Here is a 144,179-nt window from a genome sequence, read left to right on the forward strand (position 1 = left end):
CCACGCATGCGTACCTGCGCTGCGGAGGTGGACGGACGTGTCCCGGAGCAGCTCCTGCAGTCTCGCTTGTTTAGTTGTTGATAGCACTTCTCAGTGCTATCACAGCCGACAGCAGACAGTCTAGAAAGGTGCCTGTGTGCCTAGTGCGCACAGGCGGTAACAGTTGTAGCTGTACAGGTAAAGGTATTGACAACCGACGAACTCAGCGACACACGGGGTGTTAGAACCCCTGTAGCCTAGCCACGAACACGGCTAACTAGCCCCGGGGAGTGGTCAGTGGGTGCAACTGAGCGATTAGGACTGAGTGACATCAGCGACATGGACGAAGGCTCTTCAGGCAGTGGCGAGCAGCCAGGCTGGACCACAGTGTCCAACAAGAGGGCAAAGCGTGCCCACGGCGATAGAAGTGCGGACAACAGCGACGAGGAGGGCCCCGCCCCTACTCCCGCCCCCCAAGCGCCTTCAGCGCCAGCGACCAAGGTTCCCAAAATGAAGCCATTATTTGTGTTCCTGGATGCCGGGCATCAATATCCGAGGGTCTATCACGCCCTGAAATCAGCCCTGGCAGAGAAGTTTGTCTGCCAGAACCGCGGCCGCGATGAGCTCATGGTCCATACGGCCAATATCACGGAGTACCACCGCGCCATTAAGGCCCTTCAGGTCATCGGCGCTCAGCACTCCGTCCTGCTCCAGCGGGAGGAGACGCCCCAGAAGTTCGTGTTGCGTGGCGTGCACCGCCACACGCCCAACGACTCCCTACAGCAGGAATTCGCTGCAGCCAACTTGCCGGTACAAAACTTCTGGTTTCTTGAAAACCGGCAGAAACGCGAAAAATGTGACGTGCTCGTAATAGAGGTGCCGCAGACGTACGACGCCGAGAAAATCCGTGCCCTGACAGAATTTGCTGGCATGCCGATCCGCGTCGACGACTACCACCGCCCCTCAGGCCCTAGTCAATGCAGTGTTTGCCAGCGATTCAACCACGTCGGCAAGGGCTGTAGAGCCGCCCCAGTCTGCAGGTGGTGCAGTGGCCCGCACCGCGCCCCCGACTGCCCTCTGGCCGGGCAACAGGAACACACTGCCAGCAGCAGCATTGCGCCAACTACAAGGGCTGCAGTGCCTACAAAAAGGAAAGCCGCAGGCACCTTCCCCCCCAGGTCCGCAAAGCGCGCGAACAGCAGTCTCGCCGCGACATCCGCGAGAACAGACCAGCCGCGACACAGCCCGCGCCCCAACAACAACCCCCACCGGGCTTCTTCGGTCCCCCAGGCCCCCAACCATGGGGCCCCCCGAGGCACCACCCGCCTCCGGGCTTCACGCAGTTCACCAACAACAGGTTCGAGGCACTGACACACCACGGTGTACCCAGCTACAACGAGCTGGACTTCCCTGTCGTCGCCAACAATCCCTGGCAGCGCAGGCCGCGACAAAAGCAGCCAACGAAAAACTGGACGGACCACAAGAAGGGCAATGGCAAACAACAGCAAAAACAACAACACCAACAACCGACCCCAGCTGCCCCAGCTGCCCCAGCTGCCCCGGCCAAGGAAAAACCCGCCGCGGCCCCGCGACGAGTGACGCCACCAGCAGCTGCCCAGACCATGGTTGTTGACACAGCACCTGTGTCACCACCTCCCCCACCCTCACCCGCCACCGACACGCAGGTGCCACTCCTGGAGGATGTCCAATCCTTCCTCCTGAACAATAAGTCCTTAAGGGCCAACACTCAATTGCGCGGTGCCATCGGCCCACTTTGCCAACTGATGGCAATCTGGCTCGACCCAGCGAAATCCATGGCCGATAAAATCCGTGCAACCATGGATTGCGTGTGTGCGCTCGCCGACACCATCCATGGCGGCGATGAATAATGCGGCCCCGGTTCACAACACAAACTCGGCCAGTAATTTTAAGTTAAATTCCCTCCTATTCTGGAATGCACGTGGCATTAAAAATAAATTAACGGAATTAATAAACCACCTGTATACATATCAAATAAAAATAGCAGCGATAAGTGAAACGCACTTAAAACCGACTGATAGGCTAACCATTTTAAATTATGTCATCTACAGGCGCGACCGCGATGCCAGAGGCGGCGGAGTCGCCCTGGCAGTACACAACAGTATCAGGCACTCTGCCTGCCAGCTCCCCGATTTTCAAAATTTAGAAGCAATAGGTATTAATTTGACTATTAACCGCCAACAAATAAACCTCATTTCAATGTATGCGATCCCTGGTAGGTCCCTCAGCGTGGCGGATCTGGACGCTCTGTATGGTGCGGCCCCGAGCTTCCTCGCTGTAGGCGACATAAACGCTAAACACATAGAGTGGAACTGCAGGCGCGCTACAGCGAACGGCAGATTACTCTACACTCACCAGCTTAGTAAAAACTATCATGTACATGCTCCTTCAGAGCCAACACATGACTCTGGCAGACTAAATAGCATACCCGATATATTAGATATCGCCCTAAATAAGCGTGTCAACACGGGATTCGAACTCGAGGTTGTACACGACATGTCATCAGATCATTTCCCTGTTCACTTAATCTTCGATGACGCAACTGTAGATAAAAATCCACCGCGCAAAGTTAGGGATTACAAGAACGCAGATTGCAACGATTTAAACATTACTTAATGATTAATCTCCCTGACGCGGCCGAAATTAATATTGAAAATTGTGAAAATCTAGACTCTGCGATAACTGAATTAACTGTAAAAATCCAGGAGGGTATCAGCCAGTGCATCCCTGAAAAGGAGGCTAGATTAGCGCATGACGAACTGCCAGAGTACAACCGCAGCTTGATCGCACAAAAGAATCGACTGCGGCGCGAATACACGCGGCGCCGTACACAACAGACGAAACGCCGAATCAATGAACTCAAAACAGTCATATCCGACGAAATCTCAGTCTGGCGCAGCAGCCAGTGGGAAACAAAAATATCAAAACTCAAGACCCAGGACGACAGTGCCTGGGCCCTGACTAAACGAATTCTAAACAAAACGGATAAAATCCCGCCCCTACAAACAAACAACGGCGTAGTTTTTCAGCCCCAACACAAGGCACAGGCCTTCGCCGACACACTGGAAACAGCTTTCCAGCCTAATATGCAGCCCTGCGACAGGCAATTCACCGCACAAATTTACCGCGAACTTCGTGTTAAATTGCGACAGCCCACAGTCTCTGAGCCCTTGCGAACACAAGCACAAGAAATAAAGCGAGCAATCTAATCAGAAAAATGAAGCCGCGCAAAGCTCCTGGAAACGATGGCATACAAGCTGTTGTTCTTAAACAACTCACAAACGAAACACTTGAATACTTAGCGGAATGCATAAATGCAATGTTTCGATTAAATATTTTCCCCTCTCAGTGGAAAGAAGCACAAGTTATAGTCTTCCACAAACCGGGTAAAGACAAAACACTACCACAAAACTACAGACCAATCAGCCTTTTAAGCACTGTGTCGAAAGTCGCAGAATGCATTATACTAAATCGTCTCAACAGATACATTTGCGATAGCAACATACTGCCTAATGAACAGTTCGGCTTCCGCAGTACTCACTCAACAGTACACCAATTAGTGCGTCTCACAGAAGAGATAACAAGTGCATTTAACGCACACGATTATGTAGTCGCAACGTTTATCGATGTAGAATAAGCCTTCGACAGAGTTTTTCATGCGGGGCTGATTTGTAAACTCTATCAAACAGGATTTCCAGACTGCTACATCAAGCTAGTCGCGTCCTACCTAGCAGACAGAACATTCAGAGTATTCACAGAAGGAGCTCTATCAGACATCAAACAAATACGAGCAGGAGTACCAGAAGGTAGCATCCTAGGCCCTGTCTTATTTAACATATACGTAAGCGATATGCCACGCCCCACACACCGCCTCGTCAAACTAGGCTGCTACGCAGACGATACGGTGCTGTATAGCAGGTCTCACAACCTCCAGCTAGCCACAGACAGACTACAAGTCGCACTGACCGAGTTCCAACACTGGTGCACGACCTGGCGAATCAAAGTAAATACAACTAAGTCTGAAGCAATTGTGTTTACCCGCAAACGCATTACTCCTGTCGAAAACAGGCCACACATTAGTTTGTTTGACGAAAACATCCCTCACAAAGATGTAGTCAAATATTAAGGCGTACAAATGGACAGGAAACTGCTTTGGCGCAATCACAGACGCCAAACGAACGCAAGCGCAGGCTAGAATCAGTGCCCTATACCCAGTCATGAGTAGGCGACGCGGCAGCACAGTCAAAAATGGCTTGCTGCTTTACAAAGCCCTTATCCGCCCCATCATAACATATGCAGCCCCTGTCTGGGCAACCGCAGCTCGCACACACTTGCCGAAACTACAGCGAATTCAAAACAAATGTTTTCGAATCGCTACAGACGCCCCAGTGTATTGTCCTGTAGAAGCTTTGCATCGCGAAACGGAAACGGAAACTTTGCAAGACTTTTACATTCGTACAACACAAACATTTTACGATAAATGTTTTAACAGTTTAAATCCGCATGTTTCATCACTTGGGAATTATGATCCAGACATAACACAAAAATACAAACGGTCCGAAATCAATCCTCGCGCATCGCCCCCCGTAGCGATGCGCGATTGGCCGAGCAGCCGGCCAATCACAGCTGCCTGCGGCGGCCGAGGCCGGACCCCAACTACGTGGGTGCGGACTGGTGGGAAAATTTCGCACATACACTTGTATTGCTGGCTGTTCGTCATAGATAGATTTAGTTACTAGCTTTTATCACACTAAAAATTTCGCGTTAAACATGCGAAACTCCTCCCCTGCCCCCTGAACAACACACACAATCTAGATTATAGGTGTCAAAAAAAATTAGTTTTTTTGGCATATAGCTTTAAGTACACAACATTTTGCGTTAAACATGCGAAATCAACACACCACAACACCACCAGCGATAAGGACACACAGTGCCAATTCAAAACAGTGCGAAGCACACAGGTGAATGGTTGACCCCCTGGGGTTCTCTACCTGTTGTGTTAGTGCTGACCCTCATGTCTGATGGCACAGCTCGCCTGGCAGGCCTCACCTCCAGTGCCGGCTGTGTTCTGAAAGGCATGAGATTTTGAATTACAGCTTAAATTAATTAATTAACTTAAATTTTTCCTTCTTCGTAATTTTTGGGCTGGCTGGCAGCCTGGCGGGAAACGACTAAAGTCGCCCCCGAAACAACCAGCGCCACCCAAAACAATGCGGACAGCAATGTCCAAGCCCCCAACCCCCCCACATGGTAGACTCTTTTAAACTCTGTCCAACTCATCTTCCAGATCCATCCTTCTGTTTTCCCGTAAGCCTCCTGCTTGATATTAATGCATGAAATTTTGCATCCCGCATGTCAGAGCCCAGGGTTTTCCCTGTGTCTATGCAGGTTTTACCTGGGCCCAACTTATCTAGTTTTAGCCTAGTATAGTCAGTGAGGGGAGTTAGCTATAGCGCCAATCGCTGCCATGGCTGGCCAATCCCCTCCTAGCACACGATGCATGCTACCCCTCCTGCATGGCTAATACCCTGCATGATTAGAGCGTATGGGCTTCGGCCTGAGACGCACTTTGTCTCCCTCCCTAACCCGGAACCCTCCCCAACACACTTAGATTTAATTTAGGTTAGGAAAAATAAAAAAAAATAAAAAATCGTGGGCGGGACATCCCACTTCCATCCTAGCTACCGAGTCGTGAGCATCGTCGGAGTGCGGCCCTGCCTCCTCTCTGCGCGTCGCTTCGCCTCGTTAGCTCCGCGGACACAAGAGTTACAGCCGGCCTGAAGAGGTTATAAATCCCAAAAGGTCACCTCGAGCCTAGCCCGTTTGGGTCAGCGGCGAGTCCTCTTACACCGAGATAGCACTACAACATTTACTTCAGACTGCTCCTAGCAAACACCGAACACAGGACTCTCCCATGGCTTCCCACCCCTCCCACGACCGAGCCTCTGGACCGGCCCTGAGGGGGGTCAGCGGAATGAACGAGCAGGGACTCCCAGCTAGGTCCATGCCAGAACAAATACCGCCCGGTGCAGCCTATCCTGGCGGCAGTTTCCAGCCCGACAAGCTCAGCACATTGACTCTACTCGTTTCCTCCCAGGACAATACAGATACAACCATGGATACGGCAAACTACCCAGACTCAGACTGCGAATCTGTTGCATCTAGGTCTTCTAGGTCCTCTGTAAAATCCATCACAGTGTCAGCTGAATCGTACAGCGCATCTTTGCGGGATCGTGCAAGGTGGGAGAGGGAGCAACACGAGAAAACCCAAGACTGGCAACAGCAAACAAAAAGGCAGCGGAAACTTCCGCAGGCGACCACGGTCTCGAACTCGAACCGCTACGCGCCACTTGCTGACACAGCGCCCCCCCCCCCCCCACGACAGGGTCAGTACTTGAGTCAGCGCCTCGCACACACAGCGCTATCACACGCGAGCCTGTGTCAGCTGCATCGACCACCCAGACAGTGACAACACAAAACACAGCAGCCACCCCTGGCATACAGGGCGTTGCAGCACAGCCTGCCACCCCGCGCGCCAAGAAAATTAACAAACATGCTCTGAGGCTGGTCATCCCCGATACCATTCTCTACAACCAGCTCGTCACTCGCGTGCGAGCCTTGGCCCCTGGCGGCGCACAAATCGCTCTTGTGCGGGAGGGACTTCAGATCGCTTGCGAGCACGAGCAGGCCTACCAACTGATCAAACTATTTCTCGACTCTGCCCCCATTCCGTACTACACGTTCAGCACGGCATCAGAGCTGCCACAAAAAGTGGTAATAAAAATGGCCAAACAAACACCCACAGCTGCTATCAAAGAGGACCTCGAGGCGGGCGGGTACTCAGTCCTCGATGTATACCAGTTCAAGGCTCGAACCACAGACCCTGTCGATCCCACTCACTCCTGGGAGGAGCCCCTTCCCCGCTTCTGTGTAACTGCAAGTAAAAATGACACACTGCCGCCACTCACGACACTATCTGTCATCAATATGACGAAAGTCGTTGTCACACAATACAAAAAACGAGTTTCTGATGTCGCCCAATGCAATAAATGCTGGCAGTTTTTGCACACCAAGAACTTCTGCCGCCTGGCGACACGATGCAAACACTGCGCCGGGCCCCACACTCACGCCGCCTGCCTAAATATTGACAAAAACCCAAATTGCGCCAATTGCAAAGGGAAAGGAATACATGAGGGAAACTCTAAACTTTTCCCAGTGTACCTCAAACATGTCCAGGCCAGACAGGATTCCGCGAACTCGCGAGCTGAAAAACTTAAGCAGTGTCCCTCAGATCACGCCAGCCAGCTTCCCACTTTTCGCAACAGTACCACCTACAAAACCAGTTCGGCCCACAGTTTATTACGCACAGGTGGCTAACAATAGTACGAAAACTGGCGATTACACCGCCCCCCCCCCCCAAACTCCCTGCCACTCCCCCGGGCCATCCTCTCTCGGCGACTGTGGTGGAATTCCGTCCGCACTCTCCGATCTCCAAGACCTGCTAAAATTCCTTCGCGAAACCAATTTTGCTTCCTTCATGGCACACCTAAAACCATTCATGCTCCTCGCCAATACTGTCGCTGATCCTTCCATGAAAACTCTCCTGCTGGTTCAGGCCCTGGCAACCTTCACGGGCTGCGAGTAAGGTCGTGAATTCCCTGAAATAACCGTAAATACCTACTCCTACGCCACGGGAATCCCGCACCGCGTATCAATCCACGGAAAACACCGCGGCCAGCCCGCAGAGCGGACTGAGCTGTGATTGGCTGGAGCCAAATACACACAGCCAATCAGAGCGAAGCACCGACTTCGACGAATTCTAGCCAGTTTTTTCAACTCAAAAACACGCGGTACTTCTCGCATACACAATATTAATACTTATAGTAATAAATACACAGGAATTAAAAATTTATTAAAAATCCGCACGCAGTTTAAATTAATGTTAAGTCAGAAAAACTGAGCAAATAATTGGCCAGAACCAATTCCCTTTCACACCTGACGAAGCACCGACTTCGACAAACGTCCGGCCATTAATAACTAATTAAATTCCACACAAATTAATTAATTCATATATTATTTAATTAAAAATTAACTACCAAATTTTATTATTATATAGGAGACATGGTCGTATTCCACGATCACAGACTAACTTGCAACAAATAATTTCGGCTAAATGCTTAAACTCACGTACGAAAGACCCACAATATTCAAAATTACGACTGTTTTAGGGAAAATGTGCAGGAGGGTAATCCTGCACTCTCCCTCATCCTCAGTGTGCGGGGGGGGGGGGGGGGGAGAAAAACAAAAAGTAACCCGGGGGAAAATTGCCAACACTTTTCTCCTGTTAGATAACTGCTGGGAGTGTGCTCGCTACCCAGAAAAACCACTGACTGCCGAGAGGGGGAGGGGGAATATTCCTCTAACCCCTCACGCACTTGTAAGATGACTAAAAGGGAGGACAAGAGCCCCTCACAGGACTTGTACCTCCCCCGCGCTGAGGGGCTTCGCCCCAGTGATGACAAGCGGCGCGCGGCGGGAGGGACATCCGTAGTGGGACAATTTCGTGCGTGCAGCCAGCGTTCATCGATTTATTAGACGGTGTCACGTCAAAAAATTATATGTAACTCTATATATTATTGTTATCTTTATTAATCAAATTAATCAACGTTTCTATTATACGCCCATTTCCATCATTCGCTTTTAAATGCTATTTATTTAAGAAATGGAAAACTATTATTAAGAATTAGAAAAAAGATTAGCTTACAACTTTAGGCAGTATAATGTTATTGCTATTATCTTACTGTTCACTGAAGATAGTAGTAATCGCCAATGTAACGACACCGTCACGTCTTTGACAGTCGAACTATTTTTAGTTACATTTTATCTAGAGCATCAAATACCAACAGGAATATTTCACAATGCAGTAATTTCATAAAAGGATTTTTATAAAATACCTTATTTTCTTTATAAGGAAAATAAAAATAATCTCGTGCGTGACATGCATTAACTACAATTTATTCTAACTTATAACGGATATAAATAAGCAATTTTAAAAGAGATCGGTAACATCTGATATTTTTACAATTATCTTCAAAATGGTTTGCTTTTTCATGAAGTGTACGAAAAAAACCAAAGTAAAAAGGTTTTTGAGAAGTTACAGTTTATTTTTCAATGTCATGTGTGGGACACTGAACACCCAATGTATGATTTAGAACATAAAGTGTTCTGAAATATGAAGTAAAAAATTTAAAATTCGCACTCCTAGCAAGGAAGTCAGCTATTTATTTCCTTAAAAAAAAGAACAACGATTTTCTTTTGATAACATTTTAAGCAACATTATTATTTCAAAAGATGTAACAGAAAAACTCTTTATACATTTTACTTTTTATAAGGAAACTGCTATTACTTTTTTAAAAATAAAATACTACATGTGTAGTGATGTGTTAATTTGTATAACTTTAACTAGCCCTTTTAAATAACACCGATGAAAACTTGGCTAACGATTTATTGTTAAGACTATCTTTCCTAGGTAGCCATCTCTATTTTCCTAAGAAATTTAAGTTTTTTGAATAGGCCTACACTTATGATCTCGCCATGCCTACATATTTATACTTCTAGTAAGTATGTAACTTACGAGGAAACTTAACACATTCCGCTAAAGTGAAGAATAATTAAAACTGAAATAAAACGTATATGATTCAATATTTCATACTATAAAATAGTATACCTCGAATACTTGGTAAAAGGCCATAGAAAGGTTTTACAACCTTTCTTGTTAAAAAGAAGCTTTATGAGTCAAGTTCTTTTCTTTAAAATAGTAGAACGTTTAATTATACTTGTTTTTCACGCTTCTTTTGCTTTGTTTTACAGACTTGAATTTATGTAACCATATATCGTGTAAGGTATGAATAAAAGTGAATGTTTCAGAATTGAGTAAAAGTAAAAAAATTGTTTTAAAGAAACATTAATCATGTGTTGTTCAGAATTAATTTTTTTTATGTTTATGTATTTATTCATTTGAAAATAGGAAATATGAGCGTTGTACAATCATTTTAAGTGTTCATATTCATGTGATTTTTAATTTTATATGATATATAGGAATTTATAAATTTTAAGTTATCACTGTGCCACATCATTTTAATGAAGGCCACTTAAAAAAAATTAATGCCACTATGTAACTTGCTCCTATAGGTTATGAGTAGAGGCACACATATTTTGCAGAAAAATGTTTTATGCCAAGCTATTTTTCTCACCTTTATGTTTGGTACAGCAATTTTACTTCGGTTTATGTGGCGAATAATAGACGTTCGGTAGAGCATTGGCTTCATTATCATTGCTCCAGTGAAGCGTGAAAAAGCACATCTCACCAACCATAGCCAGAAATAAAAGAATATCTACAAGTTTGATATATTTTCACAGTGCCAGAACAGTAGCAAAGTAACTTGATGCACAGGATTTTTTCTCTCCACTGAATAATGTTACTTTTTGCTAAGAGTGTGTAAAGTACAGATCCGGACAGGATGAGTAGATTATTTTAATGTATATATATATTTATAAGTTAATATTTACACTTTTTATGTAATTACAATAGTTTTAATGTATGTCCAAAAAGTAATCACACTTTCTTAAGTCCACTATTTTTACTCTACCCACTCTACACTCAAACATATTAGGTAAACTATAGATATTTTTACAATGTGATACAATTGATTGTGCAAAACAAAGATGCCAATTTTTACATTAAAATAAAACCTCCATCAAACAGCATTGATTGGACCAATCGGTCAATTCACTGAGATATAAAAAAGTAAATAAACGAGCTTGTGTAACAAAATACAATCATGCAACGGTCTTAACAACGATCTCAGTTCACACACGTACACATTATATACATATATCACTTTAATGGTGTGAGTCTTCTTAGAGGCAGTCAAATTTTCCCGAAAGACAAAGTTCACCTGTGAATCACGTGTGTACCAGTACGAACGCTCCAACGCTCCTATGCAACTGGATCAGCGACTGCCCGCCGCTGTCGGAACTGTGGGAGCTGTAGTCTCTCAGCGCGATGTACCTGCAGGACCGGACACTGGTGATGGCGCCGGTATGGGACACTAGTGATCCAGCGTGAAAGGGCTCTTAGCGCTGTCACTAGTTTAGACCTCAGATACGCAGGAGCGGTTACAGGGTTCACTTGTGGGAAGGGCACCGGAAATTTCAATACACCATCCCAATAAAATCTGGGAATGAGACTTCATATCTATATATCTTCGTAGTCTATGTAATTTACACAGACTATGTTATTAACAGTTAAGTTATACAAACGTGCATGCATTTTCACATAAAAGAAAATATCTCATCGCTCATTAGACTGCAATAAGGTATGCCTGCACTAGCGACTGTTTCAGGGGCGAATATTCTACATAAGCATTGTAAGCAGCGCTTACAGTTTGAAAATGTCCTACATATGTGGTAATGCATTCTGAAGTGGCATCTATCAATGATAAATGCTGGAATAGCTAAAACACAGTCTGTTATCATACCGCCTCATTGACGCCTCGCTGTTTGTAATTGTTAGACCGTGGACACCCCTCCCTAACCGCACGGCATCCCTACAGGCTGGCTGAAGCCGGCCGAGCTGCCTACTCGCCCTCACCCCTCTACAGCAGCGCGACACCCCTCTGTAAGCACTTCTCCTCTTGAATACAGGCAGCTGTGAGCTCTTATTGGCCAGACCGTCACCCCCTCCCTCGAATGTGCGTGCCAGAGGGAGGGCGGAGGTCCGCTCAGCTGGGCATCCCGTTACCATCCGCCTGTAAGTTGTCAACCCAGCCGTGCACGCTGTAAGCAGATAGCTTCCTGCTTGCAGCCACTATCAGCCGACTGGAAATTCAGACACCGCTTATCGAAGCGGGGAAAGGGGAAACTCTCCTCTACAACGATCTTAGCACCATGATTGTCCTGTCAACAGCTTTCTTGTTTTAATCATGTAACGTACAGCGATTGTCAATAATTGAAACGTGGTTAAAGTGCGAGATATTATAAACGCATCAGGAACAAGGTTTAGACATTTTTTTTAATTTTATGTGGTGTTAAAAATGCATTGAAAGGGTAGAACAATTTCAGCAATATCTTGAGAAACTACGTGATAGTTTCTATGATTTCTGGTGCAAAATTGAGGATAATTTGGTAGCTTGACAGAAGATAGTCAGCCCAAAAAAAGAATAGATAGATGACATTTCGGATGACAAGAATACTTGTTACAGACGATTATATTTTGAAATCATAGACACAATTAAAGAAAAAATAAGTAAAGCTTTGGTGATATTGGCAGTCTCTTCTTCATTGGTTTGCTCAATTTCATTGAGTTTTCTGTTTATTCACGATCATTTCCCGAAAAACTATTCCAGTCCTTAAAATTTTCTTATGGAAAATTCTTCGATTATGCCAGACTGAGAAGCGAACTTTCCGTGGTTTATTCTTCAAAAGAATTTCACAAGAACAGCGTGGCCGAGTTACATAAATATTTGTACTTGAATGATTTGCACGAAACTCTTCCCGATGCATAGAAACATTTGTTTGGTGTTGACGATTCCGACCACTATTTCATCTGCAGAAAGATCCTTCTGTCCTGAAGATAATAACATATACAGGTATTTCCGTAACTCTCAAGGGCAATCGAGGGTCTCAGCATTGTCTTTGTTATCAATTGAAAAAAAAAAGGTATTGTAAGACATAACAAAAAATAATACGTTTTACGACGATGTGATCAACATGTTTGCGAAGCAGGGCCGTCGAAATCAGCTTATATATAAGTAGTGACTGAACACTTGGGTTACGTTTGGTATTTTTAGAACTAAAAACATTAGTGCATAGCTTTCCTTTCATGACACAGAGAATGAAGTACATGAGCGTCGTCCATCTTGGCGGAGCGAGTCACCACCAGTACCAGGCTCATCAAATCTGAGTGTGAGTTTAATCTACTATGGCAGGGATTTACATCCACTCGTGATAAATTAGTAAATAAACATTATAAACATTTTACTAAAACAAAATTCTCTATTCCTTAGGCATGTTGGTTTTCTGAACTGTCTCCTAGTAGTAAGTTCGTAATGATTTAGTAATTTAAGTTAAAATGGTTTAATGCATTGCTTACACATTCAATCAACCCACATATCGCCACTGGACTGTTCCCTTGTAATATTGGTAGCCGCCTGCAAGAGAAGCAACTGCCTATTAAGGGGCCCGCCTACCTGGGCACACATACGGTGTGCAGAGCTTCAGGAAAAACAACGCGATTTCAAAACTACTCAAGATATCCGAGTGGGGCCTGTTTACGAATAGCATTTAAGAGTTCGCTGAGGCCCGAAAAGTACTTTTAAGTTCGGATTAAGTTTTTAAACTGTATTTTTAGAAGCGTTAAAATGCCTAAAACGCGTGTTTTCAGAGTAATTTTTAGGCATAAAACAATCAGTACAAATTCTTGAAAGCACTTAAGGGGCTTGCATAACACCTTTATCTTCATTTCTCCGCCATATAATGTTACGGTCACCGCTCAAATTTCATAGTTATCCTGTGACGACGAGACGAATGCGCGCCAGTTCAGAGCCTTGCGCTTAGAGGCTATACCGCGCTGGAAGCACCAGCGAGCGTCGCGCTTATCATCCCGCCTCACTGACACACATACACCCCTGACGAGGCGGGGCCCTTAAGGGGCCCGCCTACCTGGGCACACATACGGTGTGCAGAGCTTCAGGAAAAACAACGCGATTTCAAAACTACTCAAGATATCCGAGTGGGGCCTATTTACGAATAGCATTTAAGAGTTCGCTGAGGACCGAAAAGTACTTTTAATTTTGGATTAAGTTTTTAAACTGTATTTTTAGAAGCGTTAAAATGCCTAAAACGCGTGTTTTCAGAGTAATTTTTAGGCAAAAAACAATCAGTACAGATTCTTGAAAGCACTTAAGGAGCTTGCATAACAACTTTATCTTCATTTCTCCGCCAAATAATGTTACGGTCACCGCTCAAATTTCACAGTTATCCTGTGACTACGAGACGAATGCGCGCCAGTTCAGAGACTTGCGCTTAGAGGCTATACCGCGCTGGAAGCACCAGCTAGCGTCGCGCTTATCATTCCGCCTCACTAACACACATACACCCCTGACGAGGCGGGCCCCTTAAGAGGCCGTGTCAGTAAAATTTTATTTCCAATATTCTGCTCTAGAAGTTCTCTCTTTTAACAGTGAGATTTAGTGGCTTTTTCAACCGAAGGAACTGTAGCCGCAGCGCGTGATAAAGCTACTATACCCTTATCACAGGATTAGTGGGAAGGTTGACAGCTCGAGTTTACTCGACGAAAAATGTATCTGGTTCCTCGACAATCTGAGAGGATGACAATCTGACCGGCGGCTCACTAGGAAATTGCGGATGCAGGGATTCAGAATCAAGAAACCTCACTTATACAACTATGGTATGAGTTGAATCTAAAAATTTTAATACTTTAAACGTATCGGAATACAATTAATCTTCAAACATGTGGTAATTATTCTTTATATGGATGTAATAGTCCGTGATAAATAATGTTAGTTGACATTAAAAAGTATACGAAATTCATCATGTAACGTTTTAAAAGGATAATAACATAAATGCATATGCTTAGATATTGCATATGCATCACACACAATCTAAATACAATCTCACTTAAGTCAGACTACCTAATTTTTTACAATGCACCATCATACAGTTTAACAGAGGTAGGTGAACCTCTTATCGACGTTGTTTCAAAGAATTTAAATTTACAAATATTATACTATTTATCTTAATACGATATGTAGCCTACCTTTATGAATACGAACTTACAAAAAAATTATTGAATTTATCACATTACACTTTAACATTACACAAGACTAAAACACTAACAAAACTTAATTTTATACATTGCTGTAGCATATTAGAAGACGAAATAACTCACAAGACTAACATTAAGAGGGCTGCATTACAAATTTACTTTACAGAGAAGAAAATATCCTTTCAAGATATTTCATTACCTCATTGATTACATAATACTGCCGTTGATGTGATCGTAGATATAAAGTATTTAAAAAATATATTCCATTATGTTTATGTAAATATTTTGAAAACGTTATTGCTTAAAGATGCTCATTATTTAAATAATAACGAATCTTTTACTTTTATGTACTGAACAAACAAAATACTTATAAGTTAATAAGAATAAGCTTAGTTGAGTAACATCTTCAATTTGTATTGAATTCAATGTACATATCGAAAATCATGTACAATGAATGCAACAGATTGAATTCAATAAATATTTGATCTTGTGAAACAGCCATAATATTGATGTAGATTAGGGACCGGAAAAATTCGCGGTTTCGACGGCCTTCAGGATAGACTGCACATTCCCCTGTACACTCGGGCAAATAAAGGCAGTTCATTTGCTGCTGACTTGTTAGTCGTCTCAGCTTGTTTGTCTGTGATTCGATCCTTCTTTGGTTGGTGTTTTATAATTGGTTGAGATTCGTCCAGATGAACAGTAAGCCAATAGCAAAATCATCTAAAAGGTATATGTATTTGACTTCTAGCCTATCGCCGAATGAATCCGCGAATTTTTCCGGTCTCTATTAATTATAGATGCTCACATGCATCGTGAGAGTCCGTATAAAGCCTATTACAATTCTATAAGTATACATTAAAATGCTTTTAAAATATACATGTGTAATATAATTAAAACTTGTTTAAGTAAGATCATCACAAAAAAAATGAAAATCCTTCAACAGTAAGTGATGTTTTATAAGATTTTAACAAAACACACTTACAATAAGAGAATACTAATCATACCACATAATTCAACACAAAATATACATTCCAGTAGGCGCTACGTAAAAACAACTTCTATTTTTATGCTGATAACTCTGCATTGTTTTATATATATCATTATTTCTAACTTTTAATATTCTCTACACATTAACTGAAATTACTTATTTACAGAGTCTTAGCTAATGTTGGTCTGTACCACATACAGTTCGTACGATATCTCTACGCAAAACACATACAGTTCATTATTAGTAATATCAATTATATTTCATGAACATAATGAAATTAGTATAGGCCCTAGGTTGTTCACTGTTAATTGAGTACTTCTGAAGTATTTTCATTGTGAGTTAACATACATACCAAATGCCATTCTTCCAGTAAAGTTACAAAGAAGACAACAAGATAATATAAATATGTATGTAGTACCATATTTTAAACCCCTATTAAATGAATAATAACTCAATCTCTATTCTGGACTATTAAGTAATAATTTTTATTAATGTTATTTATAACTTAAATAAAATGACAACTAACAAATTAGTAAAAAAAATATAATTACGTGCGATATAGTGTGACATTTGTACTTGGACGGCAAACGAATATAATAAAATGTCTATGACAATGTTAACTTTACTCATTATTATGGAAAGAAACAAAATGGGCAGATAAGCATATTCTACGCTGACATTTAAAAATGCTCAATTTAAAATGAACATTCCAAGAAAATTTATTTTATATCACCACAAAAAATCAAACTGCGGCGTCATTTTCCCGATGACAAACAAAAAAGTTGTATGGTCGCGAATAATACATTCGTATGGCATCACATCAGCGGAATATTCCCTTGGCATAAATGTGTGAATTCTGTGGCACTAATGGAGAAGTAAACCTTCGCTCGAACACAAAAACAAATGAACGAACAGCTTTTTTTTTTTGATAAGATGTGTAATCGGAGACCCCTGGGGTGGTTGAAGAGTGTCAGGTCGGTCGCCAGACCAGATAGTAAAAGCTCAGGGGCTGAGGATAGAAAAGGCATATCTCCAAATTATTAAGTATAAATGTTGTCATGTAATAGTTAAAGACTTGATTACACCCAGGTTTATAAACCCATCATGATCATGAAGACACTGATCGGAAGGTAATATGCAATACATTTCAATGGCGTTTTCAGTTTTTGCTAAATAATTATAAATATAAGCAAAATTTCAATGTATCTGGACAAATCAAAATATTGATAATATTATTTTCATCACAGAAATAATATATGATATGATAAATAAATTTGAAAAAAGCGGTTATGTTAAATGTATTGTATACTTTCAGTAGGCAAAATTTCCGGCCCCTACCTCTTATAGACTTTGAGAAAAACTGCCTTTTAAAATAACATTGATATAGATAGGAGCGCAAATTTGTGACACGGCCTCTTAAGGGCCCCGCCTACCTGGACACACATACGGTGTGCAGAGCTTCAGGAAAAACAACGCGATTTCAAAACTACTCAAGATATCCGAGTGGGGCCTATTTACGAATAGCATTTAAGAGTTCGCTGAGGACCGAAAAGTACTTTTAATTTCGGATTAAGTTTTTAAACTGTATTTTTAGAAGCGTTAAAATGCCTAAAACGCGTGTTTTCAGAGTAATTTTTAGGCATAAAACAATCAGTACAGATTCTTGAAAGCACTTAAGGGGCTTGCATAACACCTTTATCTTCATTTCTCCGCCATATAATGTTATGGTCACCGCTCAAATTTCACAGTTATCCTGTGACGACGAGAAGACTGCGCGCCAGTTCAGAGACTTGCGCTTAGAGGCTATACCGCGCTGGAAGCACCAGCGAGCGTCGCGCTTATCATCCCGCCTCACTAACACACATACACCCCCGACGAGGCGGGCCCCTCAAGGACTCGCCTCTACAGACACGAATATGATTCCACGTACTGAAGACTAACAGCCTCGCCTATCTCAGTACCAACAAGCGCGGAGATCCACTGAAATGCCTCCGTAAATATAATAAAGACAACTGATATGAATATTTATCTGATAATCATTTCCTTCTCGTAAAAGTATTTTGAATGTAGTTTCGTAATAAGTAAAATAAGTTCATGTGGCATAATAATTTTATAGATATATAATTCCAACCATTTTTGTTTCTCACGAACAACAGAATAACATTTTCTTCCGGCTAGAAGTCATTAACCTACGGCACAAGTCATAGAAGGTTTTTATGTTGATATAAGTGTATGTTGGCGGATGTTTATTGATGTGAGAAGGGTGTCGTTGCACATTTGAATGGCGCTGGAAAAATAATAGCTAAATATATTACGCACTTTGCATACATATATATGTATATAAAACAATAATGAAATAGAAAAAGCTATAAATAATTAAAGAATGAAAGATTCACTCAGTGTATATGAGTGTTTAACTCGTTTTACTTCCAAAGTAACACTAAAAAAATTTCAACCCACACAAAATATGGTGGGAAAACGAATATCAGAGTGGTTTTTTTCTACATAAAGAGCCTACAGCATCTTATATGTCAATGGCAGTTACGATGAAATAGCCGATGATCAAAACTTAATATGTTTAACATTAAAACTAACTACCAGCAATAGCCAACAAACGAAAGTCAACCGGACTTACAAACAACTGTCCACCACCATCACTGGCCACGAACATTTAGAAGTTATAACCTAACTTACAACTGTCACAAAAACAACTAATAGAAGATTAAATTTTACTGTAATGTATTCAATCTCAATCAAATTTACTTGCAGTGAATACAGGATTGCTGCCCGAATTACACAAGTACATTTAAAGAACACTGAAGTATGATAAATAATTGTGGCAAGTACTTTTCTTATATTCTCAATGGAGTTCCTTAAGGCATTCCAGTATGATTGTGTGATTAAAGGAAGTGCATAAAGATAGATAATTCGTAGGCTATATAAAATTATTAGAAAGTATATTCAATTGTCGTGTCTTTAAAGAGCGTACAATACATGTTAATCGATTTTAAGGTACGACTGACTTACAATCGTAATATCAGATAGTTATTTCTTAGCTAACAGTGAAGAGTATGAGGAGTTAATAAAGGCATAGTTGTTTAACACCGTGAATTAATGATCTACATACAACTAATTTGAAAAAATATTTCTTTCCCTCAATTTTAAACATGAATCATCTTTAAAAACATTAAAAAAAATGTTAATGTATTTAAATTAAGAACATCTTGTATATATTTATAAAATAATGATCGTTTTTACAACCATCCCAGAGCAGATATGATCAAATATAGAATAAATCCAATACCAACAAAATGAGCTTTATTTATGGGGCGATGTTAACACACAAGCGGCGCGCACAATAAACAAAGAATATACCCTGTTATTTTGTCTATCGTGCTCTTTGTTGACGGGAAAGAAGCAGATAGCGTTTCCATAACTCTGTATTTTTCACGGGAATTTAGGGCAAGAAACGAACATCTATTCCCAGAAGCTTGGACAGCACATGTGAGTTTAAAGTGAGGGTAGAGACCCCTACAGTTATAACCTTATCTTCCAAACCGAAGTAGTTTATTGCTGCTGTCACCCCTAGCGCTGGTATCTGTAACGTTTCACATGAAACTATAAACAACCACAGTGTGGAGTTCAGGCATTCTAGCTGTACAAAAATATTTTTTCCTGACATTTTAAAGACAAAAAGGAGATTCTAAATGAGTTCCTGAACGATCAGTGGTAGACATTTTTTGTAGAAGTCAGAGAAGTGTTGTGGTGCAAACAGATAAAAGCCAACACCAAGCACAACTCCCTCAGCCTATTGAACACACGTGTGCCATGCTGCGAGATAAGAAACCTGTAAAAACGTTCAGTAACTATTTAGTGCAGCTAAATGATATGGTAATAAATAATAGTTTCAAAAACAAAAACACGCTTTATATAGAAAACCAAACTAAAAAAAATAGAAAATATATTTTAATAAATTTGAATTACGAATAGTGTAAAATAAGATATTTTTAATGGGTGGTCACCAACTAGACGAATATAATATATGCTATAACATTTTATGTAATGCAGCACAAATTATGAAATATTGGCTTTGATCAGCAATAATTGAGCACTAGTTATAGGCATAGGATGTTTTAAAAAAAAATTAATAATTTAATGGGTGGTCGCCAATTTGTCGAATAAACTATATGCTATAACTTTTTATGTAAGGCATCAAAAATTCTCTTTTTTACGTCACAAATTAGCACAAATTGAGCACTAATTTAGACAATTTTGAACATTTAATTCCTATGTGTGGTCGCCAACTTGACTCATGTACAAAGAGAATTAAGGGCTATAACTTTTAGGTTTACTTGTTTACAAATCGCAAAATTTTGGTGAATGGCAGAACAAATTGAGCACTAATTCGTGACATGAAGTTCATTCAAAAAATTGGTTTTCCTTAGGTGGTGCCAACTTGACGAACATACTATACGCAATTACTTGTTATGTAATGCAGCACAAATTATGAAATTTTGGATGTGATAAGCTCTAATTGAGCACTAATTCGTAACATAGAATTATTTTAAAAACGGAAATTTTTAATGGGTGGTACCCAAATTGACGAACGTACTATATGCTATAACGTTTTATATAATGCAGCTGAAAAAATGAAATTTTGGCAATTATCAACACTTATTGAGCAAGCATTAGTGGCATAGTGTGTTTTCAAAAAAATTGATAATTTAATTGGTGGTCGCCAAATTGACGAACATACTATAGGCTATAACTTTTTATGTAATTCAGCACAAATTCTCTTTTTTACGACACAAATTAGCACAAATTGAGCACTAATTTTTGACAAATTTTTAACTTTGAATTCCAATGTGTGGTCGCCAACATGACACATGTGCAAAACGAATTAAGGGCTATAACGTTTAGGTTTACATTGCACAAATCTCAAAATATTGGCGTCGGGCAGCACAAATTGAGCACTAATTCGTGGCATAGAGTGTTTTCAAAAATTGATATTTTTAATGGGTGGTCGCCAACTTGACTAACATACTATACGCAAAAACTTTTTATGTAATGGAGCACAAATTATCTTTTTTATGGCACAAAATAGCACTAATTGAGCACTAGTTTTTTACAAATTTTGAACTTTAAATTCCCATGCGTGGTCGCCAACTTGACACATGTGCAAAACGAATTAAGGGCTATAACTTTTTGGTTTACGTTGCGATAAGCTCGAAATTTTGGCATCTGGCAGCACAAATTGAGCACTAATTCGTGAAAAAAATTCATTTCGAAAAATTGATATTTTCCTTGACGTCAAGTTGGCGACCAACTTACTATATGCTATAACTTTTTACGTAATGAAGCACAAACTCTGATTTCTACGGCACAAATTAGCACAAATGGAGCACTAATTCGTGACAAATTTTGACCTTGAAATTCCAATGTGTGGTCGCCAGCTGTCAATTCACTTCAAACATATCAAGGGCTATAACTTTTTAGTTTACTTTGCGATAAGCTCGAAATTTTGGCATCTGGCAGCACAAATTGAGCACTAATTCGTGATATCAAATTCATTCCAAAATATTAATATTTTCCTTAAGTGGTCGCCAACTTGACGTCAAGTTGGCGACCAACTTACTATATGCTATAACTTTTTACGTAATGCAGCACAAACTCTGATTTCTACGGCACAAATTAGCACAAATTGAGCACTAATTCGTGACAAATTTTGACCTTGAAATTCCAATGTGTGGTCGCCAGCTGTCAATTCGCTTCAAACATATCATGTGCTATAACTTTTTAGTTTACGTTGCGATAAGCACGAAATTTTGGCATCTCGCAGCACAAATTGAGCACTAATTCGTGATATAAATTTCATTCCAAAAAATTGATATTTTCCTTGGGTGGTCGCCAACTTGACGTCAAGTTGGCGACCAACTTACTATATGCTATAACTTTTTACGTAATGCAGCACAAACTATGATTTCTACGGCACAAATTAGCACAAATTGAGCACTAATTCGTGACAAATTTTGACCTTGAAATTCCAATGTGTGGTCGCCAGCTGTCAATTCACTTCAAACATATCAAGGGCTATAACTTTTTTAATTACGTTGCGATAAGCTCGAAATTTTGGCTTCTGGCAGCACAAATTGAGCACTAATTCGTGATATCAAATTCATTCCAAAATATTAATATTTTCCTTAAGTGGTCGCCAACTTGACGTCAAGTTGGCGACCAACTTACTATATGCTATAACTTTTTACGTAATGCAGCACAAACTCTGATTTCTACGGCACAAATTAGCACAAATTGAGCACTAATTCGTGACAAATTTTGACCTTGAAATTCCAATGTGTGGTCGCCAGCTGTCAATTCGCTTCAAACATATCATGTGCTATAACTTTTTAGTTTACGTTGCGATAAGCACGAAATTTTGGCATCTCGCAGCACAAATTGAGCACTAATTCGTGATATAAATTTCATTCCAAAAAATTGATATTTTCCTTGGGTGGTCGCCAACTTGACGTCAAGTTGGCGACCAACTTACTATATGCTATAACTTTTTACGTAATGCAGCACAAACTATGATTTCTACGGCACAAATTAGCACAAATTGAGCACTAATTCGTGACAAATTTTGACCTTGAAATTCCAATGTGTGGTCGCCAGCTGTCAATTAGCTTCAAACATATCAAGGGCTATAACTTTTTAAATTACGTTGCGATAAGCTCGAAATTTTGGCTTCTGGCAGCACAAATTGAGCACTAATTCGTGATATCAAATTAATTCCAAAATATTAATATTTTCCTTAAGTGGTCGCCAACTTGACGTCAAGTTGGCGACCAACTTACTATATGCTATAACTTTTTACGTATTGCACCACAAACTCTGATTTCTACGGCACAAATTAGCACAAATTGAGCACTAATTCGTGATATAAAATTCATTCCAAAAAATTGATATTTTCCTTGGGTGGTCGCCAACTTGACGTCAAGTTGGCGACCAACTTACTATATGCTATAACTTTTTACGTAATGCAGCACAAACTCTGATTTCTACGGCACAAATTAGCACAAATTGAGCACTAATTCGTGACAAATTTTGACCTTGAAATTCCAATGTGTGGTCGCCAGCTGTCAATTAGCTTCAAACATATCAACGGCTATAACTATTTAAATTACGTTGCGATAAGCTCGAAATTTTGGGATCTGGCAGCACAAATTGAGCACTAATTCGTGATATAAAATTCATTCCAAAAAATTAATATTTTCCTTAAGTGGTCGCCAACTTGACGTCAAGTTGGCGACCAACTTACTATATGCTATAACTTTTTACGTAATGCAGCACAAACTCTGATTTCTACGGCACAAATTAGCACAAATTGAGCACTAATTCGTGACAAATTTTGACCTTGAAATTCCAATGTGTGGTCGCCAGCTGTCAATTCACTTCAAACATATCAAGTGCTATAACTTTTTAGTTTACGTTGCGATAAGCACGAAATTTTGGAATCTCGCAGCACAAATTGAGCACTAATTCGTGATTTAAAATTCATTCCAAAAATTAATATTATCCTTGGGTGGTCGCCAACTTGACGTCAAGTTGGCGACCAACTTACTATATGCTATAACTTTTTACGTAATGCAGCACAAACTATGATTTCTACGGCACAAATTAGCACAAATTGAGCACTAATTCGTGACAAATTTTGACCTTGAAATTCCAATGTGTGGTCGCCAGCTGTCAATTCGCTTCAAACATATCAAGTGCTATAACTTTTTAGTTTACGTTGCGATAAGCACGAAATTTTGGCATCTCGCAGCACAAATTGAGCACTAATTCGTGATTTAAAATTCATTCCAAAAAATTGATATTTTCCTTGGGTGGTCGCCAACTTGACGTCAAGTTGGCGACCAACTTACTATATGCTATAACTTTTTACGTAATGCAGCACAAACTCTGATTTCTACGGCACAAATTAGCACAAATTGAGCACTAATTCGTGATATAAAATTCATTCCAAAAAATTGATATTTTCATTGGGTGGTCGCCAACTTGACGTCAAGTTGGCGACCAACTTACTATATGCTATAACTTTTTACGTAATGCAGCACAAACTCTGATTTCTACGGCACAAATTAGCACAAATTGAGCACTAATTCGTGACAAATTTTGACCTTGAAATTCCAATGTGTGGTCGCCAGCTGTCAATTAGCTTCAAACATATCAAGGGCTATAACTTTTTAAATTACGTTGCGATAAGCTCGAAATTTTGGCAACTGGCAGCACAAATTGAGCACTAATTCGTGATATCAAATTCATTCCAAAATATTAATATTTTCCTTAAGTGGTCGCCAACTTGACGTCAAGTTGGCGACCAACTTACTATATGCTATAACTTTTTACGTAATGCAGCACAAACTCTGATTTCTATGGCACAAATTAGCACAAATTGAGCACTAATTCGTGACAAATTTTGACCTTGAAATTCCAATGTGTGGTCGCCAGCTGTCAATTCGCTTCAAACATATCAAGTGGTATAACTTTTTAGTTTACGTTGCGATAAGCACGAAATTTTGGCATCTCGCAGCACAAATTGAGCACTAATTCGTGATATAAAATTCATTCCAAAAAATTGATATTTTCCTTGGGTGGTCGCCAACTTGACGTCAAGTTGGCGACCAACTTACTATATGCTATAACTTTTTACGTAATGCAGCACAAACTCTGATTTCTACGGCACAAATTAGCACAAATTGAGCACTAATTCGTGACAAATTTTGACCTTGAAATTCCAATGTGTGGTTGCCAGCTGTCAATTAGCTTCAAACATATCAAGGGCTATAACTTTTTAAATTACGTTGCGATAAGCTCGAAATTTTGGCTTCTGGCAGCACAAATTGAGCACTAATTAGTGATATCAAATTCATTCCAAATAATTAATATTTTCCTTAAGTGGTCGCCAACTTGACGTCAAGTTGGCGACCAACTTACTATATGCTATAACTTTTTACGTAATGCAGCACAAACTCTGATTTCTACGGCACAAATTAGCACAAACTGAGCTCTAATTCGTGACAAATTTTGACCTTGAAATTCCAATGTGTGGTCGCCAGCTGTCAATTCGCTTCAAACATATCAAGGGCTATAACTTTTTAAATTACGTTGCGATAAGCTCGAAATTTTGGCATCTGGCAGCACAAATTGAGCACTAATTCGTGATTTAAAATTCATTTAATAAAATTGATTTTTTCCTTGGGTGGTCGCCAACTTGACGTCAAGTTGGCGACCAACTTACTATATGCTATAACTTTTTACGTAATGCAGCACAAACTCTGATTTCTACGGCACAAATTAGCACAAATTGAGCACTAATTCGTGACAAATTTTGACCTTGAAATTCCAATGTGTGGTCGCCAGCTGTCAATTAGCTTCAAACATATCAAGGGCTATAACTTTTTAAATTACGTTGCGATAAGCTCGAAATTTTGGCTTCTGGCAGCACAAATTGAGCACTAATTCGTGATATAAAATTCATTCCAAAAAATTCATATTTTCCTTGGGTGGTCGCCAACTTGACGTCAAGTTGGCGACCAACTTACTATATGCTATAACTTTTTACGTAATGCAGCACAAACTCTGATTTCTACGGCACAAATTAGCACAAATTGAGCACTAATTCGTGATATAAAATTCATTCCAAAAAATTGATATTTTCATTGGGTGGTCGGCAACTTGACGTCAAGTTGGCGACCACCTTAATATTTGCTATAACTTTTTACGTAATGCAGCACAAATTCTGATTTCGACGGCACAAATTAGCACAAATTGAGCACTAATTCGTGACATAAAATTCATTCCAAAAAATTGATATTTTCTTTGGGTGGTCGCCAACTTGACGTCAAGTTGGCGACCACCTTAATATATGCTATAACTTTTTACGTAATGCAGCATAAACTCTGATTTCTACGGCACAAATTAGCACAAATGGAGCACTAATTTTTGACAAATTTTGACCTTGAAATTCCAATGTGTGGTCGCCAGCTGTCAATTCGCTTCAAACATATCAAGGGCTATAACTTTTTAGTTTACGTTGCGATAAGCTCGAATTTTTGGCTTCTGGCAGCACAAATTGAGCACTAATTCGTGACATAAAATTCATTTCAAAAAATTGATATTTTCTTTGGGTGGTCGCCAACTTGACGTCAAGTTGGCGACCACCTTAATAAATGCTATAACTTTTTACGTAATGCAGCACAAATTCTGATTTCTACGGCACAAATTAGCACAAATTGAGCACTAATTCGTGACAAATTTTGACCTTGAAATTCCAATGTGTGGTCGCCAACTTGACACACGTCGTAATCTGAGGGCGACGACACGGCCCTGTTCCTCCCGCACACCCCTCTCCCTTGTCCATCGTGGGAGACGACCTTGCGAGCGGCAGGTCAGTCCCCCTGTCGAGTATACAGGTTGGCAAGACAAACTGACAGGGGAAGCTCGCGCAGTTGTCTGAGTAGTACGGCGACTCTTTACGCAAATAAGTTTGGGCACATACCCCCCCACCTTGAAAGTGTGATTTACTCCCCGCGCATTGGGGCTAGTTGGTAGTTTATATTAATATAGGAAGCCTTAGGAGGTATTTAAAATTAAGATAGTTTTTAAGGGAGGAGTATTTATGGTGTACGTTTGAATCGTACATGTGTGTTAAAATTTTGTTTTAATTAGCAGTAATTTAAGTCCGAGCAGTATGTTTAAGCCGGAGTTATTGCTGTCAGACGAGCTGACCTATGAGTTACAGCTACGCAATTTGCCCTCCAGTGGCAATGTCCAAGTCCTCAGGAAGAGGCTCAGGGCCGCCCTTCATGATGGTGTGCCCACTAGTGTATCGAATTTGGATTTAGATGTAACTGAAGAATTCAACCTTGCTTGCGCCAAGTTTTATGATATATCGGCTTTCGTAAGCTATCTAGATGTGGAGGAAAATTTACCCAATGTCGAGCGACATATAGTCAGGCTAAAACATGTTACCCGACGTTTGCAAAACCTGAAACAGCTTTCGGCAGACCTTCTCCATGGAATTTATATAAAAGAGGTAGAACGATGTTTGCAACAGACGGCAGGTTTCCATTCAAAATTGGCGGCGAGAGCAGCCGTTTTGGAAGACACACGACGCAGTCAGCATTATGTGGCTGGGGCACAGGCTTTAGGCATCGATTGTCCCGCCTTCCCGGAAGGGGACGCTCCTAGCTTGCCCCTGGGAGTAGAGCAACCCGACACGCGACAATCAGAAGTACGGGCGACGGTAAACAGACAGGAGACGGAAACGAGCAGATTACCAGACGCAGCCCCTGACTCACAGCCACTAACGTCGCTTCCAAACCAACCGATACACGTATCTACCACTCATTCAGAGCCGCTTGTGCAGTCGACGACAGCGGCGACAAACATTACAACGAGTCATGTGACAACCCACCCCGTCACTAGCGTGACATTTTCACAGGGATTACCAACCTTGGCACACCACATGACGCAACCATACCCACCAAACATGTTTTTCCCGTATCCGATCGCTCAGGGCTATTTTAATCCTTATGCTCAATTTCAGCCACAGTTTCCTTCATGGCAAACCACCCCACTTCCGAGTGCTGGTATTCTGCAGCCGCCACTCACAACGCCCCAGCTCACTCCACCACAAATCAGCCCCTCGGGTGCGACTCGGGAACAGACTCAGTCGCGCCCGGTGTCACACCAGCCTTCACCTCAGCCGGCAGGACCCGCGGCTCAGCCCCACGACTCAGTATTGCGGAGCACGACAGCCCCAGAAACTGGCTACAGTTTCTACGGAAAAATCACCCATCCTGTAGAAAGGTTACTCAAGGATTTGCCAGAGGCGTCGGGTCTGGACGCACACAAACTAATTGATTTCCTTCGAGTCTTATTAAAGCTGCGACAAAAGGGAGGGATTCCCGACAAACAAATTTTTGAAATTGTTTACCCATACACCCAAGCTCCCTTAAGTGAGCGGATCATGGCAGCCATTGAGAATGACCTCACTTTCGATGAGTTTCATGAAGACGTGTTAAATTTTTGTATACCGAGTAGGCTACTCACAAACATTCGGTTGGAGTGGTTTAACCACCTGCAGCAGCGTAATGAAGCCTTGCCAAATTACGTGGCTGACATACGCGAAGCCAACCAGGTACTCAGGCTAAAGGTTTCAGAGAGAGAGAGGTCGTGAGTACGATTCTAGACGGTTTGAACCCAGCGGAGCGCTCGCGCTCAGTGTTCCAGGCACGCCCCCAAAATTATGCTGAACTAGACAAACTTTGCGTACACGCCACAAACATAGAATACGCTGATTTTCAGCGAAATAAACAAGCCACATTCGCTAGTCAACAGGGTAGCAGCGCGGGAACGGAGCGCAGTAATTCGCAACATAAGAATGCAGCACAGAAACATCAGGGCAATACATTTTTCTCTTCAAGGCCACAAGGGAGATATCAACAAAATGCACATTGTACTTTCTGTAAAAGAGACGGACATTCCCTGTCCCAGTGTTACCACAAAAACAACAAACAAAATGGCGACACTCCAAAAAACGCATAACGCGGTGGCCTGAACAACCTTATTCAGGGCCACCGAAAAATTCAAGTGTTAAAAATTTTTCTTATAAGTGGGAAGTTCAACTTGCGCCAAGTAATGGCCGTACACAAGAAACACCAGTACACAAAAACAATAATCCTAACAACAAGGAGTCCAGGAATAAAAGTAACAAGCGAGGTCACAAACATAAACAAAGAAAGCACAATAGCAGGAGAAATAACAAAAATAAGGGAAATGGTAATTCAACGCACACGTACTCATGTAAAACGTGTGTTGATCCTACAAATAAGGGCAAGAGAAAGTGCCACCAAATTTTTGGTAATATTTCCACAGTAATTCCGTATGCAGTAACAACGATTGGCGAACATACTGTACCGGGACTAATTGATACGGGATCAGCGCGGAGCCTGATTTCGGGGCAGTTATTTAACAAGTTAAAACAGAGCAAATTAATTCTAAAGACTGAGACCACTAAGTTACAATGTTTCACAGCTTCAGAGCAGCCATTAAATATTACGTTAGCAGTTGTGATCAAGGTGAAGATTGATTTATATTCATGGAATTTCCCATTTTTGGTGTCTGATCAACTTGCCACAGACCTAATCTACGGGTCTGATTTCATCGCCAAGACAGGTCTAATCATTAATCTTCAGGCGAAGAATTTCGTTTTCAAATTCAACATGGGTAATCCTATTCCTTGTGGGACCCCTGAACAAATAGTTTCAGTTCCGGCCGAGCCAACGGCAGCCATCTTGGATCAGGGTAACACCACTTCACACGAGCACCTTAATACACAGCAGCGGGCCGCCATTGATAAATTATGCAGTAGTTTTCCAGATGTCTTGAGTAGTAAACTAGGTCACACAAATTTAGTCGAGTACCAAATTGAGTTAGCGGATAAAATACCAGTGAGATCTCACCCTTATCAATTTTTAGGCCCTAAGATGCAGACGATGCGCAATCATGTTCAGGAGCTTTTAGAAAAAGGGGTAATCGAACCCTCGACCTCCGCCTACAGTTCCCCAGCTTTCCTGGTGCCTAAGGGCAAGGATCAACAACGATGTGTAATTGATTACAGAAAAGTTAATGAGAAAATAGTCATACAAAACATACCTTTGCCAGACCTAAACACTGCTTTTCATTGGTTCAGTAAGGCCAAATATTTTAGTGTGTTTGATCTAAATTCTGCCTACCACCAAATTCCCCTTACTGCGGATTCAAAATCCATCACAGCCTTCTGTGTCCCTTGGAACTTGTACCAATACACAGTAGTACCTTTCGGACTTGCCACGGGAGCCCAAGTACTAACTCGACTCCTGGATCAGATACTAGGAGATCTAAAATTCAAAACAGTGTACAACTACCTAGACGATGTCGTCGTATATTCAGAAACATTCGAAGAACACATCAAACATTTAGAGGAAGTGCTAAGTAGATTTCGTAAAGCAGGGCTAACTGTCAACACAAAAAAGGTTAAGTTTGCAGTCCAAGAACTGTCTTTTCTAGGACACCTGGTTTCTAGCAAGGGAGTCACCATTGATCCTTCACGTACACAAGCCATTCGTGATTTTCCGCCTCCCACAAACCCTAAGGGTATTTCACGTTTTATTGGGATGGCAAATTTTTACTCAAAATATATTCCTAATTTCGCTGAGCACGCAGCACCACTAAATACCTTGCGCAAGAAAAACACACCTTTCACATGGGGTCCGGAACAAGAAAAAGCCTTTAATTTCCTGAAACAGGCGATTTCTTCCCCGCCTGTACTCCGCATGGCAGATTTCACCAAACCTTTCATTTTACAGACTGATGCGTCCAGTGTGGCTATTGGCGCAGTACTGTCACAGGAAGTCGAAGGCTGCAGACAGCCTATTGCGTTTGCATCGCGGACACTTACCCACGCCGAGAGGAAAGCCTCCTCGATCTACGAATTAGAATGCCTCGCCGTGGTTTTTTGGCATTGACAAATTCCGCCAATTTATAGAACACAGGGAATTCCTGTTGGAGACAGATAATCAGGCATTAGCCTGGCTTTTGGCACACCCGAAACAATTAGGGAAATTCGGGCGATGGATTGCAAAAATTTCCTCTTTGAAGTTCAAAATCCAACATATTCGGGGCACACAGAATATAGTAGCGGACACACTGTCTCGCATGTTCGAAAACCCAACTCAGACTCCGCCCGAAGGAACACCACTCTTATGTCAAGCCCTATTGACAGACTTTCCGTTGGCATTTCAGGATTTACAGAGCCAGCAGGAAGCTGATCCCCACATTTCCAGTATTATTAAACGTTTTAGTTCAGGAACGGCGCCAAAATACTTTAGGATGTCTAAGGGGCTGTTGCAAAAATGCACCCCCCAATCAAAAACATACAAAATCGTGCTCCCGCAAAATCTACGTAATATGATATTCCATTATTATCACACCTCGCCGGTGGGCGCACACCTCGGTATATATAAGACCATTCAGGGTATCCGACGTCATTTCGTGTGGGACGGCATGCGCAAGGACATCACCGAGCAGGTGAAACTATGCAAAATCTGTGCGCTGAGTAAGCCAGCGCAGAACACTCGTTTCGGTTATTTAACTTCAGATGTGGCCGAGCGCCCCATGCAAAAGATGTTTATCGACTTTGTCGGGCCTTTCCCGCGCTCAAAGACAGGAAACACTATGCTGCTGGTGTGTATCGACGCCTTCACAAAATTTTTCTGGCTCATCCCCATGCGAAAAGCCACCGCAGAAAACACTGTATCTGCGCTACGTAATCAGATCTTCAAGACGTCGGGAGTCCCGTCTATAGTAGTGTCAGATAATGCAACCCAGTTCACGGCTAGGATTTTTAAGAACATGTGCTTCTCACATGGCATTCTGCACGTCACAACCTCGCCTTATTATCCACAGCCCTCGCATGCTGAGAGATTCAACCGCAATCTCCGGTCTGCTTTAATAGCTTACCATGCGCAGGAGCAGGATAGATGGGATTCGAATTTGGTGTGGCTGCAAATGGCCTTTAATTATGCACATCATGAAGGACACAAAAGTACTCCTTTCGAACTCATGTTCACTTACCGACCAAATACCCCTCTTTCAAATCTTTGGTCTTTGAATGACCTATTGCCCGATGATCCTAGAGACATCAGGGAGATTTGGAGAAGAGCTCGTAAAAATCTTAATCTGGCTCATGAGAGCAGAAAAAAGAAATACAACGAAAACAGATCTCCTAACCCTTATAGAGTAGGCGATTTTGTGCTGTGTAAGGCACACCCACTCAGCAAGGCAGTGGATAAGTTTTCCGCCAAGCTGGCGTACCGCTGGAGAGGTCCTTTTCAAATACAGCGATTTTTAACGCCAGTGACGGTTAGCCTAGCTGACCCCAGTTCAGGAGAATTCGTGACCAGAGCGCACATCTCCCATCTAAAGAAAACACAGGCTGACTTAAAGTAGATGTGTTTAATTTCTTTCCCCTAACACAGGGGACTCTCTAATATTACGCATGCCAGAAATCCTCGAGGTCTTAAAAATCCATGGTACTAGAAATAAGAATGCTAGCTTTACGTTGTATTAGTTTTAAGTGGCCACTTAGTTAATAAGCTCTTAGTTAATAAGTTTGTTTAAGGGTTATCGATATGTTGTGCCTGAGAGGCGGACGCGTCTCAAAGGTGTTAGAATATAAGTAGTAGGATACAGGCGAACCTGGTACTAGTTTTACTGAGCAGTGTAAGTGTTGTTATTTTTTCCCTATATGCTCCGCATTCAAGCGGGGGAGTATGTCCCGGAAATTAGGCATTTCGTCACCTTTTTTTAATTTTTTTTCTATAATTTTAAAATTTTTGGGATTTCTAATTTTTTTAATTTATCTGGTTGTTAATGGGGGTGATTTACGTTTGGTTAGGCCGGTGTACGCCACGGATTTAAACTTTGTGCCAGTGGACCGAAGCCCCTTCCCAGGGGGCCAATCTGATATTTTGCTGTCTAATGTGGACATGGTCAGCCCGGTTGAAATTTCTCTCGCCTGCAGTCACGTCCCGAGTTTGTAATTTTAATTCCCTGCACGACCAAAACTGCATAGAGCAGCTTCTAGGCTGCAAGCTGCTACTTCTCAGAGAGCTGCTGAGAGAAGTAAGTCTGGTCACGAATACGTATTAGGTTCTCTCCTCGAAAAGCACGTCATGGACGCTTGTTCTCAGCGTCGTTGCACTTTTGCTCCCCCCCTCCTCTTTCGGTTCTAAGAATTCGCCTAAGGCCAATGACAGGTCAGAAACCCCAGCAGACAGCGACCGTCTCCCAGGATGCCTTGCATAAAAAAAAAATGTGTGTGCCAAGATGGACCACCCCGCGACACCTAGCGGCAAACTCGCTAACCACCCAGCCAACTTACCCTGTAGGCCGCCAGAGTGTAGCACTAGACTGCGCCCTTTAACCCTTGGTTTAAGCAGACGCCTTCGGCGAATCGATTCTTTTTTATTTCAGACAGCCCCCAACAGGTAGCGCTAAAGTCGACGCAATGCTACCAGCTTCGAGACTTCAATCAGAGTTTTTTTTATGGCCCTCACTCGGGGAACTTCGGGACCTTTCGGTCCGGACTCCCAGTCCTCTCCTCCACTTTTGATTCAAGTTTTACTTTTAATTACGAGACGCGTTTCTCCGCGGACACTTCGCGCCGCGACTGCAGACGGACCGTTTGATTATCGGCGAGTCGACGAGACTCTGCAAATCTTCCATCCGGCCGCAACCGACTATGTAGTCGCCTAAATGAGGGATGCTATCCCTATAATCTTTTTCAAGTAGTTTAGTCCGTCTGCGTAGTATAAAATGTAATAGTTATTTTGTTATCTTTTAATTTTTTTTGAAATTAGAAAACAACCGCGCCCAGCCGCGTATTCGCGGGATCCAGTTCCTGGCTGGTGACGCATCTGTGAATAGAAGTCAACTTCCCTGTCTGGTGAGTGACGATCCGGCCTTTTCCCCCACATTCCCGTTTGTTGGCCTTTTGCGCCGACGGTGTAGGACTGTCTGGAAACAAGTCTAATTCGTTTTGAATTTGATTTGGGTTTCAGACAGGGTCGAAGTGCTGGAGAGAGAAATTGCTACCAGCTCGTGGTCCTGCACCTCCACTGCGGGTCACGTTAGAAGAGAGGTTTCCGCGACCCGACGTTATTTTTTGAAGACCCGGGTGGTAATGTGAAATCAACATCCCCCCCCCCCACTTTCTAGCTACGAACTACATTAATCGAATGAATAGCCTACCAGCGAACAGTGCTTTCCTCAAGAATATGTAGAATCAATAAAACTAATCATCGATGTAATTGTTGGGACATTCAAATTTGGTGCAATTTTTAAATTTTGGATTATGTAATAATTTTTTTGTTAAGGTGTAATATGTATTGTTTTAATTAATCCTGGGGCGCCCCCTTTAACTTTGTTATTTACTAAGATTTTTATTGTCAGGTTTGAATAATACGAACACAAAATTCCTTAATAATAAAACAGGGAACCTATAGACCAAGCTACTTGTGTAGTGTTAATTTATTTATGATATACCTTGTTCCCTTAAAAGATCCACCAGCTCCCCAGTTGCTTGTGTCAGGGAGTTCCAAATTATCTTGTTCTCCACCTCGTGCCACCTCTGGTCAATAACTTAATTGTCTCATTTTTCTTACCCAGCAGTTTCCACGGCTCTTTTTTTAATTAATTTAAAATAATTCAACTTTGAGGCACGAGGGGCGTTACAAGATAATTGCCAGATGATGTTCATAAAATTTTATAATTTTGTATTGACTTGCAGTTATAAAAATCTTAATGTGCACATTCACAATTGTTTGCTGAATCAAGAAACACCGCATAAAATATATTTTCACCTCAAATTTTACACTAACATAAAAAATTGCGGCAAAGTAAGCAGAAACAAACTAAGAAACGATTACTTTTAAGTGATAAGAATTTTAAATTCTATCAAGTAAGCAGAAACAATAAACTAAAAAACGAGTACTTTTAAGGGATAAGAATTGTAAATTTTAATAAAAAAAAACCACATGAATTTGTAAATATTTTCGCAAATATTTGTATGTTTGTAGTACTTTTTCTAACATTAAATAAAGTTGTTCATTTCATAACACAATATTTTTCCCCGATTTTTTTTCATATAAGCCATACCATTCATTTTTAATTATTAGTTTTGTATTTATTATACATATTACATAACCTTCACGTCCATCAACTAGAGAAAAGATACGAGTATAATGAAAACATTTAACTTTTAATAATAAATGGTACTTCCCTCGTTGTGATTGGCCTTCTACCAGTGACGTCAATACAATATTGAACGTTGCCACACTTCCATAAAGACATTTCATAAACCCGACAATGTTGATTCCGGTAGCAGCAGTAGCAGTTTCAAGCAGTGGCGTCTCGTCAGGGCAAGCAAGGCAAGCAGTGCTTGCCCAGGCAGTTTCCAGACATTGTATTTTTTAAATAAATATTTTATTCAGAATAGTATTTTACTTTGGCTCGTGCCGTTAGGTGTATGTATTTTTTACACTATCTTCTTGGGACCCAGTACTGTGCGCTGTGCGCTATAAGAAAAGAACTCGTTGACACACAAAACATGCTGTTTTAGAAGCGTTGCTAGGTTTAGAAGCGCTGGCAGGACCGCTTTCAGCAGGAAGGCTGCCGCAGTAGTTTCCTTTCGGGAGGGGGGGGTGGCATGGTACAAAGGTTCAGGGAGGGGATTGGCTGTAAAAACATGTGTTAGAAGCTACGAATGTAGCGCTTTTTTGCCGAATTGAAGCGAACATGGTCGAAGCAGACGGCGGAATTCTTCCGCCGACTGCTTCGGCTATGTCCGCCACAGTTCGGCAGGGCAGGTGGCGCGGTCGCGTTTCAGTCGGCGGTAGTGATGGGCAGAACGGTTCTTTTGACCGAACCGGTACTTTCGGATCAGTTCCGTGAAAGATTCGTTCAGAACGATTCGTTCATCTCGGTCATTTCGTTCTTTTCTGTGAATAGGATCTGGCTCTTTTATCAGGTGACGTAACTCGTTCATCCTTTAGAGTATTGGCTACGTGTTTGCTTCCAGCCTCCCCTCGTTATCGCGTGACCCGATAACGAGAGGAGGCTGGATCGCGTGGGTGGTTATCTTTATCTACTCTGCATGGGTAAATGAAATTTCAAACGTCTAGTTGTATACTGACTGTTATAAAATTATTGACTGTTGATCGCTGCAAATGCTTCATGCAGTGATTCTATATAATACGGGAGCATTAAATCTAAGAATGTTAGGTACGAAAGTGATCTTTCTTAACTTTAATTTGTAATCGCACTATTATAGCTAGTACTTGAACATTGCTTTTCGTAGCCAGTGAATCACAGTTGCGTATATGAAACAAGATTATTTATATTGTATTACTTTTTAAGTTACAAATATTAATATAAAGGCTATTTACACTCTAGAGAGAGTAAAGTGTTTACATGTAGACCAACACATTTAGAGAAAAAAAGACAAAAATTGAATACTACTACTGCGATTCAGTATGAAGAGAGAAAAATGAAGTAGGTACATTAATTAACACCTAAATGGTAAGTGTGAACATTTGTAGTTACTTTCCCTGTTATTTTTAATTCATGTTTTTTTTTTCCCCCAAATTTGTGTATGTGAATGTGAAAACGCAATTTTAAACCACTACTTAACAGTTGACATTTTCAGGTATAGATACTTTTCATGTTACCCTATTTTATTTGATCAGTTATCGTTTGCTCTTATGAACATGCTCACGCTGTGATTACTAATTCTTCAGACTCCTGACGTCATCAATCATTTCACGAACGAATCAGACCGGGCGCGTGGCCGGTTCTCTCATCTCGTTCTCTCGTTCTCTCCGCGTTTTCGTTCTTCCGAATCTTTCAAGGTACCGGCTCTCAAAGAGCCGGTTCTTTACATCGCGAACGAATCGCAAGATTTCGTTCTCTCAAAGATTCGTTCTTTTTGAACGAATCGTTAACGAACGACCCATCACTAGTCGGCGGTCGTCTCTCGGGGCGCGCGCATCTCTCCCGCGGGCTGTTGGCTGGCAGTGCGTGGGGGATTTGTGGGCGTACGCGTCCCGCGGGTGGCGGATACGGGATCCCAGCTGAGAGTTGCAATCTCGCTGGGGTGACTGTGAATAACCAATAGCAGTCCGCGGACCAATGGCCGGCCTGTGGAGTCGTTATTGCGGCTATCGGGGTGAAAGGTAGCCTGAATGTAGCTCGGCGCGTGGCAGGAAGCAGCTTCGTCGGCGAAGGCACCGCAGGGGAGCTCGATGTGCCCTAGATGCGAAGTGTAGACGAACTGCGGGCTGGAAATTGCGGAGCTGTGAACTGCCGCGCGCGCAACGGAACTAAACAGCATCGGAACTCTGAAGGAAGAGATGGCGGCGCCTTTAAGTTGGGGCCCTGTTGGAGCCAGTGGTAGCCTGGGCGGCGCGACCTTCAACCGTCCCGGGATTTTGGAGGACAAGAGGGTCCGACTCGCAAGATACTTAATTCGCCTGAACGACTTACCCCCACCCTGGCTTGAAAGGTCGTTGGCTGTTGACTGGAAGAAGGAAGATGAAGATGGCGCAATGTCAGGCTGCCTTTCGCCCCGTACGCCCGCAGTTCGAGCCGGTTTACTGGCTCGTCTGCCCACATCTGGTTTAACTGTGGCTGCCTGGGCAGCTGGGCTGGGCTGACGAGTGAAGTCGCCCGCCCCTGGGGGCGCATGCGCCCCTGGTTAATAATAACCCAGGAGTACCCAACATTTAAATGCGGGCCGCAAGGCCCAAGCACCCAACTCCAGCATGGTTGATTTTTCAGCCCCTTCAACTCTTCTTACCTGGACCCTTCTTCCCTCTTGTCCAGTAGTTACCTGCTTGCTTAATGCATGTTAATTGATCCCCGCATGACCCGGCCCAGGGTTTTCCCTGTGTCTATGCAGGTTTTACCTGGGTCACATTAGCTAGCTTTTAAGCTAGGCGACCAATGGGGCGTCAGTCATGGCGCCAATCGCAGCCATGGCTGGCCAGTAAACCCCAATAGCACACGATGCACGCGCCCTTGTCCCGCATGGTTAAAAACCCGCATGGTAGAGTGTATAGGCTTCGGCCTGAGACACACTTAGGTCCTCCCCTAACCTGGACCCTCCCCTTACACACTTAGAATAATTTAGGCTAGGAAAAAAAATCGTGGCGTTTCAGGAATGATTGACGTGCCAGTTTCTTGGTACACGTACCAGTTAACAGAGTTTCTGATCACGTATGAAGATAATTTATTTTTTTATGTTGGTACGAAAAATACCAAAATTTAATTTTTACTATTCTAGTACATTTTTATGAGTTTCTTCTCTTTATTTTAAGTACTTACTTTGCCATGTGTTGTCTGTTTATATATTTTGTACCAGATATCGATGAATCTACACTCCCACTTAGTATATAAGTAATGTAGAGTAGGTATTTTACTATCAGAATATTGTAAGTCAAACATTATTTTTTTAAAATAATTTATTTAAAAAAAAATGTCAATATTTCTACCTGTGGAATAGTAAATGTTCAGTTAAGAAAACTACTTAAATAGCACCATTTTGTACCTTGAAATCCATATTTTCCCGGGGGAGGGCCCCCGGACCCCCCCCCCCCCCTACATGTTTTGATGTGAACGGAGTGGAGTTGTTGCTTCCCCTCATGTAAACCTCACGCCTCGCCACTGGTTTCAAGAATAGACATTTAGCTGTCTAGCGGGTTGAAACTTGCGGATCATTCCGCTACCGGAATTATTCTGGCAGCGTCAAGAATAGGGCCCCTGAGGCCGAAACGGTGGAAACGACGTGATATATTAAATAAATCTGATCAAGCTTGTGATGATCACCGTCTCAAACATGAAAGTTACCCTGAGGTTGGTGGTAAAACGGAAGACACCAGAGATCATAATATTTATTATAAAGGTGCAAGTAAGATGGTGGTAGAAGAGAATGATTACACATCATGGAAAGATCCAAACATATTGGTTGACCGGCTAAGACTTCTACATGGTTCGCTTTGTGCAGGAAACTATTCGTGCATCAAATAAATTTCCTTCATACTCAAGGAACTGAGGAATGCTGGCTACATACAATAATGGCTTGTTTTACTTGCATTTGTATAATGTAAAGCAATAAAATAAATAATTTAAATTATAAGAATTAAATGTTTTTATTTCTTGTATTCTGATTTCTAACTAAGACTTAGATCTCGTAACTTGTGCTTCCTTTTTGCCTTTTTTTGTTGTTGATGGAACTTCCAAATGTGCTGCCTTTTCGCTGATGTTGCTTCCAAATGTGCTGCCTTTTCGTTGTCGGTGCTTCCAAATGTGCTGCCTTTTCGTTGTCGGTGCTTCCAAATGTGCTGCATTTTCGTTGTCGGTGCTTCCAAATGTGCTGCCTTTTCGTAGTCGGTGCTTCCAAATGTGCTGCCTTTACGTTGTCGGTGCTTCCAAATGTGCTGCCTTTTCGTTGTCGGTGCTTCCAAATGTGCTGCCTTTTCGTAGTTGGTGCTTCCAAATGTGCTGCCTTTCGTTGTCGGTGCTGCCAAATTTGCTGCCTTTTCGTTGTCGGTGCTTCCAAATGTGCTGCCTTTTCGTAGTTGGTGCTTCCAAATGTGCTGCCATTTCGTTGTCGGTGCTTCCAAATGTGCTGCCTTTTCGTTGTCGGTGCTTCCAAATGTGCTGCCTTTTCGTTGTCGGTGCTTCCAAATGTGCTTCCTTTTCGTTGTCGGTGCTGCCAAATGTGCTGCCTTTTCGTAGTCGATGCTTCCAAATGTGCTGCCTTTTCGTTGTCGGTGCTGCCAAATGTGCTGCCTTTTCGTAGTCGGTACTTCCAAATGTTCCGCCTTTTCGATGGCGGTGCTATCTTTTCGTAGTCGGTGCTTCCAAATGTGCTGCCATTTCGATGGCGGTGCTATCTTTTCGTTGTCGGTGCTTCCAAATGTGCTGCCTTTTCGTTGACGGTGCTTCCTATTATTTTTCCTTTTTTGATGGTGCTTCCAAATGTGCTGCCTTTTCGTTGACGGTGCTTCCTATTGTTTTTCCTTTTTTGATGGTGCTTCCAAATGTGCTTTTTTTTGTTGATGGTGCTTCTATTTTTTTAATGTTGTTTTGACTCTAGTATTTTAGTAAATTGTTCTTGATTTGACTAGCGTATTATTCAAACCGGTTAATGTATATAAACGAGTCCTAGACAGCAGGACGCTCAGTTTGTTACTGCCGTCAACGTTGTACGTATCACCTAGTTTGTTTCTTCTGGTGCATAAGTCGTGTAATTGTCTGTTCTTGAGACTTCGATGACATCTTTACCGACTTTAACGTCGTACTAGATGGAGGATGTACCATCGACTACGGGAACCATGACGTCGGCGCCGACGATGTTGGAGCAGATCCCGTTGGCAACGCCTCTGACAACACTGGAGGAGACTTCGATATGTGCTGTTCCACCATCAGCTGAAGTTTCATCAGCATTGAATACTTCAATTAATGAAGAGCGTACTTCGCATCAGTGCAAATACTGTGGTGCATCATTTACTATCACCTCAAATGCTCGCAGACATGAAAGAAGCGGTTGTTCTAATAATGTTCAAAGAATACAATTTCAGTGCAATAAGTGCAATAAACTAATTTCATGTCTCGATAGCTTACATCGTCATTATAAAAAATGCTCCGAGACGTATAATTAACATGGTTATTGATTTTACTCATGTGTTGTACCGGCTAATGAGTCTATATAAGTGATATGAACATCAGTCCGTCTCTGGCTGCGGTGATGACCGGATCGGATAGACATTTAAAGTCATGTAAAAGGCTTAGTCCGTACAATAAGAAGTCTGTTTGAATCGAGGAATCCAAAAGGCTTTGGTAATTTGTCAGTTTTTTTTGTACTTGTAGTAATGTATTGAATTTATGTAATAAAAATTTTTTAAAAGAACTTGTGGTGTTTTTATTTTCTCAAACCTAACACTTTTTTAGTATTTTTTTTAATTAAATTGGTTTTGTATCGTCCAGGGATCGAACTAAGGGCCTTAGTCGATCCAATCAATCATTATATGGATTACAAATTTATTTAATGAATTTTGGATTTTTTCCCTATTTTCTAGCTACATTATTACATGATTTCAAGATGGTGGTCTTGATGTCTGATAGGATGATGGTAGTAGATGATTTAAAGTCTCTTTACGAATGTTGAACATGGTTTATTGAAATTATAATTTTTTACATAAAATTAAACATTATTGCATTGATCGGGTATCAAATAGAGGACAGGAATCGATCGAATAAATATGTAAGTTAATGAGTGATTTATTTAATGAATTTTGGATTTTTTCCCGCTTTACTAGCTACATTATTACATGATTTCAAAATGGCGGCCGAATTTCATGATGGCGGGGGGCACCTCCGTAATAAATGATTACTGCACTGTAGCGGATACGAATTAAACTAACATGGCGTCAGCGCACTCTATCCGACGATACAATGATGATGATGATGGCTTCCAGCATCGAAGACAAGATGGTGGTCATGTCGTCATACTAGGTGATGATATATATATATGCTTTGAAAAAAAGTGGTGGGAGTCAGTCTGCCAGCAGTCACCACGGGGGAGGGATCGGTCGCCATTATTTATTTTTTTTGCACTCGTCGGGTTTCCTACCGTGGACTCCGAGCTCTGTGTCGTTAATGTATGATTTTTAAATATTTTTTATTAAATTTTTATTAATTCAATTTTTTTATAAATTTTAAATTTTTTTCGTTGAAATCGGATAATAAATAAAGATTTTCAAGATGGCGGCCATAAAGGAAATTCAACGGTTACGTCATCATTCAAAATGGCGGAAAACACATCGCCGGAATTTTCTAGATCACAATGACATCATCCAAAATGGCGTATCCAAGATGGCTGATCAAAAATGGCCGCCGGGGTCATGGTCAAGGTCTCGGGTCAAGGTCACAACCATCCAAGATGGCCGCCATGACGTCACAATTCAATATGGCGGATCCCAGCACCGGCACCACACCCTGAACCCTGTCCCCGGACCGTCATTCCTATACTACTATCACTCACTGTGGTAGTAGTTGATGAAAATGCCACCATGCACTCCCTTTGGCTGCAGTTGTGTGGAGTATTATCGTGCTGTAATAGCCTTTTACCTCTTTTAATTCTGGCAGTATTTGTTGTAAGTGCAAACCTAAACTGCCGAACTATACTGAAGGTTGAACTGAAGGCTGAAGTTGTGGTCAATGCAGTTCTGCTCTGCTAAGCTTTAATTTCTTTGGCATAAGTTTTGGGTAGTGCCATCGTGCACGGCAAGGCAGAACATTCTTTGGCAGCCATTGTGTTGAGTGCCATCGTCATATAATAGCCTTCAATATTTTTAGATGCAGTTTTGGTAAGTGAAATTATTTTACACAAAATATCATACACTTTGGCAGAAGTTTTTTTGAGTAACATCTTGCACTGCACCATAGCATATGATTTATAAACCATTGTGTTGAGTGCCACTGTGCTTTAATAGCTTTAATCTCTTTTACTCTGGCACAAGTTGTGGTGAGTGCAATTCCAAACTGCTAAATTTTACTTCCTCTGTAACAATTGTGGTAACTGTCATCGTGCTCTGCAATGTATTACACACCTTGGCAGCAGTTTTGTAGAGTGATATCGACCTCTACTATCTTTCGATTTATTTGGCAGCAGTTGTGTAAATTGCAATTCTGATCTGCTAAAATTAACTCACTTTGACAGCACTGGTAGTGAATGCTATTGAGCTCTGCTAGACTTCATTCTTTTTGTTGGTAGTTGTGGTAAGTGACATAGTACTCTGCAAGGTTTAACAATCCTTGGTAGTAGTTGTTGTGAGTGCCACTGTGCTCTACTACCCGTCATACTCTTTGGATAATTGTGGTAAGTGCAAATCTGCTCTGGTTAGCATCACTGTCATTGGCAGTGGTTTTGATGAGTGCCATCTTGCTCTAATATACTAAACTCTTTTTGGCAGCAATTACGTTCATTACGATTGGGCTCTCCTAGGCTTCACACTCTTTGGCATCAGAAGTGATGAGTGCCATCAAACTTTACCAGCCTTCACTAACATTGGCGGCAGTTGTGTTGAGTGCAATTCTTCTCTGCTAAGCTGCACTCTTTTGGCAGCAGTTGTGCTGAATTCCATCGTGTACTACAAGGCAATATGTTCTTTGGCAGCAGCTGTGTTGATTGCCATCTTGCTCTAATACCCTTTAAACTTTTTAGATGCAATTGTTTGAGTTCAATAGTGATCTTCAAACTTCATCCACTTTGGCAGCATTTGTAATGAATGCAATTGTGCTCTCAGACTTAAAATTCTATTTTCAACAGTTGTGATGTGTGCCATTGCGCTCTGCTATGATTTACACTCATTTGCTGTAATATTGGTGGTGGAAATCATACTTCATTAAGCTTCACACTGTTTAACAGCAGTTTTGGTAAGTGGCATTTCATTCTGCAAGGCTTCACACTTTTGGGCAATAGTTGTGGTAAGTGCCAATTCCCTCTACTTGGCTAAAAACTCTTTGTTATTGATTGTGACAAGGGTCATCGTGCTCTGCTAGGTTTCACACTCTTGGGCAGAAGATGTGGTGAGTACCATCCTTCTCTGCAAGCTTCACACTCTTTGGTAGCAGTTTGATGGGTGCCGTCATTCTCTGCATAGCTTCACACACTTGGCAGTAGTTGTAGTGAGTGCAATTATGATCTGCTAGTATTCACACTCTTTGGAAGCAGTTTAAGTAAGTACAATCGCGATCTATAAGGCATATGAAGCTTTGGCAAAAGCTGTGTTAAAAGCGATCTATTTTTTAGCTTTTAATCTCGTTGGACTTTAACAGCAATTATGATGAGTGTAATTCTATTGTGCCAAGTTTCACTCACATTAGCAGCATTTGTAGATGCCATCTTGCACTACAAGGCAGCTCATGCTTTAAGGTAGTTGTGTTGAGTTTCATCGTGCTCTATTAGCCTATAATCGCATTGGTATTTTGCAGCAGTTTTGGTGATTTCAATTGTGCTCTGCTAGGCTTCATACACTTTGGTAGCAGTTGTGATGATTGACGTGTTTTGTTAGAATTCACACTCTTTGGCAGCAGTTTTTATGTAGTTCAAAAACAGCTTCTGCTAGCTTGTGAATTTCCCATTGTTGATGAAAGATAGAGTTCTAGTACAAGCCAGAATTTTTATATCTTTTCATTCATCATTATCTTTTTTTTTTTTTGGTAATTGTTTCTCATTATTTATAATTTTTTTTTTCTGTAATTTAATGATTTCAAAGAGAACGTGTGATGTTTCTCTCCATGTGCTTCCGATTATTCTTGTCAAAATTATGATAGTTTTCTCCGTGCGCTCCCGATTATTCCTGTGTTTTCTCCAAGTGCTTCTAGTCATTTCTGAGAAACCGATCTCTCCATGAAGGATTTTTACTCTTATTGAGACATGTAATTTTATTCAAGGTTACATTTAATTAGTGAATTTCTGCTACTAAATCAGCACTTGCAATATTTGTATTAGGTGGAATTAAAAAATATATCATTACTCAGTCAAATAGTAAGCTCTGAGACATCTGAGAAACACTAACAGGAAGGGCGAGCTTCCTTCTCCTTGATGTCTAGCGAAGCCATCCTTCTTTTGCTATAGTTAGTGAGCATCCCACATGCTGCATAAAAGAAAGAAATATTATTTACCTGCAAACAACATGTGGCATCATCTGTTGACAAAAATCGGGACTATTTACAATAGGTTATTTTGCATTAGATAAATTAACTCTCACTACTAAATGGTGCTTTTGTAGTCAGTTATAGCCAAGTAGTCTCGTAGTCTTGTGTCCTGGATGCCTCGTAGTCCTGTAGCCTCGCAATCACGTAACCTTGTGTTCTGGATGCATCGTAGTCCTGTAGCCTCACTGTCTTGTAACCTTGTGTTCTGGAAGCTTCGTAGTCCTGTAGCCTCGCAGTCTCGCAACCTTGTAGACTTGTACCTTTGTAGTCAAGTACTCATGTAGACATGCAGTCCTGTAGTCTCGTAGCTTCGTAGGCACCTAGTCTTGTAGTCAGATAGCACTATGCCTAATACTATTTTGAGTCAAATACTTTTGACGTCATTGATTGTTGGAGCCAAAAAGAGTTGGAGCAAATAACTGTTGGAGCCAATGACTTTTGGAGCCAAAAGACTGTTGGAGTCATAGACTGTTGGAGACATTATATCCTAACTTAACTATGATGATCGCATCCTACCGAGTTGAATGTGCATGAGAATGCACCTTCTTTTCGTTAAATGAGCTTTCGTTTTGTAGAATTTCTGTCCAAATGTGCTTCGTTTTCATTTAATGCTTGAACTGCGTGAACTTTGTGTAGTCATTGCGTGTACATTGCGTTCATTGCGTGTATTGCGCTTCAATTGCGTGAACATTGCGTGATCGTTCCGTTTACTTTGTGTACTGTGCGTTCATTCCGTTTCCTGTATGTACTGTGTGTTCATTCCGTTCCTGCGTGTCCTGTGTGTTCATTCCGTTTCCTGTATGTACTGTATGTTCATTCCGTTTCCTTTGTGTACTGTGTATTCATTTCGTTTCCTGTGTGTACGGTGTGTTCATTGCGTATATTGTGCGTAAATTGCGTGTATTGTGCGTACATTGCGTGTATTGCGTGAACATTGCGTGTTGGAGTGAATGGAGCTTTGGAGCTCTTGGAGCTCTTGGAGCTGATGGGCAATTGGAGCATTGGAGCCAAATGTAAATGGATCTGATGGTGCGAATTGTAGCTCTTGGAGCCAAGTGTATACTGGTGAGATTGAATTCATGAGACGAGAACGTATCACACCGCATCGAATTTTTTCGATCATTTGTTATTCTTTTTTAATTGTTGTTTTGACTCTTGTATTATAGTATAGTATGATATTATAAATTTGACTAGCATTGGTTGCGGGTATATAGGCGAGTCATCAGACGGCGGGGCTATCAGTTTGTTATTGTCGTCGACGGTGTAAGGTTCAACTAGTTTGTCTCATCTGGTGCATAAGTCGCGTAATTACCTGTTCTTGTGAACTCGATGGCATCTTTACCAACTTTAACGCTGAATTCGATGAAGGTTGTACCATCAACATCATAGACCCAGATGGCACTGACGACGACTACAGCGATGGTGACGACAGCGGAGAGATCAATGGCAGCGGTGCCGGCAGCCTCGGAGATCCCTACGTCATCGGTACAATCAACTGCAGACATTTCCACGGTGTCTGTGTTACCTGCATCGACTTGTGCTGTTCCATGGGATGACGTTTCACCAGCATCATTGCAGACTTCAAAGAACTACGAACATTCACGGTGTCAGTGCAAATACTGTGGTGCAGCATTCACTACCACTTCAAGCGCTCGCAGACATGAAAGAAGCAGTTATTCGAGTAATGTTCAAAGAATACTATTTGAGTGCAACAAGTGCAATAAACTAATTTCACGTCTCGATAGCTTACATCGTCATTATAAAAATGCTCCGAGAAAGTTAATTGCAAGTGTAATGAACATGGTTATTGTTTTGACACATGCATTGAACCAGCCAATGAGAATATATAGGTGGGGTCCAGACGAGAACTTCAGTTCACCTCTAGCCGTGATGCCGTGCGGATCGGCTAGTTAGACTTGTATAACATAATAGACCGGTATCTAGCTATTCTTGAGAACTCGATGTCATCATTACCACTATTAACACCGACCTGGATTAAAGGTCTACCATAGTAGTATGTAATAGTTCCTCCGAGCGCAGGCTTCAGGCTGAGGAGCGAGGAGCCGAACCACCATCCTGGATTGTGACGTCACGGCGGCCATCTTGGATGAGTGTGACCTTGACCTTGACCTTGGCGGCCATTTTGGTCAGCCATTTTGTTTTATGACATCATCACCATCATGTTGATTTATGATAGCAGCCATTTTGTATTTTGGAACATTCCGCCATTTTGATTTGTGACATCACTGTTACAATTATCGTTATGGCCTCCATCTTTAAAATCTGTATTACTATCCGATTTTAATGAAAAAAAATTAAAATTTATAAAAAAAAATATAAAAATTTTAATTTAAAAATATTTCAAAAAATAAACATATACACACGGAGCTCGGATTCCTCAGTTCGAACCCGACGAAGGCAAAAAAAAAAATGGCGACAGGTCCTTTCCTCACAGTGGCTGCTGGCAGACGGAATCCCACCACTTTGTCAATAGCATATATATCGTCAGTTAGCATTACATCATGTCCGCCATCTTGTCTTCGTTGCTGGAAACCATCATGTTATCATCTGCTGGAGTGCGCTGACACCATGTTAGTTTAATTCTTACCCGCTAGAGTGCAGTAATCATTTATTATTATTGCTGTGACGCCCGCCATCTTGTCATTTGGATGCCATCTTGTAAATCCATAATTTTTATGCTAGAAATGAGGAAAAAATTCCAAAATTCATTAAAATATTAACTCATTAATTTACATATTGATTCTATCGATTCCTGTCCTTGTTTCGAAACCTGGATAGTGCAAAACATTTAATTTTATATAAAAAATAATAATTTCATTAAACCATGTTCAAAATTCTTAAAGGGACTTAAAATCATCTACTACCATCATGCTATAAACCATTACGACCGTCATCTAGGATATTTGTATTTATTATCCGATTTTAATGGAAAAAAAAATTAATATTCATTAAATAATTCACTCATTAATTTACTTATTGATTCGTTCGATTCCTGTCCTTTGTTCTATCCCCAGGTGATACAAATCAACTTTAATTTAAAAAAATACCACAAAAGTGACAGGTTTGAGAAAATAAAAACACCACAAGTTCTTTTAGAAAACAAATAATTGTATTACATAAATATTACACAACTACAAGTACAAAAAAACACAGACAAATTACTAAAGTTTATTGGATTTCTCGATTCAAACAGTCTTCTTAATGGACGAAGTAAGTCCTTTACATGACCGTAAATGTCTATTCAGTTTATCAGGTTGACATATTGGTACACCACAATTTTCACACAAAGACGAATATTATCGACTTCATTAAAAGGACAGTGATATATTTCATGTTGTTTTGCACTCCGAATATTTCCTAATGTTTTGTTACAAAATATACAGCTTGATTCTGATGAATGTACAGCCAGTCTATCACAATTCCTGAGGTGTCGTTTTAATCTTCCATAGTGTATAAACTTGCTTAAACACCTGTTGCACTGATATTTAATGTGTTCAGAGTTATGATTACAATTGTGTATTACATAATCCCGTAATTTCAAGTTTTTGATCTTCTCACAGTACGTACAGTTAGGTGATGGAACACCATTGGAAGCTCCTTCCTTCATCAATGTCACTGGAACTGTTGACAACCATTGTAACACTGCTGAAATGTTAACTTCGGAAGCCTTTGAGGTCTGCTCTGCGGAAGATGTTGCACACGTCGAAATCTCCTACTGTGCTGAGAGAGCAGTTGTAGCTGTAGACGACGTTGACATCGGGCTCTGCACCACCGTCGTCGCTGACATCATGGTACCTGTAGTCGATGGTAGACCTTCGATCCAGGTTGGCGTTGATAGTGGTAATGATGTCATCGAGGTCTCAAGAATAGCTAGATACTGGTCTATTATGTTAGTCAAGTCTAACTATCCGATCCGTTCATCACCGCAGTCAGAGACGGACTGAAGTTCATATCACCAGGGTCTCACTTATATACTCTCATTAGCTGGTACACCGCATGAGTCAAAACAATAACCAAGTTCATTATACTTGCACTTATTTTTCTCGGAGCATTTTTTATAATGACGATGTAAGCTATCGAGACGTGAAATTATTTTACTGCACTTGTTACATTGAAACTCTGTTCTTTTCAGTAAATTATTCGGACAACTGCTTCTTTCATGTCTGCGCGCGCTTGAAGTTCTAGTAAATGATGCACTACAATATTTGCATTGATGCGATGCACGCTTTGCATTAATTGAAGTCAGGAATGCAGATGATGAAACTTCAGCTGATGGTGGAACAGCACGTATCGTTGTTGCCTCTGCAGTCGGTATCGGGATCTCCACAGCTGTCGACACCGCAGCAATTGAGCTCTCCGCTGTCGTGGTCTCCTCTGCAGTCGGTATCGGGATCTCCGACTCCATCATCGTTGCTGCCATTGAGGTCCCCGCTGCTGACGGTAAACAGTCTATTCCGGTCGACATTGGAACAGTAACTAAATCTCACGAAACTACCTGAAGAGAGCAAGTCCGTACTGCACCGTGACCAGAGGTGAACTGCGGGTCCAGTCTGAACCACGGTATACTGGTATACTACATGAGTCAAAATATTGTCTGTATTTAAAATTATTTTTTTATTAGGTACCTAAAAATTATAGAAAAAAACACACAAGTTCATGTTTTACACATTTATTTATAAAAATTACACAAATACATATTAGGTTAAGGAATCAAGCATTTTCGCAAGCAAATTCTTTAATGCCGCACGCACTACCTCGTCGAATCCGGTTCCAACTGGTTCGCAGGCCACGGGATCAGGAACACAGGTTTCCAGCTGGTCATCTTCTGCGACGTCGGCAACTCCGACAAGACATGGTCGTTGATGTCTGTGACCACGTCTGCGCCTGGGCTTTGGCTCAGTGCTAGTTGGGACAGATTCACTGCCTGAACTGCGACGACGAGACGCACGTCGTTTGGACGTCTGCGTAGAAGCATCACAGGTCGCAACAGGTTGCAACACGCTCATGTTTGGTGTTGCACGTGCAGACGAGGCGACTACCTCAGCGATGCTAGCAGGAAGGATTGTGTGTGGTCTCATGTGATAGACGGCACAGTTTCCAGGTTTGCAACAATCTAACAGCTGCTGAGTCGGTTCGTAGGACACAGGAAAGTGCGCAAACCGCCAATGCTGAGCGCCTCCATCACAGGTTTTTGTATATGTACGTAAATACCCGGAATCCCAGTAGCTGTACACGACACTGCTGAAGCTAGGTCTTACGCTCACGTACACGTTAGCAGGATGAAACGTAAATATCTTCTTGCAGGTCGAACGTCAACTAAAGGCACTTACGGATGTACGCCAATTATATATGCAGGCTACTACTAACACTGTGTGTGCCATTTCTGCATTAACTGCGAGTTTGTACAGGCACAGACACGTTCAATTTTGTCGCGTGGCTGTACGTCGTATATTGTACTAAGCTTGCGCAGGGAAGGACAACCGTAGTCGGTCTGTAGGTCTACAATTTCAACTGCTGGATCACACAACTTTCTCAGTTATTTCTTCTGTTCAGGTCCGGCAACGTAGATTATTTCGTTTTGAAATAGTAAATCTTCAATAGAGTTTTTCACTTGGTGGTATGGAATTTTTCCTTGGTCCCACTCTAGTCCGTGATAATATTTACATAGCCATTCATTCGAACCTTTACTTTTTTCGTCAAGTAGTTTCCAAGGATACGGAGGTCGAAAAGTGCGAGTTCGAGTCTTGTCTCCGGAGGTGATGCTAATTTCCTTGAGCACGAATCCATTTTGACTCTAGAAACCATGCAGGTTGCAGTACATCTTGTCGCTAGCAATGCTCGGTCGTAACAAAATTATCTTCGAAAACGAAACAGTATTTATGTCAGAACTTTCACAAGTTTGTCTCGACAATTGTACGATGCAAGCCGATCGTGAAGTATCAGACAAAAAGCATAGGGGTTTGGTGGAATATTTCCGCTAGTCGTTATCTCGATCCTACAGTCGATGATGTTTGAATTTATTCGATCATCCTGTTTGGAAACGTCAAACACCATTAACGGAGCCTTGTTCTTGAAACTGTCAGGACTCAGTATCGGTGATTGTCCCCGCCCATAGTAAGCTTGCTGAAACTTGGCGTACATTTGATATGCGAGAAGAAATCTTCCACTTTCAAAGTCCATGTTCATGTCAACGTACGGATAACTTTCACTGTTTAAAAATATTTTTACATTACGTATTTGACAGTTATCGAATACGGAGCGACTTACTCCTGCATTGAGCTGTCTTGCGGTCTGAAGCCCGACGATGATGTATCTTGGTTTTTCCGTAGCGAAGCTGGACTTTCCTATCCAATTGATACGCTGACTATGAGGCAAGCCAGGATAAGTTTCCAGGCTCCAGGATCGGAATGGCACATCGAAGTTCTTGCAATTTTCTATGTTCTTCAACATCTTGACTCGTTCAACAGTGCTCACTTGGATGTGGGGCAGCATCCACTCGATAGACTGTAGTGTTAGCGAGACATCTTGAGGGTTTTCTGCAGCGGCGACAATTGCATTAATGTGCGTGTTGGCTAGAAGCAGTACGAGCTCTTGTTTCGAATTAATGATTATATGCTTGTAGTCCTCAGCGAATCCAAGAAGCATGGACAGAGGAACACAAACTTCGAACTATCCTTCGGCATAAACCGGAAGCTTATATTCATCCTCTAGAGCCCAATCGGCCATATTTGCAGCAGACAGTTCATTTGGCGTGAGCGAAAGGTAATTTTTCATAGCAGATGTTATGCCTACATCTCTCGTCTGGTCTACCTCGACGCCATTGAGAACATATGTAATGCGCTCGATTAAGTGAAGAATACCATTGCAGGATATTGACGTTGTTGTCGGGTGCGTACCATCCGCTTTTGTCAGCGTGCCTCTTATACGCAGAAATGACTGCGAAGGTAGAGTACAGATATCTGCAATGCGTACTTCTGATGGTAGTGCGTACGGTCCGAGCAGGAAAGGCTGGTACTCGTGCAATTCCATTTTCGTAATGCTGTCATCAAAAATGACCGGATCTTCCACGTTGAGGATTTCGTCTTCCATATTTATTCGGCACTTGTCCAATACTGAACAGATACTTTATGCTGTCAGGTGTTAATGCACCGATGTCTGGTAGAGAACTGTTTTTATTCACAACAATGCGATTTCTTTTATAACTGTTCGGTGTTACGAACTTTATGCCCATCGATTCAAGTGCAGACGTAATGTAATTTCTTCGTATTGAAAATTCACCAAACGTCCTCGCTGGTCAACGATTCTGACAACGACTTCGTGTGCGCACTTCACTACGACTGGAACGTAAATGATACTTTGATGTACTTCGACCATTTTATATCCTGGCGGGACCATCGGTGAAAACTCGTGCAGCATTTTGCTTAGTCTTTCGTTGAGGTACGTTCCACTTGCCAAATTACAGTTTATTCTAATGACATTAATAGGCAAAATGTTTACTGCGCGCGTAGATTCGTACGTTCTTCCTGTATCATACACCTTTTATTCGAATCCGAGCATCGTACCTATGGTCCCAGGTTTCGTAAAGTCGACATTTTCACTGCATGTTAGAATGATTTTTTGAGTGTTTGGATTTCCGCGCAGTTGAAATTCTACATCCTGTGGTAACATATCCCTAATGTAATTTGCAATGACGTCAATTTCGTAAGAGCCAACAGGTAACTGTATTTCATGAGCAGTCCCATCGCTTTTCAGGAAGCAGATCTTGCAATTTTCCTCATCGATATTCGGTATGGCATTATATGTTTGAAAATCTACGAGTCCGATACACCAATTTCCGTCTAAATCCAGAGGCGGAAAATGAACCGCCCGCAACTCAGATGCGTGACCTGTCAAGGTAAGTGTTATCGACATGACTAATAAATTATAATCACTGCACAGCCTTTAAGTATCATTTTTTATTTGTCAGCTAATTTTTGTTTGTTAAAAAGCGAAGACAGAAGTGTCCGCAGTTTGTTTGATTAGGCTTCTGCTCCGTTTCGTAATTGTAGAACAATGTAGTGGTTCGGCCCAGGTACCGCCTAAGTTCTGGCGGAGGACGTAAATTTCCAAAACTATCGTAGTACTCGGCCATTTTTTCAGTCTTTACATAGGCCACCCAGTGCGTACCGCGACCCGCCGACGTGTCTAAATTAATTATCAAGCGTTCGTGCTTTTTTGGTTTGCTGGGCAAAGTGTCTCGCATAAACACGCCGCGGAAATTTGGTATTTTCAGTTTTCGAGCGTACCTGATAAAATCTACGTTGTTGAGCGGATGTTTCGGTAGAGAACTTAAGATTTTTTCATTCGTTTCTTTCTCATGCCACGACCTGCCTTGTGAGGTCGTAAGTAGAGTCCTGCGCCGTTTTTTTTACCCATGGCAATGGCTTCCATGCTGTAATTGTGTCGCTGTGCTTCTTTTAACTGCTTGCGCTCATTCTTCGAAGTGTTGACTGCCCGCACTATACCACTCGTTGCACCGATGAGACCGCCGAGAGCACCCAATGCAGGCAAAAGCAAAGGAAGAAATCCTCCTTTAATCTTCTTGTCGAGAGTCTGTAATATTTGCTTGGCTTCTTGCACGCCTTGCGTTTGGTCTTGCGTGAGTTAGTCTTTGACTTGATGGAGCTGGCTCGACGAGCACCCAGTCCTAATTTGGTCTTTGCCTTCATGATTTTAGATACGCCCCACGCTGCGATTTTTTCTCCAAGTCCCGCGTCCGGAGATTTGCTTATATCTTCGGCTTCCTGTGCCAATATCTCGTCGGCCCGGTGCCTGGATTCCAGATCCTTGCTGAGCGAGTAGGCGATATCGTGCTGCTTGCACTTTTTGTCCAGAGAATTAATGCTCACGTCACCGCGAGCTAACCTTTTCGCTAGTTTCGTGCCGGGACCGCAGAATCTGTAGCCGGGAATGTGTTGCTCGAATGGTAGATTGTTTATCAGCGAGTTCACGAGTCCTGCACCGATGTGTTTTTTGTTCTTACCTCTTCGAGTCATTACGCACAACTGACCAGAAAGTATAAATGTGTTTGATTTTATACAATTTCTTTAGTACAATGCAGGTCGTCAAGCAAGAAGTGTGTTTGCCCGTGCGCATTACGCAAGACGATGTATTTATTGCACGTGAATCACGGCATGGCTTACTGTTGCCTTCCGCCGTACGATGCATAATGGCGGGTCCGTCCAACTGCGGCAAAACGTGCGTTCTACTGAGTTTATTAGAGGAGCCAAACGTTCTTAGGTTCGAAAATGTTTACCTCTATTCCAAATCGTTGCAACAGCCAAAATACCAGCCCCTAGCTACGGTTCTACAATCGGTGGATGGTCTGGAGTATTTCCCATTTAATGATACTGCGGATGTGATACCTCCAAGCGAAACAAAAGCCAATTCCGTGTTTGTTTTCGATGATGTAATGTGCGAGAAGCAAGGCATAATACAAGAGTACTTTTCCATGGGCAGACACGCCAAGGTAGACTGCATTTACCTGTTTCAGACGTACAGTCGTATTCCAAAACATCTCCTACGAGACAACGCGAATGTCATAGTGCTTTTTCGCATGGACGAACTTAATTTACGACTTGCTTATGACGATCACGTAAACACCGACATGACATTCCAGGAATTCAAAGACATGTGCGCCTTGTGTTGTTAAGACGAACACGGATTCCTAGTTATAGTCAAAGACTGGCCTCTATGTAAGGGCAGGTATAAACGAGGTTCCGATCAGTTTATCGCCAAACATGAGTCATAGCATTTCGAAATTCGGTCGTAGCAGTCGAGACTTACGTACTGCTCTCAAGTCTCATGACGACGTTATCCGCAAATACATTTCGCTACTGACCCAAAAAGTAGAAAGTGTGAAAAACGAATTACTCGAGTATCTCGTTGCCATCGACCAGCGCGTGGAAGCCTCGGATTCTCGAATTCGCGACATGATCGAAGTATCGAATGCACAAAGACGTGACGATTTGAGGACTTTTCAAAGTAGTCTGAAAGCATCACTATCTCACTTGTCAACAAATTCAGATTTAACCAAACACAAGAAAGAAGTTTCTGCGAACGAATAAAAAAGTATAAAAGGAGGTCTTTTAATATGTTTTCAGCCAGTACAATGTCGGACCTGGCCAGTGACCTTCATCGAGCTATACAGTCTGTTCGTTAAAATATCTACTTGCTAGACGAACCAGACTTGCACGTGAGATGGAAAATGAGGAGATATTTAAGCCAATCACTAGTCGCCTCGACGAACTTAAAAATAAGGAAGAACCAGCCATCAATGTGAAGACAGAAGTTGAAGATGAAATGCTGATTGTAAAGAAGAGAAAGTATGAACCAGATCGAGAAGAAGAGGACTTAACGAGTACAGAGTCCATGCACAAGAAAAAAATACCGAAAAAGGGACATCAAGTTAATGCAATGGTCCGGCTATACCTGATATCGTTTACGAGCCGGAATAATGACACGACCTATGGAGTGTACAGAAAACATAATAAGTAGTTCCTTGGTGCTAAAGAAATAGACTTTTTACCAGGAAATATCGTGCGCGTAGAAGAGTTCAAAACGCGAGGGACTCCGGGTCTGTACGAATTGCTGTTTCGCAGGGAGCCTAAAGGATATTCTCACAAAGACTTACAAGAGTACAAAAAACTGATAGAGCTAACCAATGCACATTTTCGCGATAACGATCCAGATAGTGGTGTATATAAAGACGAAGATAATGAAAAAATCGACATTCTCGCTAATCTCTTTAGTGAACTAACAATACACGGTGAAGGTTTAAAAAAGCTAGAAAGTGATCAGATATTTGACTATGTATATTGGGGCGACCCCAATGAATTAGTTGATCGTCTTAGAATTCTACATGCTTCGCTTAGTGTAGGAAACTATTCGCACATTAACGAAATAGTCTCCATACTTGAGGAACTGAGGGAAGCAGGCTACATACAATGAGTCGAACCGGAATCGCTCGCGAACTTCATGCTCCTGCTAGACGGAAATACCTTCGTCGCAAAGTCATAGTTCGCGGAATTGATGATTTATTCCATGCGGACCTTGTTGAGATGATACCGTATTCCTGATTGAATAAAGGTTTCAAGTACATGTTGACAGTCATCGACGTTTATAGCAAGTTCGCTTGGGCTAGACCTGTAAAATCAAAGACTGCAACTGAAGTAACCAAGGCCATGAACAATATTTTGCAGGGTGGACGTGTACCGACACATCTGCAAACGGACCTCGGGAAAGAATTCTACAATGCAACATTCAAGGCTTTGATGAAGAAGTATGTCATCAAACAATACTCTACATTTAGTAACGTCAAAGCCTCCGTTGTCGAAAGGTTTAACAAAACTTTGCGTTCCAAGATGTGGCGACAGTTCACGGCTAACGGAAATTACAAGTGGCTTGACATCTTGCCAAAACTAATAAACGAGTATAATTCCACGGTGCATTCTACCACGAAAATGAAGCCAAAGGACATAAAGGACAATCACCTGCTACAAACTGTATTTTCCAACACGAAGAAGAAATATCCACGAAAGCTTAAAGCTACCGTCGGTGACATTGTGCTAATCTCCAAGCAGAAAGGTATCTTCGAGAAAGGATTCACTGCGAACTGGAGTCCTGAACTTTTCCGTGTGACACATGTTCGTGAATCAGAGCCTAGGACCTACTACCTCGAAGATTTGGACCACAAACCTATCCATGGCGGCTTCTATGCCGAAGAGATTCAGCCTACGTTGTATACCGATACGTAGGTACTTGGTGGAGAAGATTATAAAACGAAGAAACGGACGGTCCTATGTCAAGTGGTGGGGCTTTCCACCTCGCTTGGGTGATGATGCAGAAATCGAGAAATCCAATAGACTTTAGTAATTTGTCTGTGTTTTTTTTGTACTTGTAGTTGTGTAATATTTATGTAATACAATTATTTGTTTTCTAAAAGAACTTGTGGTGTTTTTATTTTCTCAAACCTGTCACTTTTGTGGTATTTTTTTAAATTAAAGTTGTTTTGTATCACCCGGGGATTGAACCAAGGACAGGTATCGAACGAATCAATATGTAAATTAATGAGTTAATTATTTAAAGAATTTTATTTTTTTTCATTAAAATCGGATAATAAATACAATTATCCTAGATGACGGTCGTAATGGTTTATAGAATGAAGGTAGTAGATGATTTTAAGTCACTTTAAGAATTTTGAACATAGTTTAATGAAATTATTATTTTTTATATAAAATTAAATGTTTTGCACCATCCAGGTATCGAACCAAGGACAGGAATCGATAGAATCAATATGTAAATTAATGAGTTAATATTTTAATGAATTTTGGAATTTTTTCCGCATTTCTAGCAAAAAAAATACTGATTGACAAGATGGCGTCCAAATGACAAGATGGCGGGCGTCACAGCAATAATAATAAATGATTACTGCACTCTAGCGAGTAAGAATTAAACTAACATGGTGTCAGCGCACTCTAGCAGACGATAACATGATGATGGTTTCCAGCAACGAAGACAAGATGGCGGACATGATGTAATGCTAACTGACGATATATATGCTATTGACAAAGTGGTGGGATTCCGTCTGCCAGCAGCCACTGTGAGGAAAGGACCTGTCGCCATTTTTTTTTTTTACCTTTGTCGGGTTCGAACCGAGGAATCCGAGCTCCGTGTGTATATGTTTATTTTTTGAAATATTTTTAAATTAAAATTTTTATATTAAATTTTTTATAAATTTTTTTCATTAAAATCGGATAGTAATAAAGATTTTAAAGATGGAGGCCATAACGATAATTGTAACAGTGATGTCACAAATCAAAATGGCGGAATGTTCCAAAATACAAAATGGCTGCTATCATAAATCAACATGATGGTGATGATGTCATAAAACAAAATGGCGCCCAAATCAAAAATGGCGTACCAAATAGGCCACCAAGGTCAAGGTCAAGGTCAAAGGTCATGGTCACACTCATCCAAGATGGCCGCCGTGACCTCACAATCCAAGATGGTGGTTCGGTTCCTCGCTCCTCAGCCTGAAGCCTGCGCTCGGAGGAACTATTACATACTACTTACCATCAACAGTGCAGAACCCGATGACAACTTCGTCAACAGTTACATTTACTCTCTCAGCACATCAGGATATTTCGACGTGTGTGACATCTTCCGCAGAGCATACCTCGAAGGCTTCAGAAGTTAACATTTCACCGGTGTTACAGTGGTTGTCAACAGTGCCAGTGACATTGATGAAGGAAGCAGCATCCAACGGTGTTCCATCACCCAACTGTATGTTCTGTGAGATCATAAACTTGAAATTACGTGATTATGTAATACACAATAGTAGTAATAACTCTGGACTCATTAAATATCAGTGCAACGTGTCTTGTAGCCAGTTTATACACTATGGGAAATTGAAAAGGCATATGTGGTTTTGCAAAGGACAGGATGAACATTCATTAAATTCAAGCTGTAAATTTTGTGGCAAAACATTAGCAAATATCCCAAGTGCAAGACGTCATGAAATATATCACTGTCCTTTTAATGAAATCATTTATTCTTCTCTGTGAGAAAAATGTGGTGTACCAATGAGTCGGCCTGACGAACTGAAAAGGCATTTAAAGTCATGTAAAGGACTTACTACGTACTCTAAGAAGACTGTTTAAATCGAGAAATACTCAAGATCTTAGTTTTTTTTTGTTCCTGTAGTATAATATATATTATATAATACATTTTATTTTTCTAAAGAAACGTGTGGTGTTTTATTTTTGAACCTATCATTTTTGAGCTAATTTTTACATAAAATTAATTTTTTGGCATCGCCCAGGGATCGAACCAAGGACAGGAACACATATAATCAATCAGTATATTAAATAAGTTATTTTTGGTGAATTTTGAATTTTTTCATTGAAATAGGATAATAAATGAAGATTTTCAAGATGGCATCTAACGATAATTTATACAGTGGTGACATAATTCAAAATATCGGGTGTGGCATAAGACGTTTTATTTCTTTTTATTGAGAATTTTTAAAATATATAAATAAATTACTGGTTTAAACTCGCCGGGAATCGAACCGAGGACCGAAATCGTTTAAGTAACTTAACATTTGAAGTAGGCAATTTATAAAATATTTTTTGGGATTTTTTCGGAATTTCTAACATTAAAATTGCGGATTTTCAAGATGGCAGTCGTAACGAAACATGCAACAATTATAGAATTCAAGATGGTGGCTGTAACAATATTTTCAACTGTGTTTTTTAATTTTGTATTAAAATTTAATAATTAATTTTTTTATAAATTTTAAATTTTTCCCGAATTTGCAGCATTAAAATTACGGATTTTCGAAATGGCGGACATGACGTCATACTAGCTGACGATATATATACCTTGACATAAGTGGTGGGGTGGTCAGTATGCTAGTAGCCACCATGAGGGAAGAATCGGTCGCCATTTTTTTGCCCTCACTGGGTTCGAACCGAGGACTCCGAGCTCAATGTCTTAGGAGTATGTTTTTGTAAAATAATTTTTGTTAAAATTTTATTAATTGAATTTATCTATAGATTTTAAAAAATTGTCATTAAAATCGGATAATAAATATTTTCAATATGGCGGCCGTAATGGAAATTGCAACAGTGACGAAATAATCCTAGATGACGTCAGAGGCTTAGAGCGGCTAGCCCTTAGGACTTTAAAGCCGCTTTTAGTATTTTGTGTTCTTTCTAATGCGAAATACTTTTGAGGTTTTTCGAAATCCTAATTTTGAATTTTTGAGGAAGAAAACGTGAATATTTTCCTCAAAACTGGAAATTATGTCATTTTTGAGAAATTTTTTAAATCCAAGATGGCCGCCGTGACTTCAGAAACCAGTCGGTCATTGACCCCACCACCTACCACAACCTTAAGCCTGTGCCAGCTCCGCCATTCACACACTACTCACGAAACACGCTTAAATGTTATCATTAATCGCTAGGTACAATCTCTGTCTATGGTTGCCTACATACCACCAATGAAACACACAGAAAGGTAAGAAATGTTAGAGTGTGGCTATTAGGAAGCTATAAGCGCGAGTGTAACGCCACGACACAGACGCCGAGCATGACGTAAGAGGGCGCTCGGAGCCAGTAAGAATACTTCCTGGGAGCCGCCTGCAGCAGGACGCAAATAGCGCGCGGCGAGGTTGCGCATTGTGCCGCCGGGAGCCGAGAGGTGTGCAAGCCGGCCACTGGGCCACGTCTGGACACGAGCGGCGCGGGGTGACTGCCGGCAGGCGAGGCAGTGTTATTTCGGCGCTCGGCGGCGGCGATGGGGCGGCGCAGGGCGCCATGAAGAAGACGCGGCGCGCGCGCTCCGAGCGCTCAGGCCGGGGGCGGGGTGAAGGCGGGGGCGGTGGGGGCGGGGCCTCGCGCGACTCCTCCGTGTCGAGCAGCGAGGTGCGCTGTGCCTGCCAGTACTTCCAGTCCAGCAGCCTGCTGCCCGAGCGAACCGCCCTGGTGATGGCCGGTCGCCCGTCCAGCCGCGCCGCCATGGGGTAGGTCACTGCTCCTGCACCTGGTCTCAGTCAGGGACCTGTCTAGCATGCCTGTACTCTCTTCTCCTGCACCTGGTCTCAGTCAGGGTCCTGTCTAGCATGCCTGTACTCTCTTCTCCTGCACCTGGTCTCAGTCAGGGACCTGTCTAGCATGCCTGCACTCTCTTCTCCTGCACCTGGTCTCAGTCAGGGACCTGTCTAGCATGCCTGTACTCTCTTCTCCTGCACCCGTTCTCAGTCAGGGTCCTGTCTAGCATGCCTGCACTCTCTTCTCCTGCACCCGGTCTCAGTCAGGGACCTGTCTAGCATGCCTGTACTCTCTTCTCCTGCACCTGGTCTCAGTCAGGGTCCTGTCTAGCATGCCTGTACTCTCTTCTCCTGCACCTGGTCTCAGTCAGGGTCCTGTCTAGCATGCCTGTAATCTCTTCTCCTGCACCTGGTCTCAGTCAGGGTCCTGTCTAGCATGCCTGTACTCTCTTCTCCTGCACCTGGTCTCAGTCAGGGTCCTGTCTAGCACGCCTGTACTCTCTTCTCCTGCACCTGGTCTCAGTCAGGGTCCTGTCTAGCACGCCTGTACTCTCTTCTCCTGCACCTGGTCTCAGTCAGAGTCCTGTCTAGCACGCCTGTACTCTCTTCTCCTGCACCTGGTCTCAGTCAGGGTCCTGTCTAGCACGCCTGTACTCTCTTCTCCTGCACCTGGTCTCATTCAGGGTCCTGTCTAGCATGCCTGTACTCTCTTCTCCTGCACCTGGTCTCAGTCAGGGTCCTGTCTAGCATGCCTGTACTCTCTTCTCCTGCACCTGGTCTCAGTCAGGGTCCTGTCTAGCATGCCTGTACTCTCTTCTCCTGCACCTGGTCTCAGTCAGGGTTTTGTCTAGCATGCCTGTACTCTCTTCTCCTGCACCTGGTCTCAGTCAGGGTCCTGTCTAGCATGCCTGTACTCTCTTCTCCTGCACCTGGTCTCAGTCAGGGTCCTGTCTAGCATGCCTGTACTCTCTTCTCCTGCACCTGGTCTCAGTCAGGGTCCTGTCTAGCATGCCTGTACTCTCTTCTCCTGCACCTGGTCTCAGTCAGGGTCCTGTCTAGCATGCCTGTACTCTCTTCTCCTGCACCTGGTCTCAGTCAGGGTCCTGTCTAGCATGCCTGTACTCTCTTCTCCTGCACCTGGTCTCAGTCAGGGTCCTGTCTAGCATGCATGTACTCTGTTCTCCTGCACCTGGTCTCAGTCAGGGACCTGTCTAGCATGCCTGTACTCTCTTCTCCTGCACCTGGTCTCAGTCAGGGTCCTGTCTAGCATGCCTGTACTCTCTTCTCCTGCACCTGGTCTCAGTCAGGGTCCTGTCTAGAATGCCTGTACTCTCTTCTCCTGCACCTGGTCTCAGTCAGGGTCCTGTCTAGCATGCCTGTACTCTCTTCTCCTGCACCTGGTCTCAGTCAGGGTCCTGTCTAGCATGCCTGTACTCTCTTCTCCTGCACCTGGTCTCAGTCAGGGTCCTGTCTAGCATGCCTGTACTCTCTTCTCCTGCACCTGGTCTCAGTCAGGGTCCGGTCTAGCATGCCTGTACTCTCTTCTCCTGCACCTGGTCTCAGTCAGGGTCCTGTCTAGCATGCCTGTACTCTCTTCTCCTGCACCTGGTCTCAGTCAGGGTCCTGTCTAGCATGCCTGTACTCTCTTCTCCTGCACCTGGTCTCAGTCAGGGTCCTGTCTAGCAAGCCTGTACTCTCTTCTCCTGCACCTGGTCTCTGTCAGGGTCCTGTCTAGCATGCCTGTACTCTCTTCTCCTACACCTGGTCTCAGTCAGGGACCTGTCTAGCATGCCTGTACTCTCTTCTCCTGCACCTGGTCTCAGTCAGGGTCCTGTCTAGCACGCCTGTACTCTCTTCTCCTGCACCTGGTCTCAGTCAGGGTCCTGTCTAGCAAGCCTGTACTCTCTTCTCCTGCACCTGGTCTCAGTCAGGGTCCTGTCTAGCACGCCTGTACTCTCTTCTCCTGCACCTGGTCTCAGTCAGGGTCCTGTCTAGCATGCCTGTACTCTCTTCTCCTGCACCCGTTCTCAGTCAGGGTCCTGTCTAGCATGCCTGCACTCTCTTCTCCTGCACCCGGTCTCAGTCAGGGACCTGTCTAGCATGCCTGTACTCTCTTCTCCTGCACCTGGTCTCAGTCAGGGTCCTGTCTAGCATGCCTGTACTCTCTTCTCCTGCACCTGGTCTCAGTCAGGGTCCTGTCTAGCATGCCTGTAATCTCTTCTCCTGCACCTGGTCTCAGTCAGGGTCCTGTCTAGCATGCCTGTACTCTCTTCTCCTGCACCTGGTCTCAGTCAGGGTCCTGTCTAGCACGCCTGTACTCTCTTCTCCTGCACCTGGTCTCAGTCAGGGTCCTGTCTAGCACGCCTGTACTCTCTTCTCCTGCACCTGGTCTCAGTCAGAGTCCTGTCTAGCACGCCTGTACTCTCTTCTCCTGCACCTGGTCTCAGTCAGGGTCCTGTCTAGCATGCCTGTACTCTCTTCTCCTGCACCTGGTCTCATTCAGGGTCCTGTCTAGCATGCCTGTACTCTCTTCTCCTGCACCTGGTCTCAGTCAGGGTCCTGTCTAGCATGCCTGTACTCTCTTCTCCTGCACCTGGTCTCAGTCAGGGTCCTGTCTAGCATGCCTGTACTCTCTTCTCCTGCACCTGGTCTCAGTCAGGGTTTTGTCTAGCATGCCTGTACTCTCTTCTCCTGCACCTGGTCTCAGTCAGGGTCCTGTCTAGCATGCCTGTACTCTCTTCTCCTGCACCTGGTCTCAGTCAGGGTCCTGTCTAGCATGCCTGTACTCTCTTCTCCTGCACCTGGTCTCAGTCAGGGTCCTGTCTAGCATGCCTGTACTCTCTTCTCCTGCACCTGGTCTCAGTCAGGGTCCTGTCTAGCATGCCTGTACTCTCTTCTCCTGCACCTGGTCTCAGTCAGGGTCCTGTCTAGCATGCCTGTACTCTCTTCTCCTGCACCTGGTCTCAGTCAGGGTCCTGTCTAGCATGCATGTACTCTGTTCTCCTGCACCTGGTCTCAGTCAGGGACCTGTCTAGCATGCCTGTACTCTCTTCTCCTGCACCTGGTCTCAGTCAGGGTCCTGTCTAGCATGCCTGTACTCTCTTCTCCTGCACCTGGTCTCAGTCAGGGTCCTGTCTAGAATGCCTGTACTCTCTTCTCCTGCACCTGATCTCAGTCAGGGTCCTGTCTAGCATGCCTGTACTCTCTTCTCCTGCACCTGGTCTCAGTCAGGGTCCTGTCTAGCATGCCTGTACTCTCTTCTCCTGCACCTGGTCTCAGTCAGGGTCCTGTCTAGCATGCCTGTACTCTCTTCTCCTGCACCTGGTCTCAGTCAGGGACCTGTCTAGCATGCCTGTACTCTCTTCTCCTGCACCTGGGCTCAGTCAGGGTCCTGTCTAGCATGCCTGTACTCTCTTCTCCTGCACCTGGTCTCAGTCAGGGTCCTGTCTAGCATGCCTGTACTCTCTTCTCCTGCACCTGGTCTCAGTCAGGGTCCTGTCTAGCATGCCTGTACTTTCTTCTCCTGCACCTGGTCTCAGTCAAGGACCTGTCTAGCATGCCTGTACTCTCTTCTCCTGCACCTGGTCTCAGTCAGGGTCCTGTCTAGCATGCCTGTACTCTCTTCTCCTGCACCTGGTCTCAGTCAGGGTCCTGTCTAGCATGCCTGTACTCTCTTCTCCTGCACCTGGTCTCAGTCAGGGTCCTGTCTAGCATGCCTGTACTCTCTTCTCCTGCACCTGGTCTCAGTCAGGGTCCTGTCTAGCATGCCTGCACTCTCTTCTCCTGCACCTGGTCTCAGTCAGGGTCCTGTCTAGCATGCCTGTACTCTCTTCTCCTGCACCTGGTCTCAGTCAGGGTCCTGTCTAGCATGCCTGTACTCTCTTCTCCGGCACCTGGTCTCAGTCAGGGTCCTGTCTAGCATGCCTGTACTCTCTTCTCCTGCACCTGGTCTCAGTCAGGGTCCTGTCTAGCACGCCTGTACTCTCTTCTCCGGCACCTGGTCTCAGTCAGGGTCCTGTCTAGCATGCCTGTACTCTCTTCTCCTGCACCTGGTCTCAGTCAGGGTCCTGTCTAGCATGCCTGTACTCTCTTCTCCGGCACCTGGTCTCAGTCAGGGTCCTGTCTAGCATGCCTGCACTCTCTTCTCCTGCACCTGGTCTCAATCAGGGTCCTGTCTAGCATGCCTGTACTCTCTTCTCCTGCACCTGGTCTCAGTCAGGGTCCTGTCTAGCATGCCTGTACTCTCTTCTCCGGCACCTGGTCTCAGTCAGGGTCCTGTCTAGCATGCCTGCACTCTCTTCTCTTGCACCTGGTCTCAGTCAGGGACCTGTCTAGAATGCCTGTACTCTCTTCTCCTGCACCTGGTCTCAGTCAGGGTCCTGTCTAGCATGCCTGTACTCTCTTCTCCTGCACCTGGTCTCAGTCAGGGTCCTGTCTAGCATGCCTGTACTCTCTTCTCCTGCACCTGGTCTCAGTCAGGGTCCTGTCTAGCATGCCTGTACTCTCTTCTCCTGCACCTGGTCTCAGTCAGGGTCCTGTCTAGCATGCCTGTACTCTCTTCTCCTGCACCTGGTCTCAGTCAGGGTCCTGTCTAGCATGCCTGTACTCTCTTCTCCTGTACCTGGTCTCAGTCAGGGTCCTGTCTAGCATGCCTGTACTCTCTTCTCCTGCACCTGGTCTCAGTCAGGGTCCTGTCTAGCATGCCTGTACTCTCTTCTCCTGCACCTGGTCTCAGTCAGGGTCCTGTCTAGCATGCCTGTACTCTCTTCTCCTGCACCTGGTCTCAGTCAGGGTCCTGTCTAGCATGCCTGTACTCTCTTCTCCTGCACCTGGTCTCAGTCAGGGTCCTGTCTAGCATGCCTGTACTCTCTTCTCCTGCACCTGGTCTCAGTCAGGGTCCTGTCTAGCATGCCTGTACTCTCTTCTCCTGCACCTGGTCTCAGTCAGGGTCCTGTCTAGCATGCCTGTACTCTCTTCTCCTGCACCTGGTCTCAGTCAGGGTCCTGTCTAGCATGCCTGTACTCTCTTCTCCTGCACCTGGCCTCAGTCAGGGTCCTGTCTAGCACGCCTGTACTCTCTTCTCCTGCACCTGGTCTCAGTCAGGGTCCTGTCTAGCACGCCTGTACTCTCTTCTCCTGCACCTGGTCTCAGTCAGGGTCCTGTCTAGCACGCCTGTACTCTCTTCTCCTGCACCTGGTCTCAGTCAGGGTCCTGTCTAGCATGCCTGTACTCTCTTCTCCTGCACCTGGTCTCAGTCAGGGTCCTGTCTAGCATGCCTGTACTCTCTTCTCCTGCACCTGGTCTCAGTCAGGGTCCTGTCTAGCATGCCTGTACTCTCTTCTCCTGCACCTGGTCTCAGTCATGGTCCTGTCTAGCATGCCTGTACTCTCTTCTCCTGCACCTGATCTCAGTCAAGGTCCTGTCTAGCATGCCTGTACTCTCTTCTCCTGCACCTGGTCTCAGTCAGGGTCCTGTCTAGCATGCCTGTACTCTCTTCTCCTGCACCTGGTCTCAGTCAGGGTCCTGTCTAGCATGCCTGTACTCTCTTCTCCTGCACCTGGTCTCAGTCAGGGTCCTGTCTAGCATGCCTGCACTCTCTTCTCCTGCACCTGGTCTCAGTCAGGGACCTGTCTAGCATGCCTGTACTCTCTTCTCCTGCACCTGGTCTCAGTCAGGGTCCTGTCTAGCATGCCTGTACTCTCTTCTCCTGCACCTGGTCTCAGTCAGGGTCCTGTCTAGCATGTCTGTACTCTCTTCTCCTGCACCTGGTCAAAGTCAGGGTCCTGTCTAGCATGTCTGTACTCTCTTCTCCTGCACCTGGTCTCAGTCAGGGTCCTGTCTAGCATGCCTGTACTCTCTTCTCCTGCACCTGGTCTCAGTCAGGGTCCTGTCTAGCATGCCTGTACTCTTTTCTCCTGCACCTGGTCTCAGTCAGGGTCCTGTCTAGCATGCCTGCACTCTCTTCTCCTGCACCTGGTCTCAGTCAGGGTCCTGTCTAGCATGCCTGTACTCTCTTCTCCTGCACCTGGTCTCAGTCAGGGTCCTGTCTAGCATGCCTGCACTCTCTTCTCCTGCACCTGGTCTCAGTCAGGGTCCTGTCTAGCATGCCTGTACTCTCTTCTCCTGCACCTGGTCTCAGTCAGGGTCCTGTCTAGCATGCCTGTTCTCTCTTCTCCTGCACCTGGCCTCAGTCAGGGTCCTGTCTAGCATGCCTGTACTCTCTTCTCCTGCACCTGGTCTCAGTCAGGGTCCTGTCTAGCATGCCTGTACTCTCTTCTCCTGCACCTGGTCTCAGTCAGGGTTCTGCCTAGCATGCCTGTACTCTCTTCTCCTGCACCTGGTCTCAGTCAGGGTCCTGTCTAGCATGCCTGTACTCTCTTCTCCTGCACCTGGCCTCAGTCAGGGTCCTGTGGCTGTTCCTCGTCCACTCTAGCATGCCTGTACTCTCTTCTCTATCATCTATCTATCATCGTCTCTATCATACACCTTATTCTTGTAACAGCTTCCTCACAACCTTATCCTGCCTTGAATGCCTGTATTCTCCTAAACCTAATGTCAGTTCGGAACCTGCTGCTATTTCTTGTCCTGTCTATAATTCTTTTATTCTCCGACACCTAGTCTCACTTAAGGACCTGTGGCTTAAATCTTTTATAATTATGTTCACCAAATTGTCCTGTTTAATGTGCCTGTCACAACATGAACCTAGTCACTATCAAGGCCCTGCGTAACAGTATGTTCACACCTTGCTCTGTGTAGTACCAGTCATCTCATACATCTAGTCTTAAATCGAATACCTGCGGCCTTCTCCTTGTAACAATGTAATCACCACCTTGACCATTATATTGTGCCTGTATTCACATACACGTTGTCCTAATTAGAGACATGTGGCTTCATCCTTGTAACAGTATGTTCGCTTTTGTCACATCCAGCATGCCTGTCATAAACTGCACCTGGTCTCTATCAAATACCTTTGGGCTTTTCCTAAACAGTGTCCTCAAAACCTTGTCCAGTCTAGAAACCCTGTATTCACTTACACCTAGTCCAAATTAGAGACCTGAATTTATTGCTTGTAAAATTTAGTTTACTACCTTGCTTGTATAGCATCCCTGTCACCACATGCACCAAGTCTCTATCCAGGACCTGCTGCAATTTCCTTGTAACAGGGTCATTACCACCTAGTTCTCTCTGATATCCCTGTATTCATAACCACCTAGTATCTATTAGGGACCCGTGGCTTATTCTTTGTAACAGTATGTTAACCACCTAGTCCTTTCTAGCGTGCTTGTCTTCTCCTGCACCTAGACTCTATAAAAGACCTGCGGCATTCTTCTTGTAACAGTGTCCTTACGACCTAGTCGTCTCTAGCATGCCTGTATTCGCCTACACCTAGTCTTAATTTTAAACCTGTAACTTATTCCTTGTACATGTATGTTCACCAAATTGTCCTGTTTAGCATGCCGGTAATAAAATTCACATAGTCTCTATCAAGTACCTGCATCCTTCTCCTTTTAACATCGTGCCAAAGAAATTATCCTGTCTAGCATACCCTTTATCATCTACACCTGGTCTTTATCAGGGACCTCCAAGCTTTTTTTTAGTAATGATGTACTAACCACTTTATCCTGTCTAGCATGCATGTTATTTTCTAAACTTAGTTGCCATCAAGAAAATACGAACTTCTCTTTTTAACATTGTGCTCACCACTTTGTCCTGTCTAACATTCCTGTTATTACATACACCAAATCTTAATCAAGGAACTGTGGCCTTATACTTGTAACAATTTGCTCACCAACTGGTCCTTTATAGCTTGCCAGTCATCACCTACTACCAGTCTTCATTTAGGACCCTCGTCCATTTTCTTGTTACAGAATTTACACTACCTTGTTCTGTCTTGCATGCCTGTTATATACACCTAGTCTCAATAAGGGACCTGTAGTTTTCTCCTTGTAACAAATTGTTCACCACCTTGTCCTGTCTACCATCCATGTCATCATCTACACTAATATGCATTTAGGATCTGTGTACTTCTTGTTACAGTTTTCTCACCACTTTGTCCTGTCTAGCATACCTGACATAACCTACACCTAGTCTTAGTAAGTAAACTGTTGTTTTCTCCTTGGTCACCTCCTTCTCCTGTCTAGAATCCCTGTAATCACCTAACCTAGTCTTCATTTAGGACATTCGTCCATCTTCTTGTTACAGTGTCCTCACCATGTTATACTGTCTAGCATGTTTGCTATTAACTACACCTAGTCTAAATCAGGGACTTGTGGCATTCTACTTGTTACACTATTCTCACCACCCTGTCGTGTCTAACATTCCTGTCATCACCTACACCTAGTCATTATTTTGGACCTGCATCATTATGCATGTTACAGTGTCCTCAATACCTAGTCCTGCCTAGCATGCCTGTCATCACCAACACCTAGTCTTCATTTAGCACCTTTGTCTTTCTCACTGTTAAGTTTCCTCATCACCTTGTCCTGTCTAGCATTCCTGTCATCACCTACAAATTAGTCTCATTTAAGATGCTACGTCATTCTTATTGTTACAGTGTTCTTAACACCTTGTCCTCTGTAGCATGCCTGTCATCACCTACACCTAGTCTTCAATTAGGCCCCTGCATTATTCTCCTTGTTACAGTTTCCGTTCCACTGTGTCCTGTCTAGCAATCCTGAAATTACTTACATGTAGTCTTAATCAGGGACCTGAGACTTTCTTCTTGTAACTGTTTGCTCACCACCTTTTATGTTTTAGCATCCCTGTCCATACTTACAATTAGTCTTAATTTAGTATGTGTGTCCTTTGCCTTGTTAGTTTCCCCAACACCTTGTTCAGTCTAGTATTCCTGTCATCGACACACCTATTTTAAATCAGGGAATTTTGGGTTTCTCCTTGTAACAGTTTTCACGACATCTTGTCCTGCCTAGTATGCCAGGCTTCACCTATACCGATTCTAAATCAGGGACATTTTGCTTTCTCCTTTTTACAATTTACTCACCACATTGTCTTCTCTAGCATCTCTCTCATCACCTTTAACTAGTCTTCATTTAGGAAATGCATCCGTCCCCATGATATAGTTTCATCACCTTTTCTTGTCTAGCAGTGCTATCATCACTTACACCTATACTTATCAGGGAACTATGGCTTTCTCCTTGTAACCGTTTTCTCACAAACTTTCCTCTCTAGCATTACTGGTATTAACAACACCTAATCTTCAAATAAGTCATTCGTCCTTCTTCTATTTACAGTTTTTTCACCATTTTTCCTGTCAACCATGTCTGTCATCACATAAACCTATTCCCAATAATTTACCTGTGGCATTCTCATTGTAACTGTAACTTGCTTCCTTGTACTGTCTTGCTTGCATGCCATAATCTACAACTAGACCTAATCAGGGACCTGCGGTTTTCTTGTAATATTTTGATCACCATTTTTGCTTATTACCATGCCTTTCACCAACTACAATTATTTTTTCATTTAATATTTTGTGTTTTCTTTGTTACATTTTCCTCTTCACCTTGTACTGTCTAGCATGCCTGTCATCACCTACACCTAGTACCCTGGGGCATTCTCCTTGTAACACATTGCTCACGACGATGTCCATTCTAGCATGCCCAGCCCACCTACACCTACTCTCCTTCAATGACCTGCTTTCTTCTCCTTGTTACACTTTCCTAATCACCTTATGTGTATAGCATGCCTGTCATCACCTATACATATATTCCTTCAAGGACATACGACCTTCTCCTTATACAGTATCCTCATCATGTTGTCTTGTCTAGCATGCCTGTCATCTCATCTAGCATGCCTAGTCTTATTTTAGACTTCATGCTTCTCCTTGTTACGGTTTCCTCACCATTTATGCTATCCATAATTCCTATTATCACCTACACATAGTCTCATTCAAGGATCAGAGTCAATCTCCTTGATACAGTGTACCCAACACTTTAGTCCTGTCTAGCATGACCATCGTTACTTACACCGAGTCTTTTTCAAAGACCTGCATCCTTCTTATTTTTACAGTTTCCTCACCACCTTGTGTTGTTTAACATGCTTGTCCATACCTACACCTAATCTTCATTTAGGTCCTGCGTCCTTTTACTTGTTTAATTTATTTACCACCTTTTCCTGTCCAGTATGCCTGTCATCTCCTGTACCTTGTTTCTATCAAGTAACTGTGACCTTTTTTTGTAACAGTGTCCTTACCACCTTCTTCCATCTAGTGTGTCTGTATTCACCTACACCTATTATTAATTGGCAAACTGTGGCTTTTTCTTTTAACAGTATGTTTACACATTGACCTGTCTAGCATTTTGTCATCTCGTGCACTTAGTCTCTATCAAGGACCTAAGCCTTCTCATTGTACCAGATTCCACACCACCTTTTGTGACTAGCATGCCTGTATTAAGCAACACATAGTCTAATTTGGGTACCTGTGGCTTATTCCTAGTAAAAGTATATTTACTATCACCTTCCATCTAGTTTCCCTGTCTTCACCTGCACCTAGTCTCTATCAATGATCTGCGGCCTTCTTCTTGTAACTTTGTCTATACCACCTTATATTGTCATGCATCCCTGTGTTCATGTAAACCTAGTCTCAATTAAGGGCCTGTGGCTTATTCCTTTTAAAAGTATGATTACTACTTTATCCCTTCTAGCATCCCTGTCATCATAGTCTTATTTAGGCCCTCGTTTTCTCCTGGTTACATTTTCCTCAACACCTTGTCCTGTCTAGCATTTTTAGCATCATCTCCACCTAGTCTTAATTAGGGTTCTGTGGCTTTCTTTTTAAAAGTTTTTTACTATCTTTTCCTGTCTAGAATGCCTGTATCAACTACACATAGTCTCCATCAAGGACCTGCATCATTCTCCTTGCTGCAGTTTCCTCACCACCTTGTCCTGTCTAGCCTGTCTGTAATCTCCTACACTTAGTTCCCTTCAAGGACCTGCGTCCTTCTCCTTGTAACAGTTTGCAATCCACATTGTTACCTCTAGCTTGCCTCTCATCACCAACACCTAGTACTAATCAAGGAGCTATTGCTTTCTCCTTGTAACAGTTAGCTCCCCATGTTGTCCTGAATAACATGCCTGTATTCACCTAAACATCGGTTCCTTCAATTACCCGCGTCCTACTCCTTGTTATAGTTTCCTCACAACTCTATACTATCTGGCATGCCTGTCATCGCCTGCACCTAGACTTAATCAGGGACATGTGGCTTTCTCCTTGTAATAGACTGATTACCACCTTTCCTATCTAGCATTTCTGTCAACAACTACACATAGTCACCTTCAAGGACCTGCATCCTTCTCCTTTACAGTTTCCTCATATCCATGTCGTTACTATCTTGCCTGTCATCACCTATGCGTAGTCTTGATTAGGCACCTGTAGATGTCTCCTTGTAACAGTTTGGCAGAAATTTGTCCTGGCTTGCATTTAAACTTAACCAGGGAATATTAGCTTTCTGCTTGTTAAGGTTCGCTCACTACCTTGTCCTGTCTATCATTCATATCATCACTTACACCTAGTCTTTTTTAAAGAACTGTGTTGTTTATTGTGTCAGTTTACTCACCGCCTTTTCTATTCTAGCATGCCTGTTTTTATTTACACATGTTCTTTATCAGGGACCAGTTTATTTCTACTTTTAACACTTTGTTCACCACCTTTTCCTATCTAGTTATCCTGTCATCAACTACTCTAAGCTCCTTCACAGTCCTGTGTCTTTATCCTTGTTACAGTTACCTCACCGTTTTGTCTTTTCTAGTTTGTTGACATTATGTAAACCTAGACTTAATCAGAGACTTTGTGCTTCTCTTTCTAACAGTTTGCTCACCAACTTTTTTGGTCTATAACTAACCTGATATCAGATATACCTAGTCATCTTTAAGGATCTGCGTTCTTTCCTTGTTTCAGTTTCCTCACCACCATTACTTTCTAGTATTAATGAAATAACCTACACAGAGTCTTCATCAAGGACCTGCATCCATCTCCCTGTTACAATATTCTCATCACTATATCCTGTCATGTATTCCTGTCATCACCCACACCTATTCTACATTGAGGACCTACGAACTTCTCCTTTTTTACAGTGTCTTCACCAACTTGTTTTGTCTAGCATGTATGTATCACCTACAGCTAGTCTTACTCAGGGATCTGTATCTTTCTCTTTGTAATGGTTTGCTCACCACATTTTCCTGTCTAGCATCTTTGTCATCACCTACAAAAGTCTTAATTTAGAACCAGAATTCTTTTCCTTAATAGAGTTTCGTCATTACCTTGTTTTTCTAGCATTTCGTCATAACCTACACCCAGTCTTATACAGGGACCCATGACTTTCCCCAATAAAGGTTTGCTCACCACCTTGTACTGTTTAGCATTCATTTTATCAACTACACCTAGTCTGCTCCAAGGGCCTGCATCTTTCTCCTTGTTAAAGTCTCCTCACTACCTTGTCATTTCTAGCATACCTGTTTTAAATAACACATAGTCCTAATAGTTTGCTCAACACTTTGTCCTGTCTAGTATTCCTGTCATCGTCATCAACTACTCCTAGTCCTATTCAAGGACCTGCGTCTTTCTTCTTTTTAAAATTTTCCTTACCATTTTTTATATTCCAGCTTGCCTGTCATCACATTCCCCAGAACAAATCAGAGACCCTTGGCTTTATCCTTGTAACAGTTTGCTCACCTTGTCATGTCCAACAATCATTCATCACCTTCACCTATTCTTAATCAGAGACCCATGGTATTCTCCTTGCAAAGGTTTGCTCACTACCTTGACCCATATACCATGTCTGTCATCAACTAAACATAGTCTCCTCCAAGGTCCTGCATCAGAATCCTTCTTTCAGTTTTCTCACCAATTTGACCTGTTTAGCATGCCTGTCATCACCTACACCTAACTCCAACAAGTACCTACTTCCTTCTGCTTGTTACAGTTGACTCATCACCTTGTCCTGTCTGGCATGCCTGTCATCACCTACACCTAGTCTTCATTTAGGACCTACATCCATCTACTTCTAACAGTTTGATCACCACCTTATCCTGTCCAGCATTACTTTTTTTAAAACCTACTATTGTTTCATTTAAATACCCACATTCTTATTTTTGTTACAATATCCTCAGACCTTGTCCTGACTAGCATGCCTGTATTCACTTACACAAAGTTTAAATCATTCACCTGTTGCTGTCTCCTTGCAACAGTTTGCTCACGACCTTTTCTTATCCATCATTTCTGTCATCACCTACACCCAGTCTGCTTCAAGGACTGAATAAGTCTCCTTTTAACAGTTTCCTCACCACCAAGTCCTGTCTAGCATCCCTATCATCACCTACAACTAATCTTCATTTAGGACATCTGGCCTTCTCCTTCTTACAGTTTTCTTTCCACCTTGTCCTGCCAAGGATGCCAATGATCTCCTGCACCTAGTCTTTATTTAGGACCTGCTTCCTGTTGCTTGTTGCAGTTTTCTCATCTTCTTGTCTTGTCTAGCATGACTGTCATCACCTACACCTAGTCTCCTTCAAGAACCTGTATCCTTCTCCTTGTTACATTGACCTTACCACCTTGTCAATTAGAGCAAGAATTTCATCATCTACACCTAGTCTCCTTCAAAGACCAGCATCCTTCTCCTTGTTATAATTTCCTTGCCACATTGTCCTGTCTAGCATGCCTGTCATCAATTATACCTATTCTCCTTCAAGGACCTGTATCCTGCTCCTTGTTAAAGTTTTCTCACTACCTTGACCTTTCTAGCATGCCAGTCATCACCTACATCTAGTCTTCATTTAACCATGCATCCTTCTAATTGTTACAGTTTCCTTTGCACATTGTCCTGTCTAGCTTTTCTGTTATCACCTACACCTAGTCTCCTTCAAGAACCTTCATTCTTCTCCTTGTTACTATGTCCTAATTACCTTGTCTTGTCTGGAATGCCTGTCATAACCTGCACCTTGTCTTTATCAAGAATCTGCATCCTTCTCCTTATAACATAAGTTCACCACCTTATACGGTCTAGCATGCATGTAGTCACCTACACCTAGTCTCCATTAGGGACCTGTGGCTTTATCCTTGTAAAATAAGTTCACTACCTTGTCCTGCCTAGTATGTCTGTCATCTCCTTCACCTAGTCTTTATCAATGACCTAAGGCTTTTCATTGTACCAGTTTCTTCACAACCTTGTTCTGACTATTGTGCCTGTATAACCTACACATAGTCTCATTTATGGACTTGTGGCTTATTCCTTTTAAATGTATATTCACCACCACCTCCTGTTTAGCATTCCTGTCATCTCCTGTACCTGGTCTCTATCATTTATCTGCGGCCTTCTCCTTGTAACAGTGTCCTTACCACCTTGTATTGTCTTGCATTACTGTATTTACCTACACCTAGTCTCAATTAGGGAACTGTGTCGTATTCCTTGTTAAATTAAGTTCACCACCTTGTCTTGTCTAGCTTGTCATCTCCTGCACCTAGTCTCTATCCAGAACCAGCAGCATTCACCTTTAAATGGTGTCCTCACCTGGCACTGTCTAGCAAGCCTGTATTTCCTTCACCTAGTCTTTATCAAGGCCCTGGATTCTTATCCTTGTCCTGTCTACTGTGCCTGTATTTACCTACACATTCTCAATTAGAGACTTGTGGCTTTATCCTTGTAACACATTGTTCAGCACTTTGATCTGCCTGTCATAAACTGCAGCTAGACTCTATTAAGGATTGCAGGCTTCTACTTGTAACCGTGTCACCACCATATTGTCTTTCTAGCATGCCTATATTCACCTAACATTGTTCTCAATTAGAGACCTTTGGCTCATTCCAATTAAAGGTATGTTCACCTTGTCATGTCTAGCATGCCTGTCATTCACTGTACCTAGTCTCAATCAATGTCCTGTGGCAATGAAATTGTAAGTATGTCCTCACCACCTTATCCTGTATATAATGATTGTAATCACCTACAAATTGTTTCAACCTGTGGCTTATTCCTTGTAACAGTATGTTTACCACCTTCTCATTTCTATAATTCCTGTATTCACCTACCTTCAGTCTCAATTAGGGACCTGTGGCTTATTCCTTGTAAAGGTATATTTACAACCTTGTTTTATTTTTCGCGTGTGTGTTATCCACTGCACCAGTCTCCATTAATATCCTAAGGGCTTTTTCTTGTAACAGTGACCTCACCACATTGTCCTGACTAGCATGGCTGTATTCACACTAGGACCTGCGTTCTTCTCCTTGTAACAGTATGTTTACCACCTTGTATGCTCTAACATCCTTGTCATCATCTGCACCTATTCTCAACCAAGGACCTAATACCTTCTCCTTGTAATAGTTTCCTCACTGCCTTGTCCTGACTAGCATCCCTATATTTACCTACACACATTCTCAATTAGTTAGGTACCTGTCGCTTTATATTTGTAACAGTATGTTCACTACCACCATAAATAAAAATATAAAAATTACAAAATAATAAAAATAATTATGATAGTAATAAAATAAAAATTAAAAACCAAAAAAATTAAGGAAAATTACAAAAAAATCTGGCTTGTGCTAGAACTCTTCCTTGTAACCAAAGGAGAAGTTCACAAGCTGGCAGAAGCAGTTTTTTGTACATTTTAGATATTTTTTTTGTTTTTAATTTTTATTTTAATTATCATAATTATTTTTTATTATTTTGTAAAATTTATATATAATTTTTTTTCTGTGATTTACTAGTAGGCCTACTGATTAAGGAAAACTTGTGTTAGTTTTCCCCGTGTGCTCCTGATTATTCCTGCCAAAATTTACATGGTATTCTTCATGTGTACCTCATTATTCCTATCGAGACTTCTGCTGATGTTCTCTGAGTGCTTCTGGTTATTTCTGAGGAATCGTTCTCTGCGCGAAAATTTTTTAACTTAATGAGTACGCAATTTTTTATTCAGTTACATTTAATTTGTGAATTTTTGCTACCAAATTAAACCTAGCTATATTTTTTATCAGGTGAAATTCAAACAAAAAACATCCATTACTCAGTAAAATAATATGCATTGAGAGAGCTGAAAAGTACTATCATGCAAGACGACTTCTTTCTCCTTGATGTCTAGCAAAGCCTTCCTTCTCTTGCGACCGTTAGTGAGCATCCTGCATCCCATATAAAAAATTAATAAATAATTTTTACCTCAACACAACACGTGGCGATATCTGTTGGCAAGAATGGGGACTAATAGCAACAATTTCTTTTGCATGAAATAAATTAACTCTCGCGGCTGAATGGAGTCCAACACTGTTAGGGCCATGCAGTTTGATAGTCTCGTAGACTTGTAACCATGTAGTCCCGTAGCCTCGTAGACTTGTAACCATGTAGTCTCGTAGCATCGTAGACTTGAAGCCTCGTAGACTTGTAGCCTCGTAGCCAGTTGAAGCCTTGTAGCCTTGAAGTTCTGTAGTCTCGTGGCTTCGTAGCCTCTAGTCTCGTAGCCAAATAGTAGCTAGGCCTAAGACAGCTGGAGCCAAAGACAGCTGAAGCCAAAGACTGTTGGAGACAATGACTGTTGTGACGAAAATACTTTTTGGAGCCAAAGTCCTTTTGGAACCAAAGACTGTTTGAGCCAATGACTGTTGTAGCGAAAAGTATTTTTTGGAGCCAAATACTTTTGGAGCAAAGGACTGTTGGAGCCAAAATAGTTTCGAGCCAATGACTTTTAGAGCCAAAGTCTGTTGGAGCCATAAGACTGTTGGAGGCATTATATCCTATCGTAAATTGTCGATTGCATCCTACTGAGTTGAATGTTCGTGAAAATGTACGTCCTTTTCTTTAAAAGTACGTAGTCAAGCCTGTATTAGCATATCATACTGATGATATTGTATCACACCAAGTTTAATTTTCATCCAAATGTGCTTCCTTTTAGTCAAATGAGTGTCCCGTGTGTGTTCATTGTGTGTAATGTGTACATTGCATGTCTAGTGTGAATTGTGTTTATTCCGTGTCAAGTGTTTGCATTTCGTATTCAATGCGTGTATTTTGTGTACATTGCGTGACTAGTGTGTGTATTGTGTGCTCATTGTGTGACCAGTCTGTGTATAGTTTGATGAATGCATGTACAGTGTGTGTCATGTGTGTCCAGTGCATATCCTGTGTCCATTGCATGTCCTGTATGTGTACTGTGTGGCCATTGAATGACCTGTATGTGTATTGTATGTGTGCTCTGGGTGTTCATTGTGTGTTTTGTGAGTCCATTGCATGTCCTTTGTGTACTGTGTGACCATTGTGTGTTCTGTGTGTGTATTGTGTCTTCATTACATGTCCTGGGTGAGTACTGTGTGTTCATTGTGTGCACTTTGTGAGTTATGAGTGTTTGTATTGTGTACTGTGTGTTCATTGAATGTCCTGTGTGTGTACTGTGTGTTCATTGCATGTCCTGTGTGTGTACTGTGTGTTCATTGCATGTCCTATGTGTGTACTGTGTGTACATTTAATATTTGTCTCACAAGTTATGCCTTATTTTCATTAAGTTATCTAGCCTTTGTATGTTCTAAACACAGGGACGTAACTATAAAACGACAGACGAGGCTTGTGCCCTAGGCACCGCTTTTGAGGGGGAGGCACTAAACAGGCAGAGAAAGTTTTGGTATAGATAATTACTTGAATATCATAATGTTAGATCATAAACAAAAATTTTGGAGGGAGATCAACTGATTTTTTTATATTGAAAGGTACATACATGTATATCGTCAAATATTTAAAAACTGGTATATTTCGCGTACTAATCAACTTGCGATGTATTAAAAATGAAATGACTGCAAATAAATATATTTATTTACCTTCAAAGTTGTATCAAAAATACTTGGAATAGTGGACTTAATATGTGGTGGCGATATTAGGTGTTGTCAAGTATTGAAAAAAAAGGGGGGGTGAACGAATATGAGTTCTTGCCCTGGGTGGAAAATAGTGTAGTTACGTCCTTGCTAAAACACTCATTTTTTTTTTTAATTTAAAGTGACCGTGAAGTTATTGTAATGTTTGCGATAACACCATTGACTGCAAAAATATTACAATGTATACAATGTAACAAATGTGTATGAAAATACTAAATAACTCAACTAAGTTTAATTTTAATTTTTCTAAAATATTAAATTGCAGTAAAATTAGCTGAAGCTCTTACCATGATTTCATTTTGACAATAAAATTATCCATTGTGCGGTGTTGTCACCATATCATAAAGTTTGTTTTGTAAATGTAGATTCACAATCATAATTAAATTTAATTGTGTTTACTACTTTAATTTTTTTTTCTTTTTACATAAATAAATTAAGAAAAAAAAAATTTTTTTTTCCATTGCAAACATTATTACTACACAACTAAAAATATAGCCACCAATTTCAAATCTTTGTTAATTTCCTCTTCCTTGACAGGTGCCATAGGTGTCAGACAACGAATCCATGTTACCATCAGTGCATCAATAACTTTAAACCTATCATAAAAATTACTTCAAAGATAGGGTTTAGCCACCATTTTAAGAAGTATACAACTTGGCATTGTTGTATGGACATGTAAGCGTGTGGCAGAAAGCAGCCGCAGTGTCCGGTAAGAGCCTCCTAGCCGCCTGGCGACAGCTCTGACCTAAAACAGAGTATCGCGGCGACCAGCAGGACTGCTAAATATAGAGCGTGCCGTCTGGGGCACTGTCTCTAGCTGCCAGCCGCGACACGGCCCTCTGCTCTGGTCAGCAGCGCAGTCATGCCCTTCTTGAAGCATGTCTCAAGCATTACTCTAACTGTGAACATGCCTCAGCATCAGCCTGCCAATCACCACACAGTCATCACAGTCACTTGTTTGTGTCTCATTACCTACTGAGTGCATGTCAGAGGTACAGCCGTCTAGTTTAGTGCTCTTATCTCGAGCTGCCAGCCGACACACAACTATCAGTCTGTTGTACATATCTCATATACTATTGAGGGCATGTCTAAGGGAAAGCAGCCTACTTTAGTGCCTGTTATGCGGGTATAATCTGAAATAATAATAAAAATACTCACATAACACTTTTTAACAATACTGATTTACACAAGTGTTAAGTATTTTTGTTTTTGGTTTTAAACAACACCTAACCATTTACTAACCTTAGAGTTTAAAATTTCGCAAACTGGTAAAATTATGGTTGTAATTTTCGTGAGTATTATTGGTACCCAAAATAATTTATTACCTATGATATATTTATATTATATTTATTTATTTCTAAAACATAATTAATAACCTTAAAACCATACTTACCCGTTTTCAATCTTATGGTTTATTTTGTTTTGACGTAAGGGAAGGGGGGGGGGGTTTCGGATGGACGAAAAGGAGTACCTAATTTGGGCGCCACCACGTGGGAGGGCACGTGGACCCGGCTATGAACTCTCAGCTCAGGGTCGTGACGTGACCCGTGTGGGGATAGGCTAATCTCCCCCCTCGTGCGTCGTGTTCGTGGGCTCTTGAGGCGTCCCACACGCCTCGGAACTCAGGGAATTATACACGTGACCACTGAACCACACATTCTGAGTTAGTGATTTTATTACCAGCGAACTTGCACAGGCGAATTATTACACGGCACGTTACAAAAATGTTAAAAGAGTTTTACGTAAAGTACTAAAAAACACCGTTGCGATTTATAGACTGACCAGGTCACCGCGTGGCCTGGCCTCGAGAGTCAATCACGTATTACGCGTACGAAATATCCTTAAACGGAAAACAAACATTTAGGCGAAAGAGTCTACCACCTGGAGCAGGCCTCGAAGAAGTTACAAGGATTTAGATTTATTTAAAGATGCGACGGAAACTAATGGATCAGTGAACAAAAGAGATGAAGTCGACGAGGTGCGCGGATCGCTCATACTCCAGGCGGCGAACGGAAACAGACTGACGAGACCAGAGCATCATGGCCGGTGGGAAGGGTTAAGTTCCCGCTTTGTAACCGAGCAGCCATCCGGTAACATACTTAATCAAACAAATATTATTTAAAAAACAAACATAATTTAAGTACACTTATTTATAATTAACAACCTTTAGTTATGGTGTTATTTCTTATTAAAGTTTAAAAACTATTGGCGGGTAGTTCTACGGATGCCCGCATGGGGCGCTGCGCCGTCCTTACTTACTAAAACTTGAGGCGTGACAATCAGGGATATTTTATTACATAAAAAGGTTTATACATTATGTTTATTTCAATAAAAGAAAGGGGTCGTCGCACCGACTCTAGCACCGCCTCTTGCCGGGCGCCCAACGCACACACTCACACGCACGGGGCGGGAGGTTTGTATATAGGGTTGTGGTGGGAGGAGAGGGGGGTCAGTTGCGGCGTGACGTGGCACATCGGGCTAAGGGAGGGCGTAACCCCGGTCGACGTCAATTGCCCCCCCCCCCCTGAAGGAGCCCGATGTGACAATTCTACGGTGTCCGGCGTGTTGTAGCATCGGGGCGGCGCCGCGGCTCGCCGCGGTCGTAGGTAGTAGCATGGCGCGGGGGTGGGGGCCTCCGCCTCCCCCTCCGCACTCTCCAGCCTCGTCTCGGACGTGTCGGGCTCCGCTGGCTCTTCTACGGTGACGCGGAAGTCGGCCTCGGCCAGTGACAGGTGCAAAGGCCACCTGGGTGTGTCCTCGTCGGGTGTCTCCGGGCGGGACGGGGCGTCATCCGGCTCCCACACCACGGGGTCCGGTGTCGGTGACCGAGTCGTTGTTCCTTCCCTATGTTTTTTTCCCGCTCGCGGAGTTCCGTCGCCTAGCGTTCCTCGCCAGTGAACAACCGCCGTGGCGCGATGCCATGCATGATCGCCGTCGGCCGTTGTGGTTCGGGGAATCCTCGGAAGTCTCCTCCTGCCTCACTCGTCGGTGTCACTGGGGTCGACGTAGTTTGGACACTTTCCCTCTCTGATACTTGGTACGCAGGATTCTCCGGTTCGGTGTCTGTTTCGTCTGGCCCCTCATCCGCTATCCTTATGGCGTCTCTATGATACCTCGCCGCTCGCCCAGACGGGAGTCTCACTACCACAGTGGTGATGCCTATGGTCTTAACTACCGGCATGGGTCCAACCCATTTAGGTGCCAAGCCAGCGCAGTAGTTGCGATTCCCTGCTGAGAGCGGGTGAAGGCGTCCGTAGACCAGCTGACTGGGGTTTAATGAAGAGGGCGGGCGTGTCGTAACCGGGGTGATTTTCGCCTGGTACGCGGTTTGGTGTCGCCGGGCGGCTTCGTGCGCCTCCGCCAGTTCCCGTGTCCTGCGCTCGGGGCTCTCCTCCGCGGCTTCCGGACTTCTGTCGTCAATGCGATACTGTCCGGGTAAGGGAAGATTACGCCCTTGTACCAGTTTAGCAGGCGTTTCACCCGTGGCTGCATTGACCCGTCGGCGCACACAGAACATAATTTCGGGTATGTGCGTGTCCCACTGGGAGTGATCCTCGGCTAACCGGAGGCGTAGTTGGGCCTTAATTTTTTGGTTCCGACGCTCGGTCGGATTGGCCCTTGGGTGGTACACCGGCGTCGTGTGCGCGATCACCTGCCATTTTCCACACAGCCCTGCCCAACGTCGCCCCACAAATTGCTTGGCGTTGTCAGACAACAGCACCCTCGGGTAGCCCCAGCGTGGGAAGAACTCAGTTTCGAGTGCGTGCGCAATGGTGCCCGCACGGGCGTTAGGTAGTGGGTAGGCCTCTACCCACCTGGTGAAGCAGTCGGTCACCACCAGGAGGAACCTTTTTCCCCTTGGGGAGCGAGGGTACGGTCCCATTAGGTCTAAGGCAACCGTGTGAAACGGCTCAGCGGGCCGCCACAGCAGCTGTTATTCCGCGCCATCGGAGCATCGTGTTTTGTGTCGCTGGCAGTGACGGCAGCGACGCACGCTATTTCGCACATACTGGCTCAGACCTGGCCAATAAAACATCTCGCGAATGGCCCTCGTAGTCTCGTCCGTGCCTGGGTGTCTGGCCAGCCGATTAACGTGCAACATCTGGAATACCTGACTGCGGGTTTCGAGTGGTGCAAATGTCCGCAACGGTGTTTCGCTCCCAGCGGGCCGCGCTTGTAAACAGCCATCCACAACGCGGTACCCCTCGCGCAAACACTCGTGACTGCTGCGTATTACTGCCTGCGTGTGTTCGTCCGTTAGTTGCACAGTGCGCACGTACTCATCAATGTTATCTATCTCGGCCCCTGGTGGGATGGTAGGGGGACCCCCTGATCAATGACGCAGATCATTGCCTGGTGTTCCGCCGTGTGAGGTTCGCAGGCGCGCCGGTCTCTTGCTGGCGGTAAGAGCTCGTCCCATAAGGCATCGTCCCGAACTCTGACCGTATGATCGGGGTTTCGAGACAACTCGTCCGCAAGTTCGTTAGTTTTTCCGGGTACGTGTTCAACCGTGAATTCCAGAGATTGTAGCAACATTGCCCACCATGTTAACTTGGAACCGCGTCCTTGCATCGTCGCTAACCACTTAAGACACTGGCTGTCAGTGCGTAGCAAAAAGTGCTGTCCTTCTAGGTGCGGCCGGTATCGCAGTAGCGCCCATACTACGCAGAGGCATTCCCGCTCGTTCACACTGTAATGCCGCTCCACGTCGCCGAACTTTGCACTGGCGTATTCTATGATTCGCGGCTCGCCCTCGTCGCCGATCTGTAGCAAGATGGCACCGATGCCCTCCTGACTCGCGTCGGTTTGTACGATGATCTGTCTGTTCGGGTCGAGTCGGGCCAGCAGGTGACACTGGCTGAACCTGTACTTAAGCTCGTCAAAGGCGACTTGTGCGGCATCTGTCCACTTAAAGGGGCGCTTAGGTGACAACAGGTCTGAGAGCGGCGCGGCTACGAGTGAAAACCCCGGTACAAATGCTCTGAGCCAGTTGGTCAGCCCTAGGAAACGCTGTAGCTGTTTGCGCGTGCGAGGTGGCAGTTTGTTCGCAATCACTTCCAGCTGTTTCTCTGTAGGTCGGTTACCTTTATCATTCACGACAAGTCCCAGGAAGTCGAGCTCGGTAGTACCCAGGTGACACTTCGCAGTGTTACATGTCAGATTATGTGTGGCGAGCCATTCCAACACAAGTGCCAGGTGGTGGGCGTGTTCCTCCCAGGTTTGCGACCAGATGATGATGTCATCTAAATACGCAGTGGCGAATTTACCGGCATAATCATCGAGCATGCGCGTCATCAACGTTTGGAACGTGGTGGGGGCGTCCTGTAAACCAAATGGCATGGCGCAAAATTGAAAATGCCTTCCGTCCGGGATGGTAAAGGCCGTTTTCGGACGGTCCGCGGGTCTGATTGGCACTTGCTAGTAACCTGCCTTTAAGTCCAGCGATGAAAAAATCTTGGCATTCCCCAACCCAGCTATAGTGTCGGCAATGTTCAGGAGAGGGGGCGGGGCGTTGATGGTTACCTTATTCAACGGCTTGAAATTTACACAGAAGCATAAAGTACCATCCTTCTTTTCTGCTAGAACTATCTGTGAATTATATGGACTCTCGCTGGGCTCGATTATACCGTCGCTCAACATCTCCTGCACCTGGGTAAGGATGGTCTACCTGCCCACGTGTCCGTAACTCCCCGGGGGAATGAATATTGGTTCGTGCGGAATAGTCGGTATGGCGTGTTCTGCCATCGTCGTGCGTCTGAGTGGGTCGGCTGTCGCGAACACTTGGCTCTGGTGGTCGAGTACACTCTGAATTCTTGCCCGGTGACAGGGGGTACACTATGCTGCAAATCGTCGAGACTGACCTTGTGATCCGGTGGCGGTAGGGGGCGTCCGATGCCGTGGACGGTGCGCCGCCCCTGGACGCCGACGTGTAGTCGTCCCGCTCGTACCTCGATGTTGGCGTTCTGCTCGCACAGCCACGGCAGCCCCAGGATGACGTCGTCCCGGAGGCCGTCGACCACCAGGGCCGTCGTGGTAGAGTTCTGGTCTCTGATGCTGATGTAGAGCGTCGCGACGCCCTGCGTCTGGCAGGCGTCGTCGATGCTGGCAAGTTGGAGCCGACCCGGCCGAGCCTCGAACTGCGCGGTTCCCACATGCCTGGCAGCGATGCAATTGTGACTCGCAGCTGTGTCGATAAGGGCGTCGGTTGCGCGGCCATTAACCAGGATTTGGACGCGGAGTAGTTCGCCATTGTCTATACCCACGTGGCCCAGACTGGGCCCCCCCGTGTATGTCACTCGGGTCTCGTCCTTCCAGGGCAGTGCGGGGGGGAAGGGTTTGTTTACTCCGCTGCCCCCTGCCGGCCGTTTCCCGGCCGCTCGTCCCAGACCTGCCCCGCACGCGGTGCATTCCGCACCGGGCAGTCGAAGTGCCAGTGACGTATGCCGATCGGGCAGGAGTGGCATTGAGGGAGTGGTCCCTCACCGAGGGCGCGTCCCCTCCAGGTGGCCGGCTGTCGGTCGTGGTCCCGGCTGTTGTCCCGCGGCGCGGTGTACAGCTCCACGGCCGTGGTGTCCGCAGAGTGGGTTGGGCGTTGTCTCTACGTGGCTTCCGGTCGTGCCGTCCTCACCGCCTTTAGATCTTGTTCGAACAGCTCGTGCGCATTGGATGAAGCTCTCTGCCGTCCTCTGCGTTGCGTGGCGTAGGTGCGGGCGTAGTTTGGGGCGCATCAGCTCCACAGCCATCTCGATCATTTCGTCCGGATTGCCCGTCGGGAACAGTCTTTTGAAGAGACGGATTTTCTTGATTAGGAAAGTCTCTGCCGTCTCCGTCGGGCCCTGCTCCGCACAGTATAGCTCTGAGCGCACCTTCATCTCGGCCCGCGTGTCGGCGAAGCGCGCCTCGAAGCGACGGTTGAACTCCTCCCATGGCACGTCGTACTCTCCCATTACTGTCCACCAGGTCTTGGCGTCTCCCTTCAGCGCTTGTCCGACGCGACCCGCCCACTCTGCATCCGGTACACCGTAGCGGCTTAGTCGGTCGCGGCAGCTCTTTAGGAATTTCTCCGGGTGATCGCTGCTCCTCCCGGCGAACTCGGGTAGCTCCACGTGTCCCACCGGTGTCGTTCGGGCATGTGACGTCACGGCTACTGTCGTGGCTGTGGTGTCCGCGAGACTACAGTTTCGTGCCCTTGGTCTGACGTCACTGCATCTGGTACAGAGGTACCACCCGTCCTTGAAGGTTGCGTGTTCCGCATCGCCGGCGCACTGTATATGTTTGAACGCCCGGCAGTTCGTGCACCATCCACCTTCTTGTGCCTTTCCTGGGCAGTTAGGTTCCGTACATCTTAAAAACTCGACCAGGACCGGGACTGTTTTGGGTGCGAAAGTGTCCGTGCGTAGTTTGCATGATCCCAGGCAAACGCAAGTGTCTGACCACGTGGCGCCTGTAAGCCCGCCCACGTGGCGTGGCCATGTGCTAGTTCACGCAGTACATCTCGCTTAAGTCCAGAAGGGGTTTCGCCCCGGCGGTAAGTCCCTTGAACTCTTACATGGTTGCAAGTGCAGATGTAACGCACAGTACCTGTATGAAGTGTCCAGTCGTCTCGCGGTAGAATTCCCGGAAGCCCGCACGTGGCGATAACGTGGTTGGTCGGCCGGCCGGCCGGAGTACTGTTAGGCAGTCCGCGTGCACAATGGTTGTTATTCCGCGCGTTCTGTAGCACAACCGCACAACTCACACATTCTGTTTTTCGCCGATCCTTGCCTAGCCCCACGCTCTCGGGCGCCACTTGTTGTAGGTTTTTTTTTCGGATGGACGAAAAGGAGTAATTTGGGCGCCACCATGTGGAAGGGCACGTGGACCCGGCTATGAACTCTCAGCTCAGGGTCGTGACGTGACCCGTGTGGGGCTAGGCTAATCTCCCCCCTCGTGCGTCGTGTTCGTGGGCTCTTGAGGCGTCCCACACGCCTCGGAACTCAGGGAATTATACACGTGACCACTGAACCACACATTCTGAGTTAGTGATTTTATTACCAGCGAACTTGCACAGGCGAATTATTACACGGCACGTTACAAAAATGTTAAAAGAGTTTTACGTAAAGTACTAAAAAACACCGTTGCGATTTATAGACTGACCAGGTCACCGCGTGGCCTGGCCTCGAGAGTCAATCACGTATTACGCGTACGAAATATCCGTAAACGGAAAACAAACATTTAGGCGAAAGAGTCTACCACCTGGAGCAGGCCTCGAAGAAGTTACAAGGATTTAGATTTATTTAAAGATGCGACGGAAACTAATGGATCAGTGAACAAAAGAGATGAAGTCGTCGAGGTGCGCGGGCCGCTCATACTCCAGGCGGCGAACGGAAACAGACTGACCAGACCAGAGCATCATGGCCGCCAGGAAGGGTAAAGTTCCTGCTTTGTTACCGGGCAGCTGTCCGGTAACATACTTAATCAAACAAATATTATTTAAAAAACAAACATAATTTAAGTCCACTTATTTATAATTAACAACCTTTAGTTATGGTGTTATTTCTTATTAAAGTTTAAAAACTATTGGCGGGTAGTTCTACGGATGCCCGCATGGGGCGCTGCGCCGTCCTTACTTACTAAAACTTGAGGCGTGACAATCAGGGATATTTTATTACATAAAAAGGTTTATACATTATGTTTATTTCAATAAAAGAAAGGGGTCGTCGCACCGACTCTAGCACCGCCTCTTGCCGGGCGCCCAACGCACACACTCACACGCACGGGGCGGGAGGTTTGTATATAGGGTTGTGGTGGGAGGAGAGGGGGGTCAGTTGCGGCGTGACGTGGCACATCGGGCTAAGGGAGGGCGTAGCCCCGGTCGACGTCAGTTTTTTTTTTCATAAAATGTAAAAATTTTGGCTGGTAGTTTTTCTATGTTTATTATTTGTGCCCACTTTTTTTTTTGTATTATGCTTGATTAAATTCAAAGTAAAATTTATTTATCTTAAAACAATATTCACTTTTTTTTCGTCCCTTAAGACTAGAATTTCACAAAATGGTACAATTGTGGCAGATAATTTTGTGTGTTTTGTATTGGTCCCTTGTATCTTTTGTTATGCTTGGTTATCTTAGGAGATATAAGTATTATATTAAAAGCATATTTACCTCCATTTTACCCCTTAGCGGTGGAATTTCACAAAATGGCAAATATTTAGTAGGTTGTTTTTTATGTGTATTATTAGTACCAAATTTTAATCATGCATTTTATTTTATTCTGAGATATAATTATTATTCTTAAATCCATATTTTTCTTTTTCATCCCTTAGGGTTAGAATTTCAGAAATTATAATAATTGTGATTGTTTGTTTCCGTATGTTTATTATTAGAACCCGATATAATTTAAGTTTATATAGTTCGGAAATGTAATTAAAAAATCTTAAAAGCCTATTTATCTCTTTTTCCCTTCTTAGAGGTTGTATTTCGCAAAATATAAAAAATTTGGTTGGTAATTTTCGCATTATTATTATTGGTACCTACCCAATATCAATTATTACGAGTAGTATATAAAAGGCCATTTTGGCGCTGGTTCCTGGTTCTGGAGCCGAGAGCCGGTCAATGACCCACCACTCTGATGTCACGGTGGACATATTGAATGATGATATCATAATTGCAATTTTCTTTATGGTCGCCATCTTGGATTGTGATGTCATGGCGGCTATCTTTGATGACCTTTACTATTGATTTTGAATCATTGACCTTGAACTTTGACCTTGACCATGACCTTCAAATATGAATTTGACCTTGACCTTGACTTTTAATATTAAACTTGACCTTTAACCTTGACCATGGCATTTAACCTAAACCTTGAACATTGATCCTAACCTCCGACCTCAGTCGCCATCTTGAATTCCGACATCATGAAATCGAATGTCCCACTCCCAGAATGTTGCACTTTTTGTGCCCGCCATCTTTGATTCTAGAACATTGTAATTCCCGTTACGGACGCCATCTTTTTTTTCATCTGCTAGAGGCCATCAACTTGGATGATGTCGTGGCCACCATTTTTTTCTGTTCTGCTGGAGGCCGCCATCTTGGATTCTGTCATCTTTGTTTTTGGTGTTTGTTCCTAGATATCACCAACACATAACTGTGTCTCATGCACATAAAGTCAAAGTTCAATTACCTGCCAATGTTGTTGTGGTCCATATCGGAATATTAAAATTAAATCTCTATACAGAATACAATGGAAGCACTATGATTCAAACCATCACCTCTCTGACCTATTGGATGGAAAACATACGCCTTTAACCGTACAGCCATCGAGTCAATTAGCAGACCAACAATTAAATAAGGTATTTATAAAAATAATACACATAAGTGGATTTGTAATTTTTTAGTTTGATTGAATAATAAATATCATCATCTGTTTGAGAGCGAGCCGCCATATTTATTTTTTCAATAGGTACATGCTACCTGGAGTGCTACTTAACACATATTCACCTGATAGAAAGCGCTACCGCCATATTGTTTTCAGTAATCGATACAATGAGTGCTAGTGTCACATAGTACACATTCCATCTGCTAGAGTGTGTTACCGTCATATTAGTTTAATTTTTACCCGCAAGAGTGCAGGAATCATTTATTGCCAGGACGCCTGCCATCTTGTCAGCCAGCTTAGCAGCTATCTTCAAAATCTGTAATTATTAAGCTAGAAATTATGAAAAAAATGTAATAGATCATCAAAAAAATCAGTCATTTAAATAATGATTGATTCAATTGATTCCTTTCCTCGGTTCAATCCCTGATCGATGCAAAAAATATAATTTTATGTAAAAATCACTTATTTAATAAATCATGCTCAAAATCATTAAAGCTGCTTAATTTCCTCATTTACCAGACTCCGATATGGCAACCATCTTGAAAATTCGTATTTATTGAACTAGAAATTTAGAAAATATTCCAAAATCCATTTAAAACTTAATTAAATATTATTTATTCGATTGATATCCGCCCTTGGTTCGATCCTGGACCAGTGTAAGAGCAAGTAAAACTTAAATTTATAGAAAGTTAATTTCACAAAATTATAAATCACTTATCTCGGTAGGAACTGAACCCAGATGTTAATGTCATTATATTATAATACATTGTTGTGCAGATACCGTGTTGCATATTGGGTAAAGGGCTGTGCTATGCTATACGCAGTGACCACGAGTACGAGCCCATCTCGCCACCCCCGGATGCCAGGATGGAGGCGGAGGCAGAGCTCCGGAGGCGGCGCTCCAGCTCGGAGGTAGGGGGCAGCAGCATCGACAGCCGCGAGCGGCGGTTCCTGCACGCGCCACTGCCGGACATGGTGGCCATACCTGGCGACGGTGAGCTAGAGGACGAGGCGATGGCCGGCCGAGAGCTGGGCGACACCAACAATGGTGACGACGACGAGGACGAACATCAGCAACCAGAGCGCTTCCTGAATGAAACTCCCACCACCACAGAGTCGCGCACCGACGGGGAGTTCAACACCAGCAACGTCGACTCGTCCGCCCTCGAGGATCTGCCCCTGCACAAGGATGCCCGGAGAGAGAAGCAGCAAGAGGAGGAATTGCAAAAGTCGCAGCCTGCTAATTTACAGCAGAAGATCCGCTCCCAGGCGGGAAAGCTGAGGACCTGTTTGCGCAACATAAAGAAGCCAAAATTTACGATGCCCGAGAGGCCTAAAATTACGCTTCCAGAGAGACCCAAGTTTAACTTACCTGACAGACCCAAGTTTACTATGCCAGAAAGACCAAAGTTCTCTCTACCGCAGAGACCGAAATTTTCCTTGCCGGAGAGGCCAAAGTTCACCATGCCCGAGAGGCCAAAGATCAGCATGCCTTCCCTCAGCAGCTTTTCTTCCAAGGCGAAGGGCCGGTCTGTATTCAGCAGCACGCGGCGCCCGCTCAGGGAGCGCTCCGCCAATGTGTCGACTGTTTCAACAACGTCCTCGAAGAAGAAGAGATTTGACTTTGACTTCAGGACGTACCCTCGCCTGTTTGATCGGAAGGCGCGCTCCAAACCCAACGGTCGGCGTGCCGAGACCCCGCCGCCACCAACGACTCCATTCCGCAAGAAGGGGCCGGTGGGGCATCGCTGGCTGCACCGCTTCAAGGACATCATATACGCCGACGAGGATGGTGGACCCCCCACCAGCAGCGAAGGTACAAGAGTCATGTTCGTGTCTCAGGATAGTGGGGAGCCTATGGATTCTGAAGAGTACGTTTGGGAGGAGAGAGAAAAGAAAGGCTTAAATGAAGATGTAGAAAATGTAGTAATGCAGAGCCAAGATTCTGGTCATACCGAATCCATAAGCAAGTTCAAGGACAAAGATGTAGGGGTGTCATTTGAAGGTGAGCTAGGTGGAGTTCATCAGCAGGAAGCAAGTTCTGGCAGTTTACACGAGTCCGAACAAGAGCAGCAATCTTCTGGGAGTTCCTCCGAGCGCCATCGGGCTGGTGTTCTCGAAGAGATAGACTCGGACGAGTTTTTCTTGCGGCAAAAAGGCATCAGTCAGGAAGATGTAGTATTAGGACACATGTTAACATCGGAGATACGTGATGCTTTCCGCTCTGCTGACAATGGCCTAAAGCAGATGGATAGCTGCGAGTACGATGACGACAATCAGGTGGACAACTTGGCCAACCAGTACTTTGGCACGCCTGAAAGAGAAACTACCAGACCAGACCACCCAAGGTCGTTGAAGCCAAGGAAGATATCCAACAAGTCAAAAGAATCTTCACGTACAGAAGAGCCATTTTACAATACTTTCCCCCCAATAAGGCCCAAGCGGAGTCGCCACACTCAGAATCAAAGTGGAATGGGGGAAGGAGAACTGGGTAGAGTAACAAATAAAGGCAATGAAGAAGAGAAGAAGGAAGTACAAGATACTGAAATATCCCTGGAGGAAGTACCACAAGAATTTGTGAAACTGGTTTCCCGGGGGTATTCTGAAGAAACCGAAGCAATTTTCAGAGTCAAAGTAACTGAGGACAATGTAGAAGATCAAGATGTAGAACTACAGGAAATTGAGGTGAGTCAAGAGCATCCAGAGATCGTGATTACAGATGCTCATGACGATGATGAGTTAGAGCAACAGTTAGCCGAAGAGAAGCAAGCAGATCAGCAGTTTCAACAGTGGCAGAGCGAGAAGGAGTTCGTCTCCCAGACAATGCCCCCAGTGACACCACCCACGGCGCCAAAGCGGAAGAAACGAAACTTGAAACAAACTCTTCACGACTCCCCTTTTAATGCCAATCACACTAAAGAAGACTGGATGAAGAGTGATAGCGGTCACATCGCACCAGATGAGGTAAGCCGTGTCTTATTTTGAACAATATCCTCAATAGAGAGTAGAAAACATTCTGTGAGAATATCACTTAATCTGTCACTATCCTCTTGACCTCTGCTTTTAGATTTTAAAAAATCTGAAACAAACATTTTATGTGTACATTCCAATAAAACGTTGCGTAGGGGAGGAGAACCAGTTATCCATAGAAAAATCAAATTTTTAAATTTACTTCATAAGGGGTGAAAAAAATTCGCAGTCTTAAATATTTCGTCAAACTAAGTCAGATTTATACCAAAATCTTGTTAAAGATGATGCCCATATCACCGCCTAAAAGTCAGTCTGAAGATTTTTATCGAAAATGAAAAGATACAAAGATAAAAATTTTAAAATAGGTATTTATAATTTTTATTTATCTTAATTTTGTTCTCAGTTTCTTAACTACAAATACTGCTCACTCAAAAGCCAGAAATATGGATTTAAGACATGATTGTGACACTCCTTCAAAGGAAAATAAATTGTCTTTTATAAATAGTTCTTAATTGTAAAGTAAATAAATCTGTACCCCACTGATTTTCTTCTCAATACAATTAATATCAACAAAAACATTCATCCCAGAATTTTTCAAAGTAGGTAGGTTCTATTTGTAATGCATGAAAAACATTATTATATCTTTCCAAAGATTATTCGAGAGTTGAGATATCCCACTGATGTTAGTATGTCTGTTTCCTGGCCAGTAGATACTATGATCCAACTTGTGCGATATTTATACAAACAAAATTCTAGTCGCCTTGGTTTTTTTACACACATGTTTATGTATATATTAACGAATTTTTTAACCTCTTTTCTTCCCAATTTTATTATTTATATAATATGAACATTTTTTAATTGTGCGTTCTACAATTCTCATGACAATAATGACAATATCAGACACATGCAGAGATCTTCCTTTTCTTTTACATTAAGGCTTTCCTTCACGAAGGAAGGCACCGCCCTTAATGTTAAGGTACCGTGCTGAGTCGCTCTTTCACTTCAGTAAGTGTATTTGGGAGGGGTCCGGGTTAGGGAGGGACCTAGGTGCGTCTCAGGCCGAAGCCTATACGCCTAGTCATGCTGGGAGAGGGTCGCATGCATCGTGTGCTAGGAGGGGATTGGCCAGCCATGGACACGATTGGCGCCATGACTAACTCCTCTCACTCTTAAATCTAGAGAACTAGAGATAGGTTGGGCCCAGGTAAAACCTGCATAGACACAGGTAAAACCCTGGGCGCATTCATGCGGGATGCAAATTGGCATGCATTATGTGTAGGAATTTACAGGAGACAGAGGATGGTCTGGATAAAGTGTTGGACAGAGTAGAAAAGAGTCTACCATGCGGGGGTTGGGCACTTGGACTCGTGGTCCGCTTTGAATTTTATTTGTATCTGGACGCAAGCGCCCCTGGTGGTGAGTGGTTACACTGACCACTCACTCCGCCGCCAGTCAGCACCTAAAAAACTAATAAACTAAGACAGAAAAAAGATAAATGACTTACAAACTAGGCATTTCGTTACGAAATATGCAAACACCCAACTCAGGGAGGGAAGTGCAGTGCTTAGGATAAAAATAAAATAATAACTATAAATATTTTTTTATTATTATTTTAGAAATATATATTTTTGGTGACTATTACTTAGTAGCTAGGACTTATTACTAATTTACAGATCTCTAATATCTACTACTATACTACTAGTTAAAACTGTCGGCGTATAAAGTAACAGGTGAATTAAGTCAAGACCTATTCGCATTTTGGTATTTGTTGCAAGCTTGCAATTCAAAATCCCATGTCTTTCAGAAACACAACCGGCACTGGAGGTGAAGCCATCCAGGCGGGCCATGCCCATCGGACATAGAGAGTCAGCCCTAACACAACAGGCAGTGAGCTCCCGGGAGCCGAACCTACACCTGCGTGCTTCGGGCCATTTTGAATTAGCAAATTATTTCATTTTAATGTTGTCTATAATTTTAAGTTTCAACTCGCGGGAAAATAATTAACAAAAAAAAAAACCGCGTCGCGCTGATTGGCCGATCGCTCAGCCAGCCACAGCACACTACGGAGGTCTGTGAGCCAGGATTGAATTTGGCATTTTATATTTTCCATGCAACTCTGGATCTTGTTCGCCCAGTGATGAAATATATGGGTTTCTGCTGAAGGCACATTTATCATAGAATTTTTGCGCAGTTCGGAAATAATAATGTTTTAAAAGTTCGAGTTTGAGCTCTCTGTACATAGCCCTTACGAGGCAATACACAGGCGCATCTGTCGCAATACGAATACTCTTATTCTGAATTCTCTGTAGCTTTATTAAGTGAGATTCCACTGCTGTTGCCCACACCGGCGCTGCGTACGTGATTATTGGTTTTATTAGCGCGTTATAAATTACTATTCCGTTTTTAACAGAGCTACCTAATCGTCTGCTCATGACGGGGTAGAGGGCCATGAGCCTAGTGAAAGCTGTTGTTCTTTTCGCCTCTATGTGAACGCGCAATAGTAGTTTCTTCTCCATGTGCACGCCTAAATATTTAACCACATTTTTGTGAGGAATTTGCTCATTGAAAAGTGTTAGTCGTGGCCTATCTTCGAGTGGCGGGAGATGTTTACGCGTAAAAACTATAGCTTCTGATTTAGTAGTGTTTACCTAAAATTCGCCAATTTGTGCACCACTGTTCTATTGAATTTAACGCGGTTTGCAATCTGTCTGCTGTGAGTTCTCGAATACTAGATCTGCTAAACAATACTGTATCGTCCGCAGTAGTATGTAAATGGGGCTACTGGCGCAGGTATCAGGTAGTGCAGCCGAGAGCCGAGCCACATCTCTTACGTCACGTCCATCTCTGAAGTCACGGCGGCCATCTTGGATGGTTGTGACCTTGACCTTTGACCTTGACTTTGACATTTGACATTCAAAATGTGTCAAAATTTATTGTCCAAAATCGGGCAAAATTTGCCCAAAATTACTCAAAAATCGCCAAAATTTCAATTTCTTTGGAAAAAAATTCTGCCAAAAAACCTCAAAAAATTCCTCAATTCAAAAATTTCTCTTTTGGAGGGAAAAATTCCCGTTTCGACGGAAATTTTCCCATTTTTATCCTTAAAAATCCCAGCGGCTAGAAATGTCCATATGTAGGCTTAAGCATCCATGTCGAAAGCCTCCGATAAGCCTCTGACGTCATCATGGATTATGACGTCACCGTTGCAATTTTCGTTACGGCCGCCATCTTTAAAATCTTTATTTATCATCCGATTTTAATGATTTTTTTTTAAATTTATAAAAAAATTCAAATAATAAAATTTTAATGAAAAATATTTAAAAAAACAAGCATTTACGACACGGAGATCTGAGTCCTCGGTTCGAACCTGGTGAGGGCAAAAAAAAATTAAAAATGGCGACCGATCCTTCCCCCGTGGTGACTGCTGGCAGACTGACTCCCACCACTTTTTTCAAAGCATATATAACAACATCTAGTATGACGTCATGTCCGCCATCTTGAAAATCCGTAATTTTAATGCTAGAGATTCGGGAAAAAATTTAAAAATCATTTAAAAAATTAATCAACCTAATTAAATAATAAAAAAATCCGTAAAACCACCGTTGCACTTTTCGTGACGACTGCCATCTTGAAATAACCCGCTGGAGATCACCATCTTGTTTTCGTCCGCTAGAGTGTGCTGATACCATGTTAGTATAATTATCTGGTCACAACACCTTTGACCTTGACCTTGAACTATGACCTTGACCTTGAAATCCAACCTTGACCTTGAAATCTAACCTTGACATTGAACTTTGACCTTGACCTTGAACTTTGACCTTGACCTTGAAATTTGACCTTGACCTTGTCGACCATCATGGATCCGACATTTTATGTTCAGTACATGAAACCAGGAGCTACCACCTGCTGGAGTATGCTATCTTGTGTGTGTACTCGTATTATAGAGTACATTTCCATCTGGTTAATTTTATTCTAACCCGCTACAGTGCAGTAATCATTTATTATGGAGGGACCCCCGCCATCTTGAAATTCGGCCGCCATCTTGAAATCATGATATAATGTAGCTATAAAAGCGGGAAAAAATCCAAAATTCATTAAATAAATCACTCATTAACTTACATATCGATTCGATCCGCTCCAGTCCTTGGTTTGATCCTCGATCGATGCAATAATGTTTAATTTTATGAAAAAATAATAATAGCTTCAATAAACCATGTTCAACATTCTTAAGAGACTTTATCCTCTACTACCATCATCATCCTATCAGACATCAAGACCACCATATTGGAAATTCGTAATTGTAATGCTAGAGATTCGGGAAAAAGTTCAAAAATCATTAAATAAATTTTTATTCTATATACTGATTGATTAGATCGACTAAGGTCCTTTGTTCGATCCCTGGCCGATACAAAAACAACTTTAATTTTAAAAAAGTACCAGAAAAGTGTAAGGTTCGAGAAATAAAACACCACAAAGTCTTTTACAAACATATTTATTACACAATTTCTATCCTACTACAGAATCACTTGCGAAAGCCAGCAATCTTATAAACATTTAGCCCTGCATAGACGTGCAACGACTACTTCTTAGCTCCAACAGCTCCAAATGCTCCAAATGGCTCCAACAGCTCCAACAGCTCCAAATGCTCCAACTGCCTTTTCTTTCAACAGCTCCAATGATATTGGGCTACAATGCTACGAGTCTAAGAGACTACGAGGCTACAAGGCTACGAGTCTAAAAGGATCTTGCAGGTTCTGAGTTATAAATGGCTGCGAGACTTCATGACTAAAAGACCGCATGGCTACGAAACTACATGTCTATGAAGCTACAAGGATACAAGTCTAGTCGGCTCCAACACGCAATGTACGAAATTTACACGCAATGAATGTAATGATAACACAGCACACACAGGAAACGGAATGTACACATAGTACACACAGGAAAATAACCGCACACACAGGAAACGGAACGTACACACAGTACACACAGGAAACTGAACGTAAACACAGGAAACTGAACGTACACACAGTACACACAGGAAACGGAACGTACACACAGAACACACAGGAAACGGAACATACACACAGTACACGGAACGTACACACAGTACACACAGGAAACGGAACGTACACACAGTACACACACAGGAAACTGAACGTACACACAGTACAGACAGGAAACGGAACGTACACACAGAAAACGGAACGTACACACAGTACACACAGGAAACGGAACGTACACACAGTACACACAGGAAACGGAACGTACACACACATACAGTAGCGGAAACACACACACAGGCTTAGTTGGAAATCAGAATACAAGAAATAAAAACATTAAATTTTTACTTTCAATATTTTATTACTTCTCAACAGTACACAAATACAAGTAAAAGAAGCCATTATTGTATGTAGCCAGCTTTCCTCCGTTCTTTGAGTAAGAAGGATATTTCTTTGATGCACGGATAGTTTCCTGCACAAAGCGAGCCATGTAGAAGTCTTAGCCGGTCAACCAATATGTTTGGATCTTTCCATGATGTGTAATCAATTTCTTCTACCACCATCTTACTTGCTTGTTTATTATAAATACTTTTAATATCACAATCGTCCCAGTGATCATAATAAGCATTATCAGATTTATTTATTATAACACGACGTTTCCATCGTTTCGGTCTCAGGACATCGCCACATTCTTCGATCTTGTCAGCTCTAGGTGCTTCATAACAGTCTATGCCTTTGTCAACAGCCTCAGAGTCACTGTAACAATCACTGTAGAAGACATCCTCTTCACCCAGATTACCGTATGAATTCGCTTTCGATGATGTCGAAGTGTCTTCATCGTCTTCTTGTTTCCATTTTAGGAGTCCATCATTTTTACAAAGAATGGAGGATCTACTGAATATAGGCTTGAATGTATTCTCACTTTTCACGGTGTTGATACTTCCATTAGTTTCAGTCTTCCCGAAGCCATTAGCATCCTTCAATTTATGTTCTTCCTCACGATCGGGTGAGCTAATACCATCACGCTCAGGACAAGGAAAATTATTGTCGTAATGCAGATCACTCTTCTTTAGTCTAGTGGATCCATCGGTGTCCTCTATGCCGTAAGTAGTCTTGACTTTACATGTTCTACCATGTCTTTTTAAGCTGTCAATTCGTGTTAAAAACCTGCTACAACAATTACAGCTTAACATGTTGCGTAGTGGGTTTCTAGCACAATCATTCTTCTCATGACGTCTAGCATTCCTTCTCATGACAAAATCCTTGCCACAGTATCTACAGCGGCTTCCTTCCGATTGAGCTGCAGATTACAAACCATGATCCATGGTAGCTTCTGTGACTAATGTTAGATACAAACTGTCAGTTTTCTCCAATTGGAACCATTTCTTAAATATAATTTTTTAAATATTTCATCAGCGAGAGTTAAGTTATCTAATGCAAAGCAAATTGATGAAAGTAGTTCTGGCTGTCATCAACAGATGTCGCCACGTGTTGCTTGCAGGTAAATAATATCTATTTCATTAATGTGGGATGCGGAATGCTCACTATCGATCCCAAAGGAAGATTGCCTTCGCTAGACTCCAAGGAGAAGGAAGTTCGTCCTTCCTGTTAGTGCTTATTAGATTTCTCAGAGATTATTATTATTCGGCTGAGTAATGATATTTTTTTTAAATTTTCACCTGATAAAAATATTACAAGTGTTGATTAAGTAGCAGAAGTTCACTAATTAAATGCAACCTTGAATAAGAATGACATGCCTCATAAAGTAAAAAATTCCTTCATGCAGAGATCAATTTCTCATTAGTTACCAGAAGCACCCAGAGAAAACCATCAAAATATTGTCGGGAATAATCAGAAGCACCCAGAGAAAACCATAAAAATATTGTCAAGAATAATCAGGAGCACACGGAGAAATGCACCATAATATTGTCAAGAATAATCTGAAGCACTCGGAGAAAACCATCAGATGTCTAGTCAGGAATAATCAGAAGCACCCAGAGAAATCTATCAAAATATTGTCAAGAATAATCAGGAGCACCCGGAGAAAACTACCATAATATTGACAAGAATTATCAGGAGCACACGGAGAAATCCACCATAATATTGTCAAGAATAAACGGGAGCACACGGAGAAAACCACCCTAATATTGACAAGAATAATCGGAAGCACACGGAGAAAACCGCCACAAGTTTTCTTTGATATCATAAAATACAAAAAAAAATTAATAAAAAATTAAATATAAAAACGCAAAAATTCAAACATTCTGCTGGCTTGTACTAGAACTCTAACTTTGCACATCAAAGAGAAGTTAACAAGCTAGCGGAATGTTTGAATTTTTGCGTTTTTATTTTTAATTTTTTATTTTTTTTTTGTATCTTATGATATCAAAGAAAACTTGTGGCGGTTTTCTCCGTGTGCTTCCGATTATTCTTGTCAATATTAGGGTGGTTTTCTCCGTGTGCTCCCGTTTATTCTTGACAATATTATGGTGGATTTCTCCGTGTGCTCCTGATAATTCTTGTCAATATTATGGTAGTTTTCTCCGGGTGCTCCTGATTATTCTTGACAATATTTTGATGGATTTCTCTGGGTGCTTCTGATTATTCCTGACTAAACATCTGATGGTTTTCTCCGAGTGCTTCCGATTATTCTTGACAATATTATGGTGGATTACTCCGTGTGCTCCTGATTATTCTTGACAATATTTTTATGGTTTTCTCTGGGTACTTCTGATTATTCCCGACAATATTTTGATGGTTTTCTCTGGGTGCTTCTGGTAACTAATGAGAAATTGATCTCTGCATGAAGGAATTTTTTACTTTATGAGGCATGTCATTCTTATTCAAGGTTGCATTTAATTAGTGAACTTCTGCTACTTAATCAACACTTGTAATATTTTTATCAGGTGAAAATTTAAAAAAAATATCATTACTCAGCCGAATAATAATAATCTCTGAGAAATCTAATAAGCACTAACAGGAAGGACGAACTTCCTTCTCCTTGGAGTCTAGCGAAGGCAATCTTCCTTTGGGATCGATAGTGAGCATTCCGCATCCCACATTAATGAAATAGATATTATTTACCTGCAAGCAACACGTGGCGACATCTGTTGATGACAGCCAGAACTACTTTCATCAATTTGCTTTGCATTAGATAACTTAACTCTCGCTGATGAAATATTTAAAAAATTATATTTAAGAAATGGTTCCAATTGGAGAAAACTGACAGTTTGTATCTAACATTAGTCACAGAAGCTACCATGGATCATGGTTTGTTATCTGCAGCTCAATCGGAAGGAAGCCGCTGTAGATACTGTGGCAAGGATTTTGTCATGAGAAGGAATGCTAGACGTCATGAGAAGAATAATTGTGCTAGAAACCCACTACGCAACATGTTAAGCTGTAATTGTTGTAGCAGGTTTTTAACACGAATTGACAGCTTAAAAAGACATGGTAGAACATGTAAAGTAAAGACTACTTACGGCATAGAGGACACCGATGGATCCACTAGACTAAAGAAGAGTGATCTGCATTACGACAATAATTTTCCTTGTCCTGAGCGTGATGGTATTAGCTCACCCGATCGTGAAGAAGAACATAAATTGAAGGATGCTAATGGCTTCGGGAAGACTGAAACTAATGGAAGTATCAACACCGTGAAAAGAGAAAATACATTCAAGCCTATATTCAGTAGATCCTCCATTCTTTGTAAAAATGATGGACTCCTAAAATGGAAACAAGAAGACGATGAAGACACTTCGACATCATCGAAAGCGAATTCATACGATAATCTGAGTGAAGAGGATGTCTTCTACAGTGATTGTTACAGTGACTCTGAGGCTGTTGACAAAGGCATAGACTGTGATGAAGCACCTAGAGCTGACAAGATCGAAGAATGTGGCGATGTCCTGAGACCGAAACGATGGAAACGTCGTCTTATATTAAATAAATCTGATAATGCTTATTATGATCACTGGGACGATTGTGATATTAAAAGTATTTATAATAAACAAGCAAGTAAGATGGTGGTAGAAGAAATTGATTACACATCATGGAAAGATCCAAACATATTGGTTGACCGGCTAAGACTTCTACATGGCTCGCTTTGTGCAGGAAACTATCCGTGCATCAAAGAAATATCCTTCATACTCAAAGAACTGAGGAAAGCTGGCTACATACAATAATGGCTTCTTTTACTTGTATTTGTGTACTGTTGAGAAGTAATAAAATATTGAAAGTAAAAATTTAATGTTTTCATTTCTTGTATTCTGATTTCCAACTAAACCTGTGTGTGTGTGTGGGTCCGCTACTGTATGTGTGTGTACGTTCCGTTTCCTGTGTATACTGTGTGTACGTTCCGTTTCCTGTGTGTACTGTGTGTACGTTCCGTTTCCTGTGTGTACTGTGTGTACGTTCCGTGTACTGTGTGTACGTTCCGTTTCCTGTGTGTACTGAGTGTACGTTCCGTTTCCTGTGTGTACTGTGTGTACGTTCCGTTTCCTGTGTGTACTGTGTGTACGTTTCGTTTCCTGTGTGTACTATGTGTACGTTCCGTTTCCTGTGTGTACTGTGTTATTACATTAATTGCGTGTAAATTGCGTACATTGCGTGTTGGAGCCGAGTAGACTTGTATCCTTGTAGCTTCATAGACATGTAGTTTCGTAGCCATGCGGTCTTTTAGTCATGCAGTCTCGCAGCCATGTATAACTCGGAACCAGCTAGATCCTTTAAGACTCGTAGCCTTGTAGCCTCGTAGTCTCTTAGACTCGTAGCATTGTAGCCCAATATCATTGGAGCTGTTGAAAGAAAAGGCAGTTGGAGCATTTGGAGCTGTTGGAGCTGTTGGAGCCATTTGGAGCATTTGGAGCTGTTGGAGCTAAGAAGTAGTCGTTGCACGTCTATGCAGGGCTAAATGTTTATAAGATTGCTGGCTTTCGCAAGTGATTCTGTAGTAGGATAGAAATTGTGTAATAAATATGTTTGTAAAAGACTTTGTGGTGTTTTATTTCTCGAACCTTACACTTTTCTGGTACTTTTTTAAAATTAAAGTTGTTTTGTATCGGCCAGGGATCGAACAAAGGACCTTAGTCGATCTAATCAATCAGTATATAGATTACAAATTTATTTAATGATTTTTGAACTTTTTCCCGAATCTCTAGCATTACAATTACGAATTTCCAATATGGTGGTCTTGATGTCTGATAGGATGATGATGGTAGTAGAGGATTTAAAGTCTCTTTAAGAATGTTGAACATGGTTTATTGAAGCTATTATTATTTTTTTATAAAATTAAACATTATTGCATCGATCGAGGATCGAACCAATGACTGGAGCGGATCGAATCGATATGTAAGTTAATGAGTGATTTATTTAATGAATTTTGGATTTTTTTCCCGCTTTTCTAGCTACATTATATCATGATTTTTTAGATGGCGGCCGAATTTCAAGATGGCGGGGGTCCCTCCATAATAAATGATTACTGCACTGTAGTGGGTTAGAATAAAATTAACCAGATGGAAATGTACTCTATAATACGAGTACACACACAAGATGGCGTACTCCAGCAGGTGGTAGCTCCTGGTTTCATGTACTGAATATAAAATGTCGGATCCATGATGGTCGACAAGGTCAAGGTCAAATTTCAAGGTCAAGGTCAAAGTTCAAGGTCAAGGTTAGATTTCAAGGTCAAGGTTGGATTTCAAGGTCAAGGTCATAGTTCAAGGTCAAGGTCAAAGGTGTTGTGACCAGATAATTATACTAACATGGTATCAGCACACTCTAGCGGACGAAAACAAGATGGTGCTCTCCAGCGGGTTATTTCAAGATGGCAGTCGTCACGAAAAGTGCAACGGTGGTTTTACGGATTTTTTTATTATTTAATTAGGTTGATTAATTTTTTAAATGATTTTTAAATTTTTTCCCGAATCTCTAGCATTAAAATTACGGATTTTCAAGATGGCGGACATGACGTCATACTAGATGTTGTTATATATGCTTTGAAAAAAAGTGGTGGGAGTCAGTCTGCCAGCAGTCACCACGGGGGAAGGATCGGTCGCCATTTTTAATTTTTTTTGCCCTAACCAGGTTCGAACCGAGGACTCAGAGCTCCGTGTTGTAAATGCTTGTTTTTTTTTAAATATTTTTCATTAAAATTTTATTATTTGAATTTTTTTATAAATTTAAAAAAAAATTCATTAAAATCGGATAATAAATAAAGATTTTAAAGATGGCGGCCGTAACGAAAATTGCAACGGTGACGTCATAATCCATGATGACGTCAGAGGCTTATCGGAGGCTGTCGACATGGATGCTTAAGCCTACATATGGACATTTCTAGCCGCTGGGATTTTTAAGGACTAAAATCGGGAAATTTTCCCTCGAAACGGGAATTTTTCCCTCCAAAAGAGAAATTTTTGAATTGAGGAATTTTTTGAGATTTTTTGGCGGAATTTTTTTCCAAAGAAATGGAAATTTTGGCGATTTTTGGGGAATTTTGGGCAAATTTTGCCCGATTTTGGACAATAAATTTTGACACATTTTGAAGGTCAAATGTCAAGGTCAAGGTCAAAGGTCAAGGTCACAACCATCCAAGATGGCGCCGTGATGTCAGAGATGTGGCTCGGCTCTCGGCTCCACTACCTGATACCTGCGCCTAGCCCCATTTACCATACTACTGTCCGCGTAGCAGCCAAACTGAACCGATTGGTGTGCGGGCTTAGGCATATCATGGATTTAAATATTGAATAAAACCGGCCCCAAAATGCTGCCTTGTGGGACTCCTGCTTTAATTATTTTTAAATCGGACTGTGCTCCTTCTGTCGTGACTCTAAACGATTGATTTTCTAAATACGAGGCCAGTAATTTAATATAACAATCGGGGAAGCCAGTTTTATATAATTTATAAATTAAGCCTTCATGTAGTACTCTATCAAAGGCTTTTTCTATGTCCAAAAACGCTGCGAGATTATAGCTATTCTGATTGAACGCAGTTATTATTTGTTCTGTCATACGGACCAGTTGATGCGTTGTTGAATGCGCGCTCCGAAAACCAAATTGTTCGTCCGGCAGTACGTTATTTTCTTTAATGTGAGCATTTAGTCGCTGTAGAATTATGCATTCGGCTACTTTTGACAATGTACTCAGCAGACTAATGAGCCTATAATTTTGGGGCAGTGTCTTATCTTTTCCGGATTTATGAAAAACTATCACATTCGCTTCTTTCCACTGCGATAGAAAATACTGTAGTTTAAGTATTCAATTTATTAATTGAGCTAGGTATTCCAAAATTTCGTCGGGCAGTTTCTTAAGGACTACTGCCTGAATGCCATCGTTTCCCGGTGCCTTACGTGGTTTCATACACCTGATAGCCTGTTTAACTTCCTGAGATTGAGTTAAGTAAGGTTTTGAAGTTAAAGGCTGATTAAGTTTAATTGTAAGGTCTCTGTATATTCCGGCATTACATTGCGGGTCACAGGGTTCGATATTAGGTTGAAAGGCTAATTCAAGGGTATGCCTTGTCCGTCGGTGTAAAAGCGAACCCAGTGCGAATTTGTAGCGGAAGTATTTTATCTATCTTATGGAGGAACCGCTTTGTCAAGTAAAGGCTAGCCTCGTCTTAAATAGCGAGCAGAGCCGAACGACAACGATCAAACACGAACCTTAGCGACGTCTTGGAAACGTCATAGTTATAAGCCAATAAGAACAGTTATGTTATTTGTAAGTTAATGTTTAAATGTTGAATTATGGCCTTAGCTAGAAACTTATTCGTAGCAAATATGTAAGCTATGGATATTTCAGTTTCGAAAAAACAAATTTACATTATGTACATTTTAGACATTGTTTTATTCCTATTCAAATTGCAGAATAAAGTCCAAAATTATTATTGATCCTGTTACTTTCGTATTTCATCTTCAATTTATTAAGTATGAATGTATTTTCAAACTACGAGTCATATTTTAGCGAATTCAATAAAAGATACATAGGATTAGTAAATAAGTTAACTCGGTAAAGTGTCACGATGTGTTTGATTGTCACGAGAGGGTTTAATGTGACTACAGTATTATATATACCTATATAGGCTATATATATATAACAAATAAAACTATATAAACTATATATACTATATAAATATACTATATATACTATATACTATATAAACTATATATATAGTTTTATTTGTTGGACATAAAATTTTTTGCTAGTATTCAAAGGAAAAAAAACACGTGTCAGTATTGGTGGAGTTGTGTTGGAAACACTTTTAAAACACATTTAACACACCGTAAGGGTAATTTTTAAGTCAAAGAGCATTTTTTTAGATAAGAATTTATTCCTATTAAAACGGCAAAAGCAGGTATTTAAATTCAGATCAATCCATCCCTCTATTACAAATGTTTAAAATCGTGCTTTGAGTCTGATTGGGACGAGTGCAGACTATAGAGGGCATACTTGTCTACCCATAACATAAGTTAAATAAATTATGATAATTCAATTAAATTCGCGTGGCTTCTGCTAAACTACGAAAAACTGTCTGATGGATATTTCAAACTAAAAACAGGATTGAGATTTGGAAGGAGATAGTCTGATTAATTGAAGAAACAGTTGAGGAATAATTAATATTTGTAAAACCAGAAAATTATATTGTCATAATTAATATTTTTATTGGGGACTAATCAAAGGTATGTGTTTTTACACTAATGCTTACTCAACCTCACCCTTTCCCTTGTTTTAACCTCAAGCAAAAATATTAAAAATAATATTTTTCTCCTATCTAATTTAAGTACACATTCAGGGCTGTTCTTACAAACAAGCCTACAACGACTTTTATTTTGACATGGAATAAATTCATATTAAATTTCAAGTCTGTTATAGTAATTGTAACTTTGTTCTATCAATTTGTATGTGTACTGATATGCCTATGATAAAAACTGTTTTTATTTATAAATAACTACCTACCTACTTCATTGAACATTTTGGTGCCAAAAGTTTCTCAAAAGTTAAAATCCTCCAAATGACTAAAACATTTTCCCTATTTGAACGGGAAATTCCTGTGTTTAGAGAAATTTAGTTTAAAAAAATAATAATTCATTTGGGGAAAATGCCTCCAAAGAGGTTTAAATTCCCTATCTACATTACTCCATTAAGTTTATAAAAGGAACCTTTGATATTAAATCTCGGCTGAAATAAGATACCACAAGTGCAGTCTTGCTGTGAAAATTAAACCAATATGGCGACAGCACCCTCTAGCTTATGATGTGTGTATTATGTAACACAAGTGTTCCTACTATCGAGTATTCAAAACAAGATGGCGGCATTTTCCTCTAGCCGACGACATGTGCACTATGTGACACTAGCGTTTCTAGTATCAAGTACTGTATACAAGATGGCATCTATGTTGTCAGAATTCAAGATGGTGGCATTCAGCAGACGAAAATATTATTTTGGTTGTGATGTCATAATCCAAGATGGCGGACTCCAGCAGTCAAAAACGCGATGGTGGATCCAAGCTCGTTGAAGCGAAATGTTATTGTAGCCAAATGTAGCCAGTAGGAGCCAATGTGGCCCGTAGGAGCCAAATATGGCATGATGAAGCACTGGTTGATTCTGTTTCTCAAACTTATAATTACATATTATTTACTGTTAAATTATTATTGAAAATAATGTTTTGTCATTCTTATTAATCATAATTGTTATTTTTTCTCACATATTGTATCAGCAACTGTGTGAGTATATACGTGGGGACAAAATGAGAGTCTCCAGTTCGCTTGCGGCTTCGGAAGAATGTTATTCACATCTAGTTAGTATATATACAGAAGGTTACTTCAGGAATCATCTTTGCCAAGCTTGGTGCAAGGTGTACCATTTTTCACCATCAACATTAGAGCAGACTTTATCGTGTGCAGTGCTGTCTGCAGAGGAAGCATTTTTTATACAGTGCCATCAAATTGTTTGACTATTGTGAACCCATCTACGATGACCACTGGAGGTGCAGTCATGGCTCCCGAGCATCGATGAATGTCATCACTGTGGGAAGATGTATCACGAACAACAGTATTGCTTATCGATCCTAGATCAGAGAACGTGCTAAGAATCTGCCTCACAAAATGTTTTGCTATTAGAAATGTAACAAGTAAGTGCAAGACATGATAAGTTTAAAAAGCAGAAGAATACGTGACAATATAATGCTATGCACTAGAAAGTAAAAGTTTCACTAGAACAATGATACATTAATGAGCGTAAGAGTACACCGGTACTTGGTACAACAGCAGCAACATCAGCATCTGGCTCGGGACTGAAAGGTTAGTTGTCATTAAAAAAAGACATCTTTACAGTTTGGTACTTTGAAATGATTGCAATTTCCAATAATACACGAGGAGAGTTAATGTCCGAAAAATCCTCGTATGAAATTCTCTGTTATAAGTGTCGTCTATGGTTTAGTTTGAGCAGATAAGCGAACAACTGCAAAGGTGAAGCTCGTTTGCCTATTGTGGAACTACCTGCGTACATTTCAACTCCTCAATTCCGGTTGGAGACTTGTATGCATACAATCTCTAGTAGCAAAACAGAAGTGCAGCAACTGAATGCGATGCCACCTGGGGCAAAAATCTGCGCTTGTTGCATTACTATTAAATGAAAATGTCTTCAACTTAGCGAAATCCACTTTTCGTGGAATGTTTAAAAACTACTTTTGCAAAACATTTAAACATTTCTTTGCATTATCAAGAAGAACATAATAAATCAGCTTACTGATAAAGGAGTAATGCACGCATCTTTAAAATAAAACTTGTGGTTCGACTGCATGTAGGCCTACTGTAAAATATTTCCTTTAGAACACCAAGACTGTGAATAATGACATCCTCATTTCAGGCGAAGTGAAGCAGTCTGTTAAACACAGTATCGAGAAACTCTGCCTGGAAGAAAAAGACTTTATTGGGAATGGATCTAGCTGGTCACTGTCTTCGGTAAACCGACTGGAGCTGAGAATTAGTCAGATCAAGACAAAGCAGAATTAAATGCACATTGAACTGCTAACTTTCTAAGTTTTTATGTTGTTAAGTTTAATTTCCAAAATAAATAATATTTGTAAAAGTGGTTTAATTGCTAGCACCTGGAAGCCTGATTGTTATCGTAAAATATTCAATTGAAGTGGTTTTAAAAACTAGTTCATAAATAATCATTTTGTATCTAAATTTTGTTTTTTGTGCTGATCGATAATCGAACCTAGGACTGAACTGGATCAAATTGATCAGTCTTTTAATTAAGTATTTTTTTTAATTTTCCTGATATTTTTTGTTTATATTTACCGATTGTAGTTTTGGAGGCCAAGATGGTTGACAAAATGGCGGATTTTACATTTTGGGTAAAACATAAACCAATATGCTGCACATTCTAGCTGACGAAAAAAAAATCCATATGCAGCATCCAATATGACCACAATGACTATATATTGGTTGGAGTAAAATATGCTTTATTAATAGTGCTGGGTATCAGTCGGCTAGTGAATGTTACATGAAGGATATGTGAAAATGATTTTTCAATCGCATCGGTGAGGATTAGAACCCAGTGCCTTTTATTTAATACACTTCCTTTATTTTAGATTTATTATTTTAGTATTTTTAACTTGGTGGGTTTTAACCGGGTACACAAAAATTTATTGTGTAAGTGTTCTTTTATTTAAACATTTTAATATAATTTTTGTTTATTTTTTAATATTTTTTTATTTCCGTTTTGAAAACATCATCGAGGTATAAAATTACACTCACGGTATCATATTTCAGTCTAGGTGTCATATTAAAGGTCAAAGGTACCCTTCAGATGCTTGCTATAAGAATATAAATGAAGAATTTAAACATCTTTAGGGACATTTGCCCCTCTTGATTTTTTTTTTTTTTTTTTTTTTTTTAGGAAAACGAGGGCAATTTGCCTTAAATTCCCCTCGGAATAGAGCCATTTTTAGTCATTTTGAGAATTTTTTGGTTATCATTTGAGAAAATTGTTGAAAATTATAACAACAAGGCGGTGGCTGTGATGTCATAATCCAAGATTGCAGTCAGCTCCACGGCTCCACACTCTTTAACCTCTTGTTGGACGTACATTTACATACTACTACCTCTTCAACTGTTATTTTTCTTAATTTCTTTATCATTATTATTCTTTAAATTTCTATTTTTAATATAGCTGGCATCTATATGTTTGTACCTGTTATAGATTATAGCACTCCACATGGAATCCGATTACATCATCCCAGATGCATCAGACGAAGAACAGTTAGAAGTACCACCCGTCGCCCCAAAGAGGACACGACGGAAGAGCAAAAGCTCTTATGGCGCATCCTTGATGGAAGACGAAGACCGCACATCTCACGGTGCGAGCTCCCTCCCTGCTGAGGAAGGCCCGCCTCAGTTTGACTTCGTGGACTTCGCAGGCTATGCATCCGTCGTCAAGCCAGTGCCCATCAAACCAGAGAGGCCCAAGAAAGCCAAACCACTGAGACCTCCTCCTCCAGGAAGAAGGAAGAAAACCAATGGGTCAAAGCTTACACATTTCTTCTCACTACCGAGGAAGATACCGCCACATCGTCCGGTTAGGAATTACAGCACAGTGGGTCCTTCACGACCCCCCAGACAAGAACGCTTTAGTGAGTTCAGCTATATCGAGCAATACGGCCAGAGCGAGCCATACATAAAGATTGAGGGCGGTGATGCGGACCAGACATGCCAAGAAGAGTCTTTTGACAGCAACAGGGATCTGCAGTCAGGAGTTGTTATAGAAAAGATGAAGGGCCGGCCATTGCCACCTCCTCCAAGGCCTCCTCGGAAAAACAAGGAAGGCCGTGACACAACAAGTCAGTTCGACGAAGAGGAGGCACTAGAGCCGCCAGACACACGCGAAGATCTCGAAAACATGGCCCTTGCAGCTCTAAAAGATAATGTTCTCTTCTCTCAGAAGGGGTCGATCGATTCACTTCAATATAATAAGATTGAAGTGGAGAGAGCAAAAGAAACAAGCAAAGCCTACCAGACATCTGTGGAACCTGAGGAGGTTACTGTATCTACTCAAACAGATCCAACAATGGAAGACTATAGCGAAGACTTGGTCGAAGAGAAACGGTCGTATGAGCAAGTTCAAGCTAGCACAGAAGAGATACCCGAAAAATTATTAGACACACTAGAAAAGCCTGATGTAATGTTATTTCACACGAAAGAGGTTAGTACACTATCACCAGACTCATGGAGGCAAGACGAAGAAATAATTGAAAGTGCTGTCTTGGGTCGCTTGGTTTGCAGAAGTGAGACTTCTCCTGAAAGTACTCTCATTGAACCAGAAGGTAATAAGCCGCGAAGTGTTCCTAAATCGCGGACACCTTCACGAGAAAAAAGATCTGAAACAGTTAAAGAACCCCATCATTCTGTCCATGTGAGTCCAGACGAAAACACAGAGGTGGAACTTTTGCATGCTCAGAGGTTACATGTTTCCGAGCTTGATGTGGATAGACTGAACGTCGGTGAGCTTCAGGCGCAGAAGATCCTGGTGTCGGACATAGACGGGGTGTCGATGCAGGTGGCCGAGCTGACCAGCAAGTCGGGGAACCTGGTTGTCAGTGGGCTAGAGTTGCCTCCCGGTTTCATGCAGGAGCTCTGCGATGCCCGGACGACCACTCCCACGCACATAATAATGGAGTGTTCGTCCACGCAGACGTCTGCTCCTCCCGACGAGTCGAAGCCAGCTGGTGTGCCTCCTTCAACGGACGAGAACGAGACGCAAGAGCGGACCCACGCATTCCCAGCCCAGCAGCCTCCGGCTACGGATGGCAACTTAACAGCTCAGATGCAGGCCAACGCCTTCCCGCCGACGGCAGCGCAGTCGTACGGCTTCACGCTGCCGGCACAAGGCCTGCACCCAGCCCCGGGAATGCACTTTGTGTCCCTGGGCAGCTACGTGCCTGGGCCAGAGGTGTACCAGGAGTACGTGCCGCCGGTGCCCCCACCCCCAAGGGTGTCCTCGCGGGCTCGGGCCCCGGTGCTGGAGTCGGAGGACGAGGCGCCGCCCCCAGCACGGCGGCGGCGGCACCACGCCAAGCCGCTGAGCCGCTACAGCAGCGACGAGGAGGAGCACGTGCCGTTCGGGCGGCGCCACGGGCCCAGGCCGGCAGACACCTCGGTGTCGGAGCTGGTGCGGTGCCTGCTGCAGCAGCTGGAGTCCCTGCCGGCGGGCCGGTGGCTGCGCCGCGCCTGGCAGGCCGTCTGCCCGCGCACCGAGGAGCGCCGCCACGACCTGCAGACGGCACTGTGCGTGCTGCTGGTGGGCGTGGCCCTGCTCATCCTGCTGGGCTTCGGCTCGGGCAAGACGTTCCACCACCACCACTGGGACTACTACTTCCCGCCCCCTCTCTAGCCCTCCCGCCCTTTGTACTCGCCTCGAGGACGTGCGAATAAATGTTATCTTGCCTTTGTTGTTACAAAGCTGCTGGATATTTTTTTTATCCCTGTTTACCAAAATACAGTGTGTGAAATAAACTGAATGCATCTGGAGTACACACATCTTTTAGCATCATCTATTTCAGGAATGTGCTTACAATAACACAAGCAAACAAGCAAACGAATTTGTACATACAATAGTTTTGCCTTTAATGATCTCTACGCACTATGCTAACTGCGACATGTTGTAATCAGACTGGCATCCCCTGTAGTGCATAGTAGTTTTGTTCTTCATGCACTTCATTATTTTACTAGATGTTCGGAAATTTTTATTCAAATCATCTGGTTTGGAACATTTTTAAGTTGTTAAGGTAGCAAATATTTACCTCGTTTTTAGCTTTATTAGTGTGGGAAACTAAAACTTATATTCTATATATAAATCTAAGATTTTTGGCCGCATTATCTTGTGCATTACAAGTTTATTTAGTAGTTTAATGGTTACTATTATTTTGTTATCACGACAAATAAAATAAATAATTTGATAACTGCATTAACCATTCCCACTTAGCTGATATTACAAGCAATCTTCACATGTTTTCTGCTAAAACGCACTTGTTTAGGGACATTATCGCTAGTGTTAATAGATATCCTGGAGAAAAAAAGTTATATGATTACAAGATTGTTTTAAATAGAAAGGTATTTACTACAGGAAGTTTTTATTTGCTTCATTTATGTATTTTTTAAATGTTGAAGTTATGTTTATAAAAAAACACCTTGTTCTATGATGTATTCAGTTATGTTTCTGTGTAAAAACTTTACACTTCTTTGATAAACAGCTTTGCTTGATATTTGACTGAATAACTGGACTAGGAGGCAGCAATTTTTTTGACGTGATAACGTCTTATAAATCGATGAACGCCGGCTGCACGCACGAAAAAGCATGACTCATTGTCACGTTCCACCCGAGCCGAGCGTGCAAGAACCGGCCCATCACCGTACGAGAAAATCTTCTATAATATCAAACAGGTTAAGGCGGGCTTTTTTAAAGCAGCAATTTAAAAAAATTTGATTTATTTTTTCGAATTTCGTCATTTCAAATTAACAATTTATTGACATTCAGTTCATTTCTATAACTAATTCTTCGTGATTATATTTAAACAAATTATTTAAATTAAATTTACAAAACTGTAAATAATATTTGAAAATTAAAATTATGCTATTTTTCATCAATGTTTTCTTATGACGTTATCACGTAAAATTATCGCCCGTAAACCGACTTTACAGACTTTTAAACCAAATAATTATACCTATATAAAACTCCACAAAAGTTACATACCAAAGAATAAAGTAGACGCTAATGAATAGGTTAATATGTAAATTGAACTTTTCTGGATACTCTAACAAAAGAAAACCTGCAGTTCATAAAATTCACCATTTGCTACGTCAGTATGTTGAAATTTTATGTTCACATTAGCTGGATAATTTCCTATAGAACTTAATGTTTCTCGTCACACTTTTTGTACATTCAAGTTTGTGTCATTTATAATTTAGTATTTTGTTTAAGAATATCGCAAAAGGTACTTTCATATTTGTTTGAAGGGTACTTACAAAGAACAGGTAGGGTTTCAAGATAAAAAAAAAGGGTCGTAGATACAGGAAAACAAATGTAATAAGTGTATTTTCTGGTATAGACTACAGCGAAGTTACTCCATTTGTATGAGGAAACGAATTACATACTTTGAATGTCAAAACATTTTAATGATCTCTGCACAAAATTAGCAAAAGAATCAAAACTAAGATAAATACCTATATTTAACTCAACTTGACGTCGTCTGGCCGACGACCACCCCAGAGCCCGACCTGCACCCGCCAGTATACGCTCCCGCTAACGGAACACACCCCTGGCCATGGCCCACCCGAGTCAGGCGACCCGAACAGCAATTAAAGACAAAGCCGCGGAAACCTGAGTAGACAAGAGAAGAACCGTACCCATTCCCCCTGAAACATTAAATGAGGATTTTAGCGACAATAAAATCTCTTCCAGACACACCCGTTTGGAGTCTAGCGTAATGAGGTCACGCCTGGCGCGAGAGAGGCCGAGCCTCCCTCGGACGCCATGCCAGTTCGGCAGTTCAGCGCAGCTCATGGACCGGGGCGGACCTACGTCCCACGGAGAGGCAACATCCTTTGTCTACATTGAAAGTAACGTCCGGTAAATATAGTCACTAATTAACCAAACCCCTTTTATTACTTAACCTCTCCGTGAGTACCCGGTCCCTTTTTTTCGGTCCCGGACCTAATCCGGCCGCATCAACTAAGGACACCCCGCACCACACTTGGTCAGCGGGGCTGCTCTTCAGCATACGGCACGGGCCGTCTCCCGCAACGTACAGAACTTTGTTTAAGGTGACGCGCACGGCGCTGACCACAAACCCGCGAGGGAACTTGGACAAACTTAATTGCGGTGCGTGTTTCACCACAGTGGGCACAACACCCGCGCCGAGACATTTGCATACGGGATTGGCCGTCTCCAATCGCCCGCCCCTTAATTCAGTGTATTTTTGTATCCCGTATTTTGTACTGCTAACTTACGTTACCCGAGTAACGAGTGCCACGTAACTTGTGCGCGCCCCCTTAATCCAGTGTATTTTTGTATCCCGTGTTTTGTATTGCTAACTTACGTTACCCGAGTAACGAGTGCCACGTAACTTGTGCGCAACCCCTTAATTCAGTGTATTTTTGTATCCCGTATTTTGTATTGCTAACTTACGTTACCCGAGTAACGAGTGCCACGTAACCTGTACGCGCCCCCTTAATTCAGTGTATTTTGTGTCCCGCCTTTGTGTTACGAAATTACGTTACTTGCGTACCCAGTGAGACGTCTGAGACATAACAGCGTCCGAGGCCACGTAACGCGGAACACAAACAATACGGCGCCACGGAATAACAAGTAAAACCCCCCGGGGACCTCTGTAGAGTGTTGTATTGTGTACGACTCGCTCCTCTGAATAAAAGGTACGACACCGCCACCTCAACTCCACGTCTCTTATTTAAAATCATCTCACGCAACACCGCCGCCGGCCCTAGTGGGCCACACAGGGGCACATACATCCACGACCCCAAATTCACGACTAGAAACGAGCTAGTCTGGCGCCCACCCGGACAACACAGATCAAGAACCGCCTTTTCCCACTAGGAGCCACACCGGGACTCGAGCCCGAGACCCCGGACGATGGCAAACTATTTACAGATGCATTGAAAAGGTTCAGAGTTTAATTTATGTAAGCAACTGACATTTGCACATAACATTGAAACAGCTTCTACCTGGAACGCCCAAAATACACAAAGCCCAAACAGAAAATTAGTAAGAATTTTATTAAAACCTTACGAACACGCTCCCTTACATAATATACGAACGTACGGTGTAAGGAAGCAGTTGTAACCGCTGTTCGCATCTCGTGAAACACCACCTGATCACTATGTCGAGCACTATCACATGATACTGATACACGTTATTAAAAGAAAACATGAGTCATAAGTTATGAACCAGGGTAACGAATGCAGTCCGTGATTCCCGTTGAGAAGACATAGGGCAACAGTGTGGCGCTCCGAGACTATTTGTGGCATTAACACTAACAGTAATATAAATAAAACAAAACAAAATTAAAACACATAAATAACCCTCTAAAAAGTAATAAAAATCATCCACTTTTTAGGTTTAATATAAGAAGTAAAATTTTGATCCAAGTGTCGTCGCATGTGGAGACCGCTAAGTAGGAAGTTAATTATACTTTCACTATTGCTGGGTGTAAGCCTCTTCTGTTTGGCTTCCATTCTTCCAGTCCTGCGCGTTCCGCATTCTCAGCTCTAAATAGCTAGTGAAGTTATAACTAGTTATTATATAAAATATGAAAACCAATTCGTCTTTAATTAGCCTAATATTGTTAAAGAATACAGTTATTTATTTATTTTACATCATAATTTTACATATTTTTACGAACTTAGTTTCATGCATTAATCTCTCTTACGAGGCCCATGCATTGAAATTGTTTTGATGATAGCGTACTAACTACTGCTTCATTAAAAGAAATAGCTGAGCAGCTTCCGCTACAAATGTGACATAATACTGTAGGAAGTACAAACGACACTATCAATTGTTTCCGAGATATGAGTAATAATCGCCATATTATGAGAGACTCATTTCATCAGAGTCACAGTAATGTTCGTGATTTTTCTCGAGGTAAGCAGTGTATTACAGACTATTGCAGTTAAACTATAATGCAGTTAAAAAAAAATAAACAAACTGAGACATTGTCTTCAGATATAGTAGATTGAATTTTAATTTCCGGCAATCGTTTGCACTCAAATAATATACAATCTAGATAGTCTCCGGCTTTGGCAGAGGCTAATGTAGAATATTGTTACGATTTACTGCGGGTTCGTAAGGGATAGCCCAATTAAAGATTTTTATCACACACAGTTTTATTTATTGCCATTATTTACATTACTAGCTAATAATCTAAAAATGCCAATTACTCAATTGTACGTGGAAAAATGTTGCTTCCTCCAGTCACTCGTTTCTCACAATCCACACGCCTCGCTGGGCCGTACCTCTGGCGCAACTCTCGCCGCAGCACCCCTCGTAGGTCTCCGCCGCGGAACTCCGTCGCCGCACTCCGCCGCCGCTGTCGTACTTCCCCTTCGCCGAGATCCCACTCGACGCCTCGCTCGGAACTTCGCTTGGAACTCCGCCGCTTCCGCGACACTATCGCCCGGAACTGAACTATTCGCCCTGGAACCTTCGTCGAGGGACTTCACCACTTTATCGCCCGGAAAATCCGCCGCGGGAAAACTCCCGACTTCACTCTGAATTCCACTGACTGACTCCGGCCGGCGTCCTCGGGCATATATATATATATGCCCCAGCGCAATTCCAGAACTCACGAGAGCGGCCGGGGCCAGTCGCGTCATTCCGCGCCGACACGACGGTAGAAATCTCTCGAAACACGTGTCGGCGGCTCGCGTAACTCCCAGCTGTTCGGTGTCAGTTACGTGTCAAAGGCAGGGCGCCGCGCGGGGAGTGGTGGGAAGGAGGAGGGAAAGCGACAATCCTTGTTATCTTCCAGGTGCGCACGGTACATCTCATGTTGCGGCAGGCGCCAGCCAGCTCTGCACCTGCACGTGTCCCGGACTTGCTCACATTCGTAACAATATTTATGTGTACAAGAGTTACAAATTAATGTTTGGGTATTAAATAATTCATGTTTAAAACAAGTTCACTATTAATCTTCTTCGATTTGCGGTCATCTCAGCATCAATAATCAAGATCATTCAGATCTAAACAATGGCTTACTGTGCCGTCCGCCACGGTCTATTGTTCAAGGTCGGGCGCAGGTCCTAGCGGGGTGGCTGGCTTTCTTAGAGATTTCTGTTCCGGGATCACGCCAGGCTAGCTCAGTGTCTAACCGTGTGATGGTCGTGGGTTCATTGCCCCAGCATGGTCCGCTAGAACCGTCGGCAGTGATGGAATTTGTTTCCTGATTAGGTTGGGTTGTTTAGGTGAATTTACATACACTGTTCTGGTTGTTCTACGGGTCGCACGTCGCGCTTGGGAGGTGCGGGGTGGACATTTTATTGTTCACGATTTACACTGGTTCATTACATTGGGCGCGAGGTCTACTCGGCGGTACATGACAGCCAATGAGGCGTCGGAACACGTAGAAGTTTTGATTACACTATTATTACAATTACACTTGACAAAACGGCACTCTGTGGTGCTTTTACGTACACGATTACACTGCACACGTTATCTGAGAGGGACACCTGCGTGACTCTACGTGTGTTTACTTATTAAGTCCTCACGCCAGTCGCAGTCGAGGGAGAGCGTTCGATTAGCATCGGCTAATCTCGTAATCGGTAACTTGCGACGCGCGGGCCCACCTGTGTGGACCGCGGCTCACTACTAAATTAAAAACACGTTTAAGCTTGGATGTAGCCTGTGCCTGTGCACTGGGCGATTAACTAAAGTTCTGGGGTGGCGGGAGACGGCCCGTACCGTATACTGCACGGCCCCGCGTAATGCTTTGTGTGGGGCGTGTTAAATTGATGCGGCTGGGTTAGGCCCTACACCGGAAAAGGACCGGGCGCACACGGGGAGTATTTAAAAAAAGGTTTTGGTTGTAACCATAATTACCAGATGGACGTTCGGTGAAACAGAGAGATGCTGGCTCCCCGTGGGACGTGCGTCCGTCCCGGTCCACGAGTCGCGCTGTACTGGCGTCTAGCCCTGGCGTGAGGGGAGGGGTGAGCTCCCTGTCGCGCCAGAGTTTCTAAAGTTCCGTTATTCGTAAAAATCTATATAATTAACTAAATTTAAGTGGCTCTAAATTCACATAATAAAACTTAATGATTAACTTAATATCTATATATGTTTTAGAATTGACATTTAATAAGTTTGTCTAAAATAAGTTTGAATATTAGAGTCAAGCTGGAGACTGTCTGTTTCTTGATAACTACTCCAGTGGCGAATGATAATGCTAATTTGGGGCGGTTTGCGTTACGTCACACGTTTCACTACTGAATTTAGGCTGAAGGCCGCAAGGGTTGCACTCAGAGCTGTTTTAGTAGAAAACTACACGTGAGTGACCCGGGCACTCCTACGTCACACTCTATTAATTAGGGGCTTTTGTTTGTTTTTGATTACCTACTTTATTATTGTGTGGGGAATTTTGTAGGCACGGGGAGTGCGTTGCATGCGTAATTAAAATGGTTCGCTATTCTCTACCTTGGGCTGCGGTCCGCTCACTTGACTCAGGTGGGCCATGGCTAGGGGTGCTTTCCGTTAGCGGAGCCGAGTACTGGCGGGTGCAGGTCGGGCTTTGGGGTGGCCTTCGGCCATACGATGTCAAACGCCCCCCCCCCTCGAGAAGCCCGACCTTGCGCCGCGAGTGGATCCACCACGTGAGGGCGCCCCTAGCTTCGGCAGCAGCACCGCTTCAGCGGTGTCCGTGATGGCCGCAGCTGGTAGGCTCTGCGTCCTGGGCCCAGGTCGTCCCACGTCGAACAACCGGGTGCTGGCCTGTTGACGTCGTCCCTCGGCGGCTGCAGTGGCAGGCCGGCCGAGGGGTGGCGTCGTGACGCCTGTGGAGCTCAGAGTGTGCGCCTCCCTGGCGCGGCAGTAGCAGGCTGGCTAGGGGGAGGCGTCGGCGATGGAGACGTGAGTGTTGCCGCATTAGGGGTGGCAGCACGTCCGAGCTGGCGGGGGCTGTCGCGGCCATAGCCGGTAGATTCTGTCCCTCGCGGGTGGGTCGTCTCGGGTTGGCGACTCGGAGTTGTGAGTGGGGAGGTTTCTCCTTGGGGGCCTCCCGAGGTCGTATTCGGCTAAGTATTCTGGGCGTCGCCGGTCCCTCTGGGGCCTCCCCGTCCGTAGTGGCGGTGTGGGCGGTGTTCCGGGCGGTGAGTGGGTCCGTGAGACTGCCGGCCTGTTTTGTTTGTTGTGCCTCAGTCGTTGGTCCATGGCGTCGGCCGCTTGCGGTCCGCTTGCGTAGGGCTGTCTCCTGCGCTCCGGGATACCTGGAGCTTCGCTGGCCTCCGTGTCGTTGTGGTCGAACAGTTGGCGTGGCTCCGGTCCTATGCGCGGCGCAGATGTTCCCTCATCGGGTTCTTCTACGAACATACTGAATGTGGCATCCGCGAGAGAGGCCGAGTGTCCCCATGCTCCGCGTGTTGGGCTTACCCAGTGGGTAGCGTCTGAGTCCTCTGGCTCTTCCATGATTGCCGTCACGTCGTCCGGTTGGGGTGTCAAGTCCCCTGTCGCCATTTCTGTGATTGTTGCATGCTCGTACTCTGTCGTTCGCCCTTGTTGGTGAGGCGTCATTGCCTCGTGCGGGTTTTCTGGCGTGGGTGGTGGTCGGTCTCTTGAATTTTGCGCGCTTGTCTCTAGTGTTGGTGGTGCATCATCGTGGTTATCACTCGCGGGTGTTGAACTGGGACCCTCCTCCGGGTTGTCGGGTTCCGGGGGTTCGTCATGGTCTTGGTCTTCTGGTGGAGGTTCCCCGCGGTTGGAGGCGAGGCGTAAGTCGTCGCGGTGCATTTTATGCACTCGTCTGCCTCCGAGTCGAACCAGGTACGACGTCCTCCCTAGATTTCTCTGCACAGTGTAGGCCCCCCCCCCCCAGCGGGGTGCTAGCCCAGCGCAGTAATTGCGCGGTGTTGCGAACAGTGTGTGGACGCGGGCGTATACGTGATCACCTGCTCGTACCGCGGGGGGCTCCCGCGCGGTCTTGGGGGTGATTTGTTGCGTATAATTCGCCTGGCGCTGCCTGGCGGTTTCGTGCATTGCGGTCAGGCGCCGTGCACGCTCCCTCTCCCCTTCTCCCGCATGTGGGACGCCGTGGGTAGCCCACTCGCCTGGCAGTGGCAGGTTGTTCCCCTGCACCATCTCCGCCGGAGTTCGACCGGTGGCGGCGTTAACGCAGCAGCGGGTGCAAAACAATGAGTCGGCGACATGCTGGTCCCACTGGGTGTGGTCGTCTCCCAGCCTGAGGCAGAGTTGGACCTTCAAGTCCTGGTTCCTGCGCTCAGTGGGGTTGGCCCTGGGGTGGTACGCTGGGGTGGTGTGGTGCTGGATACTCATCCAGTTGCACTAATCTTGCCACTGCTTGCCCAGAAATTGGCTGCCATTATCTGTCAGCGCTGATTGCGGGTAGCCCCACCGAGGCAGGAAATCGCGAGTCATGATGTGGATGATGATGGTGGCCCTCGCGTTGCTACAAGCGTACGCTTCTGTCCATCGCGTAAACATGTCAGTTACCACGAGCAAAAATCGTTTGCCCCTGGGTGACCGGGGGTAGGGCCCCATCACGCCCAGTGCGATGGTCTGGAATGCTTGTGTCGGTTGGCGGGGTTGTTGTTGTTGCTCGCCGTCCCTCCGGCGCGCTTTACGTACTTGACACACCTCGCATTCCCGAACGTATTCCCTGACGTCCCTTGCCATCCCGGGCCAGTGATGGTGCTGTGAGGCCTCTCTCTGTGTTTGGTCTGTGCCTGGGTGGCCTGCAAGGTCATGGTCGTGAAAAAAGCGGAGTACCGCCTCGCGCGCTTCGGGTGGCACGTACGTCTTCCAGTCCCCCGCGGCCCCTGGGGCGCGATTTAGGATTTGGTTCGCTTCGACTTTCCAATTGGCGTGGGGTTCCTCTCCTAAACGACACCGACGTCGGTTGGCCTCGGGAGACTGTTGTTGGGCTGCCAGTACCCTGCGGTCCAGGTCAGCGGTGGTGTTAGGTGGTGTGTCAGCCCCTTCCTCATCAGTGATTATGCGTGTGCACGTGGCAGGTAGGTGGTGACAGCCATCCCTCGGGGAGGGGGGTAGCATCTCCTCCCACCCCTCGGCATCTGTCACTTCGTGCTGGTCGCTCGGGTGCCTGGATAGCATGTCTGGCAGTTGGTTTTCCTCTCCTGGTACGTGTTCGACCACGAAATCGAACGACTGGAGTAGGAGAGCCCAATGTATCAGTTTCCCCTTACGCTCTTGCCAGGTGAGGCAGCGGTTGTCTGTGCGGAGGGTGAATGTCCGCATTGACTAGGTGTCCCAGAAATTCTACTTCACGCGTGCCCAGATGACATTTCGCCGGGTTGGCCGTTAGGTGGTGGGTGGCGAGCCGTTCGAGGACTAGGGCAAGATGGCGACAGTGGTCCTCTCACGTCTCCGAGAAGACGATGACGTCATCTAAGTACGTGAGAGCGAATTGGCCGAGGTACCCCTCCAGCACACGGGTCATCATGGCTTGGAAGGTAGCCGGCGCACACTTTAGACCAAAGGGCATGGCCCGGAACTGGAAACGTCGGCTGTCGAGGATCGTGAATGCCGTTTTCTCTCGGTCCTGCTGCCGTATGGGCACTTGCCAATAGCCCAATTTAAGGTCTAGTGTGCTGAATACCCGGGCCCTACCGAGACCGGCGACGGCGGTCTCGACGCTGATCTGTGGGGGTGTCGAACTGACTGTCACGGCATTTAGTGCGCTGAAGTCTGCGCAAAAACGTAAGGTGCCGTCCTTCTTGGCTGCCAGTACTATGCATGCGTTATATGGGCTGTTGGAGGGCTCTATTACCCAGCCGTGCAGCATTTCCATCACCTGTTCGCGTATTATTCGCTGTTCGCGAAACCCGTATCCGCGGGGTGACTCGTAGATGGGTTGGTCGGTGGTGGTGGGGATGGAATGTTCGGCTACTGTTGTGCGCCGTAGGGGCTCAGTGGTTGTGAACACGTCCCGTTGTTCACGCAAGATTTTGTTCACCGCGTCTTCGAACTCAGGTGGGACATTATGACGTAAGTCAGTGAGGGTCACGCCTCCGTCTGCCGGTGTAGGGGCCCGCCCTATGGCGTAGACTAAGAACCTTTCGGACCGTCCGACGTTTACTTTGGCGGGGCCTAGTTCCAGTACAGCATCGTGCTCGGTCAACCAAAGTTGCCCTAGCACGAGTTCCTCACGTAAGTCGCTCACAACGATGGCAGTCGCGTTAGTAATCAGCTCCCTTAGGCTTATCTGGACGTCTGCGTACCCCACCATCTGGCCAGCGTGCATGGTGGTGGCCAGGCGCAGCTCGCCCCGGTGTGGGCGAAGGGTGCCGGGGGGTACCAGTGAGGGGTGGATGAACACATGGCTCGCTCCCGTGTCCACGAGTGCAAAGGCAGGCTGGTTGTTGATTTCCACTGGTATGCGAATTAGGTTGTCCGGTGGTTGGATCAGTTGTCCCAGTCTGGGTGGGGGGTGCCCCCCGGGGGCCGTGTTGGTCGTCGCGTTTGGTTGGTCGTTGTTGTGGTTTGTTGACACTGCGTTCGCATGGGCGGTGGTCCCCTCGACTGTTGTTGTCGTTGGGGGGTGGTTGGTGGTCATTTGGTGGGTTGGGGGACTCTGTTTCAGTTCCCCCTTGGTCCGTTTCCCGCTGGTTGTGTCTCGCGCGGCGGTTGTTGACGTGTGTTCCTCTGCGCGTTCCCCCTCTGTGGGCACTCACTGTGACAGTGGAAGGTGCCCCTTGGACATCCCAGTTGGCAGTGTGGTGGTCGGGGGGCCGCATTAGCGTCCGCTTGAGGTGACTCTGGCGCATAGGGATGGTGTCGGCCATCGAGGGGTGGGGCCCTGCGTTGTTGGGGTGGTGGTGCCCCTTGGATGGCTAGTAGGCGCCTGTCATTCGGCGGGAGGTGGTCCTCCCGGTTGGCCCTGCGAGGGTTCCTCCACCAGGCCCTCTGGAAGTTTTGTTCTGTGGCCACTGCCAGTTGGACATAGTCTTCGACGGAGGTGGCGCGGCTTATGCGTAGGAAAGGCTGGAGTTCGTCTCTGAGTAGTAGTGTGATCGTGGGTAGTGCCCTGATAGGTTCTACGAGTGGCGATATCTGGCGGAATAGCTGTATCTTGTGGGCTATGAATTCTTCAACAGGTTCCCCTTCTCGCTGCGTGCTACTGTAAAATTGTGAGGTGCATTGTACCAGTGTAGACCCGGCATTGAAACGGTGGTTGAGGGCCTCGGTGAACTCTGACCATTCCATGTCGGCCCGTCCCCATCGTTGCCACCATTCGTGGGCGGGTCCCCGCAACCGTTCGCTGGTCCTCTCAGGCCACTCGTCGATTGTTATCCCGCTGCGCGCCAGGCGCACTTCGCATTGATGTGTGTATGCTAGGGGGTCTTCGTGTGGTGCTCCGCTAAACTCTGGTAATTTTGACATGTAGTTCGCTGTCCGCGCCGTGCATGCACGTGTGGTGTCGGGTCGGGTGATTATCCCGCCCTCGGCCATGGTGGTGGTGCGGGTTGCGTGTCCACACTCCTGGCACGGTTGCGGTTTCGTATCGGTTGCCGTGGTTGTTGGCATAGGTTGTAGTGGCATGGCTAATCCCGTCTCTATTTTTCCTTTCCATATCTGATCCCAATTTACCTCCCATGGTTCGTGTTTCATGTCGGTCCCCGGTGGTGTTTTGTCCAGTGGTGGGCATTGGCAGGTGCTCCGCCAAGGTAATGGGCCTGTCAGTAGATCCATTGCTCTAGGCCGTTGGCATTGTGTGCATGTCGCGTGAGCTACGTATGGCAGCATAGCGCGTGGTTAGGCGCGGTGTTGTTGACAGCCGAGCTCTGTTGACGGGGGCGGGCGCACGTAGTCGCGCGCGTGCCACGCGGGTGTAGTTGTGAAGTGGTGAGGGGGGAGGGGAGGGTTAAATGCCCGGACCGCCGCACAAAACGGAGGCCGAGAATGGCCGTGGCACGGGCGGGGGTGCGGATGGGCGTGCGAGGCGATGGCCGCGAGCGCCCGGACAGCCGCACAAAGCGGAGGTCGAAACTGTCCGCGGCTGAGGAGGGGGTGCGGATGGGCGTGTGAGGCGATGGCCGAGAGCGCCCGGACAGCCGCACAAAGCGGACGGGTGGAGGATTGAAGGCGGGGGAAGCTGTTGAGATGGCCGCGCGAAGCGGTGAGTTGCTAGGGGTGAAGAGGTGGGTGGTGGGGGGAAGGGTGTTCGGCCCGTCACGCGAAAGAAAAAGCGGGATGGTGCCGTAGTGAAGAGGGGTTGGGGTGGCCGCTGGGCTGTGACGTCGCTCGCCTGCTTCGCTTGTTCTGCTGTAATGTCGTGAACTGGGGGAGGGGTGAGAGGGGTCCTTATTCCGCTGCTCCTGGCGCGTCAGCCTGTCTAACCCTCGCGCGTCCAAAATGGCCGTTTTCTTGCAGTTTGTTCGGTTTTCACGTATTTTGTTCAAAATTTAGCCACACACAGGGGCGCCAGGCTAGCTCGGTGTCTAACCGTGTGATGGTCGTTGGTTCGTTGCCCCAGCATGGTCCGCTAGAACCGTCGGCGGTGATGGAATTTGTTTCCTGATTAGGTTGGGTTGTTTAGGTGAATTTACATACACTGTTCTGGTTGTTCTACAGGCCACACGTCGCGCACGGGAGGTGCGGGGTGGACGTTTTATTGTTCACGATTTACACTGGTTCATTACATTGGGCGCGAGGTCTACTCGGCGGTACATGACTGCCAATGAGGCGTCGGAACACGTAGAAGTTTTGATTACACTATTATTACAATTACACTTGACAAAACGGCACTCTGTGGTGCTTTTACGTACACGATTACACTGCACACGTTATCTGAGAGGGACACCTGCATGCCTCTACGTGTGTTTACTTATTAAGTCCTCACGCCAATCGCAGTCGAGGGAGAGCGTTCGATTAGCATCGGCTAATCTCGTAATCGGTAACTTGCGACGCGCGGGCCCCCCTGTGTGGACCGCGGCTCGCTACTAAATTAAAAACACGTTTAAGCTTGGATGTAGCCTGTGCCTGTGCACTGGGCGATTAACTAAAGTTCTGGGGTGGCGGGAGACGGCCCGTACCGTAAACTGCACGGCCCCGCGTAATGCTTTGTGTGGGGCGTGTTAAATTGACGCGGCTGGGTTAGGCCCTACACCGGAAAAGGACCGGGCGCACACGGGGAGTATTTAAAAAAAGGTTTTGGTTGTGACTATAATTACCAGATGGACGTTCGGTGAAACAAAGAGATGCTGGCTCCCCGTGGGATGTGCGTCCGTCCCGGTCCACGAGTCGCGCTGTACTGGCGTCTAGCCCTGGCGTGAGGGGAGGGGTGAGCTCCCTGTCGCGCCAGAGTTTCTAAAGTTCCGTTATTCGTAAAAATCTATATAATTAACTAAATTTAAGTGGCTCTAAATTCACATGATAAAACTTAATGATTAACTTAATATCTATATATGTTTTAGAATTGACATTTAATAAGTTTGTCTAAAATAAGTTTGAATATTAGAGTCAAGCTGGAGACTGTCTGTTTCTTGATAACTACTCCAGTGGCGAATGATATGTAATGCTAATTTGGGGCGGTTTGCGTTACGTCACACGTTTCACTACTGAATTTAGGCTGAAGGCCGCAAGGGTTGCACTCACAGCTGCTTTAGTAGAAAACTACACGTGAGTGACCCGGGCACTCCTACGTCGCACTCTATTAATTAGGGGCTTTTGTTTGTTTTTGATTACCTACTTTATTATTGTGTGGGGAATTTTGTAGGCACGGGGAGTGCGTTGCATGCGTAATTAAAATGGTTCGCTATTCTCTACCTTGGGCTGCGGTCCGCTCACTTGACTCAGGTGGGCCATGGCTAGGGGTGCTTTCCGTTAGCGGAGCCGAGTACTGGCGGGTGCAGGTCGGGCTTTGGGGTGGCCTTCGGCCATACGATGTCAACTGGAGTTCTTTACAGATTCTGGTTATGATCAGGGAGCTATTGTTATATGTAATGGCATATCAGTGGTAATCGGGAAAATTGATAATTTATATTTACTTGTTCGACTCTCACTCAAGAGGACCAATAGGTCGTGTAGCTCAGGATTGTGCAGCTTGCTTGATATCTTTCTCCGATACTACATCGTTGTGGACAGTTTTAAAATCAAATATGCTCAAATCACAGCAAAATAGATTGGACTACGACCAAACAAAACAGTATTACAAAAATTTCACCTGTTGTACATTCATTAAATCAAAATCCAAATGATCCAGAAAACGACAGTCACATTTTAATAAATACCAACTTATCATCAGAATCATCTAATGACTATAACAATGACAATATTGTTATTACCTCGTCAATTTTATGTGTTATAGATGAACCTATTCCTGAATTATCCACTGTTATCGACGATAACTGTACTCAGTTGCCAGGTCATCAGCTGTGTAGAAAAACTGAACCACCTTTACAAATTACGAAGGAAAGAAGAGCAGATGAAATATCTTTGTCCCACTTGTTTTCTCATGACAGAATTGGGTTACAGGAAAATCAGTCTCATGCCATTACACCAAAATATTCTGTCAAGCTAGAATAATGGGAGTTGATACACATTTTCAAAGACATGACTATCTTTTTTATGCATTGTCGGCTATCGAGTTCTATAGATCTAAGCAAAATGTAGGTGTGTTTTTAAGAATATGCTAGGCAGAAAATTTACCTGAATACTTGGTTGGAGATATTCATCTTAATATGCGGAATATGCGAGGATCAAACATCAAATTCATAATGGCAAAATGTGTGTTCAAACCATTTTGCCATGGTTAAGAATCAGGGGCGCAACTACTAAATTTCCAAAGGGGGGGGGGGGGGCAATATACCTTTTTATAAAGAATCATCGATCCCCCTAATTGAAGCGGGGGGTTCGGGGTTCGGGGTTCCTCCCCTGGGAAAATTTGTATTTAAAGGTGGTAAATGGTGCTATTTAAGCAGTTTTATTAGGTATCTAAAAATTGATTACACAGCACTTTCTTTGCCCCCGTTTGCCCCCACTTCAAAGTTTCAGAGGAGGGGCAAAATACCCTCCCCCCCCATGTTGTTGCGCCCCTGTTAAGAATATGGGTCCTCCTACGTGGTTCTTTACCTTGAGCTGCAATTATCTAAATTGGGTCGATATACTGAAAGCACTTCTATTTGCTGCAGGAAGATCCAAAGAAAATCCAAGCGATTTAAGTTTTAATGATAGACCAAAATTGGTAAACGAACTTCCCGTGGCTTTGAGTCGTCAATTTATGATACGTGCCAATGCTTTCATGAGATTTCATTTCAGCAGAATTTGCCATAAATTATGAACACACAGCGACGAAGAAGAAAGTAATGTGAAAGCTCATGAATAAATTGAAGAGTGTGCTGAAACCAAACGACCCCCAAACTTCTAAATGGAATCATTATGAAAAAGCAATGAAAGCCTGCAATTCTGAGGACTCGCTTTACATGCAAATGGGAGACAGAGGAGACTTTTGTTTTAGCTAACTTGTTGCTCATGTGCCACTTAGAAGTGAAAGCGATATGCTAGCAGGCTATTAAATATGCGAAGAAGCTATTATGTCACAACGAGATCAATTATGTCAATTTCACAGAGATTATGTTGAGCAATTTCAATACATTGAACGCGAGCTTCAGCAAGTTATTGGCCAAGTGCTACCACTAGCCGAACCAGCAGTATTTTAATGACGCCAAAGAGAAAGAAGTCAATACAGAACACCAGGATGTAGGGGCGATTGTTGATGGATTCGACTCAAAAATGGCTGATGTTGATATCGAAGTAGAGGACGTTGGAGAAGAAATGCATGTCAATATCACAGACGAAAAATTTCGTGCCATGTTCAGCAGCATGAATATAGAACAATTTTTTTATAAAGTAATAAAACACATTCGACATGAGTTGACAAATCAACGTAGCACAAATGTTACATTTTCTTTAAAATTATTCGTGACACGAGAAGCTGGTAGTGGAAAATATTTTGTGCTGAAAACTTTAGTGTATCATATTCGTCGATAGCAGTTGTTAAATAAAACTTTCGTTGAAGTAACAGCACCAACAGGAGTTGCAGCGCATCTTAACTAGGGAAAAACCATTCATAGTGCATATGCTTCAGGCATCGAGAAATGTAGAGCAACAGTCTATAGACAGATGGCAGGCCAGCAGCTGGCGGATAAAAAAAAGAAAATTGCGTCACATTCTTTGGCTTATAATAGATTAAACATCAATGTTTCTTATGAAATTTTATGATCTATTCATCTCCGTTTACAAGAATTAAAAAAAGTCAAGACATTTTTGGTGGGGTAAATATCTTATTTTTCTGAGATATTATGCAGTTGTCGCCTGTAAAGGGCAGTTGGTGCTTCAGTCAACCAATTATATTTGTGGCAGTACTTTGGGCTTTGCGAGCTACAAACTGTCCAACAGAACGATAGTCATTTTATAGACCTTCTTAATAATCTAAGTATAGGTGAGTTGAGTATGTAGCAGTATGAGATTTTGCTTAAAAGAAGTCTTGTGCCTTTGGCTGATGATTTTGCCGACGGCGAAGCTGTATTGTTTCCCTCAGTGAAACTAGTTGACTATAATGACAAAATGGTAGAACTAATGGCCAAAACAGTACAAATTTATACATTAAGTGCTGTCGATGAATCCAAAGAACATGCCACTTACAGTCAAAAATCCAATCAAGCTTCTATTCTGCAAGATCTAAACTGTACGGGAGAATTACTAAATTCAATAAAAATTGTAATCGATGCAAGAGTCGTGTTGCAAATGAATTAGTATGTTTCGGAAGGTTTGATAAATGGTAGCATGGACATTATTAAAAAATTGGAGTGGAATGGACTTCGCAGAGATCAAATTGGAAGAAAGGGAATGCCCAAAAAAAGATATTTATAAATTTCAACGACCATTCGATGCCAGAGTTTTAAAGACGAAAACTGATGGATTCCAATAAAGCCACAAAATTTGACATTTCTAGATCTTAGAGGGTATATAAACATCGAAAGAATAATGTTTAACATAATTTTAAGTTGGGCTGTTAATGTCCAAAAGTCTCAAGGGACCACTGTAGAAAAAGCTGCCATTTATTTATGTACAAGAACTTTTGCAAAAGGCTAAGCTAATGTGGCCTTAAGTAACATAAAGAGCTTGCAGGCTGTTGCTATTTGTGAACTCATCAAAGAAAGCTGTTTAATAATTTAATGTCAGATTGGCTTTAGCAGAATTGCAAAGACTGAGAAGCAGTAGCTCAATAATTTAAGTACTAATGTTGTAAGTACATACTTTAATATTTAAAAATATTTTTACATTTAGATTACTTTGCTAGTCTCACTTAAAGCTACTATTAGTAATTAAAATGCATTAAACACTATCATCATATTTTACAATTGTTTTGTTTTTTGTAGTCTTCTGTAATTTAATACACCATCCATACCATACTACAACAGACCATGTTCTTGCAATATCATTGAAGTAACGGATACCAAATTTCGAAACAATCATACCTACCTGTGGAAGTTGCTCACATCCTTTAATCAACTATAAAAGAGCTGTTGATCTTCACATGGCTAAAAGTATTTTTTTGAATCGTTGCTAAGAACACACTCGATCAAGACACTTTAAAAAAAATCAAAATAGGTTCGTTTATTTGGGAGCTATGATGCCACAGGCAGATACACATGTTAAACTTATAACACACTTCTGTTCGAGTCAGGAGCCGAAGAGCTGGCCGCCATCTTGGATTGTGACATCACGATGGCCATTTTGTATGACCTTGACTTTTGACCTTAGTCACCATCTTGGATCCATTTGGTTTTCGCCTTTTATGAATTCTGCCATCTTTGATTTCACAATTTTTAATTCTAGTACTTTTCGCTATTTTAAATTATACCATGTCCGCCATTTTTAATTGTGATGTCCCCATTGAAATTTATTATGGACACCATCTTGAATTCTGCCATCTTGAAATTGAAAATACCTATCTCCTAACATTTTAATTTTCGTTTTGTCCACCATATTTAATTTTGATGTAATGTCCACTATCTTTGATTCAGACATCAAGTCCACCATATTGGTTTCTATTGTCACATAAGTCATTTTAAAGTACATCATGTCCACCATATTGTTTCCATCTGCTGGAGGCCACCATCTTGTATGACATCATGACTGCCATTTTGATTTTTATGTTCTGTTTGAAACTGCTATCTTGAATACCACCATATTTGTTTCTGCTGTTTGTTCCTAAAGAACACCAGAATCACTGTATCATGCACATTAGGTTAATGTTCAATTACCTGCCAATGCTGTTATGGTCCTTATCAGCATATTTTTTTTTTCATAAAAAATACATTGGAAGCAGAGTGATTAGAACTGACATATCAGGCCTTTGGGTTGGAAAACATATGCCTTTTACTGCATGGCGATTGACACAACTGCCAGACTGAGAAATAAATAAAGTATATAAAAAGCAACACACATATTCGGACTTTTAATTTTTATTAACTTGAAGAAATAATAGCATCGCCTGCTAAAGGTAATTGCCGCCATCTTGTTTGTTAACACATATAATCTGCTAGAGGGTGCTGCCACCATCTTTGTTTTCAGTAATTGATACAAGGAGCACTAGTGTCAAGTAGTACACATGCCGTCTGCTAGATTGTGCTGCCACCCTATTGATTTAACTTTTACTCAATAGAGTGCCAATCACCAGACCATCGTGGCATCAACCATCTCGCTGGCCATCTTGAAAATATGTAATTAAGCTATAAATTCGGAACAAATCCCAAAATTCATTAAAACAATTGATTTCGGTCCTCAGTTCGATATTAGCTCAAAGCAAAAAATATAATTTCAGGTAAAAACTATTTATTTCAATAAAAATGGTGAAAAATCCTAAAAGTGGCTTCAATAACTCATCTACCAGCCACCAGCAATCAACCATCTTGAACATATGTAGTATTTGACCAAGAAATTCGGGGGAAAAAACATCACAAAACTGACTATTAATGTACCTAATGATTGACTCGATAGATTTTCGCCCTTGGTTAGATTCTCGGCCAGTGATAAGAGTAACTAAAGCTAATGATAAATTTTGTGAAATTTATTAATCATTCTCTCTACGAAAAATTACTATATACAAAATACCTGTCCCGTGAAATTTTTGCTGTCACTGTGCCTACCATGGAAGTCTAATTTTTCGATACTTAGAATACCTTCCAACCAGGTCATATACAACATTAGGCATAAAGGTCAAGTTTATACGTAACAAGAGGACTTATTTTTTCGAACAAGCAAGTCTAGGAACTATCAGACCTATAGTATTAATAAAATCAATTACAAGCAAATAGACCAATGGAGCATGTTTTATGCTTACTAAAGGACCAAGAATCCGTGAAAAATGTTTTATCAATACCAAAAGTTTTGAACCAGTAAACATTCAGAGCTGACTACAGACCTGACTACGTACATTTAACATTATGACACACATTCAACAACAGTAAAGGACACAATGCACACACACTGGACACACAACAGACATGCGATGCACACACCGGACATACAAAGCACACACTGGCCACACAGTGGACATGCAATGCACATACTGGACAGTCACCGGATACTCAATGGACACACTGGACACACAATTGACATGCAATGCATAAACTGGACATACATTTTTAATAAAATGACACACCCTGGACATACAGTCAAGAGAACTCAGACTCAGTTAAAAATCTGATTTCGAGAAATAAAATAATCGCATTTGAATTTTAAAATATAATTTATTTTTAAATATTATACATACACAAGTAAAACAAGTGATTATTGAATGTAGCCAGTTTCCCTCAGTTCTTCAAGTATTAAGGCTACTTCGTTGATGTGTGAATAGTTTTTTGCACTAACCGATGCCAGCAGCAAACTCAAACGAATGACCAATGTGTTAGGATCTTTCAATGATGTGTAATCAGGGCCGCAACTAGGGGGGAGCAAGCGGGGCATACGCCCCGGGCTCAAAGCTGTGGGGGCGCCGAAATCGCTTGCATTGTAATTCCTACTACAACTGGTAACTGGTAAAAAGTTTTTTGACTTGCATGCCAGGAATGTATAATCTGATATACAATATAACGTCTCAACATATTTAATGAACAAGTCTAGTGATTATACGGACTACTTTATGGACATAGTGGGTTCATGCATGGAAAGTACAGTAGCACAGAAACTGTTACATGTAGGTATGGAAAATGCTTAAATAGCACCATTTTCCCGTGGGAGGGTCCCCGGACAGCCCCCCCCCCCGTGCAAAAAAAGAGGGGGGGGGGGGGGGGCATAAATCCATTCATGCCCCGGGTGCCAGAGACTCTAGTTGCGGCCCTGTGTGTAATCAATGTCTTCTACTGTTGACATCTTCCTGGCATTTTTGTTATTAATATTTCAAAGATATCTAAAAAGCTTTATCAGAATAATTTATTTTATCATGTCGTTTCCATCATAGTCTTCAATCTTGCTGGATTTAGGTGCCTCATCACAATCTTGATTTTGTAACCAGCTTCAAAGTCACTGTCGCCATCATCATAGTAATCAGCATTTTCACCTGGATTACTGTAAGAATTCAAAATCATTGACATCGAAGCTTGTTCATCATCTAAAAGCTTCCTTTTTAAGTGTCCATCATTTTTCCAAAGTGCGGAGGCTCTACTTCAGATGGGCTTGAATGTATTCTCACTTTTCATGGTAATGATACTTCCATTGTCTTCAGTTTCCTTGAATCATCAACATTCTTCAATTTAAGTTTCTTGTCGAGATCAGGAGAGCTAAGAACATAATCATATTCAAGACAAGGAAAATTATTGTCATGTAGTGTATTGTCTTTAGTGTAGTGACTTTACCGATGTCCTACATCTTCTCTATCTTTTAAGTGGGCACATCTTTACAATTCCTGCTATGTCTTTTTAATACAATAATTCTTCTCGTGATGTCTAGCATACTTGATGTCATACCTCCTGCGGCGGTTACCCCACCCCGTCAGCACTGGATCTCGCTGGTAGGACGCACCCCATGCGCGGCCCTCACGGAGGAAGTTTGCGACACCGCCGCCAGACAGTAAACAACAGAATATGGACTAGGGCGGATTCTCTGTCCCACGAGAAAAACAAATAAATAAAACAGTGTGTCCTGATTAGGATGATGACTACATTCGTGGTTGTGCTCCACAGTGCATGTTAATGGCGACAAACGTTAATAGTGTCGGTGGTGAAGACCCACCTATATGAAGTGTGTGGTGGCATCCACCCCAGTGTTCCAGTGAACACAACAAGCAACAGATAATTCTCCGGGAGAAGAGATTGTGCTTAATGGGTAAGAACAGACTTTATTTGGAAACTCTTGTAATCTTGTATAATTGTTTCGCTGGCCAAAGTTTAAAAATTAATAATCGCCGCGCGTCCAGTGATCCACGCTGGGGCTGACCACCCACACAATTACAACGGCTAGCCTGGCGCCCCCCTCATAAAGAAAACAACTAAATAATCCCGCTAGCAATCACTGGGCTCTTCCTGGATCCCAAACCCGAGACCTCGGGAGACGGCAGTTGTCATGACACACACACTGAAGGACACGTAAGTATAGATAATTTGGTCAAAAGAATTCAAATAATTAATAAGAAATGCCATATCATATTCTCGGCCAGTAGTATTATATGTAAATTAGTAGGTCCGGCTATATTTTCAAGAATGAGGACCCGAGGAGTTGGTTCACCATTTTGGATTGCGATGTTACTTGGTGCCAAAAATTCCATAAAAATGATTCAAATATCTTTAAAATTACTACAAAAAATCCATGTTTCGATGGAAAATTTCCTATGTTGGTCCCCAAAAAAGCCACTAGCTTTAAACTTCCTAAAAGTGACTTAATTCCCCCATCAACCAGACACCAGTAAGCCGCTGAACCTAGGTAATGACTTTTGACCTTGTCCTTAAACCTGGCTGGAGTCTTCGATGACCTTGACACATGCCACCATCTTGGATTCCACCATATCGGATTCTAGAACTTTTCACCATTTTGTTTTCTACAATGTTCCACCATCTGGATTACGCCATTTTGTATTATGTCATTGTCGCCATATTAAAAATATATAATCAACCAAAAAATGAAAAAAAAATCAAGATTATGAAAAAAAATTAAATTATATTTTGATGCCAACCAGTATAAAGTCATGGCAGCCATATTGGATACAATCTTGTTTTCATCTGCTAAATATATCTACCACTATATTTAATTTCTACCTGCTAGAGTACATTAAAATCAATTACAAGGCAGCCATCTATTGTCGCTTCTGCCATATTGTCGGCCTTTTTGTTCATCATCTTAGCTGCCATATTGAAAATCTGTAATAATTTACCTAGAAATTTAGAAAAAAAAGTCCACAATTGAAAACATTACTTAATAATACATTAATTTGAACTATAACTGTCCTTCGTTCAATCCTTGACTGATGCAGAAAATTTTTTAATTAAAATTCTTTTTTTAAAATCACATCAATTTAAGGTTCCTACATAAGTCTTGGTTTCAGAAGCAAGAAATAAAACAAAACATTTAAAAACAATATTTATTAAGTAAATTCTACTCTATTACCTGAAGAATTAAATAACATTAGCAATATAACACACATTAATTTCTGCAGTGGCTCTAACCGACTAAAACTTGGCTCCAATCGATTTGACTGAAGACAAGGTCCAACCAGATCCCTTGCTGGCATAGTCTTCCTCTCCCCGATACTGTGTTTAACAGACTCTTCTACATCGTGCAATATGTAAATGCAGTATTCATACTCTTGAAAGAGCACTTATTCACTTGGCCCTCGAACGGATATGATTTATCACATATGTAGTTCAATCAAAACTTATTTTTTATACACGTGTGTTGCTTCTTCATCGGAACAGTGATTATGTTCTGCTTGATATTGATATGTATTTTTGTAGCCAGCTTCTGGCAACATTCACTCCAAGTTGCAGATCTGCTCCTTGTCCCTCAAGCCCGCCGCCGCCCTGCGCTGCCAAGGAGACGCAGACCGCCCCTCGGAAGAGTAACGAGCTGGTCAAAACTGTGCGGGACAGCCGCAGCAGCCACACAAGAGAACTACAGGCCCTTCCACGCTGAAGTCGGTCCCACACAGCCGAAGTGTTTATGGGCCCTAGAAAAAATGGGAGTGATTTTTCTAGAGGGAATTTATGCATGCCAGGTGAAATCTATACGCTTTAAGATGATAAAATGTATTTACCAATGCAATCTTCCCTCTTCAGGCATTTTGCACGAAAGAGGAAGCGACCAAGTTGCCTGCATCTAGCGCGAGGGCTAGGCCACAGATGAGCAGAAATTTGCACTTCTGTGGCCAGTCGGGGATAGCAAAGGAGGGACACAGCAGTAAACTAACGATGCACTGGAGGAAAGCTACTGCCAGATTGTGAGAAGTTAATTGTGCCCGAAGGGTTATAAATACTCTCGCCTGAGAGAGGGAATGTTTCCTGATTAGCTGAAGGTGTGGGCCAATCAGAGCCTTCCTTTCTTCTAGTTGGCCTGTTGGTTTGGCAAACTGGAGATGGGCTTCTGTGATTGGCTGGGAGTGCTAGCCTATCAGTGGCTTCTTCTCTTCTGGTTGGCTGGTCTGATGGCCAAACAGAGGCAAACTGTCCATCATTGGATGCAGAGCTATGTTTTGAGGATTTATGAAGAGTTGGTCCCATATTCTCCTAAATTGTATCCATCCTCTCTATTTATGATCAATGGGTGTTTTAATATTTCTACTGATTCTCTAATGTATCTTTCTTTTTGTATTGTAGGATGTTGGCTGTGATGTAGAACTGGTAGAATTCAATGCTTTGTAGGGTTTCCAAAGAGTATTCTGCTATAGCTGTTCGTAGGCTTTCATGTTTATAGTCATCTTGTGATTATTCACCTGACAGTTTTTCCTATGTATACTTATTACTCTGCCACATGAACATGAAACCTTGTACACACCGGCTATATTTTCAGCTGGAATTTTATCTTTTACTGATGTTAGGGACCCCTCAATATTGTTTATAGGTTTGAGAACCGCATGTATTTCATGTTTCCTGAGAACTCTGGCCAATTGGTCTGAATTTCTTTCATGTAAGGAATGATGGCTTTGTTAAGGAGGTGCTCGATCTTTAGCTCTTGAGGTGGCTTCACGGCTTTCTTAATTTCTGATTTTGAGTAGCCATTTGATTGAAGAGCAATTGTTTTGTTTTTCAGATATTCCCTAATATTGTTTTCTTCGCAAATGGCTCTAGCTCTGTTGACCAAAGTGGACATAATAATTCTCTTCTTAGATGTAGGGTGGTGTGAACTCGCCTGTAGATACCTGTCTTGTGGGTTGGCTTTCTGTGAACACTGTGGCCGATGTGGTCATCCTCTCCTCTTGTGACCAAGACATCCAGAAAAGGCAATTATCCTGCTACTTCCACTTCCATGGTGAACTGTAAGTATGTTTGGATGGCTGCTATTCAGGTGTTTCAGGAAGTCGTGTGGTTTTCTTTGCTGTGGCTCTACATCACAAAGGTTACGTCTACGTACCTGTATCAGCACTAGGGTTTGAGCAGGCAGGTATTAATTGTATTCTCGACCAAACTCTGCCATGAAAATGTTGGCTAAGAGGGGTGTAAGAGGTGAGCTCATGGTGGTGCCTTCCTGTTGCTTGTACATCTGTCCTTTGAACAAGAAGAAAGTGTAATAAACACTATGTCTCTGCTCAGGTTGTCTTTTCCCAGGTGTGTGAAGAGAAATTTGAAGGGCTTCTGAGACAGGCACATTGGTGAAGAGTGAGCCCACATTAAAGCTGACCAGAGGATCTGTTGGTTGAAGAAATAGTTGCTTCAGAATCGGAATGAAATGTGCAGAATTTCCGTCATGAGAGGCTGGAGTAATTACTAAAGATTTGATTGTTCTATTCGAGTATCTAGCTAGTGCATGGGCAGGAGAGCAGATTGCACCAACTACTGGGCGAAGAGTAATGTCCTCCTCATGTATCTTTGGCAGCTCATAGAATGTAGATGTTCTCACCTTTTTGATGTTTGGAAGTTTTTTAGTGTCTTCCTCTAAGACTGACTCGGTGATCAATTTCTTTGTGGCTGATTCTATTTGTTTTAGTGGATTTTTCTTTACTGATGTATGTGTAGGTTCGGCGAGAAGGTTGTACATCTTGTTTCATAGTCGAAGGTATTCATGACCACCGGCAATTTCCTTTGTCTGCCTTCAGAATCACAACTTCTTTGTGACACCTTGTGTAACTGGTGTAATATAAACATTGATCTTTGTCATAATTATCACATCATTCTGTAACTGCTTCAAAAGACCACATTTTCACTCACTGAGTTTCAAATCAATAATCAAGATAACTTCAATCCCTACAAAATAAATTTCCATTTTTAACACAAGATACATACTACCACTTCATTCTGATTAGATAAAATTTCCACCTTCTATGAAACCTTTCACAGAAATTTGAACAAAACAGATTACAAAAAATCCATGAAAATGGCCAGCATTCTGCTAATTCTTCTACAGTATATCCTGCTGCTACTCAATGGAAAAATATCTACTTTAAAATTATGTGCATGTGTCTGTTATTTTTGTAGTAGTGTACATGCTGTTACGAGTTTAAGTTCTCTTTTTTACTGTTTATGTTACAGATTCAATGCAGTTTTTAAACCGGATCATCTAAGTTACATAGCAAGATAAACATCCTATTGCCAGGTTGAGTTTCAAGAGAAAATCACATTGGACCAGTGCAAAACAAGGAAACGTGTGTTGGTAATACACAAACATTGCAGCATAAATATACAGAGATAAATAAAGGATTACACAACTTTTTTGTAGGATAGATTATGCTTGATTTTAATTAATGTATGTCCTTTTTAAAATAAATATACTATTGGCATCACAAACTGCTTAAACTTTCGATAATGTCGTGAAAAATTGTTATAAACAAATGTTCTAAAAATTTTTTTTTTTAAACTCTATAGGTAAATCTTTAGAGACTTTGGGAAAATAAAGTGCATAATAATAACTAGTGATGGGAAAAAGCGTTGTTATTTTTATGCCAATTTCGTTTCAATAATCAGCAATTGTGGTGTTTTGTGTTTTTATAGGAAAAAATATTTAAAAAAAAATATTTAAAAAAAAAAATTTTTTTACTACCGGTACTTACAACATTTTCTCAAAAGTTTAAAGCACCCTTCAAATTCATCTTTTAACTGTGCTTCCACTTTCTCCCCCTATTTTGGAATATATGTTCTCCTAAGGGAACTGCCTATAGGAAGATCTCCCCCACCCTTTACATTTTTATTAATCCAACCACGTAATTGGGTGTTGTCTAATTTCTGGAGTGGTATGTTGGCAGATATAAAAGCCTCGGTTGTATCCAAAATAAATGTCTCTCTGTCCTCTCGTACTTTTTCCCCAACTTTTACGACTTCTCCTAGTGTTGCAAGACGTTTGCTGCCACTGCTTGTGCCCTCGGCACCTAACCTCACTTTCACATGATGCTTACTAATAACATGTTTGACAACAGTGTCCCTTCTCTCGTAATCAACTCAGCAATTACACCATTTGCAGAACAAAATGTTTTTGGAAACGTACAGCCCTTCCTATTTAAATTCCGTTGCCCGCGATAAGCAAGATGCTTTAAATTTTGGCATCGCTATATTGGGCCTAGCAGTAAATAAGTCGAAAGCTACAAGGATTCTTGTTTTACTTAAACTGCCTGCCCGTGTAAACATTTGCAAAAGTATAGAATATTAATGAACACGGCAAATTAACTAGGTATCCCGAAAGATAACATACGTCACGCGTTGTTTGGCTAACGAAAAATTGGTACGTTGGTACTGACGTGTACTATCGCTGTGCTCGCTGCTAGCGCATTCAATTGTCTTCCGTTGGAATCTGGCGTCAACGAAAACAAACGAATATTGAGTTCAGAATTCGGGATGGCGTAATAAATTTTTACAAAAACATTATATAACATTTTTTCGGTACCAGGTATTCGAAAAAAAACTAATTAAGCAGCGGAGTAAAGCAATGAAAAATTTAATCAATGGAAAAATTATGTTGTATTCTATTGTGAAGCGAAGGGGAAGGAGTAATGACTGCTGTGTGTAAATATGGAGGCTGCCGGCTGAATAAGTACTGCAATGGGTAATTTTCTGAATTGATAGGCGTAATGTTTCTGGCAAATGGAAGACGCTAAAAGAGAGCTAAGACGTTTTAAAATAAGTGGTATTTCCAACCTAATGTGTGAACATCGTATTTTGTGACATCGCGCACATAATCTTTTATTAAGTCGCAAATAATTCATATTTTAACATTTTTTTCGAAGATTTTCAGAATTTCGCGCTTTATAGTTATAAAAATCTTTCTCTCGTTTTTTCGCGAAAATTCGCGCAAAAATCGTTACACCATTTTTTCCCATCTCTAATAATAACTCAAGAGAAATCTAAAGTATGTCAGATTCATTTAGCGTAAAATCTGTGTTACAATATTTATATATTTGTAAAAATGTTTTTTCTTAAACCTTTTTGAAGTAAATGCTTGTGCTAACATGTTTGCTGGCTTAGTTTGGGTGTGGCCGCACAGCCGGTCGAGAGGGAACGGAGTTCTGACAGTATTGCCAGTCACCAACTGCACTGAGTGTGAGGCTGAGGGGTGGTATCCAGCTGGTTCACTGCCTGCTCTGCTTGTGTCGGGCCAGTGGGGCTGAACTGGCTGCGAGGTGACTGATAGCAATGACAGTCACTGGACAAGGGAGGCGAGAGCGGGCACGCATCCAATCGTTGAGGCTGTGTATTATCTACATATATATGTAAAAAAAAAACTGTTTGAATCCATTTTTAATGTCTTGTGTGGTAACAACTGCAGTTAGCCTATAACACAATATCCACCTTTTTTTTCCAGCAATACTTCTCTAAGAAAAAAAAGTTTGTAGTTTTTTTATGTTCCTGAAGAAGTCAAAGAAAATTAGTCCTTGACTCGACTTTGAATTTTCGAAGCTTAGCAATCTCTGCAAATCAAGACTTGGTAATTTGTTTAAAATTTACCAACAATTTTTTAAAATTTTTTTTTACAGATTTTTGATATTTTTGTTTTAGCTTAACATGCAGTAGAGACAGAAAAACACAATATCACAGCTTCAGGAAACTCAGGAAGGAATACAGGGTCTGTGGTAAGCAGCCATATCAGCTCATTATTTAGCGATATCGGTACACTTTGGAACATGATAATGCTGATGACCAGGTCTCCTGGAAAGTGGTCCGGCATGTCTCACCGTGTACCTGGATCCGTAATGTCAAACATACTTCAGGATTCAAAAGAATAGAAGGGCAATTGCTTACACTTCCAAACAAGCACCACACCATGTAAAAAATATCTTAACAAATTTATACATTCTAAAAAAATTACATAGAAAAGGGACAAACTTAAAAATATTTGACAAAAAACATAAAAAAAGTGTTGGGAGAAGAAAACAAAAAGTGCCCAGTTACAAGCCACACCAGCTGTCAAAACACACATCAACAACTGCCAATCTGCATCCATCGCAAATAACAACTCCATATGTCTAACCTACCTGGGATACATAGCTAATTACCAGACAATATATGCTACAGCTATTAACGGCTGCCCGTAACCTTCTAGAAACATCCGAGATATATATAAAAGGATGCAACATTGATTCACTGCCTCAATTCTACAGACTGCAGTGAGCACAGCTCGAACAGTCGTTTGTTGCATCATTTGAATACAACTGCCAAAGAGGAACATCCCTATTTCACTAAAGCCCAAATTATACATAACAGCCCATGTGCATCTAAGTTCTCATCAAACCACCCGAACAGCACCTACAATAAACAGAGAAAAAACCTACATTCTGAAGTAATTTGGTCGTGTACACCAGTCAAATCCTACAATGTGACCGGGTGCTTCAAATGCACCCAGATTCACAAAGATCTTGACACAAAGTGGCACAAACCCAAAACTAGTCCAAATTATAGGCCAGGGTGTCCAAATGCAATAAAATGATGTACCACCTATTGTAAGGTTACTGGAAAAAATTTCTAAGTCCAGTTTCATGACTTTTGGTGTTTTATCAAATTTATGATAAGGAAAACATTCTTGCATCGGAAATACGTTTGAAAGTATTGAGCATATTCCTAATGGCTGTTTTAAGACATTAAAAAATTTATCAAGTTCTATTTGTTCTCATTGTTTACAGCTATCTCTGTTAATACTAACTTTTTCCAGCAACCCCATGATATCTGTTTCTCTGTCCAGTGGAGAGCCATACCCATTAGAAAATTTTTTTCTTCTAATTTGGCTCTAACTGAAATAAATGAGAATAGTGGTTATAAGAAGTCTTATTGGTTTTGATACGTGGGCCACAAGAGCTGTCCACTGAACAGATCTGTTGTATAAAATGGCATGAGTCGCATCTTGGGAGATAAAACATAGCACATGGAGAGGAATGACAGTAGTTAAGTGGCACTGGTTTGAGCGGCGCAAGTCTGCCCGGGAGTGAAGCACTGTGTTGCATCCAGAACACTGCTTGCCACGCTCGCAAAAGAAGAGGGCATGAGGAGATGGTCAGAAGGAGGAAGAAATAACGTCATCATCACTCAAATCACAACACAAGACCGACAAAACACGGTGCTCAGAACGAGGCTACCGGCAGAAGCCTCACAAACAAAGCCAAGTGTTTGTTATTTTGTTCCGGGAGACCGCCAACAAATTTTTACGAATTGGAAGTGACATCCACAGTAAAGTGTTGCCTGCCTAAGCCTCTGAGGTACAGAAGGAAGACAGTAAGATAAAATGACCAAACTGACCATGATTGTAGCTGAGGAAAGTAGGGGTGCGCGAGTACTCGAAATGAGTCGAGTCGAGTTTTCAGTACTTGACTAAAGCCTAATTTTAAAGCTCAAAAAATTTAAGTAGTTCTCTGTTTGGTATAGGGACATAAAAAATAAAAAATTCATGAAACATCTTTAATGGAAGCCTGGAGTTATTTAGGATTAAAGACCTAGTACCGTGTTTTATCGCATAATTGTCGCACGCGCATAATCACATGGTGTCTACTAAAACCCTGAAACAAAATTGCTGAGTTTTTCCAGATTATCCAGAAATTAATTTTCAATTTCCTAAAATGTTTAACTAATTTTCTATCCACTAGTCCTGAAAGGAAGTCTTTCCTGTGTGACCTGGTTTGACCATTTTTTAATACTAGTCTCAGTTAAAAAAATTCACCAACACTGATTATAAACTTAACTTTTAATTATTACTAAAAATATAGATAATTAAGTTTTGCATTTGCTAGCGATTAAGGCTCATTTCACATAATCTCGTACAGTATTTATTATTTTATTTTTTGTTTGGACATATTTGCGGTCAATTGCTGCATCGTCATCCTAACTTTGTTTAACCTATACTACAAACAAACAAAAATATATTACTTCTATGCAAGTGCCATACTCAAAATTTTATAGAATTTGCTGCAGGAACAACTGTTTCATAAAATGAGCTTCGAATATCCTTTTTGATATAAATATTATTCACACCATGAATCATTAAAAATAAATAAACGTACACTTACACATCTATTTTACCATCTGCCTAGCTGAACATCAAAATGGCGCACATGAAGTGAATACAAATGAATGAGTGACGAATAAACTCGGACGAAGCACCATAGTTACCGCAAAAACACAATAGTTAGTGTAAAAGAACTACCATAAAAAAACTACAGTTACTGTAGAAGTAAAGTAGTTGCTGCAGAAGCACAAGAACTTCCACAGATGCACCATAGTTACTGTGACGTCGACCCAGAGGCCACCCTAGCTCCTACAGGCCGTTATGGCGCGTCACCGCCTTCTTCTGTGCGCGGGCGTGTGCGGGAGCCAGTGGTGCCACCTTCAATAAATCAGTGTCCCTCCGACGTAGTTTTTTTTATGTATATTTTCTTTTCTTTCAGCAGGACATAATTTTTATTGTAAAAACTATAATATCATCCATCATGTATAATTTAAATTAGAAGGGTAAATAACATGTATTTTAATATGCACGGGGTGAACAAGTCGCGGGTTCCCGTCCACGAGGACGTCAGATGCTGCACGAGACGCGCGCGGGGAGGGGGTCGGCGCGAGCAGAGGAGGCAGTCGCGTCTGGAGAACCGCGGAGGAGTGACGTGTCGGCCGCGAGCTCTCGCCAAGACGAGTGAAACGGGTGAGCATAGAGGCCTCCGGGCTTAACGTCAGTGACGCGGGGAATAGATCAGCAACAGTCTTCGAGTCGTGTCAGGCAGTTCGAAACTATGGAGATTAGTATGTAAACTATTGCCAAGGGGTCGCCTTATTGTAAATAGTTTAGTTTTCTTTTTATTAGTGTTTCATAATTTTTTCCTTTCCTCTTGTATGTATATATATATATATATCTTTATTCGCTTGTATAGTCATGCATTGCCTAGGATAAAATAGTACCATTGTGTCATGGACGAGACCTCGCCATTTTAATGGGACATTTCAGAAACTGTGTCCGCAGGTAGTGCTTGCCTGAATTCGCTATAGGACAGGAAATCAAAGCCCTGCCGGTTTGGGACAAACGCCATCGGTTAGCGCCGCGACGCCGGCGCCTACTACTTCCCATAGGCGGCCGTGTAAGGGGAAATTCTCGTGTAGTCAGGCCTCACCTAAGAACGGTCGTAGGCGGGAACTGCGATAGCCCCGTACCAGTGCAAATAGTGGCCAATAAAAAGAGTGAGTGCCACGAAACCCTATGTAGTTTCATTATTAGCAGGCTAGATCCTCTTAACTGCCACGCGGCCCGAAACCCACCCCCAACTGAGCTAGCCCAAGAACCTACACAACCAATAAGGGGATCAGCCCGCTCGACGACAAGTGGCCCCCAACTAGGTGGCAACGCATTCTCAAACTTTCAAATTTTCAAAACTTTCAATTTTTTTTAAAAACTTTCAAACTTTCGAAATTTTGTCTCAAAGGGCGTAATTTGGCAAAGTGCGGGTTGCCAAGAACACGGACAAAGTGGGCGGAAAGGACATCACGGACATTATATGGACTGGAGTAGCGTGCGACGTAGCGCGAGTTGCGTCACGCGAACGGCGCGGGAGCTGCCTGGCGCGGCGGAGCGGCGGAAGCAGGCGGAAGGAGCGGCGCGGGAAAGAGATAAGGAGACGCATCCACGCCGGGATCAGGTTCACGCGGGAGAGAGATAAGGCGGCGCGACCCACGCCGGGCTCGAATTCGCGCGGTATCGCGCTGCGGCTTATCGCGCGCCGAGAGGCGAGTTCGCCGACCGAGCCGAGAAGGATCGGATAACCAAGTGAAGCCGGGTGACGACCGGAAAAATGGAGGGACCGGATGAGACAAAGGCGAGGGTGATGGACACGTGTGTGGGGTGTGGACTTCCGTTCAGGGGGAGACACGGACAGGACCTTTCGTGCGAATGCCCATGGGGACTAGCGGACGTGAAGAGTAGCGGGGAGAGTAATGACAGACAATCGGGGAGTCATTTACCGGGTCACCGCGACGAGGGCGTTAGAGAGCCCATAGGTCATGGTCATCCGAGTATAGTGATGCGAGTGGTCGAGGTGGCTAGCCCATTACCGGAGTTTGCGGGAGAACCGCACGAAGATCCGAGTGCGTTTGTAGCCGCGTGTGTGGACAGGCTTAGGGGAGTGCCACGAAGGGACTGGGTGACGAGAGTGTGTGGCCAGTTACGGGGCCGGGCGGCGAAATGGTGGACGGACACGGGGGACTATCTATCCGAGTGGGGAGAATTCGAGCGAGCACTAGAGAGGCGGTTCAACGGACCACTGGCACGAGCCGAGTGTCAGCGACAACTTTACAGTGTACCACAGGCCGCAGGGGAGAGCGCCGAATCATTTATCTATAGGAAGGTGCGGTTGCACCGGCGAGTGGGGCCGGAGAGAACAGTGAGCGAGGTCATGCCCGTAATATGCGAACAGTTGTTGCCGTCGCTACGCCCTTTTCTGCGACGGGCCGTGGACCTAGAGGTATCCGAGTTCGTGGAGCTGGCCCGGGAGACTGAAATGGACTTGGCAGCAAGTAGGAGGGAACTCTGGGCAAGAGAGTCACGACGGGAGCCTAGGATGACACCAGTGATGTCACAAGAGACTGTGACACCCGAGGACGCAATGACATTGGTCCGATACAGGGGCGGGGCCACACCACAAGGGCAGAGGACGACAGGGGGACCCACACGGGAGACCAGAACACGGTCAGAGGAGCGGAGTACGAATCAGCGGACGAGTGACAACCGTCCACCCAGGTGTCAGTATTGCCGCAGCCCGGAGTATCACTGGCACGCGGAGTGTCCAACC

At 43.0% G+C, this 144,179-nt stretch overlaps 1 protein-coding gene across 1 annotated transcript; it reads left to right on the forward strand.

Moving 5' to 3' along the window:
• The first annotated feature begins 318 nt into the window (after positions 1 to 318).
• On the forward strand, positions 319 to 110,493 carry LOC134534396 (uncharacterized). Its single transcript, XM_063372860.1, has 6 exons — positions 319 to 988; positions 1,072 to 1,664; positions 4,631 to 4,682; positions 59,388 to 59,829; positions 88,889 to 91,028; positions 108,239 to 110,493. The coding sequence occupies exons 1-6, from the start codon at positions 319 to 321 to the stop codon at positions 110,423 to 110,425; spliced, it is 6,084 nt and encodes a 2,027-aa protein (XP_063228930.1). The 3' UTR covers positions 110,426 to 110,493.
• Positions 110,494 to 144,179: the final 33,686 nt, after the last annotated feature.

The sequence above is a fragment of the Bacillus rossius genome, chromosome 7 (assembly GCF_032445375.1).
Source record: "Bacillus rossius redtenbacheri isolate Brsri chromosome 7, Brsri_v3, whole genome shotgun sequence".
NCBI lineage: Eukaryota > Metazoa > Arthropoda > Insecta > Phasmatodea > Bacillidae > Bacillus > Bacillus rossius.

What these genes read in the sequence shown, in the direction of transcription:
- LOC134534396 (XM_063372860.1), top strand. Translation starts at nt 319, where the DNA reads ATGGACGAAGGCTCTTCAGGCAGTGGCGAGCAGCCAGGCTGGACCACA. An exon ending in TCCAGCCGCGCCGCCATGGG is followed by an intron (nt 59,830 to 88,888) that starts GTAGGTCACTGC and finishes TGCTATACGCAG; the next exon opens with TGACCACGAGTACGAGCCCA. An exon ending in GTCACATCGCACCAGATGAG is followed by an intron (nt 91,029 to 108,238) that starts GTAAGCCGTGTC and finishes TACCTGTTATAG; the next exon opens with ATTATAGCACTCCACATGGA.